This window comes from Pungitius pungitius, chromosome 16 (assembly GCF_949316345.1).
Source record: "Pungitius pungitius chromosome 16, fPunPun2.1, whole genome shotgun sequence".
NCBI lineage: Eukaryota > Metazoa > Chordata > Actinopteri > Perciformes > Gasterosteidae > Pungitius > Pungitius pungitius.
This window is the reverse complement of record NC_084915.1, coordinates 15930595-16052490: the sequence shown is the minus strand read 5'-3', so window position 1 is coordinate 16052490 and position 121896 is coordinate 15930595. Positions and strand designations below refer to the sequence as shown.

Genomic DNA, 121896 nt, shown 5'->3' with positions numbered 1-121896 from the left:
CATGTCGTCTTACGTTTCATCAGGAAATGTAGTCATCGGCCTTTAAACACCTGAAACAAAGCTGAATTTAAAAGCGAGAAGAGAAACGGGGAGACAATTAAGAGGCGCGAAGAGAACGCGAGCCGCAGGGGGAAAAAAAAAAAGAAGAAAAAAAGAAAGACACAGTGAGCTCCCCGCCCACCGCCTCGAAGGGATCCGCGACCCTGAACGCCGGGGGGGGGGGGGGGGGGGGTGGGAGGGGGGCGCCGTCCGAATGCTAAACGAGCCGCGTCAGATGCTGGTGAGCGCGGTGGCGGTGATGAGGCGCACGGTGAGCGTGCCCGGCAGGTCGTTGTCCTGGCGACTGCCCTTGTCCCGCAGGTGAAGCGTGTGCTGCTCCTGGCGCTCGTTGGGGTCGCTGAACAGGATCACCTGACCCAGGAAGGTGTCCACGATCATGTTCTTGTTGTAGATCTAGTGAAGAGATTCCCGAAAGACAAGGGAGAGGGCGAAGGGGGCGGGAAAAGAAGGGAGCGGAAAAGACAAAGAGACAATAAGCAGGTACGAAAAGAGAAGACTGCGAGAGAATATGTACACGGGATATAAAACTTGGTAGAAGAAGCCCAATGAATAGTAAACCGTGCTTGTATGGTTTACCTTATTTAACACAATGTTACGGAATTTACAAAACATATAAAAGATAATAGAAAATAGATGATGTGTGATGCATGAGTTCTGCCTCTGAGATACAACTAATGCAATTTCACAGGTCCGATTGAGTAAATGCAGCATTGTTGTAATTATCCAACAAACACACTGGCTTTCGACATATCGACCGATATCGAGTCTGTAATTGATTGTTGACGGATGTTTAATTCCATGCAGCTCAAACAGTTTTCCAGGGTTATGGGGTTAAAGTAAAGCAAATGAAAAATGAAATGCCTTTAATGAAAGACGTGAGTGGCTCACCTCGATGTGGATGCCTTCCTTGGGTTTCTTGCGGTAGAACAGGCCTTTGATGTCAAAGTTCGGGCACCGCGTGTCCTTATGAACTGGTGAACGAACCCGCTCTCCTTCACAGGTGATGATCACGTACGGATCGACAGCTGAGAATGGAATGAAAAGTTTGAAAAGTCTTTGTGATAGGTGACAGTCTTTGGTTCTTCGTAATGAAATAATTGAACAATACTGTCCTCGTCTGTTTGCTTCATGTTGTGATGTATAAAAAGGGGGGAATGATTGCATTGCATTTTTACTTCTTCCACCACTTCAGATTAATCTAAAACCACTATGTTTGGCGCCACCCGGTGGACACGGAACACGTACTGCATCCACTTTTATATGGAACGGCTGATATTTTATTTGGAAAAAATAAGCAAATGGCTTTAAAGGTGAGTGAAATGCAAAAGTAAGCGCACACGCTATGGGAGCTTTAAGGGGTTAAGGACTAAGAACGGGAGCTACGGTCTCAGCAGATGGTGCCGTGGTACCTTGCACTTTGCTCAGAAGTCTTTCCTTACTGGGATTCAGCCAGTGGAGCTCTGTTGGTGTTTACAGGAGTTTACCACACAGGAATACGATCGTCGACACGCAAGCACGCAACGCCACGCGAGTAGTGGTCCTACCTCCGTTGGAGTCCGGTCCCTGCAGGCCTTCAGCGTTCATGACGTGGACCTGGGTGACCAGCTGAGGGTAGCCACACATCCCAGTCCAACACGTCTGAGGGGGGTCGTCCAGAGTCAGTTCTCTGGGAAAGACAGAGTGAACGCTATAAAACTGACGAAGGCCAATGCAGTCAGTGCCATACAAAGAACAGCAGCCGTAGCATTTGTGCATGCGGGGGGGCTGTGCAATGGCTCCTCGTTTATGGGATTGGTACAACACTTTTTTTCACTATCCCTTCACTGCATGCTATATACTTTTGGGAGTGTGTAGCTATGAGATGGGGCTGCACAATATATATAATTTCAGCATATTGCAATGTATCCAATAATCATGTGCGATGTGCAACAATTAATCCATGATTTATTATCAATAGACTACAGACGCCCGCCACAGTTTCATTATGAAGTGTGCAGCTGCTTACAATGAGGCGGGGTACACTGGGTTCATTATCATGCTTTGTGGGTGCATTTTCATCATCACAGTTTTAAATTAATTAATTGCACCAGACGGATGTATTTAACTTTTAATAAAATTCACTGCAAAACGCAGACGGATTCAGATGACAACGTCAGCTATTTTTTTTATATTGTGCCACCCGACGCTGTCGATCCAAAGCTGGCAAATCCATCTCGACGCAGGTTCAAAGTACATTCAGGACATTCAAAAAAAATAAAAAATAAGTTACACTATGTGTTCATTGGGAATAGATCAGATTTACTTGCAGTCTGAAGGCACATCAGTGAAGACGCGGAGCAGGAAGTCACCCTGCTGCCGGGGGTCAAAGGACGTGGGAATGATGACGTAGCGGCCCTCCTTCAGCTCCTTCCTGAGGAAGACGCAGCGCGAGTTGATGTAGATGGAGCCCGCTACTTTCTGCTGAGCCGAGTGCATACGGTACTTACGATTTAGCTCCACCTGCGGGACGAGAAGACAAGAGTAGCAGAAATCCGCCCGCGCGGGGTAACCGTTGCTCTATAAACCCATCGTAGTGCTACTCTGTGCGTGCGTGCGTGTTTCTACCCGGTGGATATCAAAGCCTATGGCCAGGTTTTCCCCTTTGCCCTCTTTGGGTGTGGCTCTCTTCTCCTTCTGCTGTAAGCAGATCAGCACCTCGTCCTCCACTTTCTTCACATCAAACACGTACTGGGGGGGAGGAAAAGAGAGGGTGTCTCGCATGATAAGTCTCCAGCACTGGTCGCGTTGTCTGTGACGTGAAGACAAACGCCGCCGCCGCCGCCCCCCCCCCCCCCCCCGCGCGCGCTAACCTGAGGGTTCTGCAGGAAGGTGGCCTTGTGATTGATGCAGCCTCCGGACCGGTTGCGGAGGGGGTCCTGGCGGTGGACCCAGGAGCCCCTCATCACCTCCTCCTCCCAGGTTTTGTGGATGCTCAGGTAGGAGGTGTTGATGAGGCGGCACAGGATGAGGTCAGTAAAGTACTGGCAGAAGTCGTCGAACGTCATCCTGCAGAAGAGCATCGAAAGGAGAGGAGAGAAGAGACCGGAGAGAGAGGAACACCAACGAGAGGAAAAAGCTTGAAAGAAGAAGACCTTTAACAAGGTGCAAAAAAATAGAGGAGATGAAATCAGGAACAAAAAAAAGGGTCACGTGTTAAAAGGGAAACTGGGAATTTGAGCGCTGACAAGGAAAGAATTTGGAAGGCCGGCGTATGGATGATTCAACGGCATTATCTCGAATAAGAAAACTTAATAAATGGTTCAAAGATGAGGGAACAACGATTGTAGATGGCGAGTAGATTGACGGCTCTCACCAGAACTCGCCGTCGTCCTGCACGGTCACGCCAAGCTTCTCCCTCTCGCTCTTGCTCACCTTGTTCCACTGCTCCGAACTGCAGGGAGAGAGCAAAGAGCGAGGAGGCAATTAGGCAGGTAATCAATTACATGTCCTCGTGTGATGCTGTTCAACATTACTTTGTGCTAACAATAGCACCGTGAACATATGTATATAACTGGTAAGCAACTTAAAAAACTGTTCCTAATAATAAGTCCAGAATGTTTATAATGGCATAACACATTAATTGAGTTGAACTAAGCCATTATTTAGACCCAAGTATGTCTTATACTTAATAAAGAAAAAGTATATAAGCAGAAGTATTAATAAATTCTAATAAGTGCTTATGAATATAGATACAATCTAGCAATACATGTTTTTATTAGGCTATTATTAACTACTAACATAGTCAGTAGCATCTTATAAGCACTTTAGACTCAATATCTTAACATATACGAAGAGTGGGTAATTCACCTGTGAATCTTTAAATACCCATTGCGAGCCAGTTAATACATCAGGTTCAGATGTATAAATGATGCATGATTCTGCCCCCGAGGGCACGACTAAAGTGTGCGTTGAACGTGTATATTTGAGAGTGTGAATCACACCTAAACATAAAGGTCCGTTCTGTATTCACTGCTCACAGGCTTTTCACTGGATGCAGTGGTCTGTGTTTATGACTCAAGCGTCTCAACAGTCTGTCGGGACTCCTTATACAGTAAAAGGAGTTTTTTTTTTCACGAAGATATGAATAAATTATTCAGCGAGAGCGAGCGAGTGATTGAGAAAGAGCGATGACTCGCATCCCTTTAACAACATCTTTCTCCCCCGTTTCGGCCTCATCAATAATTCAGGCTCCATTATAATCCGGCTTTACCACCTCCCTGTTTGTTTCACAGAGGCAAGACGCAGACAGAGAGACGCCGCTCCGTTACCTGAATTGTGTCTCAAGAGGTTCCCATCATGCATCATTCCTCGGGATACGTTGGGGACACTCCATACGAGTTTGCTCATTCGTCTCGGGGACCAGTGGGTCAAATTTGAGGTTAGGAGTATTGGTTGAACGTAGAGTAAAGGTCAAGAATGAAAGGACAAATGTCTGTTTACATGCATGAAATTCAACTCATTTAAAAAAGGACCTAGCACGAATGTCGAGGGGGCGTTTTGAGTTAATCGAAGAAGGCACGCCTGCATTTTAACATGAATATTAGTGGAAGATTAATTTTTCCACGCAACAGCCGGATCCGAATTGAGACAGGATGAGACGTGATGAGCTGCAGCAGTTCGTCCCGGCCCGCAGGTGGCGCTGTGGTGACCTACCTGTCGCTCCACGGGCCACTCCACTCCTTTTCTCCCCAGGGGTTCCTCATGCGGATCATTTGCAGCTTTTCGGATTTGAAAAAGGCCAGCAGTCCGTGACCGAGCCGGACTTTCCGCACGTCTGTCACGGCGTAGGCATGACCTTTGACCAGGCCGCAGTCCAGCCGTGCCTCCATGTCCTCTATCGTGGTCGCCTGGGAAAAAACGGGAAAAGGCTATTTGTTGGTAAGAGACGATTCTGTGTGAGACCACTGGGGCGACGTTAACTATTTAAAATTGTATTCGACCGTTTGTTCATCAGCGGAGCGCCTTATTGACAGCAGAAAAAAAATCCAAAAGAGGGAAAGGACAAATATTTGTCAGTTTAGAATAATTGCTTTGTCCAAATATAAGCTGTGAGGCTGGACTCAGATTTTTCCCATTCCACAAATCGGCACCCGAGAGTAGCCTCGATGTATGCGGCCTCCTAGGGGACAGCGGGATACACACATTCACACAAGCTGAAGTAATAACATAGGGGGGGGGGGGGTGGGGGGGGGCACATGTGGAAAATGCATCGGGGTGTCGTGCTGCCGAGCCGTCGTTGCTTTTGCAGTCGAACAATAAGACTCTGCGAATCCGAAAAAACTCATGCATATAAACGAGCCATGCGCCATTATGAAAAGGAACTGCGTGTGATTCCGAGTCACAATGAGGGTTTGTTCATCGGTTGTTGCCGGAGCAGCTCGTCAGGGTGTCAGATTGGCATGAGAGGGGGGGGGGCGGGGGGGCCAAACAAGACGAGAAATTCGTAACGAGTCTGGGATTTCTTTGCCTCAAATCCCTTAAGCGTTATGAACAGACCGCCCTACGTTAAAGCAAACTTAGGTTTTCACTGAAATACAGACCGTCTCAAACACAATGATTTCCTGAATAAACTACATTAGCTGTGAGGAACATCCCAGGCTTAGTGGAAATATCTTTAAAGGGAAAAGGCCGGAACAAAATCATCAAAAAGGACAATTCAGAAGCACTATTCATTTGTGCGTTTCACCCAACGTAACCTCAAACAAAGAACCACCCGGCTTTGACAGCCTTGAAGAGCCTTTAAAAAGTAGCAGGGAGAATTTATGCAGAGGTTTGGCAGAAAGAGAGAAAGAGAAAGTCAACACACACAGCCAGCGTTTCATCCCTGGACTCGAAAATCACGGCAGATGATGCTTTAATAAAGAGCTGCGGGGGCACAAGGGGTCGGTTTTGGTGGTGGATTCGATCGTGTTCAGAGAACAGGTGCTGAAATGCTGCTAATGGGTTTTGTTGAACGTTTGACACACAAAATGCTTTCCATCAGATGAATATTAATCCTGCACAGTCGTCCGGTCAAATTTCCAACTTCCAACTCTCGATACTTTGGTTTAAGTGCAAACGGCTGCCAAACTAATGGAATTACCATCGGACATTAGCGTTCAGACCCAAAAGCCCCACGTAGAGATAAGCATAAAAAAGCACAAAAGCACATTTCTAAAGAACAAAACAAGTCACCCTGATGGAGCAGCTGATCAGGCCGTCTCTGTTGTGGACTTTGAGCACTCTTTCAAACAGCTGGTTCCGGGCCGCCTCATCCGTTGCCATTTGACCCTCCAGCAGGTCCACGGGCTCGGAGACGCCGCCCGTGAAATCCACCAGCGCGTCGGCCGTGTTCCCCCCGTCCAGAGCCTCGTAGCAGCCGTACACCCTGACGGGAACAGGAGGAGGGTTCGGTTCATGGGGGGGATGAAGGGGGGGGGGTTAGGAACAGTGTTTTGGGTTTTCGGATCCGTTGGCGCTGGTACTAACTTGGCGTAGGCCTTCTCCACCATGGCGCTCCAGAACTCGTTGCTGTCGTTGGAGTGGCAGTAGACCAGCTGGTTGTCCACCGTCGGCAGCCGGTCGTCAATCACCACGTCCACCCACTCCCCGAAGCGCCAGAAGCGGAAGTGGAAGATCCCGGCGTACGATTCGGGCTTCTCCGTGTCCCACTCCTGCTCCTTCCAGTTGGGAATGACCTGGGAGAGAGAGGTGGGAGGAGGAGAGGAGGGGGGGGGAGAGGGCAGGTAAGCCAAACAAACCGATGGGCCCACGGAGCTTGAGTGATGTCAAGGTGGAGCGGGCTGCTCCTCGTGTCCGCTGATGCATTTAGCATTAAGGGACAGATTTATCACCTCGGCCCCCTCCTCGGTCATAAATCCAGCTGTAATAGGACATGGGTGAGAGGTAATAACTGCGGTGTGTGTGTGTGTGCGTGCGTTTTAGCTGCCTGGATTTACTGTGGTCCAGTGAAACCAAGCCACCATTTTGCAAAATGTTTGGTTTTGAGGAGAGAGGTAAACAAACAAACAATACGTTCACATACAATCGTGAAGGTTTGCAAACAATCAATACATAATACATTATGTTGCCATAGCAGCCAAAAAGGTGGATTTTTCTGTCGCTTGTTACTGCTGGAAACATTTATTTCTGCATCACGTCACACAACTGAACCTTAAAACATTGAGGCGACCTGCGAAAACATCCACCAGATTGTTTTTTTTAAATTGCATCGCCACATTCAAGAGGGCGAAAGGATGCGGGAAGCGACACCCCGAGTGAATCAGGTGACGGCGCTCGGGCGGGGTTTGCCTGGAAAGGTGCCGCTTACTGAACAGCAGTTCCTGTCACGCCTCTCTCCAGGAGGTGACACTCTGCTGATGGAGAGAATCTGGCCGAGGGGGGAAAAGGTGGGTGAGGGAGGGAGGAGAGGGGAGGAGGAGGAGGGGGGGGGGGACTGCACCACAGAAACCTCAAGAGTCAGTTTGTAATCCTTCGGGAGGTGATTTCTCTTTCGCCCCCACCTCGCTGTTGCTTACTCTGGGAGAGAGAGAGAGTGAAGGCTCCATTCATCTCACCTTTCAGCCGTGACCCAGGGCTACTTTACCCTTTTCAGAACTCTTTGGGTGATCACATTTAACCCCCCGCCGCCCGGGAGAGCCGAATAAAGACAACAAGACGCCGCCCCGCCCCCCCCCCCCCCCCCCCCCTCCCCTCCCCTCCCCTCCCCTCCCCCCCGAGGAGAGAGCAGAGATCTCGTTTGTTCCCGTTGCCTGGCAACCGGCCAGCCCTCTTCCCCCTGCCGACGCCACGCAGACACGAACACACGCGCGAGAGTGAGTGAAGGGAAGGGAACGGACGCCGAAATCCAGCCGCGTGGCACCGAACCTCTCGCCGCCGCCCCCCCCCCCCGAGAGCAATGTCCGCGGAGTTGGCGCTGACCTTCCGGCCGGACACCCACCTGACGGAGGTGATGCGCCTGCGGGTCCAGTCCCTGCAGCAGCGGGGCCAGAGGGGGCAGGACGGCGAGCGCCTGCTGGGTCCCAACGAGGCCGTGTACCGGCTGGACTTCCCCGGGCAGGCGCTCGGCTTCTCGCGGTGGTCGGCGGGGCCGGTCCAGGCGGGGCGCCTCAGCATCACGGCCACCTCGCAGCTGTGGACGCCGGACCTCACCAACCTGATGACGCGGCAGCTGCTGGAGCCCGTGGGGGTTTTCTGGAGGGCGCCGGGCGACTCGGGCGACGCCCCCGTCCGCTGCTACGAGGCCGACGCGCACGAGCTCGGCGAGCGCATCGCCGAGTCGGCCAGGGTGAGGAAGGTGATGTACTTCCTGTTTGCGTTCGCGGACGGCTGCGGCCCTCAGGCGGTCGACTGCTCCATCGCCTTCACGGTGGATCGCTGAGGCCTTGGACTTAAAAAACCTCCTCTTTTTGATTTGCTTGCGCAAAGAAATCCTTCATTGTCGCATCATCCGACGCCTCGGAATGGGACGAGGCAACCCCCCCCCCCCCCACCCTCCTCCTTTGCTTTCGTTACTGAGCCTGTTGACCTTTGTGTCCTGTGATGTCAAATAGTAGCTGTACACAAATAAATCCAGTAACTCAAAAAAGGTGTTGGTCTTCTTAACCAACGACGGCGGGCGCTTAATTCTCCGGGATTGCGTGTTGCTCCTCTTTCGACAAACAGCCGCCCCCCCCCCCCCCTCCCCCGGCGGGTTTGGCTTGAAATGAGTCCCTGGTGGGGGTAATGGATAGAGACAAGCGCATGCCTGTTCATATTCCAGGTTCCTGTTGCCTCATCCGTCTCTGTCTCGCACGGTGACCCTGACGAGCAAGAGGGAGAGAGAGAGGGAGGGAGGGAGGGGGGGGGGAGGCATGTGGATTTCACCCCCCTCGGCCTCCGCAACGGGCGGATGGAGCACAAAGCGTGACTGCAGACGAGAAGCAGCGCGTCAGACGAGGTGCGAGAGAATAGAAAATAACCGAGGTGTCGGGGGGGGGGGGGGGGTATTGGACTGGTTTCTAAACTCACCGCCCGAACCATCAATCCGTTCTGTGATAACAACAAACCACCAAAAATGTCGCCTGCAGACTTGAATGCATAAATAGAAAGAATCAGCCTTGACAAATGCACTGGCTTTGGGGAAAATTATCCCTGAAGGCATCTTATTATTAAGTGACGATAAACAAATATACCCTAGAAATTAAACATATATCGTGCTTTGAGTAATTACAGGGATCTAATAGGGCACAACAGCTCTGGAGCCGAATGAGAGGCACCATTTGCAGCTAATTAGCAGATTAAAGCGATACAAAGTAAAAAAAAAAAATGTAGAAAGCACTCGGCTCTCACTGGGGAACGCGATCTGCTCCCGTGAGAGTTGGACCGTTGCTTGTTTTTTGCTTTCACAGGAAGACAACACGAAACAAAACCACCACGCGGCACTTCCACGCATCTTGATCCACATCTCAAACAGACCAGTAGCATGGAAGCTCCAGGCCCAGGACTGTCGCATAACGCAACCCAAACAGGGTTCTCCGGATTTCTATTCAATTTGGTTAATTATTTCACATTTGTAAAAAAAAGAGTTGTCCGCCAGGGGTCCGTCCTCTGTCGCTCGTCTTCATCTAAAAAGGCTTTTCTGGGGAGTTTTGCCTGACCCCAACGGGAGGGTCGAAGGACAGAAGGTGTCGTATTCTATTACAGACTCTAAAGCCCCTTCAGGAAAACTTGTGATATTGAGCTGCATGAATAAAATTGACCTGACACTCTCAAGAGGCAATGCTCTCGGCGAGAAAAGCAAATGACAAGGAATAAAAGGAATGTATGGATGTAGAAGAAAAAAAAAAGAAAAGAAATTAAGCAGTAAACACGCTGCTCAATGGATACAGAGTTGTAGGATGGTTGTGTGCGTTTGTGGGATCATACGGGGAGAGAGAGCCGGAGCAAACAGAGAATGAGGGATACAGTGTGTGTACACATCCGCTCTAAAGCAGACCGTCGCGATCCATCATCTCGCTGCGACATCTCGTTTCAGATCCCACTAAAACCTCGTTGATCCCTTTGTTTGCTCTCTCAGGATGGATGCAGAAGATCTCGTCGGTCAATGTCCCCCCCCCGACAAGCGAAAGTTCACATCGTAATATATGACACCTCAAATTTGAGACGGATCATCATGGGTAGATGTTTAGAATAAAAACACATTTACTACCAGACGGATTTTCAATTTGACTCAGCAGCAAAAATGGCTAAAAAGGAGGATTTGACACAGCATTATGACACATGACACAAGCATTTCTGCCAAACTGGTGGAGTCTGAAAAAAAGAAGAAGACAGCAGCAGAAAAAGACAGAACAGAACAACACATCCGTGTAGAAGAATGAAATAAAGCACTTACTTTTTGCCACAAAGACTCCCTTGAGGCCAGACTCGAGCACGCCGCTACAAACCAGCAGTTACCCAGCTGTCCCTGATGTAAGTCGTGTGCGCTGATGCCATCCACAAACAGGTGAGGGTCCTCGCACAGCTCCTACACCCCCCAAACACAGACGCACAAAAGTTCAGCGCGGGGCATCTCCGCGGTTCAAACGCCGACAAGGCAGCGTTTAGAAAAGGTCGCCAAAGGTCGTATACAGTTTTAGTGGAGAACAACAAGTTGTCTTTTTTGCAGGGTAAAAGGTGAAATAGCATATGTGAACACAGGGTGTACGTTACACCAAAGGAGCTCGAATGGTTTATTAAGGCGAATGCATGAATCCAACAAAAAAAAAAAAAGACCATCTGTCCCGGCGCACCCACGTATCATGTTCACAATCTTCGGCCTAAGTGTGGGAGGGCTGCGTGCTTTTATGAAATCACATTTCCTGTGGCTGCAGCGTTGGGGTCCATTTTCTACCACAGTGTGTGCAGACGGACCTCTATTACGTCTAACGACATGGTCCTCAATGAGCTTCTCTCCCTCTGCAGGACTAATGCACCTATACACACACACACACACACACACACGGTCAGACACCCTGTTGTTCCGGAGATGAAGTGTGGGATGAATACTACAGGGTGCGAGCCGACACCGGGCACTCAGAGGGACACCCTGTCCTCTGCTCTTTTGTGTACGCACAATAAGCTACACTACGGCATCAATGGCACAAACAGGAGGGGAGGTCTACGGAAAAAAAAAACAGTTACTTATTTCCAATCCTTCACAATGGACTTAATAAAAATACATACAGGTGAAACTCGAAAAATTAGAATATCGTGCAAAAGCTCATTACTTTCAGTAATTCAACTTAAAAAGGTGAAACTAATATTATATTGTGTAGCCATAATCATCAAAATTATATCAAATAAAGGCTTGAAATATCTCACTTTGCATGTAATGAGTCTATATAATATATTAGTTTCACCTTTTAAGTCGAATTACTGAAAGTAATGAGCTTTTGCACGACATTCTAATTTTTCGAGTTTCGGTATAAAGTGCACTTTGTACACAGTATTCACAAAATGTACAGTATTCTCTTGGTATTTGGCTTTTGATTCTTATTTTGAAAAAAATAGCATGTTATCATTTCCACAAATGAGAGATATTTTGATAAGAAAGAGGGAGAGAGAAAGCCTCAGAAGTGTTACTAGCCTAACTGAGTGGGCTATATATATATATATATATTTACACACCTCAGAAGCCAGCGGCTCTTTTTCCACTCAACGGTTGCCGTGGACGCCGACCCAGAGGCGGAGATAATATTCAAAACAACAAGTTCCCCGAACTGGTTTGGATCACCATCTCTCTTGAGTAATACGTTCCCTTCCCAGCGCCTGATGCTTATGTCAAACCACGACCTAATCGATTCTGCACACACTCTCACCCCCCTTCGTTTCGGTGACAGGCCGATATTCTGATCTTTAATGTAAAAAAAAAAAAAAAGGTTAACGCCAGCCCAACATAAAAGAGGGAGCGCCGTGGTTTTTACTACGGCCCGCTGGCAGCCTTCCGGGCCGTGAACAGCCCGTTGGCTCTGCCCTGCTTTATGGGAGCGGCGGGTCGATGGGCACCTCGGGCCATTACTCGAATGGGAAAGCCCAGCGCCATTTAACTGCTCTTTATCTTTACACACTTGCCGCACTCAACTAGGGGGCCGGAGAAGTAAAAGAGGGCGAGAGAGAGAGAGAGAGAGAGAGAGAGCATTTACTCACGTGAATTACACACGGCGGACCTCTGCAGCGGGCACCGCGGCGCAAACGGCCTTTTAATGAAAGCCGATCCGCCCGGACGCAGGGGAGAGGCTATTTGTCATTTACGCTCGGAGAGAAAATCATCTGCAACATTAGAGGCTGCACCCTGAAAAGGCAACGCAGCCTGGCAACGGGGGGGGGGGGGGGGCAGCGCGGCCCACCAAAAGGTGTCTGAAACACGGTGAATAGATGGACCTGTGTGTGTGCAAAATGTATATGTGGTGGAGAGACTTTGCAGGTGAGAACCTGAAAGATGCATTTGCTGAAAACAGGGACAAATGTATTGTTTGCATAGAGCCCTTTAGATCTCATGTAAATTTGCAATGTGTGTAATGGATAATCCCAGATGCTCTTGCTCATGTATTCTTGTATGAGAGTAAATAAAGAGAAAAAAGGTTAGTTAAGAGATTCTGGTCACTGTATCAATCGTTAGAAAAAAAAAAAAAACCTGCAACCTTTCAGTGTCACGTTGTGTATGTCAATTAATGCCGACCACAGCATAAACCCACTATGTTGCATGTTCAAGTGTGGGGGGTAAAAACCACACACACACACACACACACGCACACACAGAGGTCAGTAATCTGCTGACTCGGCTTGCTGTAAAAGGCTAGCTTCTAATCAGAAGCAGAGGCCAGTGCAGCGCTCCCTGGAGACGAGACCTGTGGTCCTCTGCCCTAGGCCCCCCTCTCCCTCCCTCCCTCCCTCCCTCCTCACCCCCCCTCCCACCTCACCTTACAAAGACCAGCACTCAAACACTTCCTGCTCGAGCGGGTCGGAACAAATCTTTAACTCCCGGGTCCGGAGTTGAGCTCTCAGTCACATTTTAGTCCCAAGTTATTTTTTCTTTCTTGCCCCCGATGTCCACAACCGCATTGATCGGTGGTCTGAGAGGCGGCGGCGGCGGGGGGGGGGGGGGGGGGGGGGGGCTCCCTGTGGCGGCCTCGCCGACCACGGATTGGCTCAGGCGGAAGAGTAATGCAGCATCGATCCCCGGCAGAGCCCCGCAGACACCGGAGTAATGAGGACATTGTGGCCTAATCATTTAGAACTCCTCAGCACCGTCCATCGGCCTCCGTGAGGAACCATCGCGTACCTAAACACCACCAAGTGTATGTATATGTATGTATACATACATATACATATATATATACAAATATATGTATACATACATATACATATATTTGTATATATATATGTATATGTATGTATACATACATATACATATATATACAAATAGGGATGCGCTCGTGCAACGTTTTCGTACCTAAATAAGAGATGTTTCCTGATTAGGAATATTGATATAACAGTGCTTTAAGATCTAAATACTTATAATTAGGTGGGATGATTTTTATAATATAAGAAAACACAAGGACAGGGATTGCTTTGAGTCATGAGTTGGTATTAATCGCATTGAGTACTCAGCGGAAACGTCCCCCTCCGTCTCACAGCATGTGGCGTCACATCGCCCCGCCCTCGCCTAGTCGGGACATAAATAAGCACAAATCAGTGGAAGAGATGGGGAGGGGGGGGGGGGGGGCAGGCTGAGGGACAATGTGAGATGGACGGAGATGGGGGAACATTTTATTAGAGGCTGCTCTTTAGCCACGCTCTTCCACCGGGACTTCATTGCAGCCATAAATATCGCCTGGGCGCATCTGAGCAAGGATAACGCCGAGCTCAACAACCTCTACAGGAGAAGAGGGAGGGGGGGTGTGAACCTTCACCCCCTCCCACTGATAACACAACCTCTGCGTCGCCGGGCGGATAAGAAACGACACGAGGGCAGGAACCCGTCTGGGTTTTATTGAATCAATCCTGGAAGAACAATTTCGAGAACACCGAGCTAAACAAACGTCATTAATCAACTTCCCATAAATGAACGAAAAAACAAAAAGACAAGTGACGCCCCCCCGCCCGCCTTCATAAGGTGATGTACCAGTTATGATGACTCTGGGTTCTTTTCCCGCCGCTGCGCACCAAACTGCTGCCGACAGGCTTTTACGGAGTGGAAATTTAGGTCTAGCATCCGATTATTTATAGAGATCCCCGTCCGTCCAGCACGCCGAGCTAAAACAACTCTAAATATGACGGGTGCCATCAATCACGGCGCGACTGAAGCCCTTTTCCCCGACAGTCCACTCCAATCGGCAAGTTGACATCCGATTCCCCATCGCCCACTTTTTCCCACGCTCATCAGATCCAAACCGCGCTTTTCAAAAGGAGCGCACGACAAGTCGGACCGGGACAGGCGAGGGCACAATTAAAAAAAAAATTGTAATAGATTAGGTCATCATCATCGGCAACTATTTTAATCGTGCTTCATCGTTAGCGGAAAATCTCGCGATTATGGGGGATTTACTGATTTTTGCGGTTCTGTATAATTAATTAAACGGAACGCGTTTTAAGAATTCACCTCGCGCTTTGAAAAACTGAAGAAAAAAAAAAAAAGAAAAAAGGATCAATCTAGAAAATAACGCTTTGGTTGCCCCCCCCCCCTTGAAGTAGCACATCTAGGTTGGTCAACGATTGTCTCCCTGAGGAATTTGGGATTTTTGGGTCGTACCAAACAAACTCCTTCTAGTAAAATGATCTGAACACACGCCTTTCATTTTCAAATAGCCGTTATTTTAAAGAACCAATGACGTACTTTTATCTTCTCACGTCTTACTGGTTATAGGCTTTCAAGGACAAAAAGCAAGTGTCATTTAGCTGTTTTTGTGATTCACTAGTGATGAGTAGCTTTAGAATCTGATCCGCACACTAAGCGTGCTTCATAAACAGCCCTACAATTTTTTTTTTTTTTTAAAAGGCCCGTTTGGGCTTCCTGTTCCCCCCCCCCACCCCCCCCCCCTGCTGACATAAACCACCGTCACTGAAGACACAAATCCTGTCCTGACGAAAAAAAAGGAAGCTCCTTCCAGTTCTCAGTCTGCATGACTGAAGTCGGCAGAGACCAAAACATATAATCTGTGTGACCCAGTTTCCATGGCGATGCACGCTTGCTGTTGCAGCAGCAGCAGCGGCGGCGGCGGCACACAGGCAGAAGGAGGTTACTCCGTCCAGAGCCACAGCCCGCTGCGTGGGGGGGGGGGGGGGGGGGGCAGGAGGGGGGGGGGAGTCAGCTCACTGAATCCTGAGGCCCTGCATCCGGTATCATCTGCCACTGAAATAGACGTCGGGTCGCCCGGGCGCCACCACAGAGGACCACAGAAGGGAGAGGAGAAGCGCTTGATGGCCGCTGACCAGGCGCGAGGGACTCATTGGGGTGGGGGGCCCGTAGCAGCATTAGCACGGTCCACTTAAGTACACTATTTTTATATGATAATGTTATAATATGTATCTTTTGAAGCTTTTGAGTCCTGGTGACCGGTCGGCAAAGAGCCGCAGGCAGCCTCAAACCGCCAATCTACGCTCCGACTCACCCGAGGCCTCTTCCACACCACGCGCCCGATCCTGTTGCCGTGGTGAAACAGCGAGTCGTCGACGGCGGGGAAGCGGGGGTCTTCGAAGAGCAGGCCGCTCTGCAAGCACTGCCTCTTCAGGGTGGAGTACTGCTGCCCGTCGAAGGCCTTCACTGAGGTGAACATTCTGCAGCCCTGAAACGACCAGAAAGGACCTGGACTTCAACATCTCGTATCACACACACGTGGTTAGGCATCACAAGCGCTGCGTTTCTATCACACAATACTCTATACAAAAAGGTAGCCAACTTCCCTCCCTACGCTCACACACACACACACACAAACACACAGCAGGCTGACAGCCAAATCCAGCTTTTTAAACCTCAACAGTGGAAGCTCTGTCGGAATACGAGGTCGATTTGTGCTGCTGCCTTGAGCCCAGCCTGGATTCACTGGGTCAAAATGATGCATCTGTCAGTTCCCTGATATCCTCGAGGGCCTAATTATCACTGCTATGCATTAAAGGAGCCATGTACTCATTGATCAGCTCCGGACCGGCAGGGCATTCAGTGGGACTGGTGGGTCAGCGTGAGGACAAACTGAGGGATAATCAATACAAAAACATTAGATAATCCCCAAATCCACTAGCTTTTACCCAAAATGTCATACATTACCATAGTGCCTCTCCAGCAATGTTCTAATCAATATTGACAGTACAACATGAGATTTGCTGCAATAGAATTGTTGTCTACATAGCAACCATCAATGTACGAATTCATCCGTCCAAGGCTTTGTTAATAATTTACTCTCCTTTTACCTCAATAGCTGTAAACGCTAAAGAAGATTAGTTCCTTGAGTTCAGTTCATGCATTGCTGGTATAATAAAAACAGCCTGATATTTTCTTATCACAGATACATTGGTATAACAAGATAATGTAGTACGTACTGCCAACGATATACTGTTCAAATCAAGTCATTTTTACAATTCAATTCTGCAAAAAAAAAATTGAAAAGAAATATCAAATATAAAACAAACTAAATTCAGTGTAAATGAGGGTTGTAGAGATCTCAGAGAGTCAGACAACCGGACCTCTTGCTACATTAGCCGCTACTAGCATTACAAATCATTTCGGAATATATTATGTCAACGGCCTTTGTTTGCAAAAAGGTCAGAAAAAGGCCTTTATCCGTGCGCCCTTTATAGAAACACTGGTATTGTATCAGTAGTCTGTAGTTGAAGATACACAAAGCTCAGGTTTCAGTATCAGACTGGAAAGGTTGGAGTGGTGCATCTGCAAATCATTCTGCACGAATTCCAAACAAACCTCATTCTGAAAAAAAAGAGATAATGCGTTTGCAGTTTTATATTAACGCTCTGGTTGAAAGGATTCATGGATTCGTGGATCATCATCGAAGATGAAAGAAACATCCCTTCACCTGACCCTAACTGTCCACACCGGCGTCACACTGCAATCCATGACACCTCATGAGGATTTAAGCACGGCACGAAGCGTCGTCAAACATTAAGTGATGCTTCGATTTGGAAAAGAAAACGGCGTTTCGAGGCTCAAGTGTGGTTAGCAAAAGAGATGCCGAAGGAACGAAGTGGAAATAAATTACAAACGGCCCACGCGGCAGGAAGGACGGGACTGCAGCAGAAACCACAGGAGAGGGGAAGGAACCGCTTAGTCAGAAATTGGCAGAAAGTGGCCGGTTTGTTTCCCAGATAATGGGCAATAAAGACGGTAGAAAGACGCCGTGGCGGGGGGGGGGGAGGCGTTGATGTTTGGCGAGATGGCACGCCGGCCGTTCGCCACGCCAAGTGGCCAACGGATTTAAGTGAACGAGAAACTACGTTAAACGTGTAAAGCATGTCTAAAACATGAGAAATGACACGTGGAGGAGGAACAAAACCTCCGCTGAGGATGAAATAGTGATGAGATGTTGACTAATTCATGATTGACAGACTGCGCAGACAACCCTCCCCCGAAAAAAAACAACAACAACAACCGAGTCATGACTCAAAACTGACATCTCCCGCAGTGGAGAGAGGTGAAAAGCTGGAGGGGGAAAGGCGTCCAATCAATGATCAATACTCCTGAGCCGCAGTAGAAAGGAGGCAAAGTGCCCCTTGCAGTAATAAGGTGTGTAATACACTGTGTAACGCAGTGTGAATTAATCAGCAGCTACACTTTGGGCTCCGACGTGTTGATCCAGGGTAACAAATAATTCATAGTGCTTACTCTCCCCTCGTTGTGCAGAGCACGTTCTCCACCGACTTGTTAACCGAGGCGCTCTCGATGCACCGCGGCCCCCGGGGTCCCAAAACCGCTGAACCACCTCTGCCAAACGGCAACGACTAATGTTTTCCGTATCAGAAACAAAAGGCCAATGCCTGCAAGGCTTGTCACAACTTTGAAAGAGTAATGATGAGCACTGAAAATCTAAATTTTTACCCAGAGGGGTTTTACAACGTGTGCAGCACACCCTGTCTTTTGTCCCTCGATTTGGAGAAGGAAAAAAATTCAGATTTTCACCGGTTGCTAACATAGAAAAATGGATCTTAAGTTCAGAGTTAGCCTGGGGGAGGAGCGAATAACTTTTCAGGCTTATAAAAAAAGGTCAGCCTATGTTTGTGTCTACCTTGCACCAGATTAATGAAAAAAAACACCTTTTGTCAAACTAGTGCATGGTCCTGATTGGCTAAAAAAAAAACCTGATGCTGCAAATCGGGTCTGGTGAAGAAGGGACAAGCGAAAAGGCAGCGGCAGGCTTTTCAGCACCAGGGACAGCGTCCATCTGAGGGCCGCACGGAGCCGACTGAGCAGCACCACGGACAGCTCCCGGGTTCGCGGCCCTGAACCGGAGCGAGCAGCCCGAGCACGCACCCTCCCTCCCTCTCTACCGATCAATTGGGCAGGGGGGGAGGGGGGGGGGGGGGATGTCAAATCCACTTATAGCCAGGGAGGCATTATTACCAGAGGGTAATGGCGTGTCTGCCTACACTTAAACAATTTTCTCCGCACTCTGCCTGGCAGCACAAGGGAAGAGCCTGTTACTTTTATCCTGGGTAAGACGTTGCCATGTTGTTGCTAGAGAGGCTCCAGGACAACGAGTTTCTGTGGGGTGACCGTTTCAATATCAGTAACAAAAAAGGGACAATGGAAGCCGCAGCCGGACTTTGAGCCCGCCAAAAAAAGATTATCACAGTGATCTGTGAAGGAAACTGTGCTTCCCCTGATTAGACGCAATGATAAGAACTGAGAAAAAGGGAAAACTGTGCAGCACATCATTAACGTGCACCGCGCGCAGCGGCAGATCCCGGCACTGTGCTGGTCAGAGATCAGGGGAGGGAGTGACTGATTGAGTCTGCGACTGCTGACAGGCTGATTACGCTCAGGGAGGAGAACGATAATGCACCAGTATAAAGAGAGGGAGAGTCAGAGTGGGAGAAAAGAGAGAGAGAGAGAGAGAAAGGAGTGGTGCGCCAAACCGTGGGTTTGTCCATCCTCCCTCCTTCACCAGGGAGGAGGGCTATCCCAGCTTCCCATCCTCCCAGCATCGTGATCTCCTCTCCGCAGTATATCCTCCTGCATGATGCCGTTGGTACTGAGGGGTTTGGCCGTGACATTCAACACCACTAAGTCACTTTTCTCCACCGGGTTTTATTCACTCGTGTTCTCACAACCTCTCGGACGTCCGAACGGCAATGCACCCCAGGTAGCTGCACTCAGCCCAGGTAGCCCACATCACTTAGATTTGTCTATGTGAAAACAGGTTCTCATCAAAGAAGACCAAACTACTGTATTTTGCAAGAATATTATTTTAAAAAATAAGGTTGCACTATATAATAGTAGTTTTCTTATTAATATTGGACACATAAATTATGTTTCCATGTTTTAACATCGGATTCTTACTTTAGCGTCAAGGGACTACTAGTTGTGCCAACCCTTATTTAATAAGAATTCACTGTAAAGATCTACTTGGGAAAAGGACTAGTGTTATTTTAGGGCATGCACTATGAATGTGCAGCAGTCCCCTCTTGCTCTGCAGAACAATGCACTTCTTGACATTATTAATGTAGTGCTCCTTGTGCAAGAGGAAGACTAGGGGTGACACACACAATAAGTCGCTGGTTGATTTCAGGAGGTCTTTTGTTCTGTTGCTGTTTAGTAGGAGTGACCATTGGAATAGAGCTTCGAGCTATCCCTCCTCCACTGTTGTTATTGGAAGATATGCCTCCAGCTTTTATTCGTGGAAACTTTCGATTTATATTTATGCCGTGCATTGCCGGCTATTTGTGAAAACAAGATCGAAATATGATACAATTTGGTAAAAGAAAAAAAAAACACAATAGCATATTTGCAATTTATACCCGCTAATAGAAAAAGCTCAGCGTTGGTTTCCAATATGCCGCTCTTATTGCGCATAATTTAAAGCTCATTACACACAGGTAAAACGCGGTTGTTTGATAAAATATTTCCTCTCATTCCTCTTCCTCAGCCGCGCGAGCATGTCATCGACCCAGCAGCACCCGTCCAAGAGAGGCCACGCAAGGCAAGGACGGCTGCGGGGAGCGGAAGGATCCGAGGAGGCTCTCCTGAGATCGCGCGAGGCGCTCCGTCGCCGCGCTGAGCGCCTCGCGCGCGCCCGGGTGGAAGCATCAGGGGGGGCGGGAAAGGCGGGCTCACACGTCGCGGTTACCTGATCCGAGGCCTCTCCCGTGGCGACGTGATTCTCTCTCGGGTCCTCCTCCGGCGAGGAGGTGGTAGGGGGTGGGGGAAGGGGGGGAGGTCCGGCCGGTCCGGCTCTCACTCTCCTGGGGGCTGCTGGGATTCCTCGCCACGCTCTCTCTCCCTCTCCCTCCCTCTCTCCTCGCTCCTCTCTCCTCACTCGAACGGTATCAAGTCTTCATGGAGGAAGGCGGCACGAGAACAGGAAGTAATCTTCTCAGAATTTCAAAATAAAAGACGTTTTTACCCCAACACATATATAAATACTGTTTAATGAAATCGTCACCAAACGGACTAACCACCACCCACAAACCCCGCAATTCGTCATCTCCCGTCATGTTTATAGTTCCTACTTATAGTCTACCTACATTTAAATTCACTAATCAACCTGTATAATGTGTACATATTACCTCAATCAATCTGCATATCCCATATTATATAACTTATATTTGTAAGATACTTATTATCTGTATACTTGTACCTACTACTACTGCACTTCTGGTTGGATGCTAAATTTAATTTTGTTGCTCTGTACTTGTACATGTGTGTTGACAATAAAATTGAATCTAATCTAACCGTTGAGCACACAGTTATATGCGCATTAAGCAGCTAACGTTAACAGTTAGACATAAGATGTAACTTAAGTTTTAGAGATCAAGTCCGAGCTGTAAAGGGAGGTAAATATTCGACTACCCTTTGTGGATATAGAAAGAAAACCCCTCCAATGACTGCTTATTATCCACAATTGGAAACATAGCCAACAAGCAGCATCATTCTTAACCTTTTTGACCTCGGGGCCCTACCTTTGAAGAGCAAATTTGCCCGGGGCCCGTTCAAATATTAACACTGTTTTGTATTAACTAATTAATATGATTATAGGTTGGATTTGTATTCAATGTCTAAATAAAATAAAACAAAAAAAGTTTAACAAGCAAAAACCTGATATAGTGATCATCACATGGACATTTATTCATTATCTGTATGTAAACTATCCACCGTGGAAATAAGTAAACACCATTTCTTCTCTTTGTTGTAAGAATTACACAAACATCGGAACCGCAAACGGCGTCGTGTTCGGGTTCATGACGTCATGCGGCATCGCACACACCTTGAATTTCACCGTCTCCTCCAGGAAGTGCGTTTGGATGGCGCCGCTTCAGGCTGACCTGCAGCCGGTCTGATGACCTGTGGTGTCGGCTCGGTGCCGGCGTCTCTCGGTTAGACACAAACCAACCAACAGGCGTTCCATCTCAGCCTCACAAAGTGTGTTCACGCTGCGGCAGCAGGACGGCGGCGATGACGAGCGGAGCATCTCAACGCTGATTGGCTTTCGCAAGACAGCGTCAGGGCCACATTTTTTGCTTTACTTTGAAAGTGCGAACAGGAAATTAAATATTTATGTTGCTACTACATGACAGCGGTCCTCGGGAGGGCTGCGGGCAGAAAGGCGCCATCTGAGCATGCGCTGTAAACCCCTTTGTCACAAATAACAAGAGGCTGCAATATGCTTTAATTATGAAAAAAACACTATCCACCTAATTACGGTGCTCCAGTTTAAACACTGCCCATATGTAACACCTTAGAAGATATAACGGAGCTTTAATTTATTTTTATGTTTGAGAAATATCAATAAAGAAAAGGAATTTTCAGTTTTACAAACGTAAACAAAAGCAAGTGGTTGATAATAAACTATTTCTAAATGTGAGGGTTACTTTTTTGGATCAATTTTTCTCTCTTCTCTGAAATAAAACATGACTGAAATAGTGATTAAAATGCTTCAACAGCGACATCTTCACCCCAAGTTTTCTCTTTTTATTGTTTGTGCCTAAATGATATAAATAAAGTTTGTTTATTTGTAATGAAAATAATTAGTATGTGCTTTTAAATGCCTGACTTAATTTTAATGAAAATAATCATGTTAACCACGATAATTTACTAGATATAAAAGTATTTTTTGTTCTTCCTCTGTCATTTTTTAAAGGTAAAAATGTCTTAATAAATGAGAATGTGAATAAACACTTTAAATCAGGATTAAAATATTAGTTGAAAAGCAATCAAACTTCCATGTGTCTTTTTTATTCAAACTCATTAACTCAAGAACACTGTAGCATAACATCAAAAAGAAGAGAAAAGACCCCTTAATGACAAGCCGCGACCCAAATCGATCGGTCAAAAATAAAATCACAGGATGAATTTTTATTTTTATTTTTATTTTTTATATTCCCATGCAAAGGCCCACGACCCACCACAAACGGGTCCGCCACCCACTAGTGGGTCGCGACCCACCAGTTGAGAAACACTGGTTTAGATCATATACAAATGTAATTATTCAGTAATCTTTTTTTGGAGAATTGGGGTCCTGTAGCTCATCAAGGGACTGCCTCCGATGTACATACTGCTTTCTGTCAAAGAGACCAATGGATATCAGAGTATTTATATACATAAATATAAATGTATGTATATATTTATATGGACATATATATATATATATTATATATGTAATATTAAATGGATGTATATATTACATGTACATATTTGTATTATATATATATATATATATATATATATATATTTATACACTGCAAAAAGTCCAGTGTTGAATTAACTCCGTTAAATTGACACTTTCAAAATAGTTAAACATTTAACACTCTACCAGAGTTCCTTTATTAACTCACAAAACAGTGTTAAAGTAACCCTGAGGGATTAGACAACTAACACTGCTCCGAGTTAATTTTTTTAAACTATTTTGGTAGTGTTAATTACTCTCCCTAATGTGTCAATTATCTACACTGAAAAAATGTTAAAATTCATTTTAAATTTATTAATTAAATATATACTTATATTAATAAGAATTAATCACAATAATCAAAAACATTTTCAAAAACATTTATTCCTTTTCTCCCTTGCAGTCAGTTGAATTAAAACATTGTGAATGAAGGTATAATGTACAAACTTTCATCCGAAACGTTGTATGAGCTTTGAATATCAAACGGTTTACGAAATTTAAGCTCAGACATTTTTAGTAAACATCTTTCCGCACTTCGTAATACTCTGAATGCATGATGATGGTCATCAAAATTCTCTGTAAATAGCTTGTTTGTCAAAAAAAATAAGTAATCTTCAACCAAAAGTACATCACTTATTTGAAAAAAGACTTCTGTCTTCAGGAATGTATAAAAATTCACAAGTGCCACATCGTAAGACAAATTCAATCAGGAGAGACTCGTTCTGCAAATAGACCCCTTTATTACGTATGAAACAGAATTATAGTCTTTGGCGATTTGGACTCTATCCTCGAACAGGATAATCGGGGGAGGCGACACAGTACGGCTCCTCCAGAATTCCCCCCCTAGAGTCCAGACACGGGTGGTGGTGGTGACACCAGGAAGTTGTAGTGGCCGATGCTGCCTGTTGTTAGACCGGAGGTGCCTGGGGTGGAGGAGGGTTGCGTCTGGTCCGACCTGAAATGACAGCTGACAGGACAAGATCACTCCTTAAATAGTTTGACAGCAATGCTATGATTGGTCACCCGACCCATAGCCACTTCTGGTTGGTTGTTTGTTACTGGTGGAAACCACCCTCCCCCGCCCCCTTCGCTGTTTGCAAACAGCTAAGACGCCAGCCACATCTATTGACCCACCGTGAAAGGGGGAGTCTTCCTTCCAGAACTATCGCTTAAGCTTTACTTAAACACAAAATGTGCTTCGAAAAGTTCATCACATGCCCCGAGGGAGCGGTTTGCCTTGCATGGGATGAGACGCTTATCCATGGTGATGTAGAAGCTGTCAATCTTGCTCTTCTGACGCCCAACAGAGAGGAGTACAGAGTACCTCCTCTCTGTTGGGCGTCAGAAGAGCAAGATTGCAAGGCTGCCGACCCTGCTGGTTGCGGAGATGCTCCTCCAAACTGCAGCATGACTATGGTTGAGATCAGAAAACTGAACATTAGACACAAGAATAATGTGCAGCCAAAGGAAAAAAACACATTATAGAAGTGATTATTTTAACATCTTATTGGCTAGTGCAAGATGGGAATGAAGACATAATTACAATCCACAACCCTCATTTACATATGTGGCTAAGAAGTTGACATGACAAATTATTATAATCCCCTTAATAATATAATTACCTTGTGAAAGACAACAAGTCTTTCAACTGCATCACATGCACTAATTTTTGGAGACTTCAGTCCCCCTGGAGGTGGTGGAAGGAGATGCAACAGCAACAACAGGGAGGCCATTTCTTGGTCGTAGGCTGAGGACAAACAGTCACAAGAATTAACTAAAAACGCTTCAAATGTAATACTTTAAGTTTGAATGAGAACAGGGAGGCACTATGACAAAGTTTTAAACAGTCATCCATCTATTATCACTATTACCACACTTATCCTAAAAATCAGATCAACGTTCAGAGACACAGAATGAAAAAAATAAATATTATTGCAGTTATAGTTTAACTGAAATGATGGCAAATGTATTCAAATAAACAAAACACTCACTTGTTGCCTCATCAAGATCACTTCCTGGGGGACTTTCTGCTGACTGCACCAAGCGACTCAACTCTGGTGTTGAGGTGAGTCGCTTAGCCTCTTTAATGACATTTGTCTTGAAGACCAAATCCCATTTCTGAAGAAGCCTGGAGGATGTGTCTTCGTCAAATAGGAGAGAGCTTGCAGCATCATAATAAAATGAAAGAAGAAATGTGTTGTAATACCTGGCTCATAAGAAATCTCACAGTTTTGGGTCACAACATGACATTGAAGTTTAAACAATAATAATGCCTATTACATAGCCCTTCTTGGAGTATGGATCCTTGAGGGAAGGGAACAGCATCACTATCCCACGTGCATAATCTTCTCTGATTGTTTTAGTGGGGCAGTGCCTGAGAGGAGATATTAAATTAGTACATTAGTACATTTATGCAATGCTCCTGTAGTACTTCTTCACCTCAGGACTTGCCTCTTAGCACAGCCTCTATCAACTAATAAAAAACAAAAACATGAGAATACAAAACATGGTGATAAACAGTTTTTGTAGTGACTCAGAATGAAAAAATGTGAAAGCATTAACCAACCTGTTTAGCAGACACAGCGTCACGTGTTTCCTCAATTCTTTGTCTCTTGTTAGGAACATCTAGGATTATAGTTGATGCACTTGAGCTGAAGCTTGAGTCAGACGTCTCAGAAGACAAGGAGAGATCAGAGAATTCTAAAGCAATAGAGAACATTTAAATTATTAAATTATATGCTAAGGTGTAAAGTGCTTTATTACACCTGCCTTGATATCTCACCCTGATCCGAGAAAACTGTCAGGACCACATTGCCTTGTCCAACGAGTTCGCTGAATATTTCTCCATCAACTTCTGTCCCTGTTGCATCCTTGTATATAACATTTGCATCAGGTGGCAGGCCAAATCTCTCCATGACTGGAATAGATAAGGTTTTGAAGTCCGCACTGTTTCTTGCCTCACAGCCAATAACTGTTCATGTTAAATACATACTTCCAACACTGTATAATCATTAAATAGACATAGAGTATTTGTCCCTCACAAAACCCATTCCAAGTTCAAATTTAAAAATTGATGATTGTGGGTTTTTTTATTGACTGTTTTGGTGTATATTATACTTTACACTTTATGAAGCACACATTGCAGAACTGAAAATGTTTAGCAATGTACACCCATTTACAGAGTCTGATAAAGACATGTAAAGAGCTTTAAAAAGAACATGGATGTGGTTTAAAACCTTTTTGTAAGCCATGCTAACCTTTTTAATGGAATTGCAGAAAGTCAAACAGTCCTTCGTCCTCATCCTCATTTACATTCTTCTGCTGTTGGCTGTACTTCACCTGGACCAGCATTTTGACTGAGACATGCAATGAAGTTTAACAAAGTAAATAAACATTTAAGCAAGAACGGTAAAAAGACGACAGTGTTACACCATTTTTGGTGACCCAAAAGTATTACTTTCCAGAAAATCGTCTGCTTATGCACCGACTCAAAGGTATTCAATGATGCACTTAAATGTATTTCATATATATATATCAGTCACACCTCGATTTTCTGCTAATTTTGTACTTTAGCTTTACCTTGGTAATTATAGTAATGGTAATACATACTTTTACTTAAGTAAATGAGTACTTTTTCCAACACTGCAGGTCATAGAATCTGACGGATATCTAGACACGTGAACTAGACACGTGAAACACCCGTTGGGACACGTTTATTTGCGGCCCCTTTGATCTTCAAAGTGAAAAAAAACGTTAGCTCCAGCCTCAAACAAGATTTTATATAGTTAATATAAAGTATATATATATATATAGTATATAGTTATATAATAATGCTTTGTATTTCCTAGCTTTGAGCATGCCTGTGAATTGTTAAATCATTATTGATAAAGTTGGAGATAGTTTTAGTAACAAACTGTTAGCTAGCTTACCATCCACTGCTAACTAGCTAGCTAACCACGAGGACAAATTTACTGTTCAGTCCTGGCAACAAACACGGCTGTGTGAGGCATATATTCTCTGTAGATATTTAATTGTTCATACAGAAATTCTCAGCATCAATTTTTAATTGTTTCAGTAAGTTTAACTTAATTGAACTTACCGTGTAGTAGTGCATGGGAGGTAGAAAACGGCGCAGACTTGTCTTCTCTGTCTCTAACCTAAAGAAGTGAAAGGCATGGGCGGAGCTTAATTACATTAACACTGACATGAACAACTCTGCCAAATAAACACTAAACATCAGTTAAATCAGAATGTGTTAAAATTACACTCTGGGAGTGAAAATCAACTCGGACATTTTTAACCCTGAGATTTCAACACTCCAATTTTTGCTGTGTATATATCTATTTTAGGGGGTACCAGTGTATATATATATATATATATATATATATATATAATATATATATATATATATATATATATATTTTAATATGTGTATTAGTGTGCCTTTGTGTATATTTATATTTTAGATGGTATAAGTGTATTTATATATATATATATATATATATGTATATTTTTATTTTTATATGTATTTTGGTATAAGTGTATTTATATATATATATTTTTAATTTTTATATGTGTATTAGTGTGTATATTTATATTTTAGTCGCTTTCAGCGCTGTGACTCTGAGCTGATCACAGCGACTCACCTTGGCTTCTTTTTCCTTCACGGAGCCTCCTTTGGCCATGATATGGTCAAATAAATCCGTAGCGGGGATGGGCCTCTCGATCACCATCACCAGCTTCCCCTCCAACTGGTACCAGTCCAGCAGGGTAAGGTATGGCGATGCCCCCTCAGATTCGGCCCGCCAGCTGCAACATGATGGCGATCTCTATGGAAATTGTGTTGCCTTCGTCGTCCTGTAACGCGAGAGTTGAGGATCAGAGAGGTTCCTCCGTGATACATTCACAAACAGAACACTTTGACAGTGTCAGGCGTTGCTCACTCACCGTATGTGTGCAGTGGACGTTATCATTCAGGATGTGTTTGATGGCAACCTGCGAGACGGAAACAAGACTTTTGTTAGAGGGTGTGTGTGCGTTTGGGAACGTGTGTGTGTGTGTGTGTGTGTGTAGCGCTTACGGGAAGGTTGTCGGCCCTGCGGAGGCCGGCGTACACATTTCCACATCCTCCTGCACCGAGGAGGCCCAGTTGCTCATATTTGGCCTCCAACTCTTCTGCAGACACAAACATGTTGTTTTAATACATTTGTGAGTGACAGCGACTACATGTCACCTAAACTCTACCCTTCCTACGATGGTAATACCAATTTCAATTTGACCTAAACCTAAAACTACTGACCGTGGTTGGTTTTGATCCGGTCCTTGCTGTTCAGTCTTTGACTCTTTCTGCTTGGTCCTGCCTCAGCAGTGGCGACCTTCCTCTTGACGCCTCTCTTGCCAACGACCTCCACAGAGATGTTGCAGCTCCCTACAGAGGAGAGAGAGAAAAAAAAGAGAGGATTGTCAGTTTGTTGTGAAGTGTCTGAACCCCGTGTTTAGTGAACGGATGACGGGAAGCATCTCCAGGAGCAGTTTCACGCGATCAGCTTACCGGTGACTGCTGAGATGGACGCTACATTGAGCGTGAGGCTTCGTTTTTCGGCCCACGATATTCTGACGAGTGTTGGGATGCTCTCGTCGGATGATGAGCTTGTATCGTCATCTAGAGATGAGAAGAAAAAAAAACAATGAAACATTGATTTGTTGTGAACTAAAGGAACCAACTGCAAGAGAAGACTACTGACCTTGTTTGTCTTGTTTGTGGTCCTCACTGACCAGTCTTTGTCTCTTTAAAAGGCGTCAGCTGAATGACATGTAAAGTACAGTTTGACACGATGAGCTTACCAGTGACTGCTGGGCTGGACGCTGAATGAGGGTCATACGTATATATAAATTCATGTATATATTACATGTATATATATTTGTATTATATATATATATATATATATATATTTTAGGGGGTATAAGTGTATTTATATATATATATTTTTATTTTTATAGGTGTATTAGTGTGTCTTTGTGTATATCTATATTTTAGTGGGTATAAGTGTATTTATATATATATATTTTTTCATTTTTATAGGTGTATTAGTGTGTCTTTGTGTATATCTATATTTTAGTGGGTATACGTGTATTTATATTTATATATATATATATTTTTATAGGTGTATTAGTGTGTCTTTGTGTATATTTATATTTTAGTGGGTATAAGTGTATTTATATATATATATATTTTTATAGGTGTATTAGTGTGTCTTTGTGTATATTTATATTTTAGTGGGTAAACGTGTATTTATATATATATATTTTTATTTTTATAGGTGTATTAGTGTGTCTTTGTGTATATTTATATTTTAGTGGGTATAAGTGTATTTATATATTTTTATTTTTATTTTTATAGGTGTATTAGTTTGTCTTTGTGTATATCTATATTTTAGTGGGTATAAGTGTATTTATATATGTATATATTTATTTTTATTTTTTATAGGTGTATTAGTGTGTCTTTGTGTATATCTATATTTTAGTGGGTATAAGTGTATTTATATATATATATATATTTTTATTTTTATAGGTGTATTAGTGTGTCTTTGTGTATATCTATATTTTAGTGGGTATAAGTGTATTTATATATATATATTTTTATTTTTATTTTTTATAGGTGTATTAGTTTGTCTTTGTGTATATCTATATTTTAGTGGGTATAAGTGTATTTATATATATATATTTTTATTTTTATAGGTGTATTAGTTTGTCTTTGTGTATATTTATATTTTAGTGGGTATAAGTGTATTTATATATATATATATATATATATATATATATTTTATAGGTGTATTAGTGTATCTTTGTGTATATTTACATTTTAGTGGGTATAAGTGTATTTATATATATATATTTTTATTTGTATTTTTTATAGGTGTATTAGTTTGTCTTTGTGTATATCTATATTTTAGTGGGTATAAGTGTATTTATATATATATATTTTTATTTTTATAGGTGTATTAGTTTGTCTTTGTGTATATCTATATTTTAGTGGGTATAAGTGTATTTATATATATATATATATATTTTATAGGTGTATTAGTGTATCCTTGTGTATATTTATATTTTAGTGGGTATAAGTGTATTTATATATTTTTATTTTTATTTTTATAGGTGTATTAGTTTGTCTTTGTGTATATCTATATTTTAGTGGGTATAAGTGTATTTATATATGTATATATTTATTTTTATTTTTTATAGGTGTATTAGTTTGTCTTTGTGTATATCTATAGTTTAGTGGGTATAATTATATTTATATATATATATTTTTATTTTTTAGAGGTGTATTAGTGTGTCTTTGTGTATATTTATATTTTAGTGGGTATACGTGTATTTATATATATATATATTTTTATAGGTGTATTAGTGTGTCTTTGTGTATATCTATATTTTAGTGGGTATAAGTGTATTTATATATATATATATATTTTTATAGGTGTATTAGTGTGTCTTTGTGTATATTTATATTTTAGTGGGTATAAGTGTATTTACATATATATTATATATGTATAATTGATATATAAAATATTAGATTGATCTGCATATACATCTTTAAAGTATATACAAATATAATACAAAAAATGTATATATATAAATATGTAAACAATATATAAAATATATATATGTAATAAATATATGAATATAGATATGAATAATATATATATATATATATATATATTATATTCTAAATATATATTCTACATGTATATAGATTTATATGTGTATGTATATGTATATATATATTTTTTATTATATTTATTATATATATTATATAGATGTATATTTAGATTTATCTAATATATATATGTATTATATCTATGTAGATAGATATAATATATACATTATATTTTATATGTAGATTACTTTTAATGATATTTATTATATATATTATTATATAGATGTATATTTATATATATTTTAGTTGGTAAGTGTATATATATATATATATATATATATTTATCTTTTTATATGTGTTTTAGTTTGTCTTTATATATATATATATACCCCGTAATATATATATATATATATATATAATTTGTTTTATATATTTATATATATATATGTTGTTGTTTTCCCTATGTCATTTTGTCTATTTGTGTGTGTGTGCTGAGGACTTAGCAGATTTTGAGCCACGGGTGATTCTTCAGCTGCTCCAGGGTGGGACGTTCGTTGGGGTCGATTCTCAGGCACATCTGGAGGAAGTCTTTGCAGTCTGGAGCGTGAAAGAGAAGAAAGGTGAAGATCATCATCAGAATTTGAAATATAAAGAATTGTGTCTCTCGACATGTTTGTGTATAGTGTACTTACTCTTGGAGATTCTTTTGGGGAGACCCTGACACTTTGAAAAGAACTTCAACGTGTTGAATATTTCGAATTTGTGGAGGGTGTTGTACAGCACGGCTCCAATCTGAAACACTGTGGTGGATCCTGCTCTGTACCCAGCGTTAAAGTGAACCTCTGGGGTGAACAGAGTTCCTAGAACACACACACATAATGAAAAAAGTCAGTGGGGCTGAGAAGCTTTGTTTCAGTGCAAAAGTCACAGATGGGTTGGTGAAGAACAGGAGCAAGAGCCGGACACCTTACCGAAGAACTCATGATAGGTCTCTTTCTTATCGTCGTAACAGCTCAGACCAAAGTCGATGACGCGAACACGTGGGACATTCGAACTAGTCTCAATCAGGATGTTCTCCACCTTTATGTCCCGGTGGAAAATGTTCTTGTTCTCCAGATCGAGCGCCGCATCGACCAGCTGCCTCAGTATGATCTGACGGAAACAAAAAGAGAGAAGCGAGGGATCAGAAGAGGACGCCGTCGACGCGCTTTCAGCGCTGTGACTCTGAGCTGATCACAGCGGCTCACCTTGGCTTCTTTTTCCTTCACGGAGCCTCCTTTGGCCATGATATGGTCAAATAAATCCATAGCGGGGATGGGCCTCTCGATCACCATCACCAGCTTCCCCTCCAACTGGTACCAGTCCAGCAGGGTAAGGTATGGCGATGCCCCCTCGGATTCGGCCGCCAGCTGCAACATGATGGCGATCTCTATGGAAATTGTGTTGCCTTCGTCGTCCTGTAACGCGAGAGTTGAGGATCAGAGAGGTTCCTCTGTGATACATTCACAAACAGAACACTTTGACAGTGTCAGGCGTTGCTCACTCACCGTATGTGTGCAGTGGACGTTATCATTCAGGATGTGTTTGATGGCAACCTGCGAGACAGAAACAAGACTTTTGTTAGAGGGTGTGTGTGCGTTTGGGAACGTGTGTGTGTGTGTGTGTGTGTGTGTGTAGCGCTTACGGGAAGGTTGTCGGCCCTGCGGAGGCCGGCGTACACATTTCCACATCCTCCTGCACCGAGGAGGCCCAGTTGCTCATATTTGGCCTCCAACTCTTCTGCAGACACAAACATGTTGTTTTTAATACATTTGTGAGTGACAGCGACTACATTTCACCTAAACTCTACCCTTCCTACGATGGTAACACCAATTTCAATTTGACCTGAACCTAAAACTACTGACCGTGGTTGGTTTTGCTGTTCAGTCTTTGACTCTTTCTGCTTGGTCCTGCCTCAGCAGTGGCGACCTTCCTCTTGACGCCTCTCTTGCCAACGACCTCCACAGAGATGTTGCAGCTCCCTACAGAGGAGAGAGAGAAAAAAAAAGAGAGGATTGTCAGTTTGTTGTGAAGTGTCTGAACCCCGTGTTTAGTGAACTGATGACGGGAAGCATCTCCAGGAGCAGTTTCACGCGATCAGCTTACCGGTGACTGCTGAGATGGACGCTACATTGAGCGTGAGGCTTCGTTTTTCGGCCCACGATATTCTGACGAGTGTTGGGATGCTCTCGTCGGATGATGAGCTTGTATCGTCATCTAGAGATGAAAAAAAAAAAAACAATGAAACATTGATTTGTTGTGAACTAAAGGAACCAACTGCAAAAGAAGACTACTGACCTTGTTTGTGGTCCTCACTGACCAGTCTTTGTCTCTTTCTGCTTGGTCCTGCCTCAGAAGTGGCGACCTTCCTCTTGTCGCCTCTCTTGCCAACGACCTCCACAGAGGTGTTGCGGCTCCCTACAGATGAGCAAAAAAAACACAGAGGATTGTCAGTTTGTTGACAGTCACAACAACAACGTGGACAAAAAGCCCCTCAAACCAACAGACAAAACGGTGTCTTTTCTGCCCGGCTGAATCTTATTTAAAGGAATATTTTAGGAATTTTATATTATTTCAGGCAGATGCTCCCAAAAATGCTCAATATGGGAGAAATGACCAGATAACTCTGCAGAATAATAGTTCTAAATTTCATGTGTGCCCCAGTGAGTTTACAATTTAACGTCTCCTGAATATCGCCCAACATCGTAGGTTGGTTCTTTGGTTCTAAAAAAAATTACAAAACCACCGTTGAAGTAATATGGGAGACAGATATTTAAAATCCTGAGGGAAAAGTGTTCTGGGAACCGTAAGGTTGGTGGTTCGAACCCCGGCTGCTCCATCATTTCCCTTATTGTCATTGTCCCTTAGCAAGTCACCCAACCCCTAATTGCTCTCCGGGCAAAACGTAAGTGGCTTTGGATGAAAAGCGTCAGCTGAATGACATGTAACGTACAGTTTGACACGATGAGCTTACCAGTGACTGCTGGGCTGGACGCTGAACAAGGGTCATTGAGGGCCTCTCGCCCCCTCAGATTTTTCCTCCTTTTGTCTCCCTCGTTGCATTTCGCCGTTGCTCGAGTCACAATGATGCTTTGCGCGGGGCTTTGGGGACCTTTGCACGGGGCGAGCAGTGCCGCTCTGACGTTGTCGTCAAGGCCCTGATTGCTTCGAACCCTCTTTCTTGGGATTCTGCCGTCGTCGGATGACGAATCTTCGACTGATGAGCTTGTAGCGTCATCTACAGATGAGAAAACCCCCCCCCCAATGAAACATTGATTTGTTGTGAACTAAAGGAACCGAGTGCAAGAGAAGACAAACTACTGACCTTGTTTGTCTTGTTTCCGGTCCTCACTGACCAGTCTTTGTCTCTTTCTGCTTGGTCCTGCCTCAGCAGTGGCGACCTTCCTCTTGCCAACGACCTCCACAGAGGTGTTGCGTCTCCCTACAGATGAGCAAAAAATACACAGAGGATTGTCAGTTTGTTGACAGCCACAACAACAACAACAACGTGGACAAAAAGCCCCTCAAACCAACAGACAAAACGGAATATTTTAGGAATTTTATATTATTTCAGGCAGATGCTCCCAAAAATGCTCAATATGGGAGAAATGACCAGATAACTCTGCAGAATAATAGTTCTAAATTTCATGTGTGCCCCGTGAGTTTACAATTTAACTTCACATACGTGTCTCCTCAATATCGCCCAACATCGTAGGTTGGTTCTCTTCTATTTGAGATTTTTTACAATGTCGGCATAAGTTTTGTAATAAGGCGGATATTATGGTCTCAGGTTTTAACGTATAAGAAAAAAAAATTACAAAACCACCGTTGAAGTAATATGGGAGACAGATAGTTAAAATCCTGAAGGAAAAGTGTTCTGGGAACCGTAAGGTCGGTGGTTCGAACCCCCTTATACAGTTTGACATGATGAGCTTACCAGTGACTGCTGGGCTGGACGCTGAACGAGGGTCATTGAGGGCCCCTCGCCACCTCAGATTTTTCCTCCTTTTGTCTCCCTCGTTGCATTTCGCCGTTGCTCGAGTCACAATGATGCTTTGCGCGGGGCTTTGGGGACCTTTGCACGGGGCGAGCAGTGCCGCTCTGACGTTGTCGTCAAGGCCCTGATTGCTTCGAACCCTCTTTCTTGGGATTCTGCCGTCGTCAGATGACGAATCTTCGACTGATGAGATTGTATTGTCATCTACAGATGAGAAAAAAAAAACCCCAATGAAACATTGATTTGTTGTGAACTAAAGGAACCAACTGCAAGAGAAGACAAACTACTGACCTTGTTTGTCTTGTTCCCGGTCCTCACTGACCAGTCTTTGTCTCTTTCTGCTTGGTCCTGCCTCAGCAGTGGCGACCTTCCTCTTGCCAACGACCTCCACAGAGGTGTTGCGTCTCCCTACAGATGAGCAAAAAATACACAGAGGATTGTCAGTTTGTTGACAGTCACAACAACAACTTTGCCAAAAAGCCCCTCAAACCAACAGACAAAACGGAATATTTTAGGAATTTTATATTATTTCAGGCAGATGCTCCCAAAAATGCTCAATATGGGAGAAATGACCAGATAACTCTGCAGAATAATAGTTCTAAATTTCATGTGTGCCCCGTGAGTTTACAATTTAACTTCACATACGTGTCTCCTCAATATCGCCCAACATCGTAGGTTGGTTCTTTTCTATTTGAGATTTTTTACAATGTCGGCATAAGTTTTGTAATAAGGCGGATATTATGGTCTCAGGTTTTAACGTATAAGAAAAAAAAATACAAAACCACCGTTGAAGTAATATGGGAGACAGATAGTTAAAATCCTGAGGGAAAAGTGTTCTGGGAACCGTAAGGTCGGTGGTTCGAACCCCCTTATACAGTTTGACATGATGAACTTACCAGTGACTGCTGGGCTGGACGCTGAACGAGGGTCATTGAGGGCCCCTCGCCCCCTCAGATTTTTCCTCCTTTTGTCTCCCTCGTTGCATTTCGCCGTTGCTCGAGTCACAATGATGCTTTGCGCGGGGCTTTGGGGACCTTTGCACGGGGCGAGCAGTGCCGCTCTGACGTTGTCGTCAAGGCCCTGATTGCTTCGAACCCTCTTTCTTGGGATTCTGCCGTCGTCGGATGACGAATCTTCGACTGATGAGCTTGTAGCGTCATCTACAGATGAGAAAAAAAAAAACCCCAATGAAACATTGATTTGTTGTGAACTAAAGGAACCAACTGCAAGAGAAGACAAACTACTGACCTTGTTTGTCTTGTTTGTGGTCCTCACTGACCAGTCTTTGTCTCTTTCTGCTTGGTCCTGCCTCAGCAGTGGCGACCTTCCTCTTGACGCCTCTCTTGTCAACGACCTCCACAGAGGTGTTGCGGCTCCCTACAGATGAGCAAAAAATACACAGAGGATTGTCAGTTTGTTGACAGTCACAACAACAACGTGGACAAAAAGCCCCTCAAACCAACAGACAAAACGGAATATTTTAGGAATTTTATATTATTTCAGGCAGATGATCCCAAAAATGCTCAATATGGGAGAAATGACCAGATAACTGCAGAATAATAGTTCTAAATTTCATGTGTGCCCCGTGAGTTTACAATTTAACTTCACATACGTGTCTCCTCAATATCGCCCAACATCGTAGGTTGGTTCTTTTCTATTTGAGCTTTTTTACAATGTCGGCATAGGTTTTGTAATAAGGCGGATATTATGGTCTCAGGTTTTAACGTATAAGAAATTTTTTTTACAAAACCACCGTTGAAGTAATATGGGAGACAGATATTTAACCTTTGCCCGGGGCGAGCAGTGCCGCTCTGACGTTGTCGTCAAGGCCCTGATTGCTTCGAACCCTCTTTCTGCATTGTAAGTCCCTTTCGATAAATGCGTCAGCTAAATGACATGTAATGTAATTTTATCCTTTCACGGCACAGTCAAAAGAAACAGTAAGAAAAAGTCCCCAACAGTAGGAGTCAGATGTTCAGATCTCAAAGTACCCACTGTAAATTAGAGCCTTCTCCACCTGACAAGTCCAATAAACCATCAAAACCAGTTAACACAGACTTCTGTCTGGATTCCTCACTTACCTCGAGATCTTTTTGGGGGCTGAGGACGCGTCATTGTTGCCTTTTCGACAAACTTCTGGCAATGAAACACGTGTGTGTGTTCGTGCAGTTGAGTTTGCAGAGTGTTCTTATGCTGTGAAGAACGGAACATAGAACACGGAACACGAAACATGGGACGAGGTGCAGCGTTCTCTCAGTGATGCGTTGTGGAATCTGCCAATCACTGTTTAGAGTGTTATCGTGTTGTTTGTCGTAGAAAGCAGGCTCCTTGCAGCCACCAGTACTGATGAAACATGAGATTTTTAGTATCGAGAGACGGCCCAAACAAATCCACACTAATTTTGTTTTGCACAGGTTGCACATTCAGTGCTATTCAGGTTAATTACAGCCCCAATAAACAATTTTCTGCCAAATTTGTCATTTTTGCACAGATATACCTTTATATAACTTGAAAAGTGCAGATATCCACAGTACTCTTATTACTTGTCCAAATCCGAGGCAAATTGCCCATTAAAAATTAACCAATAGTGATCGCAGCTATTTATTAAAGTATGTTTATGTGTTACATATGTATATTTAATACTAATAGTCTTGTGTTTTGGGGGGGAAAACAGAAAAGATTAATTTCTGAGACAAATGAAACGTTACAGATTATTACTGTATACAACAGCTACAGTTTAGTTTATTTTTCTTTCAATTTCAGACATTTCACCTTTTCATTTAAATATATATTTTATAAATATACTTTAGTGGTAATAAAAAACAAACAATAAACGTCCTTCTATCACCAGTTCTAAAGCTCACTAATTATTGTTTAAAATAACAAGAGTAGAAATGGCATGCTAGTCCTAATGCTAAGCTAACCTGTTTTTACCACAGACATGTAAAGTGAAGTGTAAAGTTGATACAGGTGACGTATTAGCAAAACATTAAGAATTCCTTCATGGAAAGGTTTACCGAAGCTAGGATGAATGATAAGTCTTAATTTTATTATATAAGGTGCTGTTTATTTATTCATTTCATCATTCACATCTCATGGTACACTCTGCTAAAGCCGAGTAGTCTTTACCACGCGTAATACTGACCTCAGCTTCGTCTTCCGGGCTTCCTGCAGAATAGAGAGCCATTCACACACATGAGCGGAGCTCCAAGCCGACTCCCAACGCCACCTTTGCCCCAGGGTACGGTACAGGATCATGGGTTATAGCAATATGCTATTTTCTTATTTTATGTATACCCAAGGACAGAGGCCTTTTAAGGGTCTAGTTTGTCCCTGCAAACGAGGAAGTGCTCATCGGGCTCTTAATGCACACCGAACGACCGGATCAAGTGTCTGATCACTTTATCTGTGACCTGCGGAGGGCCGAGGCGCCACAAACCAGCCGGCTCACTCAGAGCTGAAGAGGTTCTGGTGGTCCGGTGTGTGTGTGTGTGTGTGTGTCGTGGAATTAAAACTGGACTGTGGGTGTGTTTTTTTCCCCGAAGAGCCAAAAGTTCCTCAGCTTTTCCCGTCAGCGGGTCGTTTGGCCTCACGCGAGCCTCGAGTGTCGTAGCAGCTGCCCAGATGACACCCCAGCCCATAGAAGACAGACCATTAACATAATTAACAGCCTCATCTGGACAGAAAGGAAACTCCCTCGAGCTAAAAACAGTTACAACCCACTTGAAATGTTCATTTTCTTTGTACAACTTTAAGGCAGGAAGTTCCATTTAATTTAACGAGGTCTTAAATGAACGTCCCCGCCCGCCTGCACAAGAATGGATTGTATTTTTAGATAGAGGACGGGGAGCCTGGAAGCCTCCTAGTGTCCATCAGGCCGGATCCACCGAAACCAAAAGTCAACACGAGTCGTCCCGGTGTGCCGTGCTAGGCCATGTAGATGAAAGTGTTTAAATCGGTCTCGTCCCGCTTTATGTACTTGTGATCTATCAGCCACTCAATCTGCTCCTTGATCATCTTCTTCTGTGGTAAAAACATGTTCTTCAGGATCTCCACCAGCTCCGTCTGCAGCTGGGCGTTGTTGATCCGCTTCCTCATCTTCATGATCTGGATTATGGCCTCCTGGAGAAGAGAAACACAGCGGCGTGATGAATAGGAAAAAAAATAAAAATAAACATGGTAACAAAGTGCACTGAGGGACAGGTGGGTAGATAATGTAGTGAATACAAACATAGTTGTGTGCTGAAACTCCACGATGAGAAATGGAAGGGGAAACTGTGTGTTCCCAGCAGGTGGTGTTACAAAAATAAAAAGCGACCTGCAGTGTCTTCAACTGTGTGCTGGGAGCTCATGTCCATACCTGTGTTCTTAGTATCCTGAGCTGGACGATGCCCTCGTTCTCCTCCTCCCTCATCCGCTCTGTGGTGAGCTGCAGGCGGCCGATCAGGTTGATCTTCCCCCTTTTCTGAACCTTGGAGTTTTTTCTGTAGAGTTGAATTTAAAAATCAAGGCGCAGTACAGGTTCACAGTCGAATAAAACGTCAACATCAATATATCATTAACTCAGACTTTTCTATTTGATGCAAATTAAATTCAACAGAGCTCTGATCAAAGGTAACAGAGGACTCCCACAGACACACGCTGCAACATAAAGTCATTTGCAGATCAATTAGCTCATGCACACATACCTGAAGGGACATTAATGCATGAAGCAAATCACAACTGGCACAGCGCAAATTTGGTCGAAAGGGTGTCCCACAACTGATAGTATAACGCTCAACCTCACAAGGTCACTTTCACTTACATGAGAGAAAACTCCTGGTTGACGTAGAATAGTGTTCCTTCTGCAAAGTCTTTGGGCGAAGTCACCACCGGGTCATAGGACAACACCTGCCGCTTGAGTTTGGGAAACGCCACCAGAGACTGGGCGAGCGAAACGAGAGCGACGGTTCAGAGAGACGTGGATAAAAGCAAATAATCCGATTAATACAACGCATCGAAAAACGTGCTACATACAGCCCTGCATCTGTAGATCAGGATGGAACCAAAAGACCAGGTTCAAGTGGATTACGTATTTTGTTTCACAACAGCTATCCCGTTACCCAGAGAGTGCGCCGCAGCTCGGCGTCCGGCAGCTCAGTGGCCAGCTTGAGGTTCTCAAAGCTGATCCTCTCTCTGGGCCTCTGGTTCCAGGCAAACAGCACAGCCAGCTGGAAGGTGGTGACCTCCAGGTCGTACTGGCCCACCTCATTCTTAAAGGTTATCTGTTGGAGGGACATTTTGTTCAGTACACTTCCCCCGGCTTCTTCCCGTGCGTTCCCACCGCTGTTATACTCACGATGCCGTTGGACATGAGGTGATGCCAGTGCAGCTTCCTGCCGCTGTGGTTCTTCTTGTAAAAGTCTTCTACCTCGGGTATCAAATCTTCCAGCTCTGTAGGTAGAGAGACAAAGACCTTCTCGCTGCTCCTCGACCACGCTCCGGCATTCAGGATCTTTATGTTGACCGAGTCGGCTGCAAGGGGAATAAACAAAAGTTGCTTACAGCTTGAGTCTTGAACTCAAGAGGGGGACATACATTTGTAATTGTTGTCCACATCAACATTTAAGTTCTGTTTTGTCATTAACTTCAACGTGGGAGTATTTTGGAAAGAGAAATTTACTTTCCCGAGAGTTAGATGCGAGGAACCAAAGAATCTCAATTCTCCCCACTAAACTAAGCCCTTTCAACTGTACAACTTAACTCGTGAAATAGTAGAAAAACAACCTTCCATTTTCTAATTCCTGGATGTTAAAGTACTTGCATGATTAGTGCCCTCTTTGGGGTTGTACCCACATGGTTGAATGCACTTATTGTAGCCGCTTTGGATAAAAGCAGCGGCTAAATTCAGAAATGGAATTTAATGTGAATGTGCAGGATTATTTCCTGGCAGGACACAATGCACTCGAGTCTCTGTGCTAAATTATATCCTGCACCGGGAATATTGAAGGTATAGTCTGTGTGTTTTGAACGAGATATCCAAACTATCCACGTAAGCACGAGTGAGACGCTCGTCTCCCTCTTACCTGGTAGAGCAAGTCTGTTGTGTTTGTGCATTTCTTTGAAAGATTGGTTGAGGTCCTCTGACACCTTGATGTCTTGAAACATCCGGGCGAGCTTGTTGACGTAGTCGGCCGGCATTCCTACTTCCTGTTAGGACACGTGACACCACAGATACACGGCATCGTTTTTAGCATGACTTAATATTTTTAATGTTAAACAGTAAAGAATATTTTAGATGAGCACAAGGCAGTAAACACACACACACACACACAGCCATCCATGGGGGTACTTACCCTGAGCCACTCCACCATGTTCTCCTCGATCTCGCTGTCTGCTGAAATGTCCAGGATGAGTCGACGGGTCAGGTGGGCTTTGTGGTAGCGCATGAACACGTCTTTGTTCTGCACATATTTCAGCACTAACAGCTGCAAAGAAAAAGGACACAGATGTTCACTGAACAAAATTACGGGAAATTTCATGAAATGAAATGGTAATAAATTAGAGCAACCGCTCCTAACAACAGGAAGGTTCCCCTGAAACGTACCACTTCCTTGAGCTTGGCCTCGATCTCTTCAGACGTGAGCTTTTTGCTCAGTGGGGTCTTCCTCAAGAGCATGTCACAGTAGTTGGCCAGCAACTCCGGACACTTGGACTCTGGTTGAGTTTTCAGACCGACCCTGTGAACACGGATAGGGCAACGCATGCAGTCAGACACATATCGCCTTGGGTAAAAAAAAAAAAAAGGTATGTGACAAGAGGAGCATCTCTTACCCTTTTTGTTTCAGGGGAAGTTCTAATTTAAATATAGTGGCGTCATTCACAACGGCTTTATATGCCTGGGAAAGGAGTTTGAATGACAGATCGGTTTAAGCATCTTCCGAACGGTCGGTCCTACAAATGCAACACGTGAGTAAAACTTCAGCTCACTTTGTCTCGGGCTGTGAGGAAGCGCGGGTCGTCCTGAAAGGCCTCTTTCACCAGCTGACTGAAGCGGTTGAACAAGGTGAGCAGCTGCTCCACATACTTCTCGGAGTCCTGCAAACGAAGGGACAGAAGGTCACACCGGGGAATGTGATGAGCCCCGAAGGTCCATCAACATCATCACCATGACGCTAAAATGTTTGAATGAGCTTCTTTCCCTTCTCCTTTTTCCTCCCTGTGTGTTTGCGTGAAAACAAGCACATAAGTGAATTATGCCTGAGATAAGTTAGCAAGAGTTACATCTACTCCTGGATGAGAGGCGTGAGAGGTTAATATTACCGGCGTCCTCCTCACCCGAGCTGTAACGGTAACTAGCGTCATGGTGCTACATGAGCTGGCAGCATTGAGTACAGACGCCGGCTTTCTTCTGCACGGTAATGTGGTTGGTGGGTTAAACATTGGCTTCCCCCACCCAAGTGAAAAATATGTGCATTTGACACTCACAGAGGTGATGGTCTCCGCTGTGGCCACCATATCGGCCAGGCCGGCGCTCATGATGTGCTCCTCCAGGTTCTTCAGCATGGGCTCGATGCCGCTGGGCACTTTGTCCATCAGAGAGAACATCAGATGCAGCTCTGTGAGGGAAGGGAAAAGCAACGTTATCACGCGAAGAGAAGGAAGAAGGGGAGGCATTGTTTTTTGGCAAATTGGCAACCTTAAAAGTAAGCGGGAATAAGCCAATAACCGTTCCGGTTTGCAATGAACTCATGGATGTACAAACAGCTAACAGTCAATTATTCTAACACTACATAAATTGTCCTCTTTATTGCACGACTTGCTCGCGGCTGTGTGCTTTGTGAGTGTATCGTGACACATTCATGCAAGAGGAGTGGCGACAACCACACAATGTTGGGCAAGGCGGTTTGGTCAGGGCTACTTCCTGGTGCAAACCTGAGCTGGCTGTGCCTTTGGTGGGAGCAGTCCGTCCGTACTCACTCTCTGTCTCATTTCGTTTGATCATGCCGGGACATTCGGCTAAGATGGTCTCCTTGAATGATGTAACCAGTGCATTGACGCAACACTCCATCAACTGGGAAGACAAACAGAGCGGGAAACAATGCAGTGGACAAAAAAGAGCGATGTGTGCAGTGCATTAAAGGTCCAAAAAGGGACAATAAGATTGACGTGTTTTGTATTCTGATAAAATTTCTGTCAAACACCTTGAGGTTTGTTATGTGCTGGAACTTCTCCTTTATGCAATAACAGTTTATCCGTCCACTCCCGTTTTTAGGGCAGCTTGCCAAATACTGTGTGTGAGCAAAGGTTGTGTCTTTTGACACAAAGACGTGAGACTTCTAATCTCAGTCGAAAAAACAAAGGAAATAACGTTATGCATATTTCTCTTGACGGTTAGTAAAATATGTGCAAGTTGCTATCTATGTATCTAAGCTATGTGTAAATGCATCATCATGAGATTAGACCTAGTGAAAAAAGAATAATAAGTCGCACTGTGGAAAAGAGAGTGGACGTCATTCCATATCTCGTTGTGCTTCACTAAGATAACTCACTGCTTGTACAGAGTTACAGTCACGTCTCGTCTCCAGGTATCGCAGTGCACGTTTCTCCTCTTCCCTCAGCTTGGAATCGGCCTGGTGGGAATACAGACCAGTGCACGCACATTCATGAATCACATTACATTCTATGCCAACAAGTCTCCATAAAACAAAAGACAGTATAAATAAATTTACTTTCAAAAAGTATTTTAAAATTGGGATACATGAAAAACCCTCCAGAAAACTCATCCAAGTAACTGTGTTGGACCTACAATGACTTACACGTAATATTAAACCAAACTCTGTATTTTTGGCCCATGCTGTGCTGTAACAGACACAAGGCCTCCGGTTTGTTTGAGTAAGTGAGATACCGCGGAGAAGAGAGGCCTGAGATCCGGCGCGGCGGCGGATCGCGCTGTTTTCTGTTTTCATTCATCCGACTGGCTTATTGCCACAGCCATCAGAACAGGGAGCCTCAAGTTTCCGCTCTATGCTGTAAAATGTAACGGCGGATAGCCTCTTCGTTTTCTTTCAGCATGTCCAGAGAGAAAGCCCGAAGCGGAAAACAGAAACTCCTGAGTGGAATGACTCTGGATTCGGCTGTTGCAACTTTTTGGATTGAATAAATTGAGCTGGGTTGTTTATTTTGCTTCTGATGGCCTCACATGGTGGAGGCCATTCCACAGTTTAGCCATGACGTCACTTTGGCTTCAAAGCTCACCGCTCTTTTTGTGGTGTGACGTTTCTCCATGACTTAAATAGTCGCAATTAAACAATGCAATGTTCAACATCAACACTCACATATTTCATGTAGTTTTGGACCCCATTTTGTTGGAGGTAGGCGGGCGCCTGCGTTCTGTAGAACCTCTCGGTAGAATCCATGTACGCCTTCTCAAAGTTATCCCGGTAGATCTGCAGCTTGTCATCGGGATTGGAGCACAGGTTCACTGCTCGGAAAAAAAAACAAAAACATAATAGAGAGGTCAACATGTGTCTGCAGATATGTGCACATTTAGACATCACAACGTTCAATCTGCAGAACTTGCAGTTGAAGTTAAAATATGTAACAGCCATCACATGGTGAGGAGCAGAAAATCAGATTAATACTTTCTCACGAGGTTTTGGTGACGGCGGGGAAAGAGAGATCGTGGGGACGGGAACGATGGTGAGATCAAACAAGTTTTACAACGAAGGACCTTAAAACTGACCAAGTAAAATGCAACAAAATTGAACGAGTTGAATTTCCACACATTCCAGCTGACACACTAACAATATTTAAGTATGTAGCTATTCAGCAGTTATAAATGAAGTCTTAAGGGCTATGGTGAAGGAAAAGGAACCATTTTTCAGATGAACTTGGAGTATAATTCATAACAATGGTGTAGTATGTTGGTAGTCGTAAGCTACTCTTAACTATCTATTGTACAAAGCAGATCACCGTAGGATTCTCTCACTCCGATGACCAGCTGGGAGTCGAAGGCCTCTCCCAGCCGCTCCGCGTGCACGAGCTTCATGGCGCTGTCTTGTAGCCGGTTTTTGATGTTGGAGAAAATGGACTCGTTCCACGTGTCCAGCATCAGCTGAAGAGACGGAGACACGCGGTCAGACATGCGAGGACACGCGCGACACGCCGGTTGTGGTTTTTACCCGCTCCACCTCACTTTGCGGACGATGCTGTCCTCCACGTTGGACTTCTTGTTGCTTCCTTGCTTGCCCATCAGAGTGATCTCCAGCTGACAGAAAGGCTTGGGCAAGATGTCGCATTGTGTGAAGAACTTCCTCCACTCCACGATGTAGGCCTTCAGCAACGCCGTGTCGTCCTGGTGACTTAACACCCGCTTAGGAAACGGTGAGAAGCACAAGGCGGGCCCGGTTAGAACCTAAAGAATCTAATTGACAGACATTAAGCGAGAACCACAGTTTATGATCGGGATGGTTAGAAAGACACACTCGGTTTGCTTTGTAAAAAAGAGGGACACATTTCGGCAAAAGTGGCAGTCTTACTGCTTGTGCTTGTTTGATGAAATCTAGGATGTCCTCCTTGAGGGCCTGGTGGATCTTAGCGGGACCTTTGTCGTCCCACAGGCACACGGCGTGCACGTCTCTGTGAAACAACGAGGAAGGATCTTTTTTTTTTTTTATTCGTCTGTGCCCTGCTCGCTTCAACGTCGACGCCTAAAGCGGAAAGCAGATGCATTGCGGTAAACTCACGAGAACAAGTCGAACCACTGCTGTTTGGTGACGGACTCCTGCCGCAGCAGCTTCAGTACTATGGGACGCATCAGCTCCCATTTGTCCTCAAATTGGAGGGAGCCTTTGTTCTGAAAACAGAGAGGAGGAAAGTGAACTACTCGGTTCAAGCTGTCCATGAGATTTAAGAAAATCGGTAGGACAATGGCAAACAAAAAAACTCATGTTTAGGGAAAGTTACAATTCAACTTCACTGGAAGAACAACAGTACCAAGAAAACCTTGGGTTGCTCCGACTATCAAGTGTAATTGTTTATTGTATTAAACAGTATCTTAAATGCTTAGATGAGATTCTACTATATTTCATTGCAGTTTGCAGACAGGAAGTACGAGGACAATAAAAAGAAGCTTGGAATCTAACTAAAGGCAGTTAGCAAAATTGCAAATATAATAAACAAAGGGAAGTCAATTTGATGTACACACATTCATCAGGGGGATTTTCTCAAACCAAACTAAAATAAGATTTGAAATCCTTTGCTAAACTAGTTATTTGCTATCATGTTAAACTAGCATGTTACATGATGTTCTCCCAGCTGTGAGCATTAACACGAGCAACATGGACATGTGCGGGAATCCTGATGAAAGTACAAATGCAACACTGCAGAAACATGCATTGAAGGTACATACTTGCAGAAACAAAAAGTGCATCCAGAATGGCCCATCTCAGAATAATATATCCCTGCATTGTAAATTATTATTATATAGGAGAATGGGAATGCTTTAGTTCAGAAGTCTTCTGCAGAAAATGTACACCACTGCCCTTCCTGGCCATCACTTAAGAACACTTTAAGCGTAATGCGTGTTTTATAACTACGTTTTTTATTCTTTGTAGTGAAGTGCTTATCAGCCTATAGTGTGCACACTATAGATTCATTTCTTTAATGCAAAAGTCTCCTGCTTTAACCGCAATAACATCTTTCTCCCACCGGTGACGTTGCTCAGCTTTAATAACCTGCTACTCCCACAGCAGTGTCACCTCCCCGCGTCCCCTCTATGTTTGAGAACACAAGAATTGTGTTTTTTAAATAAGGGTTCCTGTCAAGCTAAACTTAAGTTAGCACGATGGCAGCTGCGCATTGGCGTTCACACAAGTGCAGAGGGAGACAGTTGCTCCTGGCAGCCTCGTCCTTGAGGGAGGGGGGGGGGGGGGGGAGGGGGGGGGGGGGGGGCTTCCGATTCCCGTCTTTTGAGTGACAGATGATATGATATACGAAGCTAGCTTTTTAACAGTTATGCCCAGGTAGCACTGGTGTGTCAGGGCATGCTAAGCTAACGCTTTCGTCTCCCGTCCGCGGACGCTGCTTCCCGTTTTCAACCGCCCCCCCCCGGCGCCTTCTCATGTAACGTTAGTTAGCTTTAGTGCGGCTATTATATTTAGCTAAAGGAAAGAGAAAAAAAAAATCAGTGATAAGTAGCTAGGTGATGTTAGCCTGGATGTAACTTGGGTTTAACTGCTCCGAGCTCAGGTCGGCGAGGTCCCGGTCGAAGGTGCTGCGTCGTGTTTCTCGAGTCCGGAGCTGAACGCCGACATCACGCCGCGCAAATGACACGCACTTTAGCGAGCGTTACACACAAACATCATTGAATTGGACTGGGGTCCTACCTTTAGCAAATTAGACGTCGCCATGTTCCCCCCAACTTATCCTCTCGTAAAATCTCGCGAGAACTGCGTGAAGCTCGAAGAATAACCTTATCACATTGTCGACTTCTTCTAAATATACTTACAAATGGTATTTTACCGGTTCAGACCATTGTGTTGAGTTAATCCTTTAATGTGTGTCCGTTTACTTGTTCAAGAGTTATAATTTTGATCGGCATAGACTATTCAACGTAGGTGAATAAGTGTTTCTATCCATCACTTAAGTAACAGCACCAGTGGAAAAATACATGTGAAAGTCCTGCATTCAAAATGTTCACTAAGGCAAAAATGTGTAAACCTATATACGAGTAAATTGACTCAATATGCAAAATGCCCAAATATCAGAAAACAATTATTATATTATTGGATTAGAATTATCGACACATTATTATGGAAGCATCACAAACCAATTTTTACTTTACACAGGTGTTTTTTGTGATGAAACATCTCTTTATGTTTTTTACATTTTGTTTTCAGGACTTTTACTTGTTATGGAGTACTATGTTACTGTTAGACTACAGTATTTTTTAAATTGTATTTTTTACTTTTTCAGTTAATTCTCTGTACAATCTGTGTGTGGTGTTTGCATTGTGTTTTTCTGGAGTCAAGAAATGTTTACACAAATTCAAGGACAATTATTGTTTCTTACAATCAGTATCATGTTTGTTATCATTCTTTCTCTGTCTGGCCATCATGGTCAAATGTTTTCTCGTACAAAGACAGAACAAGGTCAGATTTGTATAAAGATTCTAAAGTTAGAATTACGCTAAGTTAAAAATCTAGTTGAAAAAATAAAATGCTCAAGATTCAGAAAAGGTTTCTTGCCATATTTTCTTGGTGTTGGCAGCTACTTAGATACATTTGTGGTATCAATATCATAATTTGTGTTTGAATAAGATATAATATATAATATACACACACATTGGACACTTACCTGTTCAATTGCTAATCAGCAATCATCACATGGCCACAACTCAATGCATTTAGGTATGCAGAAGATAAGGATTATGCACCCTGCCAGAGAGCTCATCATCTCAAATTGGTTTATTCCCATGGCCTCTACAATCATCACGTCTCAATCCAACAGAGCACCTTGTTGAAAATATGCCAAGAAGAATTAAGGCAGTACTGAAGGAAAAAGGGGGTCCAAACTTTTACTAGCAAGGTGTACCTCATAAAGTGGCCTGTTGAGTGTGTATATATGTAGTAGCTATATATATGTTTATACTGTTTATTCTCCTCAGCACCCGACCAAGTTCAACCTCGCAGTGCGGACGTCATTTAGTTTTTTATGTCAACCAATCAGGGCACAGAAGGCGGGGCTAAATAGCATGAAGCTAGGTTGACTCATTAAGGGTGAGGTGAGGTGCAAACGTGGATTGTAAGCATCATGACTTTTTTAAATCAACTGCAGGGATTAGTCACACTTGCCATGACGGAAGGGGAAGCAGAAAACGTACGTACTCTTTAACACTACTTGCACTCGGTCAGAACACAGCGTGTACTCGTGTTACGGTCGTATTTCTTTTAATTTGTAGTTTCGTGGAAGCCCGGCGGGTGACGCGGCCACCCGGCGCGTGGAATACGAAACGCCAAACCGCGTCGGGAAAGCGTCGGTTTGACATCGCTGTGGTCCTAGCCTCTATGTAACACCTGCTTCAACGCCATTTAACAACATACTACAAATGACTATGGCCTATTCTCAGATTCGGCTCACATAAAGTAGCGTAAGTGTGACTAAAATCTGACCACATGGTCTCCAAAAGCGCCAACGCCTCCATTGTAAACCGTGCCGTAGCCTGGGTCGACTTAACCCGAGTCTTCTTTTCACATGGACCATGATTTTAGTGGGAATCGTATTATAAGCTTCACCAGTCACATGAGCCACATCACATTCCTCTGGAGATTTGGTGTGATGCTCTTCTTTGAATTAACTTGCATTCATCGGAGAGAATGCTGTAAAGAGACATAAATCCCCGAAGACCCTCCTCTCTCATATTTTTCTCAACTCCTAGGTTTAGCCACCAAAGACATGGAGGTGCACGAAGGGGAGAGACTGTGTGGGAAATGGAGGTTTTCCTGTGGTTTGTACAGTTACAGCTGGAGGGATGTGTTCACATGGTGAGTACATATCTAACAAGTTATTGCATGATTTAGCATATTCAAACATTTAAAAAAAAAAAACTGGACTTAATGCATGCAATCAACCGAGGGAGTTTTTTATGGCGATATATTGATTACCAAAATGTTCACCCGCCTCTATTCTGTCCCGTCAACTCTTCATTATGCCGACCTCTAGGGGTTTAACTTGTATTTGTCTCCCTGTCCCACCAGGCGTCTGCTGAAGACCATCCTCATGGGGCAGGTCTTGTCCCTGCTGATCTGTGGGACAGCAGTGAGCTGTGAGTGCCTGGTCAAGGCCGGGGTGGAGACGCCCATGCTGCAGAGCTTCTTCAACTACGCCCTGCTGCTCCTCGTCTACACGACCACCCTCTGCACCCGCAAAGGTCGGCACGCTTGGGCTCGGGGTCGTTCTCTTTTTTTTTTTTTTTTACAGTTGCATCTTTTAAACCTGCATGAAATGATTCTCTGGCTACATGAGAGCAGCAGCAGCAGCAGCAGGAGACGCGAGAAACCGAAGAAATACACAACTGATGCAGAGAAAACCAGACATTGATTTTCCTGCCTCTTTAGCTTTTAATTGCTCCATTATATCCACCAGATAGGTGCTAACTATGTCTCTGCTTTTTGCTGCTAAGCAGACACTGCATTGAGGGATTTTTTTGGGGGGGGGCGGCGGCTTCCTCCAGTGCCTGGAAAATACCCTGATGATGGGAAGAGTGAACCGGGACTATGAGCGTCACCTTTCAAATACAGTTCACTCTGTTAGTATAGAGAAGGGGATTAAAACAGCTTAACTTCTATGGGAATTTATCATTAATGTCATTATGCTTCAACATTTAGTCTATTTGTATATAAACCCCTGTAAACAGACACCACTCCTACGCTGAAGTCAACCTTTCTTCTAACAGGTGACAGGAACATCTTGCAAATTTTAAGAACCAAGTGGTGGAAGTATTTGCTGATGGCTGTGGCAGATGTCGAGGCAAACTACGCGGTGGTGAAGGCTTACCAGTTCACCACCCTGACGAGTATACAGGTGAGATGCTTTTTACATAAACAGGACTGCCCCAGTCTGTCATTTAGTGTCTGTTTACTTGGATTTTATTACCTTCCTGTACTCCGTCAACATGTCCAACATGTAGGTAACGCCAGTTAGTCGTTGTGCACGACTGTGTGTTGCAGCTGCTGGACTGCTTTGTGATCCCCGTGCTGATGGTGCTTTCCTGGTTCCTGCTGAAGACTCGCTACAGGCTGGTCCACTTTGTCGCCGTGGCGGTATGCTTGCTGGGGGTGGGCGCCATGGTGGGAGCCGACATCGTTGCAGAGAGACACCAGGGCTCCAGTAAGGACACTTAAAGAAAAAAGAGGGGTCATTAATATCTGCAAAGAACCCGAAACTTAATCAAAGTTGTGGAGCGGCACCTAATGAAAATATAGATGAAGTGAATTATTGCTTGAAACCGGATGATGATGATGATGATGATGATGTTCCCCATCCATGATCATTGCTCAAATAGGATTCATCAGTCTTGCACCTAAACACATCATTGGGGCTTTTTATTGGAGCTAGAAAGAGCTGCGATAGTCTGACTGATGAATAAAGTAAAGTCAAAGCCTTAAATATAGAGGAATGTTAAATATATTTAAAAATAAACCACTACCATGGTTGTTTCTGTAATCACTAAATCTTTTGAACTTTCTGATGTAGTTATAATGTTGACGTCACATTCCATTAGTTATGGTAACAATGGACAAAGTGCTTAATACAGGGAGAAAATTGAATAAGATACCGAAGTGAAGGATAGATCTCTCTCTGTCTGTGCAGCCAATGACGTGGTGCTGGGAGACGGCCTGGTCCTGCTCAGCGCCGTCCTCTATGCGGTGTCCAATGTGGGCCAAGAGCACACGGTGAAGAACTTGAGCCGGGTCGAGTTCCTGGGCATGATGGGCCTCTTCGGGACCCTCATCAGCGGCATACAGCTGTGGGTTATTGTTCAAATCCCTCATAGACCTAAGGCTACAGCTCCTTTTTATTTGTCTTTTTTGGTTGTGGGTTATTTTTCCTGTTTGTGTGCAAGAGAAGGTCTTTCCTGACCGTGCCAACTTTGCCGTTACAGGGCCGCCCTGGAAACCCGCGCCGTGGCGGCCATAAAATGGAACCTTCCCATCGGTGAGTTTGGCCCCCTTGTCCAGTTAAATGCGAGCGCTTTGGAGCGCGTGCTGGCGCCTCGCTAAAGCCCGTCGGGTTGTGCTCCGCAGCCGTGCTGTTTGCGGTCTACGCCCTGTGCATGTACGCGCTCTACAGCTTCATGCCCGTGGTGGTGAAGGTGACCAGCGCCACGGTGGTCAACCTCTCCCTGCTCACCGCCGACCTCTTCAGCCTCTTCTGTGGCCTCTACTTCTTCGACTACACGGTAAGTGCGGCCCGCGGGAGCAGCCGGTGCTGGTCCTTGACCTGAAGTGCTGTACATTACTGAAAAGGATACTGTAGCAGTAAATCCACTAGTAGTTTATAGTATGATGTGCTGTAAATATTAATGAGCTAAAATGTTAAATACACGTTCTAATGGGGGAAAAAGGTCACAAACATATGATTGATTGGGATGTACGAGATGCCGACGTGTAATGCATGTCTCTCTCTCTCGGGGGTGTTTTTGTCCTCAGTTTTCCACGCTGTACATCGTCTCGTTTCTCGTCATCACCGTGGGTTTCGTCATGTTCAACGCCGCTCCCACCTACTCCGCTCTGCCGCAGTCCGGCTCTGGCGAAGGCGAGGACGAGGACGACGGCGCCGGACCCGCCGAGGTGGCCGCCGACCTCGCGGCCGAGAGCGCCTCGGACCCCCGGATGTCCGCGGGCGGAGACGCTCCGGGGGCCGAGACGCCGCGGGCTGCGTTGTGACAGGACTACGGGGTGTGGTGTACCGGTTGGACACGTTTTCAGCTCAGCCGCCACGTTACCTTATTTTAAGGAATTTGAAAGCGATCTCAAAGTTGTATTCTTGTTGCCTATGGTGCAGTTACCATTTTTATTTGATAAGCTCCCAAACTGTAGATTGCAAAGGTTTTTTTGGGATGAAAAGCATGTTGACGTGCAGAGGTTTCACTTTTTTACAATTAAATAGATTTTCATTTAAAAAAACTGGGTTGTCATCCTTTTCCAATGACTTTGACTTTGGATGACTGTTTGGTTGTTGTGATAATTACCTGTAATGTATGTGTTTTTAATGCCTCTGGTCACAGTTGGGTTGCCTCAATACATCCGTCTTGTTCTCTTAAACACTATTTGTCAGGAACATCTTGAGGGAATTTCTTCAAAAATCAAATGCAGAATAGAATGCAACGATTTGGAGAAAAATTGATGTGAACTACAAAGCAAAAAGAGTGACATGTTTTCCTTTCATCTCAGTCACTTATTTATTTCAAAGTGAACTATTCTGGACACTCATGACACATTCCTCCCCTTTACAGTTTTATAAATTTCAGTTTCATATTACTGAACTAATCGATTAGCTAATTTAACTAAACGGGACATGAGGTCAAATTGGTTTCCAAGAAACTGACATTCATTTTATGTAACAATGTAATGAGTTTCTGGCTTAGTTTAGTATGATGCTGTGGTAACTTGAAGGAAAGTTCATGATTCTCTGAAATGGATAAATCCACTTTAAATGAAATGAATTAAGGCTGTTGCACTGCCCCCAAGTGGCCAGAAAAAGTTGTTGCAATTTAAAGTGGTAGAGGGACACGGGTATGAATGGCCTATAAATGCTGCTCTGACCCCTGTAGCAATTTGCCAGAGGTCACAGGTCACTGATCCAGGGAGCAGTATTTAAAAGGCTTTAAGCAGCAAACGCTTTTTAAGTTTTTAATTGTAAGTCTTTGTTGATCACAGCGGTGTCAGCTATTAAAACATGTAAAACTAAATATATTGTTAGGTAGGAGCCTTGCGGGGTGAAATCTGGCCACCAGCTCTCTGGAGAAGGTGGACCACACACACGGCGTGTGAATTGATTGGTGGTCGATGGGTTTGACCCGGTGTGTTCTGCACTGCGTTGCTGTGGCTTTTAGACGTGAAACCGCCTCCACTCGGTGGATCATCATCATGGAGGAACAGCAGAGGACTGCAGCCCAGTGAAGAGGACCGAAGCGCCGCATCCCGCCCCTTCTGTCTCGCCCGCTATATCACCCTCATCATCACCATTATTATTATTAGTAGTATTAGTATTATTGGCAACCGGTAAGTGGGGAACGTCCTCTTCCATTGCATGCGTGTTGTTGCTCGTGTGCGCGGATTATCCAACGCGCTCCGTGGTTCGGGGTTGTTTATCAGACCGGAGACCATCGAGCATTAATTACCTGGTTTTACCGGATTAAGACTGCGACGGGTGAAATAATCCGTGCGTTTTTCGTTCCATTGCATGGATTGAAGACAGAAACGCTGCAAACCATTGGGGGAGAGAGGGGGAGAGAGGGGGAGAGGGGGGCGGGCACCGGGGTAGAAAGGGACGAAGCAGCCTGCAGATCACTGCGTGCCTTTCCTCCTTCAGCACCGCGGACAGCTCCGGAGCTCCGGGGCCTGAGCTCCCCGCTTCCGTCGGCCTCATCCCGGGACGTCTAAGAACCCCCCCCCCTCCCCCCGTGGGCTCCTCTGTTTTTTTTCCGCAGGTGGATTAGCAACCCCCAACCCTTCTCGCCCCCTCTCCCCAAGAAAACCAGCCCTCACCCCCTCATCGCGTCTCCGAGCGGTGACCGCGGCCGAGATGAAGCATTTTCTGAGGTAAAGGGACTCCATTGATGGCAAATGATGCGGGGGCTACATTTGTGTTTTAATCTACTGGGATGGCCTCGTTCATTACAAATTCACAGTCCTCCCAACTCAATCGATTACTGTGTGGCCAGTAAGTGGCTGGTGGGCTGTAAACTAGTTTGTCGCTGATGCAGGAGGCCTCTTAATTACCAGCACAGTGTGGCGTCTCTGTTAATAGATCTCTATGTATATATATATATATATATATATATATATATATATATATATATATATATAGTATGCTTATTAATGATGAAATTCTATAATCAGAGATTCTTGGTACATTTATTTATAGATTTGTGTAAGTGACAGTACTGATTTTCGAAGGTGTTTCAGGCAAACTGTGTATACGGTAAAACAGATGAGATCGGCGAATGAAAGCAAATCATTCATTTGATTGTCTTTGGCTCCACAGACAAAAAACAACAGGTAAAAAGGAGTTTTCTCTCACTAGAGCTTCCGACTCAGTTGTCATTTCCCATACGTCCCGTTGTGTCCTGCCCCCTAAGATAATAAAACGTTTTTGCTCCTTCTGCTATTTAGCCTGAATTAGCTTTAATGTGCAGTGGAGCCCCGCTGAGGCTGCCAAGTGGTTTTTACTGATGTCTTTGACAGTGTTTTTTTTTTTTTTACAGTAATTATACTAATGTGCTAGAACTGTGGTAATAGTTTACTGATGTTAACATGATTCACAGTCCGGCCTTTAATGGTTTTGGCTGAGCCGAGCACCGGGGAGGACTTAAAAGGTTGTTCCAGTGATTTAGTTTAACACTTTCAGTTTGGGAACTTGGTGAAGATATACTGACTTTTCAAAGTGAAACCAACAGCATCTTTACGTTACAGAATGTATCGTAAACGTTCGTTTTGCGATGCAGCTTTTAAGGTTTTAATGAGTAATCTTCATGGCGGGAAAACTCACAACTTCTGATCCCCTCGAGACCCACAGCAGACCTCTCAGTTCAGTACCCGCGCTTGTGGTACTGGTGAGTGCTCAGATGTCAGTCCTGTAACTCACTCCCTGAGTGCCAGCTGAGACCGCAAGCATGCGGCGGTTCAGAGCTCAGTGGCACACGCTTGGAATTAATGAGGCCGACACAAAAGAAACCACTGCTCTCACCTTCATGGCAGCTTGGGTCGGAGCATTTGAAAGTCAACGTTGAAATCGCGACCCCAGTCATTTTTTAAAATACCTGACACACAGGTGTGTAAGATTTAGTGACATCCTAGTTAAAGATTGCAATCAACTACAAGGAACAAATGACACCAAAACTTACCGTCTTTATCCATTGTTTAATGAATTAAGTAAAAGCTGGCGGAGATACACTACAATACTAAGTGTATAGTATATTCAACGACCCTTTATTATTACGTGTTTTCACAAGCTAATTGACTCACCGCGTAAACTCTGTTCCTCAGAACGGGAGGAAGAAGGGACTGAGGTTATTGTGGCTCACAGAGGGGCGATTGTAGGGAAAACGTGCTCTCGAGATCAGGAAATCAGATGGTTTGACGTGACAATGACGCGACACCAATCCAATTCTCCTCTCTGAAAGGTGTACTGAGATTGAAGGCCAAGTCTTGAAAGCATTCGGTCCCAGCAGTTTCTCACACACACAGAATTCACCTCTGTGAGATCCTCTACGGTTCTACCCATCGAGGGCCCTCTCGTCTCCTCTCCCCCCCCCCCCCCAGAGTGGTGACCCAGTTCTTCGTGTTCCTCTACTGTAAATGTCTGTGGCGGGGCCTCAAGTTCGTGGCCCGGAAGTTCACGGGGCGCTGCGAGCTGCAGCGGATCTGCTACAACAACAAGCACGGAGCTCGCAGGACCCACAAGATAGGTGGGCCTACACGCTGCCTGACGTTTCTACAGAACACTGAAATCAATATTCTCCTGGTAATAATGCTAATTTATGCGGTTATCTTACACTTTGTAACCACTCCTTGCAGAGTCTTCCCTGCGTTACTCCAAAAATGAGGTACGCGGTCTCTAAATCTTTGAAATTTGCCCGCAATGTTCTTGCTTCAGGCCCTTTGCGTCTCACTTTCTCCCCCTCGGCCACGTCTCTGTCCTCTCCTGCTCTCGTCCTCTCCAGCTGCTGCAGTCCGCCCTCAGCGTCCACCCCGACAAAGTGGAGAAAACCATTGACGACATCCTGGCGCTGAAGAAGATCAACCTTGACACCAACCCCCAGTGAGACGCTGCATCACATCAACACATTTCTGCGGCTTTGGTGCTAAATTGCCGTCATCGCATCAAAGCCTCCGGCTAGCTGTTAACAAAGTACTGCGCTTGTGCGTTGTTACAAGATCTAACCCCCCCCCCCCCTCCATCCCCCAGGTTGAGCATCTCTCTCCAGGCCAGCCTGCTGCAGATCGTGGGCTACAGGAGTCTGGTGGCGGAGGTGGAGAAGCTGCGCAGGGAGCCTTACGACTGTGAGAACCCCGAGCACGAGGACATGCTGATGAAGGTACGCGGCGTGAAGATGCGCTGCCTGCTGTGACCCCGCGACCTTGTTTTGTGGTTAAAAAAATTAAAATAAAAGTAACATCACGACGAAGAGGGGAGAAAATGAACTAAGCTGTGTGTGTGTGTGTGTGTGTGTGTTGCAGCTGTGGAAGGAGCTGCGCCCGGACACCCCTCTCACCGGTCGCATCTCTAGGCAGTGGTGTGAAATTGGTTTCCAAGGCAGTGACCCTAAGACAGATTTCAGAGGCATGGGCCTGCTGGGCCTGCACAACCTGCTGTGAGCTCACTCAGGGAGAGAGAGAGACATTTATATTTGGACTTTCACATAATAAATTGATAACTCCTTCTGTTTCTCTGCAGGTATTTCGCAGAACACGATAAAGCCACTGCCCTGCAGATGCTCCACGACTCCCTACAACCGAAGCAGAAGTAAGGCAGACAAACTCATTCCTTTCACTCACCCAAAGCGTCATTAGAATGAGAGGAATGCACCGGGCGTTTGGGTGGGACGGCTCCCCGCTGGTGGGCCGTGGCGTTCTGATGGAAACGGGTCCTCCTTTGCAGAGGCAAAGCCGCGCTGCCCTCGCACCTGACACCTGGTGCATCCCGGCCACCCCCCCCGCCCCCCGGGCCGCCTAGACCTCTGCATCCAACCACATTCCGCTCGGTCAAATCCATCGCTTACAGCCGGACGTCACTCGCTCTCTTACCCACCGCGGCTGCTGCTTGTGTTGTTTGCCGCCTCATTTCACAAATGAAGATCCTTCTTCTTTTCTCTCCTCCTTCCACCTGCACCTTCATGCCCATGCCTCCCTCCTCTCTGACTCTCACGTGCACCGTTGTAGGAGCACACACAGAAAACCGAGGTACTTGATTTCACTTTCATTCTTTTCACTGCATTCATAGCGTTTCTGCTTTGGGCTGGTGTTTCGTGCATTTAAAGCTGCGCCGTGGGTTTGTTATTTGTACTCCGTCGTCTCACCACACTGACAGATGCGTTGAAAATGTATTTCTAAGACACAGTGGATACTATATTGATGAATACACTGTGACATTTGAGAGAGAATCAATGAGAGAAAAAAGTAGCTACAATAATGTGCACATGCAAAAGGAATACGACAGTACATTCACAATGCTTTGAGATGAATTGAGCATGCAGTTATTGTTAAAGATGAAGTGAAACAAAATTTAGATTAAATATTTATGAATATTTGAGCTGACCTCAGAATTCAAACCTCAACTTTGAGTCCCTATTGGAGGACTAGACTTGAACAATGTTCCACTGCAACGACAGGCAAACAAAGAGCATCACATTGCTTTCTAACTGTTCATTTTATAGGACTTGAGAACAATCTGTTGACGGTCTTTTCACGAAAATGTTACGTCATTGTAATTTAAATATTCCTCAGAAGGTTCTGTGGTGCAATCGGCGTTGTTTCACATGTGGACAGTGAGTGTTGTGTCCTTCACAGCGAGATCAACAAGCCGGAATGGGAACAGAAGAACCTCGACAAAGCCATTGGGTAAGCGTCTGCACATGTGCTGTGTGATGGTGTGCACGTGTGTGTGTGTGAGTGTGTGTGAGAGTGTGTGTGTGTGTGAGTGTGTACAGGAGGCAAAACTGGGCTACTGCTGCTGGAGCCGTGAGCGTTTTGGCCTCAATGCAGGGAGTCGTTTCAGCAGCACAGAGCTTCTCTGATGCGGCCACGTGAGTGTGTGTGTGTGTGTGTGTGTGTGTGTGTGTGTGTGTGCGTGCGCGCACGGGAAGTGTTTTTTGCTGCTGTGCGTCCTCCTGCGCTGCGTTCTTGCCTCCGGTCTGCCTCGTCACTGATAAGCACCAAGGGCTGCCTCTGGAAAACACACAAGCTGCTTTGTGAGGTCTCTTCCAGCAGAGCTGCAAGCTGTGGGCCTCCTTTCACTGGGCCGGTGTGTGGTTTGTGATTTGGTGCCACAGCCAGTGAAGGCAGGGAGGTGAATGATGACTGAGATTTAACACAAAAAGGACCACTGGGACCAAAAAGAGAAGAAAAAAACCCCTGCATTTGAACTTTTAATGCAACACGACACTGAAAACTTGTATAACCGGAGCTTCTTAGGACGCCGACTCCAACTGAACTGACGGCGATCTCCTGCCTCCAGATACTCGTTTGCCATCGTGGGCATCAACATCACGGACCTGGCCTACTCACTGCTGGTGAGCGGAGCTCTGAAGACCCACCTGTACAATGTGGCCCCCGAGATGCCGAGCCTGCAGCACGTCCAGCAGACCTTCTGTGAGTCCCCGCGTGTTATGTGTCGTGTCCCTTTTGAGACGTTAGATCCTCTTCGTGGGTCACTTTAAGAAAATTTGATCCATGAGAAATATGATCGTAGTCACACAACATGAAGGGGGATTCATTTTCATTTTGCTTCTCAGGTTACCTGATGCAGGAGTTTCACCGTTTCTGGATCGAGGAGGACCCCAGCGACATCATGGAGTTCAACCGGGTCCGCTCCAAGTTCCACCGGAGGATCCTGCGACAGCTGAAGAACCCGGACATGGCTCTGTGCCCCCACTTCTCCGCCTCCAACCTCCACCTGGTCAACCTCTAAACCCCCAACATCCCCCTCCCCCTCCCCGTCCACCCTCCATCGTACCGCCCTCACTGTATCCCTCACTCCCCCTCCAAACCCCCCCCCCCCCCCACCCCCTCACGTAGATGGTTCCTCAAACCCGCTTGGAAACATCTGGGGAGACTCTCCCCCCCTCTGTGCTCAGCCCACCTCGTCAAAAGCTAACGTCGTGTCGCGTCACTGCCAAAAGCTCACCCAGCCGCTGCGCGCGCGCACACACATACACACACACACACACACACACATGTGCACACACACTGCCTCTGCTCCCTCACAGCAGCGTTATACACCACCAGCATCAGAGATGACCATAGCGATTGTAGCTGTGCACGAGGAGGCTGCGCCACACAACTCATCGTTGTTGCTTTGATTAGTCGTGACGATTGTATCACAGCCATTATGGGCCATGTGCTTATTATTATTGTTATTATAAGAAACCAAATTTACTTTCGTCAGCCCCCAAAAAAGAAAGATATCCCTGTTGGATATTGCGTCGTTGTGCTCATCGGTTCCGAACATTCTGGCAAAGTTGGGTTTTCAGACACACAAATCTACACGTGAAGAATTCAAGAAGTTTTTATACAGCACAAAAGAAATGTCGCTGGCACGTATTCAATCAAAAGCTATCTAACAATATAGGAAGCTTAATATTTTAGCATAGTAATCGATATATAGATTGTACCGTACTTTTTGCCAATGTAACATCTAAGACAAATTTCTGAATGTTGAGAATTTACAATCAGAGAAGCAGCCGTGATCCGAAACCTTTGTTTCGGTTCTTTTTGTGAACCTTTAAACCTTTCGATGTTCAGAACTACTTGAAAACCTGTCACATACATTGATGGAAATTGAGGAGCACAGTTTCCAGTTTGGATGAACAGAGAGCTTCTTCTTCTTCTTCTTCTTCTTCACTTCGTAACGGTTTTCTTTAACATCTTGATCTCAAATGACGTCCTACGGGTTTTCAAAATGTTCATTTTGCCTTTTGAGCTCATGCAGAGTTTCTGTTTTGAATGTTCCTCACACGATCACACTCACGATTGTTTCACTCTGTGTTAGTTCATTTGAATGTGACACTGTTGCACCAGCCAAAGCAATAACTCAACATTTATTTTCAAAACGTGCATTGATTTGCGACATGCGTGCCTCAAGTGTTCATTTAAAGTTTAGAGTTTTAACATCACGGTTCCCTCGTATGGGGAATCCTACCCGTCCTAGAACCCGTGAATGTGGTCGCAGCGTTAACTCGGCACTGTCACACACCAGAGAGCTGACAGTGAAAATGTTAAAAACGCCAAAGATGGAAGCGTTGACCGGCCAGTCATCGCAGAAAGAAAGAGGTTTCGGTTTGGATTTACTGACAGCTTTCTGCAGCTGACTGCCGTCATATGTTCAAATTCCTTCTTTACCATTGCTCTCCTCTTCCATTTGAAGTACACGTTTCAGAGTAACGGCGCGGAGAAGGAAAAAAAATAGATTGAAAAATACACGACAATTACCGTAATACCAAAAACAAGATGTTATTACATCCGAATAAATATATCTTATACAAACCTGTCAATCACAAGGTGGCCACGTGCAAAGCGCACCTTGCTTTTACCACAAAGTAGGGCCCCCGCCCCCCCCGATGATCCAGCTCTGACACGTGTACGACATCGTTTCACTGCCTAGGTCGTTGTTTTAATAGTGTAGAGAGCGTCTTCTTCCCTTCTGGGGGGGGGGATAAACGTGGATGCTTCTCGTTGGTTAGTGCCATGCGGTGAATGTCCGGTGCTGCTTCCATCACCCGCTTGCTACTTGCTTTGCACTGAACATGAGTGCAGTTTCCTTTATGGTAATAAAGTAAAGTCATTTGTGGTGTTAGGAGCGTACGCTACTGTAGAGGAAGTTAAGTATATGCCGCTGTATATTCTGCTTTTAAAAAAAAAAAACGCCTTTAAGACCACAGTCTGCATGATGGTATTTTCGTAGCCACTGACACGGCGTTGTGTATTCTTCGGCAAAGCCAAATGTAAGAATTGATGTTGTAAACGTGCGCTTCACTTGTCCGTGCTGTATTTTTGGAGACCACAGTAAAGAATAAATAATATTATTGTCATGCGGATCTGCAACCTTAATGATGAATTTCATGTTCTTTACCTCCCATCCCGTCAGGGCACACACACACACACACACACAGAAAAATACTTTCCTACTTCATTGATCACCTCTCTGTGTTTCTACGCATGAACAGCAGGGGGCAGTAAGCTCACTCATGGTACGAGATGGACAGAGTTAATTGCTGGATCGAGGTTGGCAGTGCAGGTGACGCCAGCACATGGCGGTTGGTTTAAATGTATGAAGGTATGAAAACTATTGTCAACACAGCAGCCCTCCATGTCGTTCTTAATAAAACACTCCGCTACACTAACAACATGAAAACAACGTAGTGCTGCTTCATTTTATATGATTTTGACAAAATACAAAGTCCGCTTACATCACAGTCGCCTCCCGTTAGTTTTTAATGGCGCCAAGCGCTCAGTCGATCCACCAATAGAAACCCCTGGTTCATTAAGTGGCATAAGCCCCCGCCCACTACAATAAAAAATCTGAGAGAAAAAGTTTTGGATCCGAGACCAAAGAGTTTTTTTTTTTTTTTTTTTTAAATAGTAAAATTGATTGTTTTGAGAGCAAAAGTTATTGTTTTGAGAGCAAAAACAATAGTTTCATAAGCAAAACTAACAAATAATTATTTCTCAGTTTATATATTTTTACTTACTGTTACGCCTGCTCCCTAGACATTTGCTCTCGAAACATGTTTTTTGGTTTGCATAATAAAGACACAAATCTACCTTCATATAAATGTCACTTTTTAGTGATCAGTGTTATGACACTGTTTATACAATAGATAAGAACAAAGTTCAAGAATAGACCAAAACATTGTGGCCTCTTTAAGGCTGTTAAAATCTTTTTATTCCACTTGGTCGGGTGGATCCAGTAGCTGCTAGCAGAGAAGAACCTTAGTGGTATGAAATGATTATTACATTAATAAAGAAAGTGTTCAGAAAGCATCCAGGCTCCATCAACACGTCAGCTGACTGCTCATTGATCCCATCTATTCCCACACATCATTTCTCAGATGGTTTAGAGTCCCAATTATCCGTTTAACGGGAGATGAAACATGACCGAATTGGATCAGAGCCACGGTGCATTTGATCGACTTCCCACACGGGAGTTTAAGGCACAACCTGTTGCTCTAATCCACCCAGACGTTTGAAATGTAACAGATGGTTAGACATCAAGTCAAGAGGCCGCCGCCGCACCGATTAGGAAGTGACGACGCCGGACGAATTTGGCTCCAAGGAAAGCGGGAATCAGCGGTGAGTCTTTCTTTTGGGGAACATTTTCTGCCACGTCACGTAAAGCTATAAATTCTGACTTGCTAACAATCGGGGAGCACGCGGCGCCAAACAATGTGCCACGGCGATACAAGCGGGGACACGTGGAGACACGTGGAGACACGTGGGCGCATCGCGCGGATTAGTGCCGGATGAGCCGCAGACTAACCCCGGCGGTGACGAGAGCCGTAGTCAAGAACCGCGGGGGGGGGGAGAGACGGTTTGAGGCCCGACTCAGCGCTAAAGTCAGCGCTGAGTCGGCACTTTTTAAGCACCTCCGCTCGCACACATTTTTCTTCTTCTGATTCACACAACAATGTGTTTGCAGAAGGAAACCTCTAATAACTATGTTTATACAAAGCCCTTTGGACACATGGAGGTGCAAAGTGCTGCTCTTCTGAGGGACATCTCAAAACCCATCCCTGATTGGACTGTTGGTTTGAGAGAGGTGCAGGAATCCCAAAGCAGGTATTTTTAGTAAATCCTATACCAAATAATAACTTTTTTTACTTTCATGAATCACCATAATTCAGAAAAACGACCAGACTTCATCAAATCACTTTTTCCATCGCGCTTTTCCACCAAGTATTTAGTCACAAATGCGGCATCGTATTCACACACATATACACACGCTTTGCCTTTTTTTTCTCCGATCTTTGCCGGATTACATTTATGGTTTATTTTTTTGGGGAATAAACTCAAAATATTCAAGGCTGAAGACCTGACAAAATGACCTGGCTTCTCTGCCGGAACACACACGGGAAATACCGTCCAAACCTACGCACGCAGCTTCTGAGGCGCCTGGCGGGTACCCGACCAACGCCGCGGTGCAGCTTTAATTTGAAAATCTTCTCTGTGCGGTTAAAACATGGGGTGTTGAATAATTGAAACGGCCTGTCGAAAGCGAGGGCGAAGGGCAATGGGCGTGTGATGATGACAACTCGGGTTCAGAGAGCTCGACCCGGCTCGTTGGTCCTCCGCAGTTGTCGCCGCATTTCTCCTGTGACCTTTGCACTCAGGAGGTCAGATGTTCAGTCTCTCTCTCTCCGTTCTTCTCGTGGCTCGGGTGTGGTCTCCAGACTCTTGTGCGTTCGATCAAAGTTCCCCAAGTACCTGACCATCTGACCCTGAGATCAATGGAGGTGTATTATTGTGTGGGGAGGGGAAGATAGACTGAGGACAGCTCATCACTATCTCTGTAGAGTTTGAGTTCTTGTTCTTAACACTGTCTGCCAAAAAAAAGGGCATTTGACCTTTAAAAGTCCTTCAACTAAGCAGCAGACGGACAAATAGCCAGCAGGGAGACTGCAGCTAAACAGTGCTTGAAAGCGTCCATGTGAAGGTGCTAGAGTGCAGCGTAGCTTTGTTCCTGAAGCCCTGCTGCGCATGCACCACATCCGCATGAGGGCCAGAAATACGAGTCTGCTCTCCAACTGTTTTTGCCTTTAACGCTGCTGTTTTCTATCAATATTCAACCCGACGCATTTGCACTCATAAAAATGGTAATCTTCTTGTTTTAAACCGCCTCTTCGAAATGCACAGAAGTGCCCCGTTCTCCCTGCGAAGTGTCTTGCTTTTGCCAAGAAAATCGATTCTCTTGTTTTCCCCGAGAAGACCAATTTAACGCCGAGCGGCGGGGAAATGCCGCCACGGATTCCATATTTGCAGCTCTAATTATGCTAAATTCATCAACGCTGCCTTATTGATTAAGCACAGACGGCGGCAGCCTTTCCAAACGCTCCGGGTCTCTCACGCAGACTCATCACTGTGTGTGTGTGTGTGTGTATCAACGACAACATGGATGTTCTGGTACACATTCTGCGCGTAAAGGGGTTGTGGCGTGAATGTGCAAATGCAGCAACCAACGACTGATTTTATCCCTCCATGCAAAGATGTTGTGAACCGTGCATTCGGGATTGCTCCATCAATCGGTGACGTCATCCACGCAAACATCCAGGAGACCTGTGCTGAGACATTTTCTTCATTGTGATGCATGAAAAACCCACCAGTCAAGTCCTAAGATTAAATATAGAGCTTGAAATGCACATGTTGGGCCTTCTTGGCCCGGGACTCCTTCCAGTATCAGATTTGAATTTATGTCCACGTCACGCTATGTCCAGCTTATGGACTCATTGTAAGACAATAAAAGGAATGGACAACAGCCAGTATATCCATTGTAGGGGGTAGCAAGAACGAATCCTGAAACCTGGAGGTGAGTGAGCTGCAAAAGAGCCGTTAGGTCTAAACAAGCATGACCCATGACGTGGATCGAGGTTGGAAGTGCAGGTGACGCCTCTCCTATGCATCTCACTGCAGGACCTCTGACTCCAGAGGCTTGGTGCCTCAGCTTGCTCTCCTAAAGCATCTTTAGGCCAAAACATGTGGCTAAACATGCAGCAAACTGGAAACAGACCTCATCAGCATCCTTGATTCGGGGGGGTGGGGGGGGGGTTAATCGTTTGCTCTGTGGAGGTCACATTCATTTCCACAATGAAGTCCTGCAGTGCCTCGGATTAACGGAGATGCTGGAGAGCACGCGGCCCAAGAACAAGAGTCCCGCTGTATGATTCAGACTCAGGGAGGCTGGAATGAAGGATCAGTATTCTGTGCGCGTCTGTTTACTTCCGACACATTGAGCAACAACTTCACCACATCGGGGGCCCAACCGCGCAGACGGCACAAGCGGCGCCGATATTGATCCGCCCCCCCCCCCCCCCCCCCTTAAGGCCGAGCAGGGGGTTCTGATGTGCTCCTGTGCATGCTGGTTCAGCCGGTGTTGTCAGGAAAAGCGGGATCTGCGCTCACGGTATTCCAGGTCAGCCCATAACCATTCTCTTTGATCCTGGTTTGCGTTGCGCTTCCTCTGCCTCTCGCTCAGAATCCCCCCCCCCCCCCCCACACACACTTCTGCATCTCTTTATTCTCGTCAGCCCTCCCACCCTCCTTCCTCACCTCCTTCACTTCCCGTCGTTTCTCATTTCGGCCCCTCGTCATGCTTTTTCTTTTCACCTCTCCATCCTCCTCCCCCGTCCTACCCAACCCCCCCCCCCCCGCATCCTCTCCCCTCTCTGTCTCCTGATTAAACTTGCTGGTGCATTAATAAAGTGCAGCTCCCGCCCTCCTCCAGTGGGATTAGGCAGAGCACTAATTCCATCTCCGGTCGTGGAAGCTTTGAAGTCGACTGGCAGGGAAGAAAAAAAAAAAACGCCAGCTTCTTCAATTTTTACCATTTGCATAATCCCACCACTGCACTCACACATGTTCATCAGAGTGGAGGTCGAGCTAATATGCCGCATAGAGGTGCGTACTGGCATTATTATAATCCAGTCTTTCCCAGCAGCAGCATTGCATTGTAAAAAAAAAAAAAAAAAAAACCCGCTTCGGCGTCGCTCTGGGTTCATTTTGGCCGTCCTTATCGTAATTAGTCATCAGCCTTTTGATCAGCGCCATGCGGCTGATCGTGTTCGTGTTGCGTTGAACAGGTAATTCCCACATCTGTGTGGAGCCACCGCGTCGACCCAGGAGACGGCGTTCGTGTCCCCAACTACAAGAATGCATTACAACCAATTATAAGAAGGGTTTTGTCCCCCCTCCCCCTCCTCCAGGTGTTATTGTAAAAACGAATACATCAAGTTTGAATGTCTCTGCTGATCATTTCCAGGACTGTTGCGTCAGACGTCTTTTGTAATCCAATCGTAAGCAACCATTGAATTGAATTAAAGGGATTTGACATTCAGCCCGCCTCGGTTTCGTACACACACCGAGCACATCTTTACGCTCTCCACGTGGTGGGTGGGCGTGGGGAGGGGGGGGGGTCTGCCCTGTGGGATTTTGACTGTGACGGTCAAGGACGTGGGAGGAAGCCTCCCCCCGTGTGGACATTTAGTCCCGCGAGCCTCGACTGACTCACAGCGCTGCTTCTTGTGCTCGAGGACGTTGGAGCCCGTTGGGTGGGGGGGTTGGAGGTGGGAGGTGGAGGTGGAGGTGGAGGGGGGGGGGGGGGGGGGGGGAATAAAAGCACAAGAATATATGCAATTGAGTTTAAAATGTAGAAAATGTTTCTCCAGGGGAGCATCCGACCCGGCGCAGACGCAGAGTTCCTGCAAAGACACTTAACGCCACCCGAGGCTTGAGAAGCCTTTGAAAACAGAGCGGAGGTACAGGTATGGCTCCTCATTTCGGGGGAAACAACCACGACAGCAATTTCGGGGACAGAAAGCTTGGTGTGGAGCTAATGCGATTAGTAGTACCCGCCAAAGGAAGCATCAATGTTCAATACTGTGTGTGAACACAAAACATGCTCAGTTGCCTCTTTCATGCTCCCTCCTTCATACTGTATTCATATCAGGTGAAAAGAGGAGTTGAATTAACACCCTTCTGTGTTGGGAGGGTTGTGGCTACGCTGCAGCTAACTGAGTTTCTGTGATCAATGGAGATCGCTGAAGGAGAACCCAAGAAAGCGATCGAAAAACCGCTCTTCAGCCGTGCGAGACATATTATGAAAGATCAACACAGCCGTCTTAGAGGCTGTAAATCACTTCCCGGGCTGGAGGAATCTGTTCGTCGGGAGACACCGGCATTAATCCCCCTAAATTAAGCAGCAATGGAAATTATTAATGAGAGCTCTGATAGAATTTTGGGTGCATGTATTAAGGAGCTCGGCTCAGGGGGTCGTTCTTCAATCAGAGGATCGGCAGTTCGATCCCGGGGCGAACTAGTTTGCGTCGATGTGTCCTTGGGCGAGACCCAAAGGGCTGTTCCCCGAGTGCATAATCGGGTAAGAATGATTAGCCGGCCCTGACGGGGCAGGGGGCACTGCGCAGGGCAGCCCCCTGCCATTAGTGTTTTGGGTGAGTGACGACACGTGGCGTTTAAAGCGCTTTGAGCGGTCAGGGGACCAGAGAAGTGCTTCAACGGCAAAAACCCCAAGCCGCCTGAAGTGTAACTTTCAGCGGCAACTTTGCAACTTTAGTTTCAAGGATCAGTTCAATAAGATTGTAGCAAACAATCTTAATTGGTAAACTCCTTTGCATCGCTAGAAAGTTCTTATGAAATACTTCTGTCTGAGGGGTGAAACCGCCAGATGTGAGGCCTGAACCTCAGGGTGTCACTATCATGCGATTTGGGGCTAAAGGGGCGAGGAGGTCCGAAAAAAGACGCTTTTTGATACCCCGGCGAATGTAATTGATGCAGACGATTTTAATTTGTACCTCGACAGGAGAGCTTTAAATAAAACAGCGAGCAGCTGGCTGTTGGGACACATTAGCATTCAGGAGACAGAAAATAAGCTTTAATCGAGCTGAGCGCCAAGAAGAGGCCGTTAATGGTAGAATGAATGAAAGCAGGTGATGGTGGTGGCGTGTGTGTGTGTGTGTGTGTGTGTTTGGGCGTGGGAGGGACGCAATAAGAAACTAGGATGCTGTCAAAAACCCTATTAGCATACCAGTGGTTACTAAATACCTGCTAGGCTTATTATTGAAGATTAAGTAGGTAGCGAGGTGTTATTTTGACTTTGTGAAGCTAAGCATGGCTAAACACATGCTGACTCTGGCTCCGTGTACTCATCCAAAGAAAAAAAGAATCATTAGGAATAAACAGAAGACACTTCAGCTCTGAAATCCTGCATTTTTTCATGCAAGAGGGAAAGGTTCGGCCCTCCCTCTAAATGTGTGAGAAACACCAAAAAGAGCTGTAAATATCACAAATTCCCCTTGAAGCTTACAGTATTTGATGGGCTGCTTCAGTCATAATGTAATGACTTGAACTGCTTGAAGTTATTAATTGTCAAGAAAGATTCATCGGTGTCTTTATCTTTTAATTGGCTGCTGCATTCTTTCATGTGGTCACCAAAGTGCTTCTCCAGGAGAAAAAACCCCCCCAGCGAAGCGCTGAAAGCAGTAACTCGGATCTGTCAGCGTCCTGACATCACATCCAGGAATCCCCAAACACCCCCCCCCGTCCCCGTCCCCGTCCCCCATCCCGTCCCCTTTCTCCTCCGACTGATTAAACCTCAGAAATAACCTCGTCTTCTTAATCAGCCAACGGAGCTCAGTTTACGGGTAACATGCAGAGTTAAGTGTTCGGTTCAAAGGGAGCGGAGTCAGAAGAGATTAGCTTTTGATTGCGTCCAGGCTGCTCTTTAACTCTCCCCGGCGCAGGGAGAGCTTTCACGGAGGGCGGTCGGGCAAAAAACAAATGGGATTTCTGTTCCTGTAGCTAAACATGATGGAGTTGCCTGTGTTTCCTGCAAAGAACCCATTTGGTGTTTATCAGGGAAAACAAAGCTCGCCGCGGGGTTGTGTGACCCTCCATCTTGATGCATCCATCATCCCTCGGGCCAAGTCCTATTGTTCGTGGTCTTTTACGCTCCGGTTACCACCACATACTATAAGTATGAAGTAGTAGTATAGATGAAAGGTGAGGCCCCTCTTTTTTCTCTCCATATGGTACATTTTTCCATTATCAGTAAAAAAAAAAAGATAAATGGCAGCTCTGAAGAAATGTCTCTTTGTTTAAAAAGCCAAAGGTAAGCCAAAGTGCAGTTCAACTCAATACAAATGTGAATCGTTATCTACAGCCCCCCCCCCCCCCCCCCCCCAAAAGGGCATTTTAGTACAAAACATGCAGGAAAAGAGCCCGAAAAGGACGACAACGCTGCGTTCACACTACGAATTACAGCCCAGAGGAACAAAATCACAATCCGCCTCTTAAACACACTCGGTCGATTCTGGATGAATTCGCCAACAATGGCGCCGTGTTTTGTTTGCCAGAAGGGACTGTCTGCACGTGTTACACAATAAAGACACAAGAGGCGAATCGGAGAGCTTCGGAGTGTGGATTCTTTTAACCTCGGACGAGGCCGCGTGTAGGTTCACCCCCCCCCCCCCCCCGCTGCTTTTTTTTTTTTTTTTTTTACGACGATGGCCTTTGAGAAACAGAGAGCGGGACATATTCCTCAGTGAGGAGAAACATCTCTTTCTGGAGCTGACCAGATGAGAATAGTGCTGCCCTTTTCTCCCAAATGTCGCAGGCTGTCAGGATCTACAAGGCTCTTCTGTACTGTGTGGAGGAGAGAATTAAAGTGACAGCTGGTTGGAAAAGTTGGAGGCCAACTTGGGTGCACGTTGTGTCTTCGTTCTTCCTTTTAATCTTGCAACACGTTTCTTTGTTTGAAGCTTACGCTTAAAATAAAAAAAGGAGAACACAGAGAAAATCCGTAGCCTCCTTGGAGACGGGTTTTCTTTTTTTGCCCTGTTTTAAAACCATGTTTTCTGTATTCCTGCCACCCCCCCCCCCCCCCACCCCAAACCCTGCGAGCCCCTGAATGTTTTCTGATGAGAATTAATAAACGACATTCTTTATTGTGCAAAGACAACCCGGCCTCTGCTCCACAGGGAAACATTCCTGCATCCTCGTAAAAACCCCAAAACCGACATCTTTTTTGATATGCGAGTCCAGTTTCATCAACGTATCCAATCACCGCGAGCGCAAAGTCTTTGAGGTGTTTGATGTCGCCGTAGACACTCCATCCCCCAGCCGTTTAATCAGAGCGAAGAAGCTCACAGTGATTAATATGTTTGCAGAAAAACAAAGAAAAGAAAAAAACAGCAGTTACGACACTTTCTTGGCATCGGTTTTCACACCTTTCATCTGATTAATCGGCCATCTTTGCCTCCGGGTACCGGCTCTCTTGTTGACAGGCCTCAGTTGGAGGGGGACAACAACAGCGACAGCGACACGGCTGATGTTGGTGGACGGGAATCTGGCAGGCCGATATCTGATGCTTGTATACAATATCGTTCAATGTCACCGAAGAACACCAGTCAACAGTCAGTATTTTTCTCAGGCAATTTGACGATGGGCTGCCTTAAGAAATCTGTCAAATATTTGCCGGATTGGAGTCGACCTTTGGATGCAAAGGTTGACTCCAATCGATGCAGCGGCGCTGGAGGAGACGCCACGTGGGAAACCAATCGCCGCGATCCAAGACGTGTCCAGTAACAGATTAATTAAAAGGAAAATATCACCCGGATGTTTCTCTGAATCAGTGTATCTGCGCTACGCCCCGATTAGAAGAAAAGGGAAGACTGACTTGTGTGTGTGTGTGTGTTTGTGTGAGAGGCTGCCCCCCCCCCCCCCCCCCGAGGCCCCTGAGGCCCCCGTCCACACGCTCAACACACACGCTGGACACCCCGTGTGCGAGAAAACAAGGAGGGGGAATCGGCAGAGCTCCGGCTGCCATGTGTTCGCACACACTGCCATCTGCATGCGGCGGTGCAGTCGGGACGACATGAGAACGCCTGTTTGTTCTCTAAAAGGAATTCCTCTTTTAACACTGCAGCAAAGACTTCATCTCCTATTAAAAGCCGGCTTGATTTGCTGCCACTTGCTTTCTAGTTGCACCCCCCCCCCTCCCCCCTCTCTGAACTCTGTCATTAGGTGTCACCGGGGTTTTTGCCTTTGGATTCTCCTTTTCAGAGGCTTCATGAAAAGGCCCTCTGGGGAAGATAAGCCGGACGCTGCCAACCCGGCTCTGGAATACAAATGTCCCTCTTTAGCATACGCAGGTAAAAAAAAAAAAGGGGGGGGGGAGGATAACGCAGGAGAAACGTGTCAGAGCGGAGGGGGTGTGCACGCGTGCGGACCTCATGGGAAAGGCAGGTCAGAGAAGAGTCCGACGAGGAGGGAGAATCGCTGCTGTGACAGATGGGTTTGGCGGCATATGGTGTCGATTTTAACATTTTGTTGACACACACTTAGTCTAAACTTAAAATGAGTGCCATTGGCATCCGGTAAAACCCAGTAAAGAGCTACACATGTTGCGGTTACAGTCCACTTGGAACTTGCAGACACCAAATCAATCGACGATTCGGTTCCGTCTCGTATTGCGAGGATCACAATATGATGAACGAGTGTTCCTGCACTAACAGTACGCCGCGTGTCACAGGACGAGGGAGCACTACCCCGTCGCTACTTTGGATGCGTTGAATATTTCAGTGATCCTTCCACATTTGCTCTGAACCATAAACGTCTATCGCCCTATCGAAAATGGAAGGAAAAGGTGACATCAAGGTACACCCCCCCCCCCAAAGTCATCTGATTAAATCATGACTGCACGAGATCTGTCGGCCCCGGACCAAGATGGACGCCATTTGCATTCACGCCGCTAGCTCCGGTAATAAATGGTGGAAGAAGAAGGAGGAGGAGGAGGAGGAGGAGAAAGAGCAAGAGAGACGACATAAAGAGCAGACATGACAAAAAAGGAGAACGGAGTGATCTGCCCGAGGGAAAGACGATCAGTCGGCTCCTCACCGGCTAAACTCCGCCGCCGTCTGTCTCTTTGAGTCCCTCTCCGACCGTGTTCGCCCGCCGATCCCGTGATGCATATCGAATCACCCGGTGAGTAATGAAGCCAATCTCACGTAAATTAGAGCGACATGCCGAGTTTCCCCACCACCACCCCCAACCCCCCAGGTCCAATCGCCATGAATTATTTAAGCAAACTCAGAAGGTTAGGTGGAGAAATGAGAGACAGGCAAAACAAGCGGAGAATAGATGAAGAAATATGAGGAGCAAAGTGGAAGCAGATGAAAAGAGAAAGGTTGGCGGGGCAGGTGAGATTTAGATGAGCAATGACCACGTAATCATCATGTGAAAACAGGGCAATGAGGTAACGGCGTGGCACTGATGGATGTGTGAAGTTGTCCTGAAATTGAGAAAACTGCCCTTTGTTTTGATGGCCATTTTCAAATAAGATCTTTTTAGATTTACTTTACTTTCATATTTAATGAGCTGGATGAAACATACTTTTATTGAGCAGGTCAGAGTTATGCTTTCATCTCCACGAAAAGGATTCTTCGCACAGAGGGTCAACCCCCCCCCCCCGAAGCCAACAAAAAGCTAGACTCCAGCTCCTTGCATTCTATCTGATGGCGGCGGGCGTTCCTGTTATTGACTGTGAGTTTCCCGGAGGGAGGAGGGAACAAGTGGAAGTGCGCCGGCACTAAACGGCACAAGAGATGGAGGTGGATCTTTGGAGCGGCGGAAGGGAAGCGTGCAGCAGATTGCTGATCGGAAAACATTTGCGTGTTTTTTTTTTAAATAGATATTGCTCCTTGCTTGAGTGAAGCTTCCAATTTTAACCGTCTGCCCGGATCAGACGATGTGATCTGAGGTGTGTAAATAAGGTGCACTGAGTGTGTGTGTGTGTGTGTGTGTGTGTGTGTGTTGACCCGAGCAGAAGTGCACGACCTTCACTCTGTATTCAGAGATATGGATGGATTACAGCAGCGGTTCCCAAACTGGGGGGCGCGCCCCCTAGTGCGTGACGTAATATGTACTTATTTTAAACTAATATTTTATAGATTTTAATGTATTATAATGGGGCGGGGCGGCTTCAAAGTTCAATTGTACATCTTTAGGCGCTTTGCAGAATGGATTTACGCAATCCACTCGCCCACCAGCTCAGTGGAGGCTGTGACAGGGAGCGGCCCGTCAGCCTGTGGACAATCGGTTGGCTCCGGCTGGGGAGAAAAAAAAACAGAAGACGGATTCACCGTGCACACACACACGCACACACACACACACACACACACACAAATACACAGACGGGAAAACAGGCTTTTTATTGTGGCATCCACCGTCTGAAACCCTGACACACTTGAAGGGATAGATGTTTTTTTTTATTTTTTTGTGCCAAAATGGCACCTCTGATCTTTGGAGCTGAGGCCACTTGAGCAGATAGCTGACAAGTGTAAAGATCTTTCACACGTGTTCACTGACCCTCTGCCTCTGCCTCCGTTCCGTTTTCCCCGTTCTCTTTGCACTGCAGAAGTCATGTTGTTTTTCTTCTCCAATGCGTTAAAGCTATACATGAAAGGAGGTATTGGATATCCCATCCGATATATTTCTTAAGTGCCTCTCTGTGGTTTCAACTGATCGGAGGCTGAAGAAGCATTTAGTTACCCTGCCAAACAACGGGATATTTACACATATATCCATCTATCTCTTCGCCCCTCTCCCCCCCTTTTGACTCTTTTAGCCCGCGATGCCGTCAACACGAGGTTCAGCTCGTGTTTCCGGGGGGAAGCTCTGACGGCACACGAGCACAAGAAAGTTTTGACACCGGGTCTCGGGATGTCGTACCCACTCGACTGTCCTTCTGTCACGCAGCGCGCCGGCAGCCCTTTAGACCCCCTGGAGTTCCTGAGAAACATCTTCCACACTTGAAAGAGATTGATGCCTCCCGCCGGAAGGTTTTTCAACCGGATTCCACTCAACAGCAGTTCCAACAGTCATCAGGGAAACTTCAGGAACTGTTGAAGCACAAAAACACAATAAAATAGCTGGATGTAAAAAGGAAAATAGGCCAAGAGATGTGTACGTGTCCACTGCTGCCATAACCCTTGGTTTATCTATGTATTTCATTGGGTTTTAATGTAAAGTATTAATCTAATACATGCAATACTTTCAATGACCATTCATTGTTTTTTCATTCATAATTCAACATACTGTAATGTCACCTGCATGTTTTTGACAAACAATATGACAATTATTTTAGAATATTAAACAATATTAAATAATAATCCAATTTCAACATCATAAGCAATGTGCAATGCTGTTTTTTTTCTTCATTCAGGTGAACACCTGAGTGCTGAACTTTATAGAAAACGAGGACGGACGGTGAATTTCTGCAGCGTTTAATACATTGTTCTGAGTCAGCGTGACGTTTGTGATTCCATATTAATGGCCCAACTCTGTCAGACGGCATTTAATTTGGTGTTATCAGAATCACTTACAGGAACACAGCTGTGCTGTCGGCGACCACCACGCCGAGGGGGGAGAGAGAAGGAGAGCGAGCTGGGACCCGAACAAATCGGCTGCAAAATGACAAGGCTAATTTCATTTTTCATTCGGGCCATGGGGGGGGGGGGGGGGAGGGGGGAGCGTTTTTTCAGGCTGAAAATGGAAACGGGGCCACATTAATTCATTAGCATGAAATATAACTTTTGTGTGGACTCTGGAGTTGTTGTCGTTGCTCCCCAGGGGGGGGGGAGAGGCACCGATAAGACAAAAAGCCCTGCCAAGGTCGTGCAAATCGAGTAGACGCACACGCACACCACCGAGTGACGCGCGGGATGGACGTGGGCCGTTTGCATGAAAGTTATGGCCCCCCCCCCTCCGAAAAGGTCCCCCAGCTCCGACGCATTTCAAACATTGCAAACGGGAGAAAGAGAAGAGCGAGACGTGCTACAAACAGGCCCGAGATGTGAATGCGACAGTTGTGTTGCATTTCCAAAACCTTAACCTTTATTCAATCAGGAGAGACTCCGTTCTGCCAATAGACCCCTTTATTACGTATGTAACAGAATTTAGTGTCTTTGGCGATTTGGACTCTATCCTCAACCTCAACCATTCCTTCCTTCCAGAACTACTGCTTAAGCTTTATTTGTAGTGCATGCAACAATGCGATGAGCTGGAGGATCAACAACCAAATATGTACTATGCCAGATTCCACCGGGCTGGGCTCACCTGCCCTTACGCCCCGGTGCCGACTTGACGCCAAACCTGAGGAAGGTCCTCTGAGGAAATGTACACGGATGTGTTGAATGAACGTTATTATATGGTCATTAAATTGTTCTTTACTGACTGATCGAAGTAAAACACAGACACTTAAACCTTCTACTTGCAAAGTAGATTTTTTTGGGGTTAATGCCTTGAGTTGAAAGGTCGCTTCCGAGAATTCATATTGTCGAAAATTTAAACCAATATAACAAAACACAAAAGTCCACAAATCACAACGTGAAACGTTTTATAATGAAGTAAAATGTTTGGATGAAACAACACAAACTCTCACAGCGTCTGATACTGCACCTCTGCCCCCCCCCCCACCCCCACCCCCAAGAACTCAGGGCGGGGCTTATTTTTCTTTCCTGCGTCCTGCACGTTTTTTTCTTTCTTTGGAGCCTCTTAATGGGTATCGATTTCCTCCACACAGGTCGGATTGATTTTGGTCGTCCGTACTGAATCAGGGGGCCCGGAGATTAAAGTCCAGACGCTCTCTCGCGCACACAGCTGGTTCACTTTTGATGCCAACCCCCCCCCCCCCCCCCCCACTGTAATCAACCTAAAGGTCACGTGGGGGGGGGGAGCTCAGAGGAATAATAACGCCGTTGGGGGCGTCGACCCCTGCTGCTGTGGTTCACTTTCTAATCTCATATATACCTTGTTGCAGCTCATCGTTTTTTTTTCTTTTCTTGTCCTTTCTCCCTTGTGAGTCCTTTTTGTCTCCGGCAGGGCGTCATCATTGCTGCTGTGCTTTCTCACTCTCTCTCTCTCTCTCTCTCTCTCTCTCTCTTATCTACTGTTTCTTCTTCAGGCCCAAGCCGGCATTTAAGAATGAATCCGGACTGCTCCGGCTCCAAGGTCAAAGATATCTCACAGTATCTCACAAAGTGGATCACTTGATTACAGGCATTCATGTTTGCTTGGTCATGCACCAACACACACACACACACAAACACACACACACACACACACACACACACACACGGGTGAAATAGAAAGTTTGTCTTCATTATTAATGTTTTTGCACAAAGTGCTGATCTATTCAGAGCACTCAGACGTTAGTCCCACAAAGTCAAGCAATCACTGAATCAAGCTGCCCGCAGTCTATGTCATTTATTCCCCTCTAATTGCCCGAGACCAACATTAACACATTTTGTCAGCCACGCCATAATTCCCACATAAATAAATAAAACAACAAATTATACACACAGCAAACAACCATTTAAAATTAAATGAATAAATAAATGTATAATCCATCGGAGGAATACAAATGCAATTTCACAAAAGAAGAGGAGGGAAGAATCTCCGCCTCTTTACTTAATTCCCCGGCTGTCAAATGTCAGACACTTAATCCATCTGTATGTTTTCATGCAAAGTCAGTATATGGATTGGTAGCAATGTCTGCATACTATTGAGATGCCCTGCAGAGTTTCCCCCCCCCCCCTCCCCAATGAAGTGCATCGACCACGCCGTCACGCTGCCAAATCACCGCTAATGTGTTTCTGAGGTGTTTCAGGTGCCACGTAGTGTGAAATAGGTTCATGCTGCAAGTCCAAAGTAGAAACAAGCTGCATGAGACAGTATGCTTACATGCTAACGTGCTCACGCGGTCACCATCTTGGTTTAGCGTGTTTCGCTCAGTAGTGCTTTGCAACTATTTTCCTCAACGCCCTCCCAGCGACCGCATCAAGCTTTCCCTTCACGCTCTGAGAAAAAAAAAAAAAAAAAAAGAGTCCCAAACGCTGGATTCGGCGCTGCACCAGAAAACTGCTGACTACGACGACGTAGCCATGAAAGTGAAATGAAGTAAACCCAATCTTCCCCCCCCCCTCCCCCCCGGGGGGCCACGGAGCATCAGACTCGGCCCCACCCTGCATCCCTGGGTCCCTCTGCGTCACCGTCTCTCATCCGCCTCCTCCCTTTGCCCCCGCATCTCATGACGTTTGCTGCAAAAAAACTGAAATAAAAAAGATAGAAGAAGAAAAAGAAGCTTTTTTTCGAGCTGAACCCTCATCAAGCCGGCAGCTGTTTGTGCGCAGGCTTTTTTTTCTGCTTGCTTGCACCCGTTTTGTCAGGATGCCCCCCGCTGACATGCGAGCCCGCGCCCGGGAGAGGCTCGTCGTCCTTGACGGCCTCCTCCCGCCCAAGTGGCGCCGGAGGGTGGCGCCATGACGTCGCCGTGGCACGCCGTTGGGTGTTTTTTTTTCTTCTATTTTTTTGGTAAACCGGTGTGATGACAGCTCATTCACAGTTAAATGTGTTTAGTGATGTTTGTGCATCACGGATGTTGTGACGCATGCACCCGCTCTCTCATAATCACCGTTGTGCAAGTGTTTTGCACCATTACAAAGTGTAATTATCGTTATGCCTTTATCCCCCCACATGATTTATTGAGTGCTATATTGTGTCATGGGTATTCTGACGCATGGGTAACCCACTTTGCTGATCTGAATGGAACTGTTTCATACATGTACCATCATCTCCGTGAGTTAATGAGCTCCCTGAATTCTTTTCACCAGGAGTTATGGCACATTGTTCCTTGAATTGTTAAGACGGTTGCTTTTTAACATCATTTATTATATCCAACCTGATGTCACACAACTCAAAAAGATACAAGTGACATTTCCTATTGAGCAAGGAGTTAATGAGAAAACAGACTCATATCTTTTTTCGCCGAAGATGAAGATAGAGCGCGGCCATTAGCTTAGCTTAGCATGACAACTGGAAGCAGAGAGAAACATCCGTCCAAAGGTAAGCCTCTCAAATTCACACTTTGCTATGTTGATTTTTTTTTAATAATGATTAAAAAAACATATTATCTTAATATAATTAATAACATTCTAAACACCCGTCTGTGTTTTGTTTGCAATTTTCACAGCGAGTGAATATTTAATATAGTTGAAAAGCTTCTTTCCTCTTGGGAGGCGTCGTCGTCATTGGCCCTTTTTAATTTACTAAGCTGTTGAAATGGTTGTAGCCTCTCCGTCTGTGTTCTCTGAATATGGTCTGACGGAAAAAAAAAGGCTAAGTGTAAAGTGACTAATATGATGAACTGTTGGTGATACATGAGGGAGGAAAGATGGCTGCCTAAAACGCGTTCAGTTGATAATTGAGGTGAAGTCCCACTATCAATAGCAGCGTCAGAGCAGGAAAGTGTGAGACTATAAGCTGTGAATGTGATTGTTTGAATATATCTGCCTTTCACCCATCGGTGCCGTTTACAATTTGCCGCTCAGACCATTTTCTCCCGAAGGGCCGCATCTAATAAAAGGTCCGCCTGTGCAAAAGCCTGAAATATGTGAATTTTTATGAAAAGGGAATCGTTCTGATGTGCGTAATGGGTGAGTCACCACTCCGAGGCCACATTGGCAACGTTATCTAACCGGTGTTCATTAAGATACGTGAACCGAAGAGCCTGGGAACTGGATTTCTGTCTGCATTGAACATGTAAACTGGGATCGGCCAGTGGTAAAGCTTTCCCTCACACATCTTTATTGTTTTTTTAAAGAGCGCTTTATGTTGTGGGTGTGGAGGGTCCAACATAAAAACTAGAGAGGATGAACAAATTCAATTCAATTAAAAATTACAAGTAAACTACTGAATTAATAATTTGGCATCATCATAGACATTCTAGTATTGATTGCATTCAAGACATGGACTATTTATCATATTTAAAAGCATTTAAGAGTCCACAGTTACCTATTAGTAATGTGTAATTTTATCTCTCTCTTGATGTGATACACATGATATTATGTTAGGCCTGGGTCCACTCCAAAACATGCAACTCAGTCAACAGAATAAAACATTTGCATTGCATGTTTCCACAAGAAGATTTCAGCATTACGTTGCATCTTGGGTAATACGTTTTTTTTTTTTTTTTTTACACAAAAGCAATCAGAGAGAAAATACCCTGAATATGCAGTTTTGCTAAATGTGAACGCCCATGAAAGCCAGTCGAGTTTAGCGTCACCTTTTGGACGAGTGACAGGAACAAGAGCTCTGCCGCTGCACCCAATGACAAAAAACCCTCCGCGTGACGCCTCACGGGGGGACGAGAGAGACCCCGGAAGGATCCCAATACCGCTCCGATTGCAAGAAATGCACCAAACATGTTCAAGCACGAATCCGCCGATGGTGTCTTTTGAAATGTCTGTTTGGCCAATGCACAGAGACAGTGTGTGAATGTAGGTTCTTCCACATGAGTCAAATATTTGACCGTTTTTAACTGGTTTGAAGAGGTTCCGTAAATGATGACACCGCATTTCCAAATCCACCTCTGGTGATAATCTGTGTCCAAAGCTCGAGGTCAAAGGAAGGACATTTGTCAACCTGCCAGGCTGTGTCACATGTCGGGGGCCAAGGCTTCCTGTGAGATTCATTTCAGGCTTCGAAATGAAGTTCTATTTTTAATTATGCTGTACTGTGAAATGATGTACTGGAAGTAGCCTAAACGATCAGGTATTTTTTTTAGGATTTTGGTGTTTGGTGTTAAGGGGACAAAGGTGTGTGAAACTAAACAAAAACGTAGTTTTAATTAATAACAACAAAATAAAACCTCTAAATCCAACCGAGGAAAATGGTAGTATTATAGAGACTGATTGCATCAGAAAAGACCTTTGCAAGAGGAATCTGTCACAGACTTTATGCCCTTTGACCTTTTTGTAAAGAACGTCTTTAGAGGCGTATTAGTTACCTCTCGTGTTGTTGCCCCGCCCTGATTGTTTTCACCTGTCCCTCTTTAGCCCTGTGGTCACCTGTCCCTTTCTTTAGCCCCGTGGTCACCTGTCCCTCTTTAGCCCTGTGGTCACCTGTCCCTTTCTTTAGCCCCGTGGTCACCTGTCCCTTTCTTTAGCCCTGTGGTCACCTGTCCCTTTCTTTAGCCCTGTGGTCACCTGTCCCTTTCTTTAGCCCTGCAGTCACCTGTCCCTTTCTTTAGCCCCGTGGTCACCTGTCCCTTTCTTTAGCCCTGTGGTCACCTGTCCCTCTTTAGCCCCGTGGTCACCTGTCCCTTTCTTTAGCCCTGTGGTCACCTGTCCCTCTTTAGCCCTGCAGTCACCTGTCCCTCTTTAGCCCTGCAGTCACCTGTCCCTCTTTAGCCCTGTGATCACCTGTCCCTCTTTAGCCCCGCGGTCACCTGTCCCTCTTTAGCCCAGCGGTCTGCGAGTTTTCCATTGTGTGGTGTTCCTGTCGTGTCTTTACTGCCACCTAAATGAAGACAATAATGAAAGGTATGAACTACTCTATGCTATAAAAGTACAACGAACTGCTACTGCACACGGAGTCCTGATGAGTCCTTTTTGCAATTGCTTCGGGTTCATCATCATCTGCTGGACAGATTGCTCAGTGTGGGTCAGCTTACATTTCAGTATCAGGAATATTTTGTCCTTTTTTTTTGTCTTAATGTGCTGCCATCTCTCTTTGACTGAGTATTTTTTGAACCAATCCAGACTAAAATACCGCAGCAAACGCAACACAAACCTATTGGATGGATCACCATGTAATTTGGTACACACACATTATGTTCCCTCTCAGTATGAATCATAATAATAAACACTGCTTAATTAATACCTTTGAACACCTTCAAATGATTCCTATCGGCCTCAGCTCTGGAATGACCCTCAAATTAACATTAATAATACAACGTCTTTCCAGAATACCATGTAAGGTTATTTGCTATATTTGTGCAAAAAAGGCGACGATGCTGAAAGTGCATTGTTTAGATACTGTGCACAAATGCATGGTCTGTATATGGAACATCGGTCCTCTCAACTTTGTCCTTTGTGTTTCTTTTGTAGATCACAGGTTTTCTCTTTCCGGCTGCCAGAAGAAAGACGTGTAACCACGTGCACCTTTGTGGGGGAAAAAAAAGCAACCTTTTTTTCTTTTTCTTTTTTGAGCAGAGGGACGGCGCAGCCTGCTAAACACCCGCTGAGTTGCTCTTTTGCCTTCTGCCAGTGTGAAGAAGGAGCCTCTGACAAGGTGACTAGGCTGCCGAGGGAAGAAATTCAAATGAAACCTCTTGAGCCCTGCTCGACAGGCTCGTCCTGATGACAAAAGGACCAAATGGCAGCCTTTACGTGAAGAAGAAGGAGAAGAAGAAAAAAAACGCCGCAATCTGTCAGCGTTGTCATGTTAATCTTTTTCGGAGGTTCATTCGGTCCCAAGATGGCGCTAATGCAGTTTTTGAGGCTTTTACAACTGCAATTTAATGTTGCCGCCTGTCTGGTGTTCTGGTGTTCTTCTCGCAACCTCCAAACAGGGGCCAAAGGAAGAGGACATTTCTGTAGCCGTACGTCTTAATGGACTCAAATGAAGTCTTTTGGGGTTTTTTTCTCGGCCAAGGATGCTCCCTTCATTCCTAAGACTTCAAATCCTATAAAGTGACAACAGTTTAAACCGGTAACCGTTTTATTTGACTTCACACTTGGCGGGTTTATAGCTGATGAATCAAGCAAGTGAGCAGACGGGACATTAATATTTATACTTGTGCACACTAGAAATTTACAGGGAAACCTTAGGGATTGTCGATGAAAGGTCTTTCTAATTTCTCAATCAATCAATCAAATTAATTTGATTAATACCTCTAATAAAAATAATGGTCGGACTTTTAAATGCTGCTGATTTATTGAAGTTTTGGGTGTTGTCGCTCGGCCTCTTTGGAAACAAATCGTCTCGCCGCGCGTCTCTCCGACCAATTCCCCCGGCAGCCACTCGAGCACCCCCCCCTCCACCCCCCCTCGCCTTCCTCCTCCTCATATCGCACGGTGGTCAGTCTCACTCGACAGGCGCGTCTTGACGTGCACGGACATAAAGACGCCGCGACACCCCCCCCCCATCATGAATAATGATGGTGGCGTGTGTCAACGTTCGCTGGCACGTTGTCGGATCTCTTTTTCCACTATCTCTCTCTCTCTCTCTCTCTCTCTCTCTCTCTCTTGTGCGTGTGCTCGTGCGTCGTTGTGGTGACTTTCAGAAAGGCCGCCAACGGAGGCCTCACTTCGTTTCAGGCGCGCTGATTCAAAATAAAAGCTGCAGATCCCGATCTCTTGTTAGTTCTCGCGCTACTCCGCAGCATCCCTCCTTTCCCCCCTCGCCTCCGTCTCTCAAAGTCATTAAAGCGACGGGCTCCTCCCCCCCCTCTGCTCCGCGCCGATAACACGCGGCTACGCTCATCTGCTGACTCCTCTGCACCCAAAGCAACGCTTATCGTCCTCAAACACACTCCTCCTGTGAAACTAATTATGGCGCTTGGCTTTTCTGCCGCTTTGTCGCCGGACCAGCAACGTAAAGAGCGCAAGGATCCCCCCCCCCCCCCTCTTCATGCCGGCCTCCTGTTTTCCTTTTCACTGCTCTTACTCTCTCTCTCTCTCTCTCTCTCTCTCACTCTCTCTCACTCTCTCGGTTTTCACTTGTGACGTTTCAAGCCGTCAAGGAGACAATTGGAAAAAGTGCGTTTTGAGTAAATGTCAAAACCAAGAAGGAAGGAAGTGAAGCGAGGCCAAACGTCTCTTCCGAGAGTCCAAGCTTTTTATGTGTTTCTCGAGTGACATTTTGTGTTGATTTGGAGCCACTCTGCGAGCTCACAATGTGCAGTGTCCCCTTAAAATGTTGCATATTGTTAGAGCATGTTCACATGGCTTCTCTGTGCCTTGTTGTCATATAGCATGTTAGCTCTGTCAGCACCGCTAGCACAATACGCTAACAGCAAATAAGCTAAATATGAGACTTTCCCCCCCGTTTCATGCAGTCCAATATGGAAAATCGTAAAAGGGCCTCTGGAGAGGACGAGTGACTGAAGGAGACATGGACCAAAAGCCCCCTCAATTAATGCTTATCGGCGCAGAAAAAGCCAGCGAGGGGATGATGGGAAAGCAAGAGGGTCGAATGGAAAATCCGATTTTAATTTGGGGAAACATCCGCTGCATTAACGACACACAAATGTCAGCCCCGTCCTCTATCGCTTACCCGTTCCGCACACTGTGTCTTCGCGTTGTGACAAAAAAAAAAAAAAAAGTGTCGTGTCTCAAAACCGCGCGCTTCCTCGTCGATACATTGATTGGTGGATTAACGCAGCGCGCTGCCTGCTGGTCACGGACGCTGGACCTCGAACACGCGTCGGCGTTCTGCAGAGACAGCGCTCGGGCCGATTGAGACCTGATGGATAATTTATGTCGTCGAGGTGGGCCTGTGATTTCCAGGGGAGCAGCGAGTCTGCGTGCTCGGCTGGCCACCATGAATGATTAATGCGTAAACATTATTCATAACTTCCCCTCATGAATTTAGCTGGTCATTAATTCTGCCGGCCTCCGCATAGGTCGAAGGGGGAGGGGAGGGAGAGAGGGACGAGGGGTGTGTGAGGGAGGCTCAACGGAGGGAAGACGTCACGCGTTTGCCTTTTTGTTGCGTTTCGATCCGGTGGTGGAAGACGCTGTGAACATTTTCAGTCCAGCGGTTTTGAGCTAATCATTAGCTAATTAGCCCGCGTCTCTTCCCCCCCCCCCCCCCCCCCCCCTACACACTGAGGACGTTGGAAGCTGATCAGTAGACGAGAGGCTCTCTTTGTCGTTGCTTGAGTGCGGCACATATCTGTGATTAGACACGCAGTCAGAGAGAAGTGTTGTTATGTGCAAAACACTGCTATATATAGCGCCTTTTCCAAATCAAAGTGGCGCGTGAGTAAAGCGCTCTAAGTGAAAACACGGCGACGAAGTTTCCGTCACGTTTTTTAGTTTTTTCCCGATCCGTGACTCTCTCTCACTCTCTCGGTTTTCGCTTGTGACGTCGGGAAAAAACTAGAAAGGAAGGGAGCGAAAATAACTTTTTATGAGATTGTTGATGGTCGATGAGACGTATCGGCTCATATGGGGCGCTTTGCTCCGTCATGGCAGAAGGTAAATGATACTCTGGTATATATTTACAGCCTCTATATCAGTGTAAAATGTCAGAATATTGAGATGTTATCATTTTCCTTGGTAATAGTTACCAATTGTGGTTCAAACCTTCTTTTATATATAACAAGTTTCTGATGCAGTGTTGAAGTATAAACTAAAGTTTTATTTCAATGATGGAGAATAACACCTGAAGGTGGCGGTAGAGAAACATTGAGGATGGAAACCATCCTTAAAACCTCAAACAGGAAGAACAGAATAAAAGAAGAAGAAGAGTGAAAAGTTTTTCTTTTCCTGAATGACTTGAATGAAAAGTGGCTTCCTGTTTTCCCTGAGCCAGATTGTTTGGATTTCGGGAAAAGTCTGTTTCAGCTTCTGACAGACAGCTCACCAGAAGCAAAGCCTCACCTGGTCAGGTAAGGCCGGCTGCTTGTTGACCATGATGACTCTCGTTCTCTGAATGCTGTGTAAAGTGCTGCTCTTTGCCTGCAGTTTGTTTTTAACGTCGCCACGTTGTGTCCAGAATGCATATACTCTGGCAAATGTGTATTGTATACACGTCGTTGCTAGGAGACCGTTGTCTCGCTGGTTTCAGGTGATCAGTAGTCATAGTTCTTTCTTCTTTTCAAATCTCTTAATAGTATTTCTATTCTAAAGGCAAAACGCTGGTTCACTAGACGGCCCTCGCCTGAAACCTGCTGTGACGCTGTACAGGTGCCTCACGAAACGAGGACGTCCGTCTGAACCGGACACAACGCTGTGGCGTTTGACTCTTTTGAGGATGAAGAGCTAAAAGCATTTCTTCAAGCCTCCTCTCACACGTTTGGGGCTGGAACGTCTCCGAGCCGCAGAGGAGTTTGAAGCTGTCAGCAGATGCTGATGGAGCTCACACTCATCGCGTTTAAGTTGGGTCTTTTCGAGAGACCGCAGAATGATATTATTTATTTATCCGTAGACACAACTCGGGGTGGAAAGAAATCGCCCCGAGGGGTACTTGCTCTCTCACCGAACCCAACGTGAGAGGATGCAGATAATCCAATTAACTACCCTTACTATGAGAGATGGGATTGTCACTTTATCACTGAAATGGCACCCCTAAAGAGGGCTTTAGAGGATTTCATCTACCGTTGCATACCTTTTCTTTTATTTTGAAGGGGGCTTAAGGGTGGGGAAAATCTGATTCCAACTGTAAGCTATAAAACGTAACAAGACAAACATGCAATGATAAACACCATTTGAGATTCAGCCTGTCCTGGTTTGAAGATGCCAAAAGGTTCAAAAGAGGACAAATACGACGCTGGAGACTTTATCGTCCTGTGGAAGCTGCTTCCTTCACATCGGCGCTCATATTGAGAACATTTTGTTGGTGGGACCCATCATCCAAAATGAGGAGTGCCTTTTCAGTTTGGAGAGGCGGGGGGGGGGGGGGGGGGGGGGGGGGGAGAAAAGACAACATAACACACTCAAATACACACACATGGTTAGGCAATAATGGGCCTCTCTTCTTTTTTTTTATTGGCTGATCATTACTGTAGGAGCTTGTGTTTCTCCTGGCTGGGAATCAATACAGGTTTAGATGCATGCAGCACTTTAGCTGGATGGTCTATAAATAACCGGGCCCGGGGTTCGGCCCGTCGCTGGACGGGATGACGGATGGCAGAGTGGACTGTTTTTATTATTATATATATATATTTTTTTCAATTGTGGAAGTGATATAAAAGGCTTCAAAAGAGCGGGGCATCTTGGATAAGGTTGCGCGCTGTGATCAGATGGTGCATTATTTCAAATGCTTTTTGGAGGTCTGCCCAACTGTTCCTCCTCCTCCTCCTCCTCCTTCTCCTCCTCCTCCTCCTCTTCTTGTTTCATTTTAAATGAGCTGGACCCGACTTCAGGTGCACGACCAACACATCATTACCCGGGAAAGGTTTCTCCCCTCGGCACAAACCGGCCAATGAGCCGCTGCCGTTTTCTTTTTTTTCAGTTTTTTTTTTGAAGTCCTCAAAGTTTTCCCCCGGAACCACATCGATTGACTTTTAACTGACTTTGCGGCGGGCTCGTTATCAGCCGGGCCCTTGCCGACTGCAGCTTGCGTCGCCCCCCCCCCCCCCCCCGCCCCCCCCGTGTGCCGCCTCAGCCCGGGCTCTCTGCCTCTGCATAAGCACTTTAGAGCACATCTGTCGGCTTTAGACCAAATCGTCGATGGAATTGAGGCCTGATATTTTTTTTTAATGTTTATGAAATGTGAAAGTGGGAGTGAGAAACCCACAGAAGAGGATTTTAGAGGGCATATATATACTGTACATTTATATCATATGTCATAATGAATCTCTCGTGCGTCTTTCCTCAACATGAACTTGTTCTATCTGATGGTGGTCGTCCTGCCGTACGCTTGTTCTGCTACTTGCAATTACTTGTATCATCTCTGTTAGAGGAATTGAATGTATTGTACATCTTTACATTGTGTATTCTGTACACATGACATCCATTGCAGTCTGTCCATCCCGGGAGGGGGATCCCTCCTCTGACGTTCTCCCCTGAGGTTTCTTCCCTTTTTCCCCCATCGAAGGGTCTTTTCATTTTTTGGGGAGTGAGGGTTGTGGACAGATGATCTTGCATGTCTACAGACTGTAAAGCCTTCTGAGGCAAATTTGCGATTTTGGGCTATACTAAATAAAATGAATTGAATTGAAATAAATTGGAAAAATACAAGCACTCTGCAGCACTCATACAGGAGTTCTCAGATTTAGTTAGTTTCTTTTCAACTATTTAGTGGAATATACCTTGTAAAGAATAGAAATGCGTAGATAGAAAGTGGCAGATTCAGACATGATTGATGAGTGGCATGAAAGATAATTTGGGTTAAATACAATTTATGTGGTAATGTTGTTGTTTTCAATCGCCGAAAACGATGACTCGCCATGTTAATTAGCAGAGATTTGGTTGTAATATTTCTCCATTAAAGTCCAATGGATCAAGAATCCCGAACCTCCTCAACCCTTATTCTCACACACACACACACACACACACACACACACAATCGGCAGCACAGGTCCGGAGGGCGTCCCGGTATCTCCGTCGAGGCTCACTTTGTGGCACATTGACACGAATCACACGGGCGATCAATATTTCCACCAAAAGCAGGTACACTTTTCATGGGGATCAAGAGGCTTCAATGGTTTTAATTACCATTGATGCAGAATCAAGACATTCGGCGACCTGGAACGTTTTAAGCGCAGATATTTTATAATCTCTTCACACGTCCTAGAACATATTAATGTCAAACCTTCTCTTGTCAGAAGCCCCATTATCTGAAGGTCCAAGCTCAATTTTAGCTTCTGGATTAATCCCAATTAAAACCAAACAATTGCAAAGAATTATTGTTATTTTATATGCTGATGGAGTTTTTAATTGGCTCTATTCATACGCTGCGATTTGGATTCTTCATTTAGATGAAGAGAAAATGTAAAGGCAGAAAGTTTCCGTCGCTGAGAGTTTGACGGTTGGCAGATGGGAAAGGTCAAAGGTCAAAGCTCCATTCTGCACCGGCGCCACGTTTTGTTAACTTTGTACACAATGGGCTTCTATTCAATCGGCCACTGTCTAAAGCTGGCGACGATGAATCTTTCACACGGGTTTTTATGCCTGTTCAAAAGTAATGGCATCGCGTCGATGCGCTTAGTTGCTCAACCTTATGTCACATGTTGTTAAAACGGGGGGAAAATGGCTCCAGAGGAGTTTGCCCTTTGTGATTTGGTCTGACGTTTCATTATTCTTACTCACACACAAATATGAAGGCTTCTGTTGAGAGCTATTGGCTCGCCCCCACAGTAAAAAAAAAAGAAAAAAAAAAAGGAGCTCTTTATACCAGACGCACGTAACAGATCTGGGTGTCATTGAAAACTTGGCAGCGGGGGCCCGGCCCTGCATCGTAATTCCAAACAGAAGCCTCCCGAGTTCGCAGAGCGCCACGCGGGAGACGGCTGCCAATTTCGGACCGGCTCGCCCGCTCGGGGGCTGTGATGGATGAGCCCGTCTCCTTCCTCGTCTCGCTGCCGTATTCTGAGGCTTCAGCCGCCGTGGCGCCAGCGCCGGTCGCGGTCGCGGAGGAAGAGGCAAAGATCGTGGCCCCCGCCCTTCAGCGGTAGCAGCCGGGGGGAAAAACGGGTCGATGTCGGCGTCCGCGGTGCCTCGTTTAAACCGACGGGTTCCGTCGTGACGTAAATTTGAAAGCACCGAAAAAACCTCTTCTCTTGGAGTCCTTCCAGGAAGTCAGTGTCACCTTTGGCACGTGGTTATGTTACTGAATGTTACTTTTCAAAGTAATGCAATCTGTTTGACTTGATGTTAGTGCCAGAGGAGATTTTGAACAAATTATGGAAATGAATACCCCCCCCCCCCCCCCTCCCTCCAAAAGTCTGACTGTGCTTGCTGCTCGGCTTGAGGTCAGGCCTCCCTTTTTGGTCCATAATGAAATATATCTCGGGAACCATTAAATGCATCGCAATGACATTTCGTCAAGAAATTCAATCATCGCTGAAAGATTCCACTGAATTTGCTGCCTTTTACCTTTTCTGCCAGGAGCAAGTTTGGAATTTAAGTGAATTCTCAAAACTATGTAATGGGTCTCCATGACGATTGATGTTCCCTCAAGGACGAATCCTAATGACTCTCCTTAACCTTGCAACTAACCCTGTCAATAATCATTTCAATTCTTTTATGTTGGATTATTCCTTTTAGTGCAGCAACTCACTTTTATTTTTATTTTTTAGAAGGGCTCTCTTCAGCAAGCAAGTGAAAGCACTCATCCCCGAGTCCTCCACTCCTCTCCACCGGTATCATTAAATCAGTCTACTGGTGCATCAGGTACTGAGCCACGGCATCCACGTTTGCTGCAGTGCGTGTGTGTGTGTGATTCAAATTAAACTCGAGGGCTCAAAGTATTTCCGCCTGGGTTCGAAAAAAAAAAAAACTTAAAACCGCATCGCGAGTGATGGCGGAGCGTTTAATATTTAACGCGCAACACGGCGGGGCGCTGTGAACACGAGCTGTAAAATACATGAGCAAACACGCGGCGAGGTGAGGGATGCGGACTCAGCAGAGCGGCAGAGGACGGGTTTTTTTTTTGGGGGGGGGGGGGGGGGATAAGGAGCTGATCGAGGACCCGTGAGAGGACCAAAGGGCCCCCCCTCCCGGTCGATGGAGAGGACTGGAGAGTCTGCGTGTCAATGAGCTGAGGTGTTCATGTTGGAGTTAATGTTAAACCAGCGTATTTCCCTTCATTAGAAATGCTTGTGTGTTTTTGTGTGAGCCAACAATCTGTCAACTGAAGGCTGAAGGTTTTTTTTTTTTTTTTACACCTGTCAATTTTGTGTTTTGTAAACATAACAGATTCAAACTTTTTGTTATTCAGCAAAAGCGGTAAAACCTGCCCATGCAGCTCGATGGCATGTTACCGTGTTCTAGTTCAACACGTTGACCGACGTGATGTGTACGTTCAAGACACCGCTCCCTCAAGCTCCATATAGTCCCGCCATGTGTTTGTAACGTGACATTGTCTAAAGCTTTTTATACTAATGCAACTCAAATATGTAATCCGTGTGAAGGTCGAACACCCGTCTGACTGGTGTTAAGCAGTGGATCTAATTGTCCGTACGTACACACGGGCTAATTCACATTACCCCCCCCCCCCCCCCTCCACCCCCCCCCCCCCCCTTTCACATTACGCACCACGTCAAGTGGTGCGTAATGCGCATTGGTGTTCTCCAATGCGGGGTGCGCATTGGAGAACACCCAAACGGATAAAACGGACGCACCGCTTTACAGAGACAAACACAAATAGATTCCCCCCCCCCCCCCCACTCCCCCCCTTGCCCCCCCCACAGGTGGAAAAGCAGAGGACGCGGGCCACGGGCCGCACTTCACAGGCTCCATTTACTGTGGTTATGGAGGAGCAAAGCAGTTGCCGTTGCGTTGCCTTCCAGGGGAAATATCAGCGCTCTGCAACTCTCAGCTCAGCGGAGGGATTAGCCCGGCCTTGGATTTAAGAGGGTGGGGGCGCGTTTTTACCCCGCGGGGGGGTGTGGCGTGTTTCTATTTATGGCGCGAGCTGCATAAACTCAAGATGGGTGTCTGCAGGCATCCGCTGGAGTCTTGGCTCTATTTTTGAAAAAAATAAAAATAAAAATAAAAAAAAATACTGCGGTAAAAAACTGTGCATCAGCACAAAATGAGCTGCTTGAAGGTATCTGACATCCCTGATGTGTGTCTGTTCCATCCATCCAGCGTTATGAAAGAAAACCTTTTTTTTTCTTTTCTTCTTCTTCTAATTAATGCAAAATCCCTGTGTTTGTTCTTCTGAGATCATCGGCTGCCCGGGGCCCGATGAGGCGTCCACCAATCGTCCCGGAGATGAGTGGCGATTGACCAATTACACACCAGCTGTGCGCGCGGGGAGAGGAAGGGAGGGAGGATGGAGGATGGAGGCAGCAGGAGAGGATACAAATGACAGAGCATTTGTGACAGGAATGGCGTATTGCTCATTTTCTTTTACTTATTAAGGAACCGTGTGTAACACTTGACGGCATTTAGCGACGAGGTTTGCAAATTGCAATCAGCCCGAATGCCGCTCCCTTTTTACATTTTTTTTTTTTGAATGTGCCAAACATGGTTTTGGATTTTCAATGTCCTGCCAATGAATCTCCCTCTGAATGCTCCTTTTAACTTTGCAGGGTCCCTACAGCCAGACACCTGCCAAGACATGGTGAAGATATTCAGTAATAAATATCAATGAAATACAGATCCATATTTAACCGTCTCTTTGTGAACCATTGAAAGCCATAATTAGCCAGTTGAGCGTTGCTCATTGATGAGCCGTGTTGGTTTCACACTTGGATGTGTCTTTTTATTTGTTTTAATTTAGTTGCCCCGGCTGAGATTCGGTCCAAAGAGCAGCAGTAGATAAGAGATCAAAGAGATGAGAGATGCAACTGAAGAGAGACCGAGAAGCACACAAGATAAAGGCCACAGTACAAATGGTGCAGTCATTACACCCAATAAGAAAAGCATTGACGATGTCCCATTCATTGCAATGCCAGTTTTCAATATTTTTCTTTTTAAACGCATACTTATCCCTCCCGCAATGCAACGCTAAATAAACATAATCGCACAGTGACTCAAAAAGCAATTAATCAGGCTAATTGATTTAAAACCTCATACTCTGGTACGAGGGTTAATCTGCTGTTATGAATAAGACGGCCCACGCAGTCCCGTTTAGTCTGCAGATGGAGGGGCTTGTTGCTGTGGACGAGTCTGTCCTCTCGTGAGGTCCACCTCTCTGTCCTCAGCGGGAAGTCCATGACATTTTCTGACCTAACATATTTTCTTTTCATTTCTTTTCAAAACATTCTTACATTTTGGCTTTTTTTCCATGATAGTTTTCTACTTAATATCTTTGGACTCTCTCTTTGCTTTTTAAAACATTTTTTATCCATGACCCTTTTCAACAGAACATATCTTGATATTTTAATATCTTTTGAGTTTCTTTTTTGTATGACATTCTTTGACCTAAAATCTTCTGACTTTGTTAAGAACATTTTTTGGAAAAATATCACTTTCCTTGACCGCTGGATGTGACTTCAGGGCCACCGTAGATTGGGGCTTTCCCCTGACTTAATTTATGAGAGCGTTGATCTGCACATTTCCTCTTTGCTGTCCATCACACTACAAGCATAACAGGGTGGGAGGGGCTATTGTGTACAAGGATCAAAGGTCCTGAACCATTTAGTTTTTAATTTTTCACAAAAAAATGCTAATAAGAAAGAAAAATGTAGTCACAGTTTGCTGAGACGGTGGAGCTGAGTGACTTGTTTCGCCAACTGTACAGTTACACAACTTAATATTTGTTGAGTCACAGTAGGGGGTGCAGTCATCAGGGTGTAAAGCCTGTATGCAAATAGTGGCTCCCATCTATGGCTCACGTTGGGCCCAAAGCTGTCTGAGGAGGGGGGGGGGGGGGTGGCAATAAATGGCCTCTTTCTCATGTGCACGTTACGTTCTTTAGCATATTTTTTGTTTTGTTGGGAACCCGTAGTAGATCACTTGAACCCAATAATTCTGTGATATTGTTTGTTTTTCACCTAAATTACTAATTTTCCTCTAACATTTTGAATTTTGTTTGGATGTTTTGGCAATATCTGAAAACCCAACTCGTGCATCCAATTCACTGTGCAGACACACGTTTCTATTGCCCCATTATTAGCTCAGCCAGTACAACATTTATTGCTGTTGTTTGTGACCGTTATTGTTTGCGGTTTAATTATAGAGCTGTCACGGCGGTAGAATGGAGGAAGGCAGCGCTAAACATGACACCTGTGATTTAGAAAAGCTGTTCTTACAGAGGCCTCTCATTAGAGGGGCATTGTTTGGAAACAGCCTGCGTCTCCAACGGCTACGAGCGTTAGCATTCACCGCTGCGGCGAGGTTCTTAAATGGAGCATTTTAAACGTTCACGTTATAGCTGTCAAATGGCCCGTTTTGCTGGACATCCCCTTGACATGCCGTCAGGGAGCTCCAACATAACCGCCCGCACCACTAATGACCCGAAGGACCCCTAGGAACACCGCCACAGCCTTTCAGAGCTAAGCCTTCCATGCATGTATCCCGAAAAGTGCCATTCGTCAAATGGTCAAACACAAATGGTTAAAATAGCATTTGAATAATAAAATAGAGCAACCTCATTTGGAATCGGGGGGGGGGGGGGGGCTTTCCGCTATTGTGTGGGACTCCGCGCTGTGCGGCTCTTAACAACTGCGATCGCGCCAAACTGGAAATGTAATGAGAAACCATTCATCACACGATACAGCTGTCCTGTCGTATAAATGTAATCTATTGACCACAGCGGCGTCCTGCCTCGTTCCTTTGGGCAAACACATGGCTTTCCATTGTAAGAATAATGCTACCTCCGTTCTCCTGCTTATGCAGAAACTGGCACTTGTGCGCTGCATTTTTGTTCGCTGTGAAATAAATGTGTTTGGCGATTAAACTTTATGATCCTAGTTTTGGACCTATTTCTCCAGTTTATCCGATCACCGTTCCGGCCTCCCTTCTGAAAACCCCGGTTGACGGCGGCTTTAATCACTGCAGCGTCACGGGGTCACTGGGTCACGGGGTCACGGGGTCACGGGGTGAGTGTGTATTCACAAAAGAGGTGCATGTGAGTGTTTTGTTTGTATTTTGTGTAAACCAAACCGAGCAATAAGCAAATCTATGAAACATAGAGCGTATGTTGTTTTCTCATTGAGCTTTTTTTGGGGGGGGGTGACGTAAACGCAGCGTTTCCTCGGGTTGTCCGCGGCGTCCGACATCGCACGTCAGGGGAAAGCCCTCACGGAATGAGTCGGGGGGGGGGGTCACGCGGCGCGTCTCCGCAGCATATGGACGCCCGCTCTCTGGGGGGGACACCACGTCGTCATCTCGGGCGCGCGGGGGGGGGGGGTCATGTGACTGGCTGTGAGGTCACGGGGCGTCGGCCTGGACGGGGCCCAAAGGCGGGCGGCGGCGGCGGCGTCCGGCACTACAGCAGCAGCAGAGGAGGGAGGTGTTCGTTCTATCGATGGTAGTCGAGGACATATAGATACCCGATTGTTTATTATTGATGATGAAGGGGGAAAAAAAAGAGGACAAAAGACATAATAATTGAGTAAAGAGCTCTGCCTAAACCACACCGAAGTTACTCAAAGCGCCCCGAGGCTGTAGCACCAAAGCCGTTTACTTATACATGCGCCGGTGAGAGAGAGAGAGCGAGCGCTGCCTTTCCTGTTCCAGCTGTTTCCATCTGTGCTCGCTCTCCTTGATGTCTCCGCACCCCCTCCCCAGGCGAGCTTTCTCTCTTGCGCCCGTTTGAAAGGCGTCGCAGTTTTTTTCAAGTCCGTCCAATCCCATCTTTCCTAAAAAAAAAAAATCTCCCGTCGCAGAGGCTGCTGCTGCTCCGGTGGCCGTCGGGAGGCTGCTGTCGATGAAGGTTTGTGCGTTTGTCACTTTGGTCACGGATGTCCTCCGAGTGTCTGTCCTGTGGAAAAGTACGAGTGTAAGGTGCAAACCCCAGACCGACAATGTGGGCCACGCCCACAAAAGCATAGCCAGCTTTGTCACTCTAAATGTGACCATTTTTTAATCAAGTTATCATGATCATGCTGATTAAACTTTTCACTTTATTCATAAATCAAGCGAGAAGAGGCGTCCTTTTCTCGTTGACTTTGATGAAATCCAACTTCTTCTTGCAACCAGAAGAGTCGCAGCCTCCCAGCTGTCAGAAAGAAGGCAAATTGGAGGCACTTCCCCATTTATGTAGAACTAAAGTCTGCCTCCTGGTACGACACCGCTGATGGGCCTGAGCAAATAGATGTAACTCAGGGTGTTTGTTTTTAAGGCCCTTAATGGCCATTTGCGGTTGCTGCCCCGAGACTTTGGAATAAGTTGCACACGTTAACCTACTAACAAGAGCCACTGGTTTTCACAGGTCGCATAATGACTCATGCTGTGTGTAGCCCATCAGATGATGACGTTGCCCCCCCCCCCCCCCCACCCCCCAATCATGTTTCACAGACCCTCCTGTTGCCGTACAAAGTGAAACTGCCGACCTAAGGTTGGGAGTTCAGATCAATGAACATCAGTGACGAGCTGTCGCTTCACATTTAACAGAAGCAGGAGGGCGTTTCTGAAGCCATCGCTTCGGGGGCTTCGGGGGCTTCGGTGACGGTGGGCCCCTTGGGAAGCCCCTTGCTCTCATTTTTTGGTTATAACAGCCTAATTATTCATCCTGAGACTCATTGTAGTGGTTTTAATGTTTGTGTGGACCTCGGTGTTTCTCTGACTGTTTGCATTTACCACCAAACGACGTTAAGAAAGGAACATTTTAAGTAGTTGTTTGGGGTAATTTGGGGGTCTTGTAAAACCTGAGGGTGTTTTATTGTTTGTTTGTTTGTTTTTTGTCTGGATTCGACAAACAAGTCTCAATCATTTTTTTCATGCAAAAGCCAGGTTAAAGTTAAACAAGTAAGTCATTTACCGGGGGGGGCTGTTTTAGAGCCTCTAGTAGCCGAGCAAGTGCAGGTTGATGAGAGTATAGACTGACTGCAGCGCTGTGGAAAACAAAAGAGTTTCACTGCAGCAAATATCATTGGAGTTCAGTAAGGAGGCCAACCCAGTGGAGAGTTGTTTGTGTGAGTGAGAGAGAGAGAGAAAGAGGGGGGGTGTGGGAGGTGGGATGATGACAAGAAAAGGGTATTTATCATAAAACACCAGGACTGTTTTCTACTTACAGCACAGAGTAATTTAGCCCAAAGCAGCTCGCCAAGATTGCAAATAACAAACAACACGCGGCCGTTCACACTCTTCTTCACAATTTCAAACACACACACACACACACACACACAAGTTCACTTGCACACGTATTTCATGTGTGCGGCATCCTGGGGGCTGTGAGGGGGGGGGGTGTTGCCTGCCTGCCTGCCAGCGGTCAGCCTGCTGCGAGGCCTGCAGGGGTCAACGGGGTTCGCTGTTTGGAGGATCAATACCAGAATTATCATTATGGCGCATTTGTAATTCGGTTTACTGTATTACGCTCCTTCCTCCTGCAAAAAACAATGAGCCAGGAGAGGGGATAGGTTTAGGTAACAGAGGATACCTCCACCACCGAGTTTACTTTTCCGGCCGACATGACAAAAAGCGTTGAGCGCTCCGCCAAAAGCGGGTCAAACTGTTTTTTTTTTTTTGCCAAGTAGAGATTTAACTTTGATGCTCGTGACTTATTAAATAACAACATTATCTCTTAATCGAATCTGCAGAATGCTGTGATATCTGCTGAAAGCGTTCATGTTCCCGAGGGGAGTGAAACCCTTTTGATCTCCTCCAAGTACCACGATCTTTAATCCAGCACCATTCTCATTACAAGCCGCGCTGTATGAATCTGTCACACGGGCCATTCTGTGGATTGTAGGGTAACATTTAAGTTCTTAGACTTTTATTGCAGAATAATATGAACCGTAAAAATACAACGATTAAAATATCTGCTTGACCTTGCAAACTGGTCATCGCCTGTTTGTGTAAAACCCACGCGGGACGCGACATCGGGCTTTATTCTTCTTTCCTTTTTATTGACGAAATTCATCTTGCGTTGTGGAAATTCCTTAAACGGAAACAGCCGAGCCCACGTAGCGGCGGGAACAAAACGCCTTTTCCCCGCCGTCTCGTTGCAATAATGACTTTCCTGCTTCGGTTGCGGAGCTGCGAGCTGAATTCTTCCGTTCAAAGAATGACAATACACTCACATCGTGGGATTCCTCCACCGAGGGACGTTTCGCATTGTTTCCAGGACGTCCCGATTTGAGGACAAAGGCGTCCTCGCTGAGCACAGAGGGACTCCCGCGTGTCCATAAGTCCTCGCAGGTCCATGCAGGACGGAGGAACTGCACGTGGGGAGTTGGGATTGTCTTTTAGGACGGATTAGACGATCCGTCTCACACACACACACACACACACACACAAGCCTGTTATTCCCCTTTTTACGATTGGATAATAAAGATTAATTCTACATTACCACGAGGACATCACCAATGCTTTTGTTTGATTTTTAAACCATGATAATTAAGTTTGAGCCAGAAGAGGGTCAGCCAAGCGTGGGGAGCAAAGCCCGAAATGTATATTATTATATACGAATACATACCTTCAGCGCGCCGCGGGCTCAGTGTCCACTACTGTTTTACACAAATAGCCTCGCCTGCCTTCGCGGCTTCCGCAGCAGGTGGATGATTGTGAGACGAATGCACCATTTTTCCTGCAGGTGTGTCCTCGCTGACCCCCCCCACACCCGGAATTGAGCATAATTAATGATGAACGCGACTCATCCGTGTCATCTGACCCCAGGTCGGCCGCATGTGTTTGTACCCCTGAAAACTGCCTTTTTCCTTCACATTCCCCCGGCTCCCCTTTTCTACGGATGCGAAACACTTGTGCTTTGTCGTTTCACCTCACCCCCCCCCCCCCCCCCCCCCCACTCCCCCCACTCCCCCCTCCCTCCAGACAAACATGTGAATCTGGGCTCGACCAGGAGACGCTGGCCGGAGTTGACCTCCTGACGAGGAAGCGGAACTCGCCGACTCCCATCGTGAAGCATCCTGTGACTCAGAGCTTTTCTCGGGGGCTGTTGCAGGGCTTCCCATCCTCTCTGTCTTTCCATGTCGTTTTCTATCTCCTTCATTTAGCCCCCCCTCCACCCCCCCACCGCCCCATACACGCACTCAAAAACACGCTCGTGCACACAAACACACACACACACTGGCTGGCGTTGCTCAATTGTCTTGAGCAGTCAAATCACCCTCAGTCCCTTAACTCCCCCCCCCCTCCTCCCCCCATTTTCCCCGGCTCGGCTGTGGGAATCGATATTTCGCCCTATTCTGGACCTCGGACATTTAATTTACCATTTGAACCAGTCGTGGGATATTTACGTGGTGGAGACGCAGATGGATTCCCGACCACTTTCTCTTCTTCTCTGGATGTGGAGGCCTCACCTGTGGAGGTGGTGCCGACGTAAGCCGCACCCCCCCCCCCCCCGTACACCTTGGCGGCGCCCACCGCGCCCCGTTTCCAGAGTCACCAGCCGAGGCCCCCCTTTGAGTCGGCATGACTCATAACACTCTGCATGACTACCTCTATACAAAGCGAGGTAATTGGCAATTTATATGGAGCCTCATGCAGGGTGTCTCTGTTAGTTAATATTAGAGTCGCCACCATTTTGTAATCAGCATGACTCGCCCAAGGTTACGATTCTGTCAGATTGTGCGTGCCTGAAATATGCTATTACATAAAGAAGATATATATATATATATATACTGTATATATATAATTGGCACTCACCTGTCACATTTTTGTTTATTTTCTCTCCACATTAGAACAGTGCGATGATTATGTGATACCAGAACTCAGGGGCACAAATGTCTTCAACACAAATAGGGTCATACGGCGTTCCATAAACGGGATTATTTGAGATACATATACACATGATATTCCTTCTGTTTTGTCATTCGATGACATTTAACCACACCACAGTAGGTGCCTTACATTTGGGTTTAGGTGCAAAAGACCAAAACCTCAACGTTATGCTTTTGTAAAAGAGACCTTAATTTGAAAGTCGTGATTTATGGTTTAATTTAGAGCAAATGAGACACAAAAAGGTTGTGTTTTAGGGCGCAGCTACCTTGTGATTGCCAAGATGTTTCCATTTTTACCTTCTCGCCCAAATATTGTCACTTCTGTTAAAAAAAAACCAAGATGGGGGACGGCCAACATGCTGAACATTAAAGCCTCAAAACGGTAGTCCACAAACCAGCTGCTTGGTGACAAATTAAAGTTCACAATTTGGTCCTTTTGAGTTTTACAGCACATTGTTAAACGAACAATGTGCTGACAGTGCTTCAAGTGTCCGACGTTCCATTAAGGCGCATCACCGGCTTGACGGATGGTTTCGTTGAAAGGATGCTTTTACAAAGGAGAAGAGAGACATTTTGTCCTACAATCCTTTTGTACACGGATACTTTACTAACACCCAAAGGGGAAGTTATTTCACTACAAAATCCAAATCTAGCCTGCAGACAAAATAAATAGTATTAAATTAAGCTAAAGATTTACACAAATAGTCATACATCAGTGTAAGGGTGTCACAGAATGGTGAATTATTTTGCCACAGCTGTTAAACAGCCTCTTTGACAACTGGAGTAAAAAGGAATATTGTATGTCGAATTTTTGAATTGAATTATTAGTCCGTGATACCATAAAAATGTGTTTTCAAGTAAACTGTAAGAAACATCTGGTCATTAAGTGAGGTCTGACTTCATAGTTTTTCTTAATTACACTCTTTCTTTTTGTTAGCAAGGTTGGATTTCAATTTCGTGGCTACTTTCGATGTATTGATATGATTTTAAGTCAGGACAGGTAGATTAGGTTATAGAAAACTTAATGTAGTATTTTCAATAAAAGGCATATCATTTTGAAAAAAACCTCTTAAATAGCGCGACGGATGAAATATAATTTATAAACGTCTAGCAAGTAACAAAAAGTCCTATTTAGGTATCCAGCGACTAAAGCATGTGTGTGTACGGGATTCCCCAGCAGCGGTTGAACAACACTCTTCTTCACCCCTGGTGTGAGCAGGATACACCTACTGCTGGCTCCCCATCTGTTCACCTCCAAAGTTATGGCAGAGATCCATCACACACACACACACACACACACACACACACACAAACCTCGTTCATGAAGTCGGGCAGATTCTCCTCCAGTGGGAGCAGAGCGTGAGGGAGAGTAGCAGCAGTGTAAGAAAAGCTCCTTCTGAAGAGTAGTTTTAACATACGGTGACCTTTTGGAGCCATTACCCGGTCGGCCCGCGCCGCGGATGAACAGAACTGAGACTGTGGACGCATACATTGATGTAGTCTCAGATGTACTGCCGACCCAGCTCACCAGGATGCAGCAATATGAAGGCTTCAGTCAAGAAAAGGTCTGTGTGACGTCAAGGTCATGATGTGAAAATATGAGATAAAGCACAGCTGTGTTAACCTTTGTCGGCTATTGAGTCCGGTTCACACGGACTTGAATACATCTGTCGAATTTGGTAAACAGTAAAAAGATTTGTGCCGCACCTTTTCTCGTCTTCCGCCGCAAACCGCTTTTAAACTGCCCGTCATACGGCGATAATGGGGGGGGGGGGGGGGTGGAAGCTACCATGCAAGGTGCCACCTGCCCATGAGAACCCACTAATCATTCTCTCCCACTCAGCCTTTCGGGACCAACTAGGGTTCAAGTGTGTCTTGCTCTGCGTGGAGGAGCCAGGGATCATTCTTCTGAGTGAAGGGCCGCCTCCGGAGCCCAAGTCCTCACAACACACACTAAGACCTGGCCTCAAACTCTAATGACGCGGTGGAGAAAGCAGCACAGGAGGCGGAGTTTAGCGGTAAACCTGTGGAAGGACGCTAACCCTTCAGCTAAATGTCAGTTATGGGCCCCATGGATGGACTACTGCTTAGGGTTAGCATGCTTGCATTAGATATTTCCCATGAGATTAAATGAATGCAGGGGTTTCCTGCCAGTCTGATATTTCGTATTTGTCGAGAAGAAATGAATCTTTACACACTTTTTAACGTGTCTTTTATCCCGACTCACACGGTCAAAGGCAACACTCGTGAGTTGTTCGTCACAAACAGAAATATTAATTATGATCAATGGCTATCTGAAAGGTCTGGCTTTCATGCCGGGTCTCGCCTATACTGTACTTGATTAAATGACCGTTTCCTCCCGTGCATCACCTCCAAGTTGCCATTGATCGACTCCAAATCGACGACATTGGGTTTCATCTGAGTTTGTGTTTGTGTGGGGGATTCCAGCCGCTAACAAAAGAACTCTCAAAAGCTCACAAATGAGAAAAGTGCTCTCTGCGTGCCCTCAGCTGTCGTCCTTCATGGGCATTTGCTTCTGCTCTTGAGGTCTTTTGGTGCCTCGCTGGCCTCTGCTTGCCTGTTTTCGGACGTGTCGGACGTGCTCCCACGGTGAGGTTGCCGGCATTGATGAGCGCGCTGGACCAAACTGACGGGAGGTTTTGTGAAGCTACAAATTGAGCTCTCTGTATATATTGTATTGTATGAGTCAAACAAATGAGATTTGTACCATTTGCTCTGGACGGAGGCAGGCTGGCGCCGTGTCCCGACTTATGAAATGTTGAATCTGTTGATGTCCAGAATTCCACTTAGCTGCCATAGCAACGCAGTCCGAAGCATTCAGCACCACGGTCAGCTCCACCACCGGGTTCACTTTTAAGTCCTGTCTACCTGAAACAGCTGATCTTAACAAAGCCTCACTATGTGGGTTTTTTTGTGTTGACTCTAGGGTCGATGGGGGGGGGGCGGGGGAAAGCCAACTAGTTGCAGTTGTTTCAATATGGCCACATTAATAGGGTTGCTGATTGTCTGGTCTTGAAACAGAAGCTGAACTGAAAAAGTGTCTCGTTTAATGAGCTTTTCTGGCTGGAGACAAACTGGAGGAAGACTTTATTACATTTTATTGTAGACCACCTCAAGCCAAGAGACAAAAAACCTTGTGTTTTTTCCCTAATAATTAAGTGCTACCCATTTAAATATATAAAACACGCAATTGGGGAGCAAGTGATCAGCCTTAGAGGTTGTGAAGACTGTTGCTTTTTGCTGATTTAATGCACAGTGAGTGACCCCTTTCTGCTCCATAGCAACAAAGCTTAAAGAAATTAAGAGCTCAACTAAAAAAGCAACATGTGGCAATAATTTAGTAGTTCTTTATTATACAAATTAACATTGGTTTTGCGATCTATTGATTTTCTCAAAGGGTTTGAATTAAATGAATCATTGTCGACCTCCGTGGGGAAATCTGATCCGGGACGTTGCAAATGTAATACGATTGGCTTGAAAGAGTCACTGCTGCAAATGAGGGTTCATCCTCCTTTTAAACAGAAGTTGTGTATTTTGGAATTTTTTTTAACATGATGGTTTGGTGATGTCTCCCAGTGTTTTTCACATAAAAAAAATCAATTTGCTACATTGCTTCCATTTATTTCTTTGTTTTTACAGTCTCATAACCGCTAACCATGTCCTGGTTACTAATACTAATCCTATAGAGATGGTATTTCCGACACAGGGTAATATAAATATCTGTCAATAGTAAGTAGAAGTTCATAGATAACTATCCTTCAAATATTGCATTGCATCGTATTACTTTGGGCTCTCGATGCATTTCCAACGGCACCTTTAAGGATTTCACGCAGAATGGTTTGCGCATGAAGAAGAGTCATCGGCGATTATGTTCGACTTGAGAACAATTATTTCCTCGCGCTGTCTGTAATGAGTCACGTGGTAACCCCCCCCCCCACCCTGGGAGCCACGCAGTCCTCGCGGACATTCCGTGTGTAATTTTCTCATCAGCAGCTCTGGAAGTTTTTGGATACCAACCGAGGTGCCGGGGACTTCTCCGCTGACTGCCGCCCCCCCCCCCTCCCCGTCCCGCCTGTCCCGGTTCGGGTAAAAAAGGCGCACGTGTGTCATCGCTGGGATGTGAGTTGAGCCGCATCCAGACGCACTGACCGCCGCTGGCTGATGCTGCTCCACCCCGCCTCCACCCACCACACACACACACACACATACACACACACCAACTCCACCTCATCTCGGTGGTGTTGTGCGCAAAACCTCCAGCGCCGGACGGACGGACGCAGTTTGACGGAACAAACGAGCGGCACTGCGGGGGGGGAGATCCAAGAAAGGCGCATCCGCGGCACACATGGATATTTAACCGGGCATTTGACATTTTTTTTCTGTTTTTTTTTTTTTTTTTTTTTTTTTTAAATAAACCCCTGTGATGTTGCTTTTGCCCCGGGGGTCTTAATTAAACCTGCTCGATGTCTCTCATCAGTTTATAACCGAAACAAAATGAGGATTTCTTCTCGCCACTGGTTTCTGTTGATATTCTGTGGCTTTTGGGGACTGGCAATGGGTGCTTTCCCGAGCAGCGTTCAGATCGGTGAGTGTCACAAAGCCTCGGTGCGAATTCCGTCAAGAGAAGCAATCATGTGAATGAATGTGTGGACGTCCTGTCCTGTCCTGCCGCGCAACACCCCGCCACTTCTCAAAGTACAAATTGTTGATTTTCCTTCCGCGGTCTTTTATTTTTCTTCTCTTAAAATATCACGTGCAGCCAGATAGGGTGGTCTGCTCTGTTGATGCATGTTTCACACACACATATACACACACACACACACACACACATACACACACACACACACACACACACACACACACACACACACACACACACACACTAAATGCGCTTTGTATCTGCAGGCTGTGTTTCCCGGTGCACTCCGCCACTGCAGCAGATCAGAGCAGCAAAGAGTGCGTGTTTGTGTGTGTATGTGTGTGTGTGTGTGTGTGAGCGCGCGTGTGTATTCCCTATGCAGGCTGCCTGTGTGCATTGGCCGCTGTTAACAGTCTCCCAGACCCGGCTGCAATAAACCTCTGCCACGGTCCCAGGGGCCTTAAAGCTCCACTCTTTCACTGATTTTTATTTTTATTTTTCATTTTTAAACACATCGCCATGTGTCCATTCAACAACTTAACAGTCGTGCATGGAAACGAAGGCGATGGATTCGTGGTTTTCATTTGAAGCGCAGGGGTGGGGGGCAATATTGACTTGGTTGATTTAAAGGCAGGGAATAAAAAGAAGGGCAAACTGTGACCTCCAGTTGGAGATCATCACAACGTACCCCAAATGATCAATTCTCAGTGAAGCACTCTGTGACGCTGCTTCCTGTTTAAATCTTTTTAAGGATTTGCTCAAACTGACTTTCTTTGCCTTCTACTGCACCGCGGCTCGTAGCTGAGTCAAAGCACATCAGGACCAGTCGGGCTGATGAAAAATGACAAGCTGCTCAAATGATTATCCTTGTCCTTTTTATATCACCGTTGTACCCCAATCCCCGGCAGAGGTCAGAGGTCAGGGCCGTCTTACAGACTGCAACCCTGGAGCCGAGGCCTCTGGAGCTGGGCGGCGGTTTTAAACTTGCGTCTGTGGAATTGCTGCCATGATGATGAACATTCCAAGTAACGCCGGCTGCTGATTTAAGCAGAACTACTGCTGCGTGTGTACAAATCCTCTCACACGTTCTGCAACTTCTGACACATTTTCCTGACGTTTTTGAAATTATAAGCATTTCTCAGCATCGTTTGGCTCAAAGCATTTCTGCATTTCTGGTGGCAAACCTTGCTGATGCAACGCCAGTGTCGTCATATCACCTCCCTCAGCGCTGTAATTGACCTTCTGGGGAGTGTAAAAATGTGCAAGTGATTCCTCACCCGGCGGACTTCATTTAACCCTTTTTGTCCGCTTCGAGCAGCCGACACAAAGTCCCATCGGTTTCGAAAAACGTCCCTCCAATCCGCACTCGTCGGCTTCAAATAATTGCCACTGATGAATCAATACTTATTAGCAGCGGGACGTTTACTGTGTCCACATGCGGGCTACACGGAAACAAGTGCACAAATACAGCCGTGGCGAACGTGCTTAACCACAGCCACAGATTTATTCTGACCATTTGATCTATGGGAAACGTTTCCATTGTTCTGTAAGGCTCTACAGGTCCTCTTTTTAGGACCCTGAAGCGATCATCACTTCTTAAGAAGATCCTAAAAACATCTGAGAGGCTCTGTGTGTGTTTCCCGTCGACATAAACTTAAAGTGTCGTCAGATTCTTAGACTTAATGACACCAGTCCTATCACCGCCCATCAAAACACGTTCTTGGTTCTTTAAGCGGGTATCCAAGCTAGCGTTGTGCCAGCAAGCGTCTCCATTGGCTCGTAGCGTAGTTAGCAACGCTATTGAAAAGTAGCATAAAGATACACCTAACCCTCACCTCGGCCTCCTCTGGATCCCACGCCCGCGTCTCTCGGCACAAGGCGCGCTTTTGTTTGTTGACAGGCGATTTGCATATAAACATCTAATATAATCTCGGTGGTGCCTGTTGGTTGCAAACTATATGTTTGTTTATGAGGCTTCAAAGTGGGTCAAACAAACACAGGACACCCAGGAGATGTTTCACGCGTGCAGTGACTATATATATCAGTTTAGTTTGTAACTGACATACTTTAGAAATACCAGTTGATTAAGAAACGTGTCTATTTTACATAACAAATAGGTTTTTTAACCCAAAGCACAGTCTTTGATCAGTCATTTGGTTGTGCGATAAAACATAAACTACAGAGGTAGTTTATTTTGAAAAGCCACAAAAATGTAAAAGGGAATTCCTGCTGATCGGTTGCCCGGACGATCAAAAGGTTCACACATATCTCTTATAAATCAGGAATAAAACCTTCTGTTAGCATTTGGTTACAAGTGTGACAGTGGAAACCATCATGGTGGGAATTAAAATTAAATTCATAGCTCCAGTGCTTTTTCTAGTGGATGAATAGGATGTAAATTAGATAGCACCATACAGGATTAAAATATTCTGAAGTTTATATCATAAAGAGGTCAGCTATAAAAAGAACACACTGGCATTTTGCTTTGTGTGACATTTATACTGTCTAATCTCAAGAAGTGTAGCCTTAAGTTAGATTTTTAAATGTGAAGCAAACCGCTTCAAACCTAAAACACCAATGACATTTTCACCACCATGATCCGCAGAGTGGAGAGCATTGCAGAAGAAGAAGGAGGCTGTAATGTCAAAAGAAATTAAAGAGAGAGGGAGTCATATCTCCGTTGCCAAACTGAATCTTAACACTCGAGCAGCTCGTGCGTGAAAAACTGAATGAACATCTTTGTTGATCCAGAGGGATATTTTGAGAATATTATATCCGCCTGTTTTTTTCCGCTGGCATTGATATAAAACAATAGTGATTCACAAGCTAATCACATTATATCCTACATTGCGAGTCATTAGTTGCTTTAAATTAGTGGCTTACCCGACCAATATTGGACTTTTATTTTATTTAGTTTCATATACAATAACTACTTCATCTTTCTGAAATGTTGCATGGCAGGAATCTGCTGCTTTGTGTCCAAGGAGTTCTGAAAAATGGAAAGAAGTCGCAAGAACCTCGTCAGAATTTATGCAGCAAATTTGTTTCAATGTCCAATCTAATGCATTAATTTAATTAAGGTCCCCCCCCAAAAAATCCTTTTACTGGCTTTTTATTGGATGTGATTGGTTTAGTGCCCACTTTAATCCAATTCGATATTACCAACGAGGCTCACTAACGAGGTTCCAGGTCAACGAAAATACTCGTAATTTAAAATCCGTGTTCTGAGGTTAGCGACCGATCTCGATGGCTTCGTCGCGTGTGGTTCCTGATGCCCCCCTCCCCCCCCCCCCCCCCCCCCACACTTTTGGTCTCGTTCCCAGGCGGGCTGTTCATCAGAAACACCGATCAGGAGTACACCGCCTTCCGTTTGGCAATCTTCCTGCACAACACCAGCCCCAACGCCTCGGAAGCCCCCTTCAACCTGGTGCCTCACGTGGACAACATCGAGACGGCCAACAGCTTCGCCGTCACCAACGCCTGTAAGTGGCCCTGTTTCATTTGGTGTTTGGGCACTAGAGGGGGCGGGGGAGGGGGGGGGGGGGGGGTTGGGATTGCGGTTAAAGCATGGAAATGAGGCCTCCTGAGTGTGGGGAGTGTATATTTTTTGTAGCAGTAAAGGAGCTGAAGAAGGGGGCGGGGAAACTTCCTCTGAAATCACAAATTTCCCATTTATAGCGGTTCCATTTTTGAACAGAGTAAACAAACAAGATGCAACACCTTCTTTTTAAGGGTGACGTTAAAATCTGGACGGGCTCCACTCACTTCAAAGCTTTAGAGAGCTGTGCTAAGCACGTGAAGGCTAATGGCGAGATGGCAAGAATTACAATTCAGGGTGTTACACGCCCAAAGATTCTGATGTTTTGCAATCTTTGGGAAACCCTCGTAGTACATGAGGAAAACATACTTCAAAAAATAGACTCGCCGCATTCACCACAGTGCCTGAAACGCCCAACATCAAACATCGCAACACAAAATGACACTCGTGTGTGTGTAGATCATGTCTCGCAGCGCTGTTCACGTAACCTGTATGATGCCTGTTGGACCAATTGTTTGTGATTTTGCTGTGTTCCTAGATCTCAGCAATTATTTTGGTGAGTACAAATGTTTTCATGATGGATGGAAAATGATGATTATAATTAGTAGTCTACCATGCTATTACTAAAACATAAGTGTCTTTGTCCATTCCAAATGAAAAGAAAGTGGAAATGTTTTACCCGACACATATTTCGGTTGTGTGTTTCCATCCTGCCACTAAACCAGCTCGTTGTGTGTACATGAGCATGAGTGCATGAGTGTGCATGCGTGTGTGTGTGTGCGTGCGTGCGTGTGTGTGTGTGCGCGCGTGTGCGTGTGTGTGATGATGTGGCGGCACAGCAGTTTCTGGGTGTCTGCTGGTCCACATCTGATCGGAGCAAAGCCGCACGCACACTAAAGGGGACACAAACCGCACACACACACACACACACACGAAAAGAAACAGGGATCATCGATAAGAGAAAACTCACTGCCTACTACCGTTTGAGGTTGTGTGCGACTGTGTGTGTGTGTGTGTGTGTGTGTGTGTGTGTGCAGAGGGTGGGGGCTCCCACAGAGACCATAAAGCACTGATGTCTTCTACTATCTGTGTTGTGATCTGGTGTTAGAAAAATCAATGGCTAAATTAAGCAGAGGATGAAGTGCTGTTATGGTTGTTTGGTAATAGATGGTTAGGGAGGAGGGGGGAGGAGGGGCGGGGGGTAGAAATGCTCTCTCTCTGCTCTCAGACTAGAAGGGCAACTATTTATGGCTTAATAATCGCATCATAGAACACTGGATTGACTCTTGAATTTACTTTTAATATACACTGGAGATAATAAAAGTGTCTTTGAGTCTAAAAACATGTGCATCATGTCCAAATGGAGGGATCTTGATCCACCTGTCGGTTCCACCTCATGCAGCACCTTTGCCTCTGCACCATTGCACCAAGCAAAAAGCAACATTAAATCGGCTTTTTGGTAGATTTCTGGATATGTATTTTGAAACCATGCTAAAGTTCAAGTGCTTTTATACATTAAACTAATGAACTGTTAAGATTTGAATTGAACTTGTGTTCCACATTCATGAGCTATTTAAACATTTTTAATCATTGTTTCATGGTTGCTCCATCTCCATTTTTTTTTTTTCAACAATCCTTTTCCCCCTTTTGCTCGTATTTCACTTGCAAGGTTACAGCGTCCCCGTAGCGTGTGTTTTGTGTTCGCCGGGTCAATACAGCCCCCGAAGTGATGCAGTGAGACGGGAACCGCCCTTCAGAGGAGCCCCCCCCCACCACCGCTCCAATGAGCCAGAGGTGTGCAGTGCCCCTGTAGCACCGGCGCCTTTTGGTGGGTGCAAACGCCATGTTTCCAGGAACACAAGAAACTATAGGATTTTTTTTTTTTTTTTTTTTCCCCTAATGGCCGCACGGTCACAGGAAGCCGAGCCGCAGCGCATTGATTGGCCGGGCCGAATCAGAGCAGAATTACATGAGCCAATCAATGGCTTCTGATAGCTCAGGGGGGGAGGGGTGGGGGGGTCCGAGATCGAAAACCGCATTGGCCAGCTTTCACTCCCAATTTCCCAGTGTCGTTGTTCCTTTCCCCCCCCCCTCGGTTTTGCTCCATTATCGGCGGGCCTGAGATAATAGTTATGAATAGGCAGTGTTACCATGTGACGTTTAAGGGCAGAGATGAGAGAAGCGGCTCATTTGTGGGGGGGGGGCATTCAACGGTTCCACGTTCTGCTGTCAGGGGGGGGGGGGGCTGACGGGGACCATTGTTGTGAGGACGGGGATGGATGTATTTTTCCCGTTGTGGTTGATAATTATTCGGCGATCCGGACACGGACACGTTCCTGTACAGCTGCTGGTGTCGTACTGTGAATGGGAAGCTAATGGCTTTTTCATTGGGTCGTTTATCCCGCGAAAACTTTCAAAGCTCCTCCTGTCAGTAGTTCACACAGCAATGTGTAAAAAAAAAAAAAAAAAGAGTACGAGCCAAACCTCAAGTAATGGGGAAAGGATGTCAAATATAAACACGTTACAAAGAAGTGGTGTTTCATAAAGTCTCTCCATTGCGTCTGATTTCTTTATTTTGATTCTCCAACTCAAAGCGGAGGTTGAGACGATTGGATGATCTCACTACTTTCACATTTCGAAGAGGCCGTCGGGGTCAACGCTGTGACACACTTGTCTGAAAGATGCGGCACATTTTTGAACGGCACTGATTTCATTTGCTGATTTGCATCACGCTCCCAATCAGGCCTGCATGCGCCCTGGCTGCAGATTTCAGTCCCATCTGTGCTTGTTTTGTTGTCGTCGTTCTTGTTGTTGTTGTTGGTACTAACATGTGCGTAAGGGCTTGCAGTAAAACGGCGAGACAACAGACTGCCACGTTTGTCCCCCCCCCCCCCCCCCCGAAACACCGAGGCAGCATGCCGATCATTTCACGGATCACCGCCTCGCTGTCAAGGTGCCATCTCTGGTTATGTGCTCAAGTTCAGGACAGCTGGAGTCAGAGTGACTGCTGTGTGGGGGGGTTTTTGTGAGTCCTTGAACTTGAAAGGCTTCCTCAACCATTCGTCTCTTTTGGGGGATGAGGACGTCTCCTCTGGGAGTTCGGGGCGGGAAGCCGCTGAGGGCGTCCTGCCTTGGAGAAGGGAGGGAGAACGCCACTCGTGGTTTAGGTAACAGTGAGAGAGTGTATCACAAGTATCTTGTCCCTGAATAATCAGGATTAGTAGTCGTGAGCTCAATTTAGATCACAATAATGGTTGATTATCATTCGGGGCAATCAATCGTGCAGTCCAACAACGTGTTTACATTTTGGATGCGTTTCATGCTTAATTCCCACCGTTGCATCACGATCTCGCCGTTTGTTAACGGGTGAGATTGTCTTCTAAAAACCACGTTGTGCTCCATCGATAACTCTGGAAAAGCAATGTAAGGACGACTTGACGGAGTGCATTTGAAGGAGGAACGGCGAGAACCTCTTCATGCAAACAGGAGAATGAGTAGGGGGGGGGTAGGGGTGACATTAACACCCCCAATTGCTCCCCAGGCTAAATGTAATTCATGGGTTATGATGCAATGTAAAAGTGGCTTTGGATGAAAGCGTCAGCTAAATGAAATGTAGAAACATGCAGAAACAAATCAGTATTATTATTTTGACCCGGTTAACCACCATCATGTGTAAAACAAAACAACCGAATCCATGTGTTTCATCGCGGCTGATCCTCGTGATGACCTCTCTCCCCCCCCCCCGGACAAAGGTCCTCCAAGGCGCGTGTGTGTGTGTGTGTGTGTGGGCGGGAAAAGCGGTTAACGTGACCTCCTGCACGCCGCCCCGGCCTCCTGCCTCCGTGGAAGCGGCGACGTCCTAATCTGCCGCTGAGTCATTCATATTCAGAGTGGCGCTCTGTGACTCACTCCGGGATCCAGATAGCGAGCAGCCGGCGCTCGGTGCTCACAGGAAGCCGTGCTCAGTCTCTCTCTCTCTCTCTCTCTCTCTCTCTCTCTCTGAACGCACGCCTCCCTGCTCTGTCCCTCCAGGGGGGGCCAAGACCCGCCGCCGCCGAATCGCGTGGCATGTTACCTCCCATAGGAGTCCGTTGCCCCCCCCCCCCCCTCCCCACCCCTCCGCGGGCTCCATCCTGCCCTGTAAACGGCTGCCTCTGACCCCCGCTTGTGTGAGGATTGGGGTGAAAATGTGCAGGCCTTTTGTGTGTGTCTGTGCGTGTATGTGTGTGTGTGTAATGGCTGGTGGTAGAAGAAAGAAAAGGATGATGGGAAGAGGGGGGAAGGGGCAGGTAAGGGGAGATTAATGTGGTGAAACAGCAAGGAAGAGGGAGGACGGAGGGGTGAGAGGTGGGGGGGGGGGGGGGGGGGTTCACAGGGAGCGGATTCATCTGCCTGCTGAAAAGGGAAAAATGAAATTTCGGTAATGTAAGGAGCTGTGGCTCACGTGGAGCAGAGTCTGAGCTATTTCCGACGTCTCCTGCAGAGTCAGAGATGACTTTTCCACGGCGAGCTGCGCTCGGCGCCACCACGAGATGCAAGGACCTCCGGTGAAAGAGACTCGGGAGGAGCTTTCTCCCTTTTGTATCGCAATCTGCGTCATTTCCACAAGACGCTTCTCTGAAGAAATACTGAATTTCACATCTGATAAATGAAATCATTTGACACGTTCATACATCAGTGTGACTCGTTCACAGCGTCGGCCTTTGTGGGGAAAACATAATTGACTAATTATGGAGCGCTTCATCTTTTTTTTTTTGACGTTTAAATAACATAAATTAAATTTAGTTTCACTGCAAACGTACAAGTTTGATTTCCTCCTCCTTGGTCTCCTCCTGGTCTTTCCCCATCCACCTCCCTGCCCCTCCCCCTCTTGATATGTGCGCTGGTTATGTAAGTGGCCCCCTGAGGTGTGTGTGCGTGTGTGTGCGTGTGTGTGTGTGTGTGTGTGTGTGTGTGAGTGAAAGAACTCGTGAGTTGGAATCTCGTACTGTCAGTTGTTAATCTAATCCTTCGGATGTGGTTCTCATTCATGGAATCGATCGGTCCGTCTGAGGAGCTTTGGCTTAAGTTAAAATGTTTTTTAGTCCGGAATTACAGCAAAGAGAAAGAAATAGAAATGAACAAAACAGATGAAGTGCGAAATCTTTGAAGTTGGTTGCTCTGTTTCTGGCGTTTCCAGCTGCATTCCAAAAGTCTACAGATTGCATCATTTACGTTATGAGGTTGCAGATTATGGGTGTTGTTGATGCGTAAAATCAGAGTTTGCAAAGTAAACGAGTGTTTGTATCTGTCAAATGAATCTAGCGATGTGAAACCACCATTTTCTTTCTTATTATTCGACTATTTGTACAGAGATAGAATGCATTTATCCTCGCATCAGAAATGACACGCTCTCGTCCTGTTGGCATTTCGCCGCAAAATGCGAGTAAATATTTGTCTAGTGTCACAGGATCTGTAAAATCGGCTCAGAATAAACATTTCAAACTAAACCAGGAGATAAATACTGGTGTTTGTTTGAATACTTAAATGCCGAGGCCATTCAGAACGAGGCCGTCGATACCTGGCACCGTGAAGCAGAAGCGGCTTCATCGCCACCTTGCATCCATTAGAAATCTATTTTTGGGTTATGAGGACGTTCGGATGGATTTCCTCTCCACTCTAGGACGGGAAGTCATGCCAGTTACTTTGTGCTAATCGTTTACGGATTTCCGTTCCAAGTTTTTAGCGTCTTCGAGCTCCTGCTTGATTTTTTTTAATGTATCGCTTTGCACACAGAGAGGAATGAAGCCGCGGGAATCACGGGAATTGGGTTAACTGGGTGCATCATTTGGCATAAATGAAGCCATGGTAGCACTAAATCACCCCAGTTTAAGATTACCTAGGTTTTAAAGAATGTTCGGAATAATTAAATAATTAATTTCAAGAGAACCAGGCGTGACTTCGTTTAGTTGAATCGTATCTCTTTGTAGGTTTCAAAACTGAGCTGGAAAGATCATCATCATCATCATCCTCCTCAAAGGCCTCCTCAGGAACCTCAGGAACGGGAAAAGTGTGTCCAAACTTTTGACTGGTACTGTACATGCAACCCCGTTTAAAGGGTGTTTAGTTTTGACGTTCAAAACTAGTTTTTTCGACGGTGTTTTAACCTCCTGAACCGTAATATTTTTGTTAAAAAGCCATCAGTGGGAAAACCTCCTCGGCCCACGTCGACCTTCAAACAGTCAACGGCTAATATCAACATTGTTCATGCAACATTAACGCTAATGAAAGCCTAACGGATTGAAGGGAATTGCTTTGCAGGACGGAGACGCCCAGAATAGTTCTGGAGACGGACTGAGGCGGAGAGGCGAGGCGGATGGGGGGGGAGGTAGGGAGGGAGGGAGGTAGGGAGGAGGGAAGGGAGGTAGGGAGGGAGGGAGGGAGGAGGGAAGGGAGGTAGGGAGGTAGGGAGGGAGGTAGCAGTCGGCCTGCTCTCAGATCGCAGTGAATGAGTCGTGCACGTTCACTGATGGGTCTTAACGGGAACACGCTCTCCGGCGTAGAGGAGCGGTTCTCACATTCTGGAGCACGAGTGGAGCGTGAAAAAAGGAAAAGGTCAAAACTGAGGAGATTGCGCTCGAAAGTTTAAAATGATCAAAAACAGAACTGCGTGCACTTTGCAGCTCATCTCTGAATTCTTGTCTTTTATTTTGAAAAGGTCATCGAATGAGGAGGAGGAGGAAATGATACAGTTCATCCTAATTAGCTCTAGTTAATATCAAAGTCCGTTACCACGGTATCCGCTAGCATTAGACGTGGAAGTAGTGATGGCTGCCTCGCTCGCTTTGTTTGATTGGCTGCCTCGGTCCATTTTGATAATACAATCTTTTCCACTTAGTGGTAAGTCACATTTTTGAGCCCAAATTACTTTGCAATTTTACACAAGCAGCTCTGATGGGATTTAACGTACGCCGCCGCTCCGGGCCGCCGTTAATGGCACATCCCCGAGTTAAATGAGGAGGTGTGGCCCAACAATCGGCGGTTCTGGTTTAATGGTCATTAGATTTCCAGCGTGAGTTGACGAGGTACTTTTAGGACCCTTAGAGGACTCCGTTCGTTAGTTCGGGGTCAAACGGTCAAACTGGGAGGCCTCCGGAGGGATTGGTTCCCGACCCCGGCGCTCCCCGGCCCCCTCGGCTGTGAACTCTTGACCTTTTGAGCCCTCCCTCTTGGCAGAGAGTAAAAGACGGAGATGAGCTAAATGGTTTTTCTCAATTCTGTGTCGATCATTTTAATGGTTTACAGGGGCAAGCTGTTACAATTTAAATGATCTCTTCTGGATTGGAAACATGTTTTTCGGCCTCTTTAACCGCTTTAAAGCAAATTCGACTATTATCTTTGCATACAGTTATATTACTATCAAGTTACAGCATTTTAAACTATTTTGATTTCGTATTGTGTTTTACACCCAAAATAACATTTAAGTGCAAATTTTTCTACATTTTCTGAACATCAGGGGATTTCTCCAAAAAATGAACAATCAATGAAGCCTAAAACCTAGAAAACAAGGAAGATGTAATGTAAAACGAACGCAATATTCATTAGTTAATTTATTCGTATGTGTTCACCTACTTTTATTCTCCTGGTGTGAGGAAGACTCCCTCAATGAAAGACAGAAATGTGTCCGTAGTCGTGAGACGTTTCAACCAGCCGCGTATATGGAGGCAGGTGTGGCGCGGTTGTGTGCAGTGGGGCGTGTCAGTGCGAGTACGACTGACGACGCCACACCGGCCTCTACATTCAGCGAGGAGATGTTCCCAATGTGGAGTCCAGTAAGGTCTTCGTGACAAGATTTTTCATCCCCCGTGTAATGTTAAAAAAAACACATGCAACACATGCACACGCTGACCTTTCACCCCACGCGACTGCTGCTCCGTCCAATAATGAGACTGTTATTAGAGCAGATCATTACGGGTTATCAGTTCTATGAAAGCCTTTCACTTTGTGTGTGTGTGTGTGTGTGTTTGTGTGTGTGTGTGTGTGTGTGTGTGTGCACGCAAGTTGTCTTTGCACGTTCCCGGCACTTCGACTCGCTCCACCAGTGAAGAGGCCCCTGATTGCGACATGATTGAGCAATTATTGCACTTTTATCACAGCAGATAAGCCGCTCTCTGGTCGGTGGACAGAGGGTGTGAGGAGGACGAGCTGATCCGGAGAAGCTGGACGTTTTTAAACTCCGTCGAAAATGAGCTGAAATGACGGGGATGATGACTGTGATCGAGTTCAGGATGCTCACGGAACGGCCGCTGAGAGAGAAAAAAAAGGGGGGGGAAACAGAAGGCGGCTTTGGCTGAGACAAACAGAAGCTGCCATTCGAAAACCAAAACACAAAATTCTCCAAATCTTACCGGCAGTCAGCTGACAGAGTTGAACTGGTGCCTCGATGTGTGACCTGCTCACAAAACGCTTCGTCCTGTGAAGACGATCTAAAGTGCGACGGAGGCCTGGTTTTTTTTATCTCCATGTGTGTGAGTCTGTTGAAATGATTTTTTTAAAAAGAGTCGTAGTTGCAAGAGAGCAATGAGTTTCTCCCTCTATTGTTTTTGTTACTTCTCCAGCAAGAAGATTACCGGCGGCAGAGAAACTGTGTCGGCAAACTTCAGAGTGGGAGTTTATGCCGGCAGCGACGCATTTAATCACACTGAAGTGTAATGTTTCCTTGTTACTGATGCTGTGCATACTTGACATGAATAAACTTGACGTGATATTGTTCCCTTTAGTGCGTTCGTACAAGATAACGCCAATTTTCCCCCCTATAAAAGCATTATTTTTGCTAACGTTAGAGGCCATTGTGTGAACTGCACGCATGTGCACGGTATTGTATCCATGTTTAATTTAACTAGATGTATCTAATCCAGGTTTTCTTCCTTTGGTTAAACTCAAACTGAATGCATGTCCTGACTTATTTTGTATTGTAATACAATGTAACAATTTGTCTTAATGACATTACTCTCAAAGCCTGTTTCAGGGTAAAACTTTGATAGTTGCCGCATGTCCACCCTGTGTCCTAAACACTAAACAAACTAGCAGATCCTTATTTTAGATATTGTTGGATACTGCTCTAAAACCAAATCCTCAATGTATAGAACGCAAAGAAATTTGTATGCGATAACTTCTTAATGAACTCTAAGCAGAACCGTTGAAGGAACCTTGTCCGTGCAACAGCTCCTTCCTCCTTAGAAACGTCTCACCGTGGATTAAATGGACGGATTGAATGTGCTCCATGTGATGAAACGTGGTTACGTGACGACAGAGGCCTGATAGGAGCAGCACTGGTACCAGCAGCAGCTTTGCCCTCGGTTATATTCCAGATCATGGTAAAGATAAAACCACAATCATACAGTACAATTTGATATCTTTCTCTCTCTCTCCCCCCACACACACACACACACACACACGAGCGCGGATGTGCTTATTATCCGAAGGCAGCTCGCGGTGGAAGCGGCTCGTTTTTCCTCAATGACCTTGACATTCCGGCTCCTTCACTGCAGCTCGGCCACCGAATCCAAACGCCCGCTGCTATTGAACTGTGGTCCTCCGGCACAGCAATGCCCCCCCGCCCGCCCGCTGTCCTTGAATATCCTGACCGGGGGGGGGGGGGGGGGGGGCCTCCTCCCCCCTCTCAGAGTAAATCCGCTGACTTGCCCGACCCTGTGGGACCAGACTGCGTGATGATGCACATTAATGGCTGAGGGAGAGCAGCGGGTCCACAGAACGACGAGGTGTTTCATTCCAGTGAGAGTAAGGAAGAAAAAAAAAAGGATCTGGATGTGAACAAAAAAAAAAAAGACAAGGGGAAGGACGAAGGTGGAAGATGTTGCATGTGGACGGGGGTTGATGAGGGGGTTTCTATAGGAGCCGAGTGAGGGGAAGAAAAAAAAAATGATGATACAGATAAAAATTGCATTTGGTTAATTCAGTGTTTTCTGTGTGATCATCATCTTCTGGACATTCACTGCCTTAACATTGTTCCGTTTGGGATTCAAACACAAACACCGTCACAAAGTGTTTGGTTGCTCTCATCTTCTCCCCCACCCCCCCACCTCCCCGCCCCTCCCCCCGCCCTGTGTGCGTCAACACTTTTCATTTCTTTTCATTGCTCCCCGAGCTCCGTTGCCCCATTTCTTTCTTCCTTTTTTTTTATATCCGTCCCCCAAACACACACAAACGTGCACCCCCCCCCCCCCCCAACCCCCCGTTCGTAACCACCCCATGCATCCAGCCCTCCTCCCAGTGTTATTTCCTGTCTCCATTGGGAGCAGGGGCTAATGGAGCAGACAGGCCAGATGATGCTCCTCCTGCTGAAGAACACAGTTCCTTAAAACTACAGGACACTGACGCCAAAACGGGAGGAAAGGCAGTGGAAAAGCTCTGATTGTCTTTGCCTTTTTTTGCAACTCATACTGGTTTCTGTGCCCCAGTGTGGTCTCACTGGGGACAAACAAACACAGGGACTTTCACTCGGGAGACATTCGTCCGTGTCGAGTTGTCTCTGCTGGCTTTGAGTCAGTTGACACCAAGTTACTGAGTCACATGACTCCCGGTCTGTGGCTTACATCATGTCATGAGTTCTGCTGAAGTTATCGCTCTGTGCTGACACTTTTTTAAAAATGTTTTTAATTATGGCTAATTTGTTTATTTAGAAAAATCCTCTCCAACATGGAGTCTACTGTGGGCAAACACAGGAGTCAGTGCATCTGCTGCAGTGAATCACGCTGTTGTGGAGCTATTTGCCAGAGTCCCTTCATCATCAATCCAAGCTGCACAATCTGTGCCTTGCCTTGCCTTTTTTTTTTTTTTTTGCAAAACCCGCAGAAAAGAATGTGAATTTTGAGTTTTCCTAATCTCCAACATCCGCACAAGCTAAGAGCCAGTCGGCAAGTTGATCTACGATGCGACGTACATCTTCTACGACCACATATGCAAGAAGATAATTAACTTTGTATCCTATGAAGAAAAAAAGCCACTTCAGAGTAGAAAATTCACATGAGCTCACACTGCAGGAGTCCAGCTTTATTCATAAATGAATGTGTGCCGATACATTTCTCTCAAACCTGAAGATTTGAAACGATTCGCTCAGAACCAAAGGTGTGGACCTTTTACTGGCGTTTGGACGGAATTCAGATACGAGTTGGATTCTGCTCGGGCAGCGAGTGGTGGGACTCAAAGAAACGGAGAGGAGTGAGCGTAAGAAGTGTCCTCGAGGGGACAGAGGACGCTTCCATCACGACGCGAGCTGCTCATTAACGCGGAAAGGTGGCAACGTGGGTCCGGATGCCGCTCGATGTTGGACCGAATCGAGGTTTCTGTTTATTCCAAGACCCCGAGGAAAAATGAGGGAGCTTTAATGATCTCTGGAGGGAATTTTTTTTTTTTTTTTCAGTTCACTTACACTAGATCTTTTTTCAAACAGACTTATTGCTCACAACAACAACAACAACCACAAAAAATGTATTTTATTCTTGAATTAATTATCATCTCTTTTGTCCTCATTGTTATTTGGGAACTGTAGCTCTGCAGCAAGCTAAGAGGTTCTCTGCAAACTACATAAAGTTTGGATAAGAGCTCCAGGGTTTGTTTTCTAAACTCAAAATGCAGCTGCAAATTTTAAGCAAGAAGTTAGAACAAGACAAGTTTTATTATAATGCCTTGATTCAAATCTTTATCGGAACGGTCCCGATGGCCTATTTTGGAAAGATCTTTAATTATTCTAAATGAATGATAATAATAATAAATACATTTGGATTTCATGCAGACGAAGGCAGAGAGTTCCCGTGTAATTAATGGTTAACTCACTGGAGCTAATGGAAAATTTAACCCCTGTTTCGAGTTGGAATGAAAACCTGCGTGTGATACTCCAGGAGGTAAAAAAAAGAAGAAAAAAAAGAAGAAGAAGCTGAAATTACAGGCAGTTAAACCATAGTGACACAATAAAACAGTGTGGCAACCCAAAGGTTAACAGAGGGGCTGTAAATCTGTCACAAACAATAAATGGCTGAGGTTAGTCCACCTGCCTGGTGACACGTTCTCTCTCCTTCCTTTGTACTTTATGTCATATCTTCAGTCTCTCCCAGGTTGAATGGGGACAATGACTTTCTAAAAAAAAAAATCTTGAAACACCGTAAAATGACTTGATGAACGTCATACATTTCTTCCCCAATACGACCTTGATTTCCTTCATTTACCTCCCAAGCCGCGCTCCAAGTTTCCTCCGTGAGGCCAAAGGAGGCGGGGACCAGAGGGATATATCCCGCCCCCCCCCCCCCCCCCCCCCCAAACCCAGGTGGCGTCGATGAGGCCGGAGTCGCCCTCGCTCTCCCTTCGGGATTGATATTTATACAGAACCGAGGAGGTCCAGCTGCCTGTCGCAGCGCCAATGAAGAGGGATCCACTCGAAGCACGGAGTGGGGAGAGGGGGGAGGGAGGGGGCGACCGGTGTCACGGTCTGATTCAGAGGTGAGACGAACAAGCCCCCGGGGGGGGGGGGGGGGGGGGTGTTTTGCTCCGTGGAGAAAAGTGACTCACTGGACGGTTGGATGGGGGTGCGATGACTCGGATTCACTGTCGGCAGCTGTTGTTTGAATGATCGCTGATCTCACACTAAAGGGGTCTTTCACACTGCAAACTGTGAAGAGGACGTGTCCCTCTCTGCCCACAGCGTTTGGTGGGAGACGTTTGCTTGCATTTGGAACAAGTCGGCGCCAGGTTTTTGTCTTTTTAAAAAAAAAAAAATTAATTTGGAGTTGGGTTGACTCCAGTTTCGACGGCATTCGTGATGAATCGACGCCCCTCTCTTCGAACCCGGCGATTATTGTTCCCGTTAAGAAGACGTTGGGTCTTCGTTCACGTCCCGTTGAGCGTGCAAACAGAGGCAGGTGGGCATGGCGTGGCGTTCCAGGGCAGATGGACAATAGATGACACCTCAGGCAGACGCGTTTTCCCACACATGAAGATTGCAAAGAAGAGACACGGCGCCGTAAACTAGCGTGAGTGGAACCTGACGCTGGCTGGTTACCCTCGTGGCGGCTTGGCATGTGTTCGAGGGTCATCGAGAGCAGATTATTTTCCTTTCCCGAAAGCGTGCAGAATCGTGTCCCAAATGCATCGCCGCAGGCCGTGACTCCCCCCCGCACCGATCATCTGATGTATGAACTGTTCGTTCTGAGCCAGCGAGGAGGCTCCTTGGAAGTGAAAAGCAATTAAACCGCTTCACTTCACAGGAGCGTAGAGAGAGAGAGATAGAGAGATGAAAAGAACCAGAGGTACCAACCACCGTGTCAATCTGTCCTCCACGGCGAGACGGACACCATATTTTGCAGCAGAACAAATACACGGCAGGGGGAACGGACGCATTTACAGTCGACGACAAAGCGGGAGAAACGGAGAAAGACGGACGAGAGAAGAGAAAACACGAGGGGGGGGGGTGACAGATGGAGTTTTGGAAAGTGTGCGGCTGCAGTACGTGACGTGGAACCGAGCCAGTGTGCCAGGAAGCAAGGTGACAGTTTACCAGGTGCCCCTTTCTCGGGGGGTGCACAATAAAGGCTTCCGTCGGCCCGTGTGGGCGGGGAGCGGTGGAGTTACTCTCACTGACTTGATCTCAATTTGGTGTCCGCGGCAACCGCCTCCGCCGGCGGATCAGTGTGACTTCTGCGCCCCTCAAAGGAAACAAACACTGCGATCCCGACGGCGCCGTGTCCCACACCAGCATCGGGCCTAAAGGTCCTTTTATAAACAGCGACCTTTAAACCCTGCGAACCGAACAGCCTCTTTGCATTCGTTTTGCATCACTTGTTAACGCTGGCAAAATCGAAAATTATGTCGCGTTCCCCCCAGCGCCGGCCCCGGGGGGGGCCCCGTCACCTTCAAGGTGAGCGCTTTGCCCTCCCCGGCGGTGCGGCGGCGTGGAACGAGGAAACAGTCTGTGCGACGCCGTGGGGGGTGGGGTGGGGGGGCGCGTGAACGCAGCGCTGGGCCTCGATTATTCATGGGGCCCGACTTTTCAATTATGCATCGTGTTTAACTTTTACATTCGCCTGGATGTTTCACAACAATAACAGTGAAAGTGAGACGGCGGTTTGTGCGAGAAACCCCCGGGAAAGAAGACGAGGAAGGGAGGGGGGGGGGGAGAAGCCTTCTCTCGCTTTAGCAATTACAGTCCAAAGGCCTCGGCGACGGCGCTCTCGTGGGCGCATCCGAAGCTCCAACCTTCAATCCTTCATCCATCACACATTGTAGACCCTCCACTCACACACACACACACACGGAGTCTTTCGGCGCTTCCTGTTGGTGCGACACCGCGGCGCCGTGTTCAGGCGCGACTCTCTGCTCATTAACCCTCCCGTCTGGTTGAGAGTCGGGGGCGGAGTTTAAGCGGAGGCATGGTCACCGGGCGCCGCAACTCAATCACAGACTCCCTTCTTTTCTCTCTCTCTCTCTCACACTGGGCTTTCCCTCCGTCTCTCGTGTGGTTTGTCATGTCTGAGTCTCTGAGTCTCTTTCTGTGGCTCACCTTTTAAACCTCCGTCCACCTCGGTGACGCCCAACCTTTCCATCAGGTTATCGTCTGCTTTTGTTCTCGGATGCACTGCACAGAAACTAGGGACAAACCTAAAAAGCTGGAGTCGTGTGTCGTGTCGCCACTATGGTGCAGGCCCTGCTAAGTGCTGATTCTACACCCATCAAAAGAAGCTCATTGCGGCTGATTGTATGACCGTGGGATGAGGTCTAGGAGGATGTGTCGCCTCTCCATCTCCCGCTTGGGATTGCACCTTATTAAACTTAATTGTTTACACACTTACACACTGAAATAAGACAGCAAACCATTTAGCGATGTACGTGCTAAACTTCATCATCTGTTTCAGTTTAAGCTCCTTTTTAATTAGTCCTGATCCCCCCCCCCTCCCCTGTCTCATCATGTGTCTGTGTTTAAACTCTCTGTCTCTTCCATTACTACACACACCAAGTGTGTGCTAACACAACATGTATTAGTGTGTGTCTGTGGCCTGAAGGTCATTGGTTGACGTCTTTTTCATCCACCCCGTGACCTTCTACGTTCACCGCCCGGGGGTGAGATCATCTCATTAGTGAATTAAATAACTTTCACGGATTAAATTGAGTAGATGTATTTTACATGCGTGTCGGTTGACTTGTTGTGGTCTCCACTACAGATGTTTTAAAAGACATTCCAAGCACAAACGGGTGCTTTACTCATTTCATGTGAATATTCTTTCCACTTTTTGCTTTTTAAGTCTTTCTGGGCCCATTTTCGTTTTTTTTTCTTCGAGGGAGTGAAATCACACATTCAATGGCAGTTTTCACAGTCAGTTTGTCATAAGCCGATACAGAAATGAGCAGGCGGGAAACGATGAGATGGTAACACGAGGCCGTTGGGCCGTTACGTCGGCGTCATTGAGAAGATGACCTTGTTACTGGAAGGCTCTCTCATCGCTCCGCGTAGCTTGTTATTAGCTATAATGCACACCCATAAGCACCCTGCTTCGGCTCTGTACGCGTCACTGAAAGCGGGCACATTTGCATGAAGCCGCTGCAGCGTTTCCTCCCCATTCATCCGCGTTGAATAAAAGGCGGCGGAGAGACGGAAAGCTCCTCCCGGCATTCCCTGGCAATCCATGTTGACGATTGCTTTAAGTTCTAAATAACTGCCTACCTATCCCCCCCCCCCCCCCCCCCCCGCCCCACCACGGGGATCTCTGCAAATGCATTGTGTGCGTCTTGATATTTTCTGCTTGTCTGAGCTGCTTTCAGCGCTTTCTATAAATA

The 121896-nt window shown here is 45.9% G+C and overlaps 7 protein-coding genes and 2 long non-coding RNA genes across 16 annotated transcripts in view; 4 read left to right on the top strand and 5 right to left on the bottom strand.

Moving 5' to 3' along the window:
* Positions 1 to 232: 232 nt before the first annotated feature.
* Positions 233 to 20486, bottom strand: capn5b (calpain 5b). The gene is made up of 13 exons (XM_037467782.2): positions 20415 to 20486; positions 15732 to 15905; positions 10475 to 10606; positions 6568 to 6776; positions 6274 to 6466; positions 4753 to 4946; positions 3413 to 3490; positions 2910 to 3105; positions 2665 to 2787; positions 2363 to 2559; positions 1605 to 1726; positions 949 to 1085; positions 233 to 453 (listed from the first exon to the last, which is right to left on the bottom strand). Exons 2-13 carry the CDS (start codon positions 15894 to 15896, stop codon positions 271 to 273), a joined length of 1929 nt encoding a protein of 642 aa, XP_037323679.2. The 5' UTR covers positions 15897 to 15905; positions 20415 to 20486; the 3' UTR covers positions 233 to 270.
* Positions 7997 to 8621, top strand: ompb (olfactory marker protein b). Its single transcript, XM_037467783.2, has one exon. It carries the CDS (start codon positions 7997 to 7999, stop codon positions 8477 to 8479), a length of 483 nt encoding a protein of 160 aa, XP_037323680.1. The 3' UTR covers positions 8480 to 8621.
* A 2829-nt stretch (positions 20487 to 23315) lies between the features above and the next one.
* Positions 23316 to 29192, bottom strand: LOC119214957 (uncharacterized). Its single transcript, XR_009942548.1, has 15 exons — positions 28694 to 29192; positions 28501 to 28611; positions 28249 to 28377; positions 28030 to 28124; positions 27897 to 27944; positions 27596 to 27806; positions 27049 to 27106; positions 26207 to 26305; positions 25732 to 25866; positions 25516 to 25649; positions 25230 to 25323; positions 24941 to 25110; positions 24572 to 24696; positions 24084 to 24360; positions 23316 to 23916 (listed from the first exon to the last, which is right to left on the bottom strand). It is a non-coding gene; the product is annotated as an uncharacterized LOC119214957 (long non-coding RNA).
* A 1804-nt stretch (positions 29193 to 30996) lies between these two features.
* On the bottom strand, positions 30997 to 32401 carry LOC134106200 (serine/threonine-protein kinase pim-1-like). The gene is made up of 6 exons (XM_062558210.1): positions 32291 to 32401; positions 32154 to 32201; positions 31854 to 32063; positions 31578 to 31758; positions 31299 to 31466; positions 30997 to 31203 (listed from the first exon to the last, which is right to left on the bottom strand). The coding sequence occupies exons 1-6, from the start codon at positions 32399 to 32401 to the stop codon at positions 31106 to 31108; spliced, it is 816 nt and encodes a 271-aa protein (XP_062414194.1). The 3' UTR covers positions 30997 to 31105.
* Positions 32402 to 32949: 548 nt separating this feature from the next.
* LOC119215855 (uncharacterized) lies at positions 32950 to 34677 on the bottom strand. The gene is made up of 4 exons (XR_005120063.2): positions 34583 to 34677; positions 33971 to 34087; positions 33620 to 33883; positions 32950 to 33063 (listed from the first exon to the last, which is right to left on the bottom strand). It is a non-coding gene; the product is annotated as an uncharacterized LOC119215855 (long non-coding RNA).
* Positions 34678 to 37471: 2794 nt separating this feature from the next.
* Positions 37472 to 47078, bottom strand: cul5b (cullin 5b). Of its 3 annotated transcripts, none has more exons than XM_037468131.2 (19): positions 47011 to 47078; positions 45370 to 45479; positions 45163 to 45262; positions 44820 to 44996; positions 44597 to 44738; positions 43960 to 44105; positions 43174 to 43254; positions 42557 to 42695; positions 42110 to 42240; positions 41612 to 41719; positions 41456 to 41520; positions 41229 to 41361; positions 40978 to 41109; positions 40708 to 40831; positions 39981 to 40156; positions 39745 to 39906; positions 39447 to 39565; positions 39003 to 39126; positions 37473 to 38764 (listed from the first exon to the last, which is right to left on the bottom strand). In XM_037468131.2, the coding sequence occupies exons 1-19, from the start codon at positions 47032 to 47034 to the stop codon at positions 38570 to 38572; spliced, it is 2388 nt and encodes a 795-aa protein (XP_037324028.1). In that variant the 5' UTR covers positions 47035 to 47078; the 3' UTR covers positions 37473 to 38569. The 3 variants fall into 3 exon arrangements, with proteins under 3 accessions (XP_037324031.1, XP_037324028.1, XP_037324030.1); XM_037468133.2 differs by having other exon boundaries at positions 37474 to 38764; positions 42602 to 42695; XM_037468134.2 differs by lacking the exons at positions 45370 to 45479; positions 47011 to 47078 and having other exon boundaries at positions 37472 to 38764; positions 44820 to 45047.
* Positions 47079 to 48229: 1151 nt separating this feature from the next.
* On the top strand, positions 48230 to 52986 carry slc35f2 (solute carrier family 35 member F2). Of its 2 annotated transcripts, XM_037467714.2 has the most exons (10): positions 48230 to 48502; positions 48585 to 48773; positions 49062 to 49167; positions 49381 to 49553; positions 50079 to 50206; positions 50353 to 50512; positions 50996 to 51152; positions 51288 to 51340; positions 51430 to 51584; positions 51835 to 52986. In XM_037467714.2, exons 3-10 carry the CDS (start codon positions 49079 to 49081, stop codon positions 52069 to 52071), a joined length of 1152 nt encoding a protein of 383 aa, XP_037323611.2. In that variant the 5' UTR covers positions 48230 to 48502; positions 48585 to 48773; positions 49062 to 49078; the 3' UTR covers positions 52072 to 52986. The 2 variants fall into 2 exon arrangements, with proteins under 2 accessions (XP_037323611.2, XP_037323610.2); XM_037467713.2 differs by lacking the exon at positions 48585 to 48773 and having other exon boundaries at positions 48231 to 48502.
* Positions 52987 to 53843: 857 nt separating this feature from the next.
* Positions 53844 to 59092, top strand: elmod1 (ELMO/CED-12 domain containing 1). The gene is made up of 10 exons (XM_037467715.2): positions 53844 to 53949; positions 55672 to 55817; positions 55927 to 55955; positions 56073 to 56170; positions 56318 to 56447; positions 56590 to 56723; positions 56807 to 56875; positions 57919 to 57969; positions 58586 to 58719; positions 58863 to 59092. The coding sequence occupies exons 1-10, from the start codon at positions 53933 to 53935 to the stop codon at positions 59036 to 59038; spliced, it is 984 nt and encodes a 327-aa protein (XP_037323612.2). The 5' UTR covers positions 53844 to 53932; the 3' UTR covers positions 59039 to 59092.
* A 42772-nt stretch (positions 59093 to 101864) lies between these two features.
* Positions 101865 to 121896, top strand: part of LOC119215076 (glutamate receptor 4) — a 64690-nt gene continuing 44658 nt past the window's right edge. For 3 of the 5 annotated variants that reach the window (XM_037466890.2, XM_037466889.2, XM_037466891.2), the window contains exons 1-2: positions 101865 to 102482; positions 105860 to 106018. In XM_037466890.2, the coding sequence (XP_037322787.1) occupies positions 102392 to 102482; positions 105860 to 106018 (250 nt within the window). In that variant the 5' untranslated portion in view covers positions 101865 to 102391. Of the gene's footprint in view, positions 102483 to 105859; positions 106019 to 106612; positions 106631 to 121896 lie in introns of all 5 variants that reach the window. The other 2 variants (XM_037466888.2, XM_037466887.2) reach the window with 1 other exon arrangement.

Bases quoted from the DNA above. Each gene is read 5' to 3' on its own strand.
- ompb (XM_037467783.2), top strand. From the start codon at position 7,997: ATGTCCGCGGAGTTGGCGCTGACCTTCCGGCCGGACACCCACCTGACG.
- capn5b (XM_037467782.2), bottom strand. From the start codon at position 15,896: ATGTTCACCTCAGTGAAGGCCTTCGACGGGCAGCAGTACTCCACCCTG. The intron at 4,947-6,273 runs GTGACTTGTTTT...GTTTTTTCCCAG, and splicing joins TGATCAGCTGCTCCATCAGG to GCGACCACGATAGAGGACAT. The intron at 2,560-2,664 runs GTAGAAACACGC...CTCGTCCCGCAG, and splicing joins TAGGCTTTGATATCCACCGG to GTGGAGCTAAATCGTAAGTA.
- LOC134106200 (XM_062558210.1), bottom strand. From the start codon at position 32,401: ATGTTTGTGTCTGCAGAAGAGTTGGAGGCCAAATATGAGCAACTGGGC. The intron at 32,202-32,290 runs GTAAGCGCTACA...TCTGTCTCGCAG, and splicing joins GCAGGGCCGACAACCTTCCC to GTTGCCATCAAACACATCCT. The intron at 32,064-32,153 runs GTGAGTGAGCAA...CTCGCGTTACAG, and splicing joins ACGTCCACTGCACACATACG to GACGACGAAGGCAACACAAT.
- cul5b (XM_037468131.2), bottom strand. From the start codon at position 47,034: ATGGCGACGTCTAATTTGCTAAAG. The intron at 45,263-45,369 runs GTGAGTTTACCG...GTTGTTTCACAG, and splicing joins CAGTGGTTCGACTTGTTCTC to AGACGTGCACGCCGTGTGCC. The intron at 38,765-39,002 runs GTATGGACATGA...TCTCTTCTCCAG, and splicing joins TCAGGATACTAAGAACACAG to GAGGCCATAATCCAGATCAT.
- slc35f2 (XM_037467714.2), top strand. From the start codon at position 49,079: ATGGAGGTGCACGAAGGGGAGAGACTGTGTGGGAAATGGAGGTTTTCC. The intron at 49,554-50,078 runs GTCGGCACGCTT...TTCTTCTAACAG, and splicing joins CACCCTCTGCACCCGCAAAG to GTGACAGGAACATCTTGCAA. The intron at 51,153-51,287 runs GTGGGTTATTGT...TTGCCGTTACAG, and splicing joins CTCATCAGCGGCATACAGCT to GGCCGCCCTGGAAACCCGCG.
- elmod1 (XM_037467715.2), top strand. The intron at 56,448-56,589 runs GTACGCGGCGTG...TGTGTGTTGCAG, and splicing joins ACGAGGACATGCTGATGAAG to CTGTGGAAGGAGCTGCGCCC. The intron at 56,876-57,918 runs GTAAGGCAGACA...TGTCCTTCACAG, and splicing joins TCCCTACAACCGAAGCAGAA to CGAGATCAACAAGCCGGAAT.